The sequence below is a fragment of the Ranitomeya variabilis genome, chromosome 3 (assembly GCF_051348905.1).
Source record: "Ranitomeya variabilis isolate aRanVar5 chromosome 3, aRanVar5.hap1, whole genome shotgun sequence".
NCBI lineage: Eukaryota > Metazoa > Chordata > Amphibia > Anura > Dendrobatidae > Ranitomeya > Ranitomeya variabilis.
In genome coordinates this window covers 777,394,983-777,539,161 of record NC_135234.1, presented here as the reverse complement: position 1 = coordinate 777,539,161, position 144,179 = coordinate 777,394,983, and the positions used below count along the sequence as shown (strand labels likewise).

The following is a 144,179-nucleotide window of genomic DNA, read 5'->3' as shown; positions in this document are numbered from 1 at the left end:
GCTACATAGCATATAGCACAGCCACGTAGTATATAGCACAGAGACGTATATAGCAGCCCACGCAGTATATAACACAGCCCACGTAGTATATAGCACAGCCCACGTAGTATATAACAGCCCACGCAGTATATAACACAGCCCACATATTATATAACAGCCACGAAGTATATTGCATAGCCACATAGTATATGGCACAGCCCACGTAGTATATAGCACAGAGTAGTATATAACACAGCCCACGTAGTATATAACACATCCCACGCAGTATATAACACAGCCCACGTAGTATATAACAGCCATGTAGTATATTGCATAGCCACGTAGTATATAACACAGCCCATTTAGTATATAGCACAGAGTCGTAGTATATAACAGCCCACGTAGTATATAACACAGCCCACGTAGTATATAACATAGCCACGTAGTATATTGCATAGCCACGTAGTATATAACACAGCCCATTTAGTATATAGCACAGAGTCGTAGTATATAACACAGCCCATGTAGTATATAGCACAGCCCACGCAGTATATAACATAGATCAAGTAGTATATAACAGCCCACGTGCAGTATATAACATAGCTCAAGTAGTATATAACAGCCCACGTAGTATATAACACAGCCACGTAGTATATAACACAGCCCACATAGTATATAACACAGCCCACATAGTATATAACACAGCCCACGTAGTATATAGCAGTGTGGGCACCATATCCCTGTTAAAAAAAGAATTACAATAAAAAATAGTTATATACTTACCTTCCGGTGGCCCCCGGATCCAGCCGAGGCATTTAGCAATGCTCCTTGCGACGCTCCGGTCCCAGTAATGCTTTGATGCAATAACACGTGATGATGTAGCAGTCTCACGAGACCGCTTCATCATCATCTCGCGAGCCCGTGTGTCGTTGCCGCATTGCATTCTTGGGACTGGAGCGTCGCGAGGAGCGGGAAAGGTGCTGGAGGTGAGAATATAATGATTTTTTTTTTTTAAATTATTTTTAACATTAGATCTTTTTACTATTGATGCTGCATAGGCAGCATCAATAGTAAAAAGTTGGTCACACGGTTAATAGCAGCGTTTAACGGACTGCTAAACCGCTATGGGGGTGCTGATTGGGGAGTATGGAGGGGACACTGACTGGAGGGGAGTAGGGAAGGCCGAATTCGAGGCTGGACTGTGCCTGTCGCTGATTGGTCGTGGCTGGCCAGCCGCGACCAATCAGTGACACGGGATTTCCGTTACAGACAGACAAACAGAGTGAAGTACCCCTTAAGGTACCGTCACACTAAACGATATCGCTAGCGATCCGTGACGTTGCAGCGTCCTCGCTAGCGATATCGTTTAGTTTGACACGCAGCAGCGATCAGGATCCTGCTGTGATGTCGCTGGTCGCTGAATAAAGTCCAGAACTTTATTTGGTCGTCCGATCGCCGTGTATCGTTGTGTTTGACACCAAAAGCAACGATACCAGCGATGTTTTACACTGGTAACCAGGGTAAACATCGGGTTACTAAGCGCAGGGCCGCGCTTAGTAACCCGATGTTTACCCTGGTTACCAGCGTAAAAGTAAAAAAAACAAACAGTACATACTCACCTGCGCGTCTGCTTCCTGCTCTGACTGAGCCCGGCCCTAAAGTGAAAGTGAAAGCACAGCGGTGACGTCACCGCTCTGCTGTTAGGGCCGGAGCTCAGTCAGTGTCAGGAAGCAGACGCTGGGGGACGCGCAGGTGAGCATGTACTGTTTGTTTTTTTTACTTTTACGCTGGTAACCAGGGTAAACATCGGGTTACTAAGCGCGGCCCTGCGCTTAGTAACCCGATGTTTACCCTGGTTACCCGGGGACCTCGGCATCGTTGGTCGCTGGAGAGCTGTCTGTGTGACAGCTCTCCAGCGACCAAACAGCGACGCTGCAGCGATCGACATCGTTGTCGCTATCGCTGCAGCGTCGTTTAATGTGACGGTACCTTTAGACAATTATATAGTAGATATAAAAGATAAAAAAACAAAACCAAAAAAAGCGCAGCTGGGTCTACAGTGTTGAGTGAGCGTGTTCGGCTACATATCCAGTATAGCTGTGCTCGGCTCGGATACTGGATGTGTAGCCGAGCACCGCTATATTGGATATGTAGCCGAGCACCACAATACTGGATGTGTAGCCGAGCACCGCGATACTGGATGTGTAGCCGAGCACCGCGATATTGGATACGTAGCCGAGCACCGCTATACTGGATGTGTAGCCGAGCACCGCGATATTGGATACGTAGCCGAGCACCACAATACTGGATGTGTAGCCGAGCACCGCTATACTGGATGTGTAGCCGAGCACCGCTATACTGGATGTGTAGCCGAGCACCGCGATACTGGATGTGTAGCCGAGCACCGCTATACTGGATGTGTAGCCGAGCACCACAATACTGGATGTGTAGCCGAGCACCACAATACTGGATGTGTAGCCGAGCACCGCTATACTGGATGTGTAGCCGAGCACCGCTATACTGGATGTGTAGCCGAGCACCGCGATACTGGATGTGTAGCCGAGCACCGCTATACTGGATGTGTAGCCAAGCACCGCGATACTGGATGTGTAGCCGAGCACCGCTATACTGGATGTGTAGCCGAGCACCGCTATACTGGATGTGTAGCCGAGCACCACAATACTGGATGTGTAGCCGAGCACCACAATACTGGATGTGTAGCCGAGCACCGCTATACTGGATGTGTAGCCAAGCACCGCGATACTGGATGTGTAGCCGAGCACCGCTATACTGGATGTGTAGCCGAGCACCGCTATACTGGATGTGTAGCCAAGCACCGCGATACTGGATGTGTAGCCAAGCACCGCTATACTGGATGTGTAGCCGAGCACCGCTATACTGGATGTGTAGCCAAGCACCGCGATACTGGATGTGTAGCCGAGCACCGCTATACTGGATGTGTAGCCAAGCACCGCGATACTGGATGTGTAGCCGAGCACCGCTATACTGGATGTGTAGCCGAGCACCGCGGTACTGGATGTGTAGCCGAGCACCACAATACTGGATGTGTAGCCAAGCACCACAATACTGGATGTGTAGCCGAGCACCGCTATACTGGATGTGTAGCCAAGCACCGCGATACTGGATGTGTAGCCGAGCACCGCTATACTGGATGTGTAGCCGAGCACCACTATACTGGATGTGTAGCCGAGCACCGCGATACTGGATGTGTAGCTGAGCACCGCTATACTGGATGTGTAGCCGAGCACCACAATACTGGATGTGTAGCCGAGCACCACAATACTGGATGTGTAGCCGAGCACCGCTATACTGGATGTGTAGCCGAGCACCGCTATACTGGATGTGTAGCCGAGCACCGCTATACTGGATGTGTAGCCGAGCACCGCTATACTGGATGTGTAGCCGAGCACCGCTATACTGGATGTGTAGCCGAGCACCGCTTTACTGGATGTGTAGCCGAGCACCGCTATACTGGATGTGTAGCCGAGCACCACAATACTGGATGTGTAGCCGAGCACCGCGATACTGGATGTGTAGCCGAGCACCGCGGTACTGGATGTGTAGCCGAGCACCGCGGTACTGGATGTGTAGCCAAGCACCGCGATACTGGATGTGTAGCCGAGCACCGCGGTACTGGATGTGTAGCCGAGCACCGCGGTACTGGATGTGTAGCCGAGCACCGCTATATTGGATACATAGCCAAGCACCACAATACTGGATGTGTAGCCGAGCACCGCTATACTGTATGTGTAGCCAAGCACCGCGATACTGGATGTGTAGCCGAGCACCGCTATACTGGATGTGTAGCCGAGCACCACTATACTGGATGTGTAGCCGAGCACCGCGATACTGGATGTGTAGCTGAGCACCGCTATACTGGATGTGTAGCCGAGCACCACAATACTGGATGTGTAGCCGAGCACCGCTATACTGGATGTGTAGCCGAGCACCGCTATACTGGATGTGTAGCCGAGCACCGCTATACTGGATGTGTAGCCGAGCACCGCGATACTGGATGTGTAGCCGAGCACCACAATACTGGATGTGTAGCCGAGCACCGCTATACTGGATGTGTAGCCGAGCACCGCTATACTGGATGTGTAGCCGAGCACCGCTATACTGGATGTGTAGCCGAGCACCGCTATACTGGATGTGTAGCCGAGCACCGCTTTACTGGATGTGTAGCCGAGCACCGCTATACTGGATGTGTAGCCGAGCACCGCGGTACTGGATGTGTAGCCGAGCACCACAATACTGGATGTGTAGCCAAGCACCACAATACTGGATGTGTAGCCGAGCACCGCTATACTGGATGTGTAGCCGAGCACCGCTATACTGGATGTGTAGCCGAGCACCGCTATACTGGATGTGTAGCCGAGCACCGCTTTACTGGATGTGTAGCCGAGCACCGCTATACTGGATGTGTAGCCGAGCACCGCGGTACTGGATGTGTAGCCGAGCACCACAATACTGGATGTGTAGCCAAGCACCGCGATACTGGATGTGTAGCCAAGCACCGCGGTACTGGATGTGTAGCCGAGCACCGCGGTACTGGATGTGTAGCCAAGCACCGCGATACTGGATGTGTAGCCGAGCACCGCTATACTGGATGTGTAGCCGAGCACCGCTATATTGGATACGTAGCCGAGCACCACAATACTGGATGTGTAGCCGAGCACCGCTATACTGGATGTGTAGCCGAGCACCACAATACTGGATGTGTAGCCGAGCACCGCGGTACTGGATGTGTAGCCGAGCACCGCGGTACTGGATGTGTAGCCGAGCACCGCGGTACTGGATGTGTAGCCGAGCACCGCTATATTGGATACGTAGCCGAGCACCACAATACTGGATGTGTAGCCGAGCACCGCTATACTGGATGTGTAGCCGAGCACCGCGATACTGGATGTGTAGCCGAGCACCACAATACTGGATGTGTAGCCGAGCACCGCTATACTGGATGTGTAGCCGAGCACCGCGGTACTGGATGTGTAGCCGAGCACCGCTATATTGGATACGTAGCCGAGCACCACAATACTGGATGTGTAGCCGAGCACCGCTATACTGGATGTGTAGCCGAGCACCGCTATACTGGATGTGTAGCCGAGCACCGCTATACTGGATGTGTAGCCGAGCACCGCTATACTGGATGTGTAGCCGAGCACCGCGGTACTGGATGTGTAGCCGAGCACCGCGGTACTGGATGTGTAGCCGAGCACCGCTATATTGGATACGTAGCCGAGCACCACAATACTGGATGTGTAGCCGAGCACCGCTATATTGGATGTGTAGCCGAGCACCGCTATACTGGATGTGTAGCCGAGCACCGCGGTACTGGATGTGTAGCCGAGCACCGCGGTACTGGATGTGTAGCCGAGCACCGCTATATTGGATACGTAGCCGAGCACCACAATACTGGATGTGTAGCCGAGCACCGCGATACTGGATGTGTAGCTGAGCACCGCTATACTGGATGTGTAGCCGAGCACCGCTATACTGGATGTGTAGCCGAGCACCACAATACTGGATGTGTAGCCGAGCACCACTATACTGGATGTGTAGCCGAGCACCGCTATACTGGATGTGTAGCCGAGCACCGCTTTACTGGATGTGTAGCCGAGCACCGCTATACTGGATGTGTAGCCGAGCACCGCGGTACTGGATGTGTAGCCGAGCACCGCTATATTGGATACGTAGCCGAGCACCACAATACTGGATGTGTAGCCGAGCACCGCTATACTGGATGTGTAGCCGAGCACCGCTATACTGGATGTGTAGCCGAGCACCGCTATACTGGATGTGTAGCCGAGCACCGCGGTACTGGATGTGTAGCCGAGCACCGCGGTACTGGATGTGTAGCCGAGCACCGCTATATTGGATACGTAGCCGAGCACCACAATACTGGATGTGTAGCCGAGCACCGCTATACTGGATGTGTAGCCGAGCACCGCTATACTGGATGTGTAGCCGAGCACCGCGGTACTGGATGTGTAGCCGAGCACCGCGGTACTGGATGTGTAGCCGAGCACCGCTATACTGGATGTGTAGCCGAGCACCACAATACTGGATGTGTAGCCGAGCACCACAATACTGGATGTGTAGCCGAGCACCGCGATACTGGATGTGTAGCCGCTGTGGCCCCTGGCATAAAGTAATCCCTCCGCTCTATTATCTAGCCCTATGTTACCTGTAGTGCCGCACATAAGGGAAACATTTGTGCTCCGTTATCTCTGACGTTTTCCGTGTGCGGATGTGACCCAGAGCACCTGTGTGTTACATGACCTATCACATGACCTATAGGGGGGGATCATGGGATAGGTCATGTGATACATGGGGGGCCGGCACCTGCTAAACTGCCCGGGGCCCCGGCTACTCTTATTCCACCTCTTTTTTCAAGTAACAAGTATAATGGGAGTCAATGGGAAAGTCAAGCTTTTTTTCCTGCAGACCCTACAAAAAGGTCTGGGGGGTCAGTGAAAATGGTCAAATGGATGGGAAAGTGCTGAATGGAAGGAGAACAGCATGAGGGAGACCCCTGGAAGCATCTCTGACCCCCAGATCACTGCTGAGAACAATGGGGTCACACTTTTACTCCACTGTAAGGACTGACAATAAAACCTTCCAAACCCACGAGAAATTAAAAAAAAAATTAAATTTAAATAAACCAAATTTGAAATTTTTAGTAAAACAATAGGAAATGTCACTGTCATTTATGAAGGAAGCAAAAACTGCCAAAATTAGGGACTCGGAATACCCCTTGTATTAGACATAGAGGAGCCTCATACACATTCTGGTCACGTTGTCATGTATTGGTCTCCTAGACTCATAAAGGCTATGCACTAAGTGCAAAGCCTGCCTAAAATACAAGCTGGATGGCCTCATTACACAAAACATGTTAAACTGTATGGATGAATCATTGAACCCATAAAAATGTTTGGAAGGGTCTTTTGTTAGAGTTTAATATACCAGCGAAATTTAACTAGAACCTCGTTTACAGTGTGTGAACGAATCTTTGAATCCATGAACATTTTTTCAAGGTTTTTTTAATTTTTATGTAACACTGAAATGTAATTGCCAGGCTCCTGGTTGTAACTGTATTTAACCCCTTCAGTTGGATTTACAGCGTGGGACATGACTGTACGGCGGAAAGGTATGTGATATTGTTGCTTTTTTATTTTGGAATTCTTTTCAGGAGAACGAGGGTCTTCGGTTGGATTGAGCGTACAATAAAGAATAATAAAACCCTGTGTCTTTAATTAAAATACTTTATTCCTTTCCTGCTATTGGATTAATAATGGATAGGCGTCTTATTGACACCTCTCCATTATTAACCCGGCTTAATGTCACCTTACAATAGCAAGGTGACATTAACCCTTTATCACCCCATATCCCACTGCTACTCGGGAGTGGTAAGAGAGAGGCTAAGTGCCAGAATAGGCGCATCTTACAGATGTGCCTTTTCTGGGGTGGCTGGGGGCAGATGTTTTTAGCCGGGGGGGGGGGTCCTATAACCATGGACCCTCTCTAGGCTATTAATATCTGACCTCAGTCACTGGCTTTCCCACTCTGGCGGAGAAAATTGCGCGGGACCCCACACCAGTTTTTTCTGTGATTTAACCCTTTATTTTAACACCTAGAGCCCCCAAATTTTGCACACACACTCTACTAACATTATTAGTGAGGAATATGTAAAAATCTAAGGGATATGAAATGGTTTACTGTATGTAATCATGTCTCATATCCTGTCGGGTTTGATAAGGAGATAGCAAAAACTGACAATTGAATTACCGGCTTTTCTGCTATCTAGCGCTTTATGAAATATAAATATATATATATATATATATATATATTTGTGTGTCTCACTGATATATATATATATATATATATATATATATATATATATATATATATATATATATACACTAGCTATTGAACCCGTTCTACGCCCAGGTGGCGAGCATTTATATTGGTATATGGTCTCCATCCTGGTATGTGCTGCTCCCATCTTGCTCCCCATCCTGTCATGTGCTGCTCCATCCTGCGCACCCATCCTGTCAAGTGCTGCGCCACCCTGCGCCCCCATCCTGTCATGTGCTGCTCCATCCTGCGTCCCCATCCTGTCGTGCTGCTCCACCCTGCGCCCCCATCCTGTCATGTGCTGCTCCATCCTGCGCCCCATCCTGTCATGTGCTGCTCCAACCTGCGTCCCCATCCTGACATGTGCCTTTTCCATCCTGCATCCCCATCCTGTCATGTACTCCCAACCTGCACCCCCATTCTGTCATGTGCTGCTCCCATCCTGTGCCCCCATCCTGTCATGTGCTGCTCCCATCCTGCACCCCATTCTGTCATGTGCTGCTCCCATCCTGCGCAACCATTCTGTCATGTGCTGCTCCCATCCTGCCCCCATCCTGTCATGTGCTCCCATCCTGCGCAACCATTCTGCCATGTGCTGCTCCCATCCTGTGTCCCCATTCTGTTGTATTGTGCTGCACCCATTCTGCCTGTTCCTGTTTCCATTCTGCCATATGTTGCTCCCATCTTTCTCTCTCCAGCTCTACTGCCCGAGTGCGGCTGTGCTGATTGCGGCTGTGCTGATTGCGGCTGTGCTGATTGCGGCTGTGCTGAGTGCGGCTGTGCTGAGTGCGACTGTGCTGAGTGCGACTGTGCTGAGTGCGGCTGTGCTGAGTGCGGCTGTGCTGAGTGCGGCTATACTGCCTGAGTGCCGCTATACTGCCTGAGTGCGGCTATACTGCCTGAGTGCGGCTATACTGAGTGCAGTTGAACTGCCTGAGTGTGGCTTTAATGCTTGAGTGTGGCTATACTGAGTGCGGCTGTACTGCCTGAGTGCGGCTATCCTGTCTGAGTGCGGCTATACGGCCTGAGTGCAGCTATACTGCCTGAGCGCAGCTATACTGCCTGAGCGCAGCTATACTGAGTGCAGTTGAACTGCCTGAGTGCGGCTGTACTGTCTGCGTGCGGCTATACTGAGCGCGGCTGAGTGTGGCTGTACTGCGTGAGTGCGGCTGAGTGTGGCTGTACTGCGTGAGTGTGGCTGTACTGCGTGAGTGTGGCTGTACTGTGTGAGTGTGGCTGTACTGTGTGAGTGTGGCTGTACTGTGTGAGTGTGTTGTGAACTCTGTTTTCGGGCTCCCTCTTGTGGTCACAGGTGGTATTGCGTGAGTTTTATTTTTGGGCTCCCCCTGGTGGCTTTGTTTGTTATCTTGCGGGTCTGTGGCTGGATCAGCTGCCTTGTTATTCTCTAGGGAGGTTCCTATTTAGCTCTGCTTCACCTCCACTTGTTGCCGGCTGTCGATGTATTCAGTGCTATTCTGATTACTCCTGACTATCTTGGTTTTCTGTCTCTTCATGAGAAGCTAAGTTCTGTTTGATTATTTTTTGCTCATCTGTCTGCAATACGATTTCTGTTTATGATGAGTTTAGTCCAGCTTGCTAATATGTGATTTCTTGCTGCTGGTAAGCTCTGGGGTACGGAGTTGCTTCCCCCGCACCGTTAGTTGGTGCGGGGGCTCGAGCAATCTCTGCGTGGATATTTTGAATAGGGTTTTTCATTGACCGCACAGTTCTCTTCCTATTTTCTGCTATCTAGTGTTAGTGGGCCTCATTTGCTAAATCTATTTCATCTCTGCGTATGTGCTTTCCCCTTAACTCACCGTTAATATTTGTGGGGGGCTTTTCTATATCTTTGGGGGTCATTTCTCTGAGGCAAGTGAGGACTTACTTTCTCTCTAGGAATAGTCAGTTTCTCAGGCCGTGACGAGACGTCTAGGATTTCCTGGTAACGTTCCACGGCTGCCTATAGTTGTTTGCGGTTAGGATCAGGTTGCGGTCAATTCAGTTACCACTTCCCCAGAGCTAGTCGTTGGTTCAGTTTCTTAGCTAGTCAGATTTGCGATCCTTGCCACTAGGATCATAACAGTACAGCCGGCCCATAAAGTGTTAATTGCATGGCAGAAGCAGGAGAAGAGAAGCCTTGAGGTTTTTGTTTTTTTTTGTTTCTGTGTGTCTAGCTGCTGTGTGTCTAGCCTCTCTCCTCCTCTTAATCTTGGTGTGGCTATGAGTTCAGCTGCTGACATGGATATTCAGAGTTTAGCCTCCAGTGTAGATCATCTTGCTGCAAGGGTACAAAGTATTCAGGATTTTGTTGTTCACAGTCCTATGTCAGAGCCTAGAATACCTATTCCGGAGTTGTTTTCTGGAGATAGATCTAGGTTCCTGAATTTTAAGAACAATTGCAAGTTAGTTTGTAGCGCCCCCACTGCCGCAGGGCCGAGGGGTACCCGGTACCGGGCCTCTGAGTCTCTGCTCTGGGGTTGTCACGGTGGCTAGGCCCGGTCCGTGACCCTGCTGAGGGGCGCTCCAAATAAATAATAGGAGTGGATGGTGTTGGTAGTGCGGTGTAGTGCCGGTCGCAGTTAATAACGAGGACACCAGGTTGCAGTCTCTTTACCTCTTTACTGAAGGTCTCAAAGTCCTCAATCCGGAATACGGTTAACCAGGCTGCGCAAGTCCGGCCGGTCCGATGGCACCTCCAGAGTTCCCTTTGCAGGTGGAAATCTGTGCCTTCCTACTAGTGCTATGTGTTGTGGTCCTCCCCTGCTGAGCTTACGGGATAGTCCCCACAACTGTTGTGTCTGTTTCTCGTGTTCCCTCACAACTCGATTAGATGATCTTCTGCTAATCTTCCGTCCCTCCCAGGTGTTATGGTTGGGACGCACCCGTATGACGGGTAGGCTCGGAGCTCTTCCGGGACCCTAGAGTCGCCCCTCTCCAAAGGTTGCCCCCTATGTCTGCGTAGGTGATTTAGGTGAGACAGCCCGCCTGTGACTGACTGTCCTGCCGTTGGTTTGAAGTATGGCTTAGAGCTCTGTACCTCCTCGGCGTTCCGGCCGCCGGTTGTTTGCACCTCAGTAGGATGTTGCCTCGATCTTACAGCACGACTCCTACTGGTATTCTCCTTCTTGCTTTGATCTCGTTTCTCACTCAGCACAATAAATCTCGCTTCTTGTCCTTTCTTAGGGCACCGCCGCTATCAAGTGCAGGCGCGGTCCCGTAGCTTTCTCTCTGTTTGCCAGGCCTCTGTCAGGATCCCACCCCTGACAGGGACCCTACCGAATCTTCCCCTACAACACCCTCTGCCACAAGGTGTTGCCTGGTTCCAACCCAGTCAGCTTCTCCCTAACTTCCTGCCTAACCCCCAGTTTTACCAGACTGTGAGGAGTGGCCTAATGAATAGTACCCTTAGCTTTCCCTGGAGGCCAGACGTACCATAGCCCCCCCCTTAGCGGCGGAGCCACAGTACTGCAACGACCAGGACTCTGGGGCGCTGCAGTTTCTTTCTTTGAAACCTCGTTCCTCTGGTGATTCCGTTCAGCAAGTTAAGATTATTATTTCTTTCTTGCGTGGCGACCCTCAAGATTGGGCCTTCGCATTGGCGCCAGGGGATCCTGCATTGCTCAGTGTGGATGCGTTTTTTCTGGCCCTTGGATTGCTCTATGAGGAACCTAATCTTGAGAACCAGGCTGAAAAAGCTTTGTTGGCTCTCTCTCAGGGGCAAGATGAAGCAGAGGTGTATTGCCAGAAATTTCGGAAATGGTCGGTGCTTACTCAATGGAATGAGTGTGCCCTGGCTGCAAATTTCAGAGAAGGTCTTTCTGAAACCATTAAGAATGTCATGGTGGGGTTCCCTACGCCTGTAGGTCTGAATGAGTCAATGACTCTGGCCATTCAGATTGATCGGCGTTTGCGGGAGCGCAAACCTGTGCACCATTTGGCGGTGTCTTCTGAACAGACACCTGAATCTATGCAATGTGATAGAATTCTGACCAGAAGTGAACGGCAAAATTATAGACGGCAAAATGGGTTGTGCTTTTACTGTGGTGACTCAGCTCATGTTATCTCAGCATGCTCTAAGCGCACAAAAAAGATTGATAAGTCTGTCACCATCGGTACTCTACAGCCTAAGTTCATTTTGTCTGTTACCCTGATTTGTTCCCTGTCATCTTACCCGGTTATGGCTTTTGTGGATTCAGGTGCTGCCCTGAGTCTGATGGATTTGTCATTTGCCAGGCGCTGTGGTTTTGTTTTGGAGCCTTTAAAATTCCCTATTCCACTAAGGGGAATTGATGCTACACCATTGGCTATGAATAAACCTCAGTACTGGACGCAAGTGACCATGTGCATGACTCCTGTTCATCGGGAGGTGATTCGCTTTCTTGTGCTGCATAATTTGCATGATGTTGTCGTGTTGGGTCTGCCATGGTTGCAGACTCATAATCCAGTCCTGGATTGGAAAGCAATGTCTGTGTCAAGTTGGGGTTGCCAGGGAATTCATGGCGACGCTCCTGTGGTGTCAATTGCTTCATCCACTCCTTCTGAAGTCCCTGCGTTTTTGTCGGACTACCAGGATGTATTTGATGAGCCCAAACTCAGTTCTCTACCTACTCATAGGGATTGTGATTGTGCTATAAATTTGATTCCTGGTAGTAAGTTTCCTAAGGGACGACTTTTCAATTTGTCAGTGCCGGAGCATGCTGCTATGCGGAGTTATATAAAGGAGTCTTTGGAGAAAGGACTTATTCGCCCCTCCTCCTCCCCTCTTGGTGCGGGGTTCTTTTTTGTGGCCAAGAAGGATGGTTCTCTGAGACCTTGTATTGATTATCGCCTTCTAAATAAAATCACGGTCAAATTTCAGTATCCTTTGCCATTGTTATCTGATCTGTTTGCTCACATTAGGGGGTCTAGTTGGTTCACCAAGATAGATCTTCGTGGTGCGTATAACCTTGTGCGTATTAAGCAGGGTGATGAATGGAAAACTGCATTTAATACGCCCGAAGGCCACTTCGAGTACTTGGTGATGCCTTTTGGACTTTTGTAACGCTCCTTCTGTCTTTCAGTCCTTCATGCACGACATCTTCCGCGAATATCTGGATAAATTTATGATTGTGTATCTGGATGATATTCTGTTTTTTTCTGATGATTGGGAGTCCCATGTTAAGCAGGTCAGGATGGTGTTTCAGGTCCTGCGTGCCAATGCTTTATTTGTGAAGGGCTCAAAATGTCTTTTTGGAGTCCAGAAGGTTTCTTTTTTGGGTTTCATTTTTTCTCCTTCTACTATTGAGATGGACCCAGTCAAGGTTCAGGCTATTCATGACTGGACTCAGCCTACATCTGTTAAGAGTCTTCAGAAGTTCTTGGGTTTTGCTAATTTTTACCGTCGCTTCATCGCTAATTTTTCTGGTGTTGTTAAGCCTTTGACGGATTTGACCAAGAAGGGTTCTGATGTTACTAATTGGTCTCCTGCGGCTGTGGAGGCCTTTCGGGAGCTGAAGCACCGGTTTTCTTCTGCTCCGGTCTTATGTCAGCCAGATGTCTCTCTTCCTTTCCAGGTCGAGGTTGATGCTTCTGAGATTGGAGCGGGGGCTGTTTTGTCGCAGAGAAGCTCTGATGGCTCTGTGATGAAGCCATGTGCTTTCTTTTCAAGAAAGTTTTCGCCTGCCGAGCGGAATTATGATGTCGGTAATCGGGAGTTGTTGGCTATGAAGTGGGCATTTGAGGAGTGGCGACATTGGCTCGAGGGAGCTAAGCATCGTGTGGTGGTCTTGACTGATCACAAAAATCTGATTTATCTCGAGTCGGCCAAGCGGCTGAATCCTAGACAGGCTCGTTGGTCGTTGTTTTTCTCTCGTTTTGATTTCGTGGTCTCGTACCTGCCTGGTTCGAAGAATGTGAAGGCTGATGCTCTTTCTAGGAGTTTTGTGCCTGACTCTCCTGGAGATTCAGAGCCGGCTTGTATCCTCAGAGAAGGGGTGATTTTGTCCGCCATCTCCCCAGATTTGCGACGAGTGTTGCAGAAGTTTCAGGCGGATAGACCTGACCGTTGTCCACCGGATAGACTGTTTGTCCCAGATAGATGGACCAGTAGAGTCATTTCCGAGGTTCATTCTTCGGTGTTGGCGGGCCATCCTGGAATATTTGGTACCAGAGATTTGGTGGCCAGGTCCTTTTGGTGGCCTTCTTTGTCTCGGGATGTGCGTTCTTTTGTGCAGTCTTGTGGAATTTGTGCTCGGGCTAAGCCTTGCTGTTCTCGTGCCAGTGGTTTGTTGTTACCTTTGCCTGTCCCGAAGAGGCCTTGGACGCACATTTCCATGGATTTTATTTCAGATCTCCCTGTCTCTCAGAGAATGTCTGTCATCTGGGTGGTGTGTGATTGTTTTTCTAAGATGGTCCATTTGGTGTCCTTGCCTAAGTTGCCTTCCTCCTCCGAGTTGGTTCCACTGTTTTTTCAAAATGTGGTTCGTTTGCACGGGATCCCTGAAAATATTGTTTCCGACAGAGGATCCCAGTTTGTGTCTAGATTTTGGCGGACCTTTTGTGCTAAGATGGGCATTGATTTGTCTTTTTCGTCGGCCTTCCATCCTCAGACGAATGGCCAAACCGAGCGAACTAATCAGACCTTGGAGACTTATTTAAGATGTTTTGTTTCTGCTGATCAGGACGACTGGGTCACTTTTTTGCCGTTGGCCAAGTTTGCCCTTAATAATCGGGCTAGTTCTGCTACTTTGGTTTCTCCTTTTTTTTGTAATTCGGGGTTTCATCCTCGTTTTTCCTCGGGTCAGGTGGAGCCTTCTGACTGTCCTGGAGTGGATATTGTGGTGGATAGGTTGCATCAGATTTGGGATCATGTGGTGGACAATTTGAAGCTGTCACAAGAGAAGGCTCAGCGCTTTGCCAACTGCCGTCGCTGTGTGGGTCCCCGACTTCGCGTTGGGGACTTGGTGTGGTTGTCTTCTCGCTTTGTTCCTATGAAGGTCTCCTCTCCTAAGTTCAAGCCTCAGTTTATCGGTCCTTATAAGATTTTGGAAGTCCTTAACCCTGTGTCATTTCGTCTGGACCTCCCAGCATCGATTGCTATTCATAATGTGTCCATCGGTCGTTGTTGCGGAGGTATGTGGTGCCTGTGGTTCCTTCGGTTGAGCCTCCTGCCCCTGTGCTGGTTGAGGGGGAATTGGAATACGTAGTGGAGAAGATCTTGGATTCTCGTGTTTCTAGACGGAGGCTTCAGTATTTGGTTAAGTGGAAGGGCTATGGTCAGGAGGATAATTCCTGGGTTGTCGCCTCTGATGTTCATGCGGCCAATTTGGTTCGTGCCTTCCATGTGGCTCACCCTGATCGCCCTGGGGTTTTTGATGAGTGTTCGGTGACCCCTCCTCAAGGGGGGGGTACTGTTGTGAACTCTGTTTTCGGGCTCCCTCTTGTGGTCACAGGTGGTATTGCGTGAGTTTTATTTTTGGGCTCCCCCTGGTGGCTTTGTTTGTTATCTTGCGGGTCTGTGGCTGGATCAGCTGCCTCGTTATTCTCTAGGGAGGTTCCTATTTAGCTCTGCTTCACGTCCACTTGTTGCCGGCTGTCGATGTATTCAGTGCTATTCTGATTACTCCTGACTATCTTGGTTTTCTGTCTCTTCATGAGAAGCTAAGTTCTGTTTGATTATTTTTTGCTCATCTGTCTGCAATATGATTTCTGTTTATGATGAGTTTAGTCCAGCTTGCTAATATGTGATTTCTTGTTGCTGGTAAGCTCTGGGGTACGGAGTTGCTTCCCCCGCACCGTTAGTTGGTGCGGGGGCTCGAGCAATCTCTGCGTGGATATTTTGAATAGGGTTTTTCATTGACCGCACAGTTCTCTTCCTATTTTCTGCTATCTAGTGTTAGTGGGCCTCATTTGCTAAATCTATTTAATCTCTGCGCATGTGCTTTCCCCTTAACTCACCGTTAATATTTGTGGGGGGCTTTTCTATATCTTTGGGGGTCATTTCTCTGAGGCAAGTGAGGACTTACTTTCTCTCTAGGAATAGTCAGTTTCTCAGGCCGTGACGAGACGTCAAGGATTTCCAGGGAACGTTCCACGGCTACTTATAGTTGTTTGCGGTTAGGATCAGGTTGCGGTCAATTCAGTTACCACTTCCCCAGAGCTAGTCGTTGGTTCAGTTTCTTATCTAGTCAGATTTGCGATCCTTGCCACTAGGATCATAACAGAGTGTGGCTGTAGTGTGTGAGTGCGGCTGAGTGTGGCTGTACTGTGCGAGTGCGGCTGAGCGTGGCTCTACTGTGCGAGTGTGGCTGAGTGTGGCTGTACTGTGTGAGTGCGGCTGAGTGTGGCTGTACTGCGTGTGGCTGAGTGTGGCTGTACTGCATGTGGCTGAGTGTGGCTGTACTGTGTGAGTGTGGCTGTAGTGCGTGAGTGTGGCTGTACTGTGTGAGTGTGGCTGTACTGTGTGAGTGCGTCTGAGTGTGGCTCTACTGCGTGAGTGCGGCTGAGTGTGGCTCTACTGCGTGAGTGCGGCTGAGTGTGGCTCTACTGTGTGAGTGTGGCTGTACTGTGTGAGTGTGGCTGTACTGCGTGAATGCGGCAGAGTGTGGCTGTACTGCGTGAGTGTGGCTGAGTGAGGCTCTACTGTGCGAGTATGGCTGTACTGTGTGAGTGTGGCTGTACTGTGTGAGTGCGGCTGTACTGCGTGAGTGCGGCCGAGTGTGGCTCTACTGTGCGAGTGTGGCTGTACTGTGTGAGTGTGGCTGTACTGCGTGAATGCGGCTGAGTGTGGCTGTACTGCGTGAGTGCGGCTGAGTGTGGCTCTACTGTGTGAGTGTGGCTGTACTGTGTGAGTGCGGCTGTACTGTGTGAGTGCGGCTGTACTGCATGTTGCTGAGTGTGGCTGTACTGTGTGAGTGCGGCTGAATGTGGCTGTACTGTGTGAGTGTGGCTGTACTGTGTGAGTGCGGCTGAGTGTGGCTGTACTGCGTGAGTGTGGCTGTACTGTGTGAGTGCAGCTGAGTGTGGCTGTACTGCGTGAGTGTGGCTGTACTGTAAGTGTGGCTGTACTGTGTACTTAATATACATCTGACATATAAGTGTGACACTAGATCCATGGAGTTTTTGGATGTGGGCATTTATAAAGATGACAGTGGTTGTTTATACACTGATATCTTTCGTAAATCAACGGCAGTGAATTCTCTGCTTCATGCCTCTTCGTCGCATCCCCCAGCAATGATCAGATCCATACCAATAGGTCAATTTTTGCGGCTGCGTAGGATTTGTACAAATGAAATAGATTTTGAAAAACAAGCCCTGGATATGAAAAATCGATTCGTAGAACGCGGGTATAGTAAACGCTCGATCAAGAGAGGATATAATCGGGCGAAACATATATCACGACATCAAGCCCTGTATGGAAATAAGACGGAAAAATCTGATCGAGTAATTAGATACATCACACAGTATCACGGGCAGACCGAACTAATGAGATCCTACCTATCGAAGTCATGGGCCATCCTAAAAGCCGATCCGGTCTTATCCCAATATATTGGGGATAGGCCCAATATCACCTATCGAAGGTCAAGGAATTTGAAGGATGAACTTGTCCAGAGCCATTATAGTTACAATTCAGTAGTCCCCTCCTTTTTAACGGCAGCAAAGGCGGTGTTGGGTTGTAAGCCATGTGGTCAATGCATCGCATGCCCCAACATTTTAAGAACTGATTCATTCTGCAATTTTAATGGCACAACCCTATACAAAATTAAGCATGCCATAACCTGCACAACAAAAACCGTGATTTACCACGCCACATGTCCCTGTTCCCTTGTGTATGTGGGCATGACAACGAGACAGTTAAAGGTCCGTGCCAGGGAACACATTCGGGGTATTTTGGCTGCCAAAGAAATAGATGATTTATCAATGTTAAAAACAATCCCAAAACATTTTAAACTATTTCATGGATGTGATGCGTCTCTATTAAAAATAACTGGTATAGATATGATAAGAACCAGTGAGAGAGGGGGTAAAATAAGTACAGCTCTGGCTAAAAAAGAAACCAAATGGATATGGACCCTCGATACCGTATCACCAAAGGGTCTAAATGAAAATCTGAGTTTTGCACCATTCTTGTAACAACCATCAGCATCATTTTTGACTATTTATTCCTCTTTTTAGTATTTTATAGTTTTAATATATTTTTTAACATAAATAATTTTAATTTTATTTGGGGCTCTAATTATAATGCTGTTATATCATTTAGAGTCTTTTATTTTATCTTCCTATAATTTTGGCTGATATTTGAATACTAACGGCTTGTATTATATTTCCCTATTTAGTAGTTTTACTCTATTTCATTATGAGGACGGATCCTTGATTCAGATAGTTGATCAACTTACCTGGTGTGATTTCTGCATCGGAGATGTTGGAAGAAATTGGGTATATCTATAGAAGAGAAGAAGAGATCCAGTATTAGTATCTCCTGAAAATCGACCGTACATATGTATTTATAGGATTAAATTGTTCAATGTGATTATACAATGGCTGCTATTATTCTTATTTTCGTTTTTGTTCAACTATATATGAATTTTGTTATAAATTTTTTTATATATATTTTGTTGTTCTGTATATTTATACTTTAATTAACTGCCACCATTGATATATGAAATAATTATTTGTTATTATTATTCGTGGAAAGTGCTGGTTTATATATAACATTTCCTTTGTTAATTATTACTTTAGTTATCTCTATTATTATATAATTATTTTTTTCTCATTTTTTCACATTTATTCGGGCCAATATATTATTGGTACCTGCTTTATTATACCTTGTACCATTTTTTTATTGCCATATGCACTTTTTGCATTTTTTCCCCATTCATTATGCAGCCACAATCATTATACAGGAGAACGGCCTTTCTCCTGCATTATTATTCCCACACTGCGCCCCTGGCAGTACGTTTGTGCGGTCTATGTCCTTGCACCACGTTTTTACTGCCATATGCACTTATTGCACATTTTTTTCCCCATTTAGTATGCAGCCAAGATCATTATACAGGAAAACGGCTCTTCTCCTGCATTATTAATCCCACACTGCGCCCCTGGCAGTGCGCTTGCGCGGTCTGTGTCCTGAAGTTTCGGCTTCCTGCGTCCATGTTTCTGTGGTAACGCTGGGTACTCCGTCCCCATGCGACCGATCATGTGACGTAGGGGCCGGAACTTCCGGTCCTCCTGACTGCGCACGCGCCGCACATACCCGGGCCGCGGTGGTTGGAAGTAAGACACTATTTAAAGCCCCCAGATCTCCTTTGGAGCTACTCCCCCTGACGAAGGACATATCTAATCCGAAACGCGCGTCGGGAGAGGCGCAGGCCCAGGACTCAGCCCCCCACAGGTATATACTACTATATAATCGCTGCAGCCCCTCTCTCTCTTTTTTTTTCCTATAGAAGGCTTTTTTCCGGCATATATTGGCACTTTGTTTATGCACTTTTTTTAGGATAAACTCCTGCGCTGTTTATGTTTAGAATTATCCTTTGCACTTTGTCACTTTATGAATTGATTGAAATCAACTTATATTTATAATGGGTCATTTTTGATTTGGATATGGCACTTGCGCACTTTCATATTGTTTTTCACTGAGCTGGATTTGACATAGTAACACCTTATTACGGGTTGCAAGCGTAATTAAAGATATCCTGTTATTGCAGTGGGGCAGTCTTATGAGTGGTACTATTACTTTTCATCCTAATCTTCCTGGTGCCGCGCTATTCTTTGTAGCTTTTTAATTAAAGTTCTTATTAGTATATATTATATATTATTTTTTATATATGGATTTATGTAATTTTAATATTTTGTAACCATTGTTATGCTCATTAATAAAAATATATTTTGATATGTTTATGCCTTGGTATTCTGTCTGGTCCCTTTGATCCTTACTGAATTGTTTTGGCTTTAGTTTGGTTTTTGCTGTGGTGTCCACAGCGATTGTTACACAGTGCACCGGGGTGAATTATTTTAAAAAATCTCTATATTTCTTCACAGATATATATATATATATATGGGAATGTGATTTGTTTGCAATTTATTTAAGGTGTATTGTGTGACATATATTCATCTGTACTGTGTGAGTGCGGCTGAGTGTGGCTGTACTGCGTGAGTGTGGCTGTACTGTGTGAGTGCAGCTGAGTGTGGCTGTACTGCATGAGTGTGGCTGTATTGTGAGTTTGGCTGTACTGTGTGAGTGTGGCTGTACTGTGTGAGTGTGGCTGTACTGTGTGAGTGCAGCTGAGTGTGGCTGTACTGCGAGAGTGTGGTTGTACTGCTTGAGTGTGGCTGTACTGCGTGAATGCGGCTGAGTGTGGCTGTACTGCGTGAGTGTGGGTGAGTGTGGCTGTACTGTGTGAGTGTGGCTGTACTGTGTGAGTGCAGCTGTACTGCGTGAGTGCGGCCGAGTGTGGCTCTACTGTGCGAGTGTGGCTGTACTGCGTGAATGCGGCTGAGTGTGGCTGTACTGCGTGAGTGCGGCTGAGTGTGGCTGTACTGCGTGAGTGCGGCTGAGTGTGGCTCTACTGTGTGAGTGTGGCTGTACTGTGTGAGTGCGGCTGTACTGTGTGAGTGCGGCTGTACTGCATGTGGCTGAGTGTGGCTGTACTGTGTGAGTGCGGCTGAATGTGGCTGTACTGTGTGAGTGTGGCTGTACTGTGTGAGTGTGGCTGAGTGTGGCTGTACTGTGTGAGTGCGGCTGAGTGTGGCTGTACTGCGTGAGTGTGGCTGTACTGTGTGAGTGCAGCTGAGTGTGGCTGTACTGCATGAGTGTGGCTGTATTGTGAGTGTGGCTGTACTGTGTGAGTGCGGCTGTACTGTGTGAGTGCGGCTGTACTGCGTGTGGCTGAGTGTGGCTGTACTGTGTGAGTGCGGCTGAGTGTGGCTGTACTGTGTGAGTGTGGCTGTACTGTGTGAGTGCAGCTGAGTGTGGCTGTACTGCGAGAGTGTGGTTGTACTGCTTGAGTGTGGCTGTACTGCGTGAATGCGGCTGAGTGTGGCTGTACTGCGTGAGTGTGGGTGAGTGTGGCTCTACTGTGCGAGTATGGCTGTACTGTGTGAGTGTGGCTGTACTGTGTGAGTGCAGCTGTACTGCGTGAGTGCGGCCGAGTGTGGCTCTACTGTGCGAGTGTGGCTGTACTGCGTGAATGCGGCTGAGTGTGGCTGTACTGCGTGAGTGCGGCTGAGTGTGGCTCTACTGTGTGAGTGTGGCTGTACTGTGTGAGTGCGGCTGTACTGTGTGAGTGCGGCTGTACTGCATGTGGCTGAGTGTGGCTGTACTGTGTGAGTGCGGCTGAATGTGGCTGTACTGTGTGAGTGTGGCTGTACTGTGTGAGTGTGGCTGAGTGTGGCTGTACTGTGTGAGTGCGGCTGAGTGTGGCTGTACTGCGTGAGTGTGGCTGTACTGTGTGAGTGCAGCTGAGTGTGGCTGTACTGCGTGAGTGTGGCTGTACTGTGAGTGTGGCTGTACTGTGTGAGTGTGGCTGAGTGTGGCTGTACTGCGTGAGTGTGGCTGTACTGTGTGGTGTGAGTGCAGCTGAGTGTGGCTGTACTGCGTGAGTGTGGCTGTACTGTGAGTGTGGCTGTACTGTGTGAGTGCGGCTGTACTGTGTGAGTGCGGCTGTACTGTGTGTGGCTGAGTGTGGTTGTACTGTGTGAGTGCGGCTGAGTGTGGCTGTGCTGTGTGAGTGTGGCTGTACTCTGTGAGTGCAGCTGAGTGTGGCTGTACTGCGAGAGTGTGGTTGTACTGCGTGAGTGTGGCTGTACTGCGTGAATGCGGCTGAGTGTGGCTGTACTGCGTGAGTGTGGGTGAGTGTGGCTCTACTGTGCGAGTATGGCTGTACTGTGTGAGTGTGGCTGTACTGTGTGAGTGCGGCTGTACTGCGTGAGTGCGGCCGAGTGTGGCTCTACTGTGCGAGTGTGGCTGTACTGTGTGAGTGTGGCTGTACTGCGTGAATGCGGCTGAGTGTTGCTGTACTGCGTGAGTGCGGCTGAGTGTGGCTCTACTGTGTGAGTGTGGCTGTACTGTGTGAGTGCGGCTGTACTGTGTGAGTGCGGCTGTACTGCATGTGGCTGAGTGTGGCTGTACTGTGTGAGTGCGGCTGAATGTGGCTGTACTGTGTGAGTGTGTGTTATGACCCCAATGGCGAGGGTCTCAGAGGAACGTGGAAGTCTGCAGAATACAAAAATCCAGCTCATAGGGCAGTGGTAACTGGGTTGACCATATATCTACTCCTAACGCCAACACTAGAAGTAGCCGGGGATCATTCCTACGTTGATTCTAGATGACACGCGCCAGCCGGAGAATCTAGCTACCCCTAGTAGAGGAAAACAAAGACCTTTCTTGCCTCCAGAGAAGGGGACCCCAAAGCTGGATAGAAGCCCCCCACAAATAATGACGGTGAGGTAAGAGGAAATGACAAACACAGAAATGAACCAGGTTTAGCACAGAGAGGCCCGCTTACTGATAGCAGAATAAAGAAAGGTAACTTATATGGTCAACAAAAACCCTATCAAAATCCACACTGGAAATTCAAGAACCCCCGAACCGTCTAACGGTCCGGGGGGAGAACACCAGCCCCCTAGAGCTTCCAGCAAAGGTCAGGATATAGATTTGGAACAAGCTGGACAAAAATACAAAACCAAAACAAATAGCAAAAAGCAAAAGGCAGACTTAGCTGATATAACTGGAACCAGGATCAGTAGACAAGAGCACAGAAGACTAGCTCTGAAAACTACGTTGCCAGGCATTGAACTGAAGGTCCAGGGAGCTTATATAGCAACACCCCTAACTAACGACCCAGGTGCGGATAAAAGGAATGACAGAAAAACCAGAGTCAAAAAACTAGTAACCACTAGAGGGAGCAAAAAGCAAATTCACAACAGTACCCCCCCCTTAGTGAGGGGTCACCGAACCCTCACCACGACCACCAGGGCGATCAGGATGAGCGGCATGAAAGGCACGAACTAAATCGGACGCATGAACATCAGAGGCGACCACCCAGGAATTATCCTCCTGACCATAGCCCTTCCACTTGACCAGGTACTGAAGCCTCCGCCTGGAGAGGCGAGAATCCAAGATCTTCTCCACCACGTACTTCAACTCGCCCTCAACCAACACCGGAGCAGGAGGCTCAGCAGAAGGAACTACAGGCACAATGTACCGCCGCAACAAGGACCTATGAAATACATTGTGAATAGCAAACGACACAGGAAGATCCAGACGAAAAGATACAGGATTAAGGATTTCCAATATCTTGTAAGGCCCAATAAAACGAGGTTTAAATTTGGGAGAGGAGACCTTCATAGGAACAAAGCGGGAAGAAAGCCATACCAAATCCCCAACGCGTAGTCGGGGACCCACACCGCGGCGGCGATTGGCAAAGCGCTGAGCCTTCTCCTGTGACAACTTCAAGTTGTCCACCACAAGATTCCAGATCTGCTGCAACCTATCCACCACAGAATCCACCCCAGGACAGTCAGAAGGCTCCACATGACCCGAAGAAAAGCGAGGATGGAAACCAGAGTTGCAGAAAAAAGGCGAAACCAAGGTGGCGGAACTAGCCCGATTATTAAGGGCAAACTCAGCCAACGGCAAGAATGTCACCCAATCGTCCTGATCAGCAGAGACAAAACACCTCAAATAAGCCTCCAAAGTCTGATTGGTTCGCTCCGTCTGTCCATTAGTCTGAGGATGGAAAGCAGACGAAAACGACAAATCAATGCCCATCCTACTACAAAAGGATCGCCAGAACCTGGAAACGAACTGGGATCCTCTGTCTGACACAATATTCTCAGGGATGCCGTGCAAACGAACCACGTTCTGGAAAAACACAGGAACCAGATCGGAAGAGGAAGGCAGCTTAGGCAAGGGAACCAAATGGACCATCTTGGAGAAGCGATCACATATCACCCAGATAACGGACATGCCCTGAGATAGCGGAAGATCAGAAATGAAATCCATGGAGATATGTGTCCAAGGTCTCTTCGGGACAGGCAAGGGCAAGAGCAAACCGCTGGCACGAGAACAGCAAGGCTTAGCTCGAGCACAAGTCCCACAGGACTGCACAAATGACCGCACATCCCTTGACAAGGAAGGCCACCAAAAGGACCTGGCCACCAGATCTCTGGTGCCAAAAATTCCCGGGTGACCTGCCAACACCGAGGAATGAACCTCGGAAATGACTCTGCTGGTCCACTTATCCGGAACAAACAGTCTGTCAGGTGGACAAGACTCAGGCCTATCAGCCTGAAATCTCTGCAACACACGTCGCAGATCCGGAGAAATAGCTGACAAGATAACTCCATCTTTAAGAATACCAACAGGATCAGCGACTCCAGGAGCATCAGGCACAAAGCTCCTAGAAAGAGCATCGGCCTTCACATTCTTTGAACCTGGTAAATACGAGACAACAAAATCAAAGCGGGAGAAAAACAATGACCAGCGGGCCTGTCTCGGATTAAGGCGTTTAGCAGACTCGAGATACATCAGATTTTTGTGATCAGTCAAGACCACCACACGATGCTTAGCACCCTCGAGCCAATGACGCCACTCCTCAAATGCCCATTTCATGGCCAACAACTCCCGATTGCCCACATCATAATTTCGCTCGGCAGGCGAAAACTTCCTAGAGAAAAAGGCACAAGGTTTCATAACAGAGCAACCAGGGCCTCTCTGCGACAAAACGGCCCCTGCCCCAATCTCCGAAGCATCCACCTCAACCTGAAAGGGAAGTGAGACGTCAGGCTGGCACAAAACAGGCGCCGAAGTAAACCGGCGTTTCAACTCCTGGAAAGCCTCCACGGCAGCAGGAGCCCAGTTAGCTACATCGGAGCCCTTCTTGGTCATATCCGTCAAAGGTTTCACAATGCTAGAAAAATTAGCGATAAAACGACGGTAGAAGTTAGCGAAGCCCAAGAACTTCTGAAGACTCTTAACTGACGAGGGCTGAGTCCAATCAAGAATAGCTCGGACCTTGACTGGGTCCATCTCCACAGCAGAAGGGGAAAAAATGAACCCCAAAAAGGGAACCTTCTGCACACCAAAGAGACACTTTGAGCCCTTGACAAACAAAGAATTTTCACGCAAAATTTTAAAGACCAACCTGACCTGCTCCACATGCGAATCCCAATTATCAGAAAAAACCAAAATATCATCCAGATAAACAATCAAAAATTTATCCAGATACTTCCGGAAAATGTCATGCATAAAGGACTGAAAAACTGAAGGCGCATTGGAGAGCCCAAAAGGCATCACCAAGTACTCAAAATGACCTTCGGGCGTATTGAATGCGGTTTTCCATTCATCACCTTGCTTAATGCGCACAAGGTTGTACGCACCACGAAGGTCTATCTTGGTGAACCACTTGGCACCCTTAATCCGGGCAAACAAGTCAGACAACAGCGGTAAAGGATACTGAAATTTGACAGTGATCTTATTTAAAAGCCGATAATCAATACAAGGTCTCAAAGATCCGTCCTTTTTTGCCACAAAAAAGAATCCCGCACCAAGAGGGGAAGAAGACGGACGAATATGTCCCTTCTCCAGAGACTCCTTGATATATGAACGCATAGCGGTATGTTCAGGTACCGACAGATTAAACAGTCTTCCCTTAGGAAATTTACTGCCTGGGATCAAATCTATAGCACAGTCACAGTCCCTATGAGGAGGCAGTGCACTGGACTCAGACTCACTGAAGACATCCTGATAATCAGACAAATACTCCGGAACTTCCGAAGGCGTAGAAGAAGCAATAGACACAGGCAGGGAATCCCCATGAATACCACGACAGCCCCAACTTGAGACTGACATAGCCTTCCAGTCCAGGACTGGATTATGGGTCTGTAACCATGGCAGCCCTAAAACGACCAAATCATGCATTTTATGTAAAACCAGGAAACGTATCACCTCGCGGTGTTCAGGAGTCATGCACATGGTAACCTGTGTCCAATACTGCGGTTTATTTGCTGCCAATGGTGTAGCATCAATACCCCTAAGAGGAATAGGATTTTCCAATGGTTCAAGAGTAAAACTACAGCGCTTAGCAAATGAGAGATCCATGAGACTCAGGGCAGCACCTGAATCTACAAACGCCATGACAGGATAAGATGACAGTGAGCAAATCAAAGTTACAGACAGAATAAATTTAGGTTGCAAATTACCAACGGTGACAGGACTAACAACCTTAGCTATACGTTTAGAGCATGCTGAGATAACATGTGTAGAATCACCACAGTAGTAGCACAAGCCATTCCGGCGTCTATGAATTTTCCTCTCATTTCTAGTCAGGATTCTATCACATTGCATTAAATCAGGTGTCTGTTCAGACAACACCATGAGGGAATTTGCGGTTTTTCTATCACATTGCACCGAATTAGGTGTCTGTTCAGACAACACCATGAGGGAATTTGCGGTTTTGCGCTCCCGCAACCGCCGGTCAATTTGAATAGCCAGTGCCATAGTATCATTCAGACCTGTGGGAATGGGAAAACCCACCATAACATTCTTAATGGCTTCAGAAAGGCCATTTCTAAAATTAGCGGCCAGTGCACACTCGTTCCAATGTGTCAGCACGGACCATTTCCGAAATTTTTGGCAATACACTTCAGCCTCGTCCTGCCCCTGAGACATAGCCAGCAAGGCCTTTTCTGCCTGAATCTCAAGATTGGGTTCCTCATAAAGTAAACCGAGCGCCAGAAAAAACGCATCAAGATCAGCCAATGCCGGATCTCCTGGCGCCAGCGAAAAAGCCCAATCCTGAGGGTCGCCCCGTAAGAACGAAATAACAATTTTTACTTGCTGAGCAGAATCTCCAGATGAACAGGGTCTCAGGGACAAAAACAATTTACAATTATTCACGAAATTCCTAAACTTAAACCTGTCTCCGGAAAACAGTTCAGGAATCGGTATTTTAGGTTCTGACCTAGGATTTCTGATAACATAGTCTTGTATGCCCTGCACACGAGTAGCCAGCTGGTCCACACTTGTAATCAAGGTCTGGACATTCATGTCTGCAGCAAGCATAGCCACTCTGAGGTAAAGGGGAAGAAGAAAAAAAAAAAAACTCAGAATCTTCTCTCTTATAATCCCTCTTCTGCAATGCATTAAACATTTAATACTGGCCTGGCAAACTGTTATGACCCCAATGGCGAGGGTCTCAGAGGAACGTGGAAATCTGCAGAATACAAAAATCCAGCTCATAGGGCAGTGGTAACTGGGTTGACCATATATCTACTCCTAACGCCAACACTAGAAGTAGCCGGGGATCATTCCTACGTTGATTCTAGATGACACGCGCCAGCCGGAGAATCTAGCTACCCCTAGTAGAGGAAAACAAAGACCTTTCTTGCCTCCAGAGAAGGGGACCCCAAAGCTGGATAGAAGCCCCCCACAAATAATGACGGTGAGGTAAGAGGAAATGACAAACACAGAAATGAACCAGGTTTAGCACAGAGAGGCCCGCTTACTGATAGCAGAATAAAGAAAGGTAACTTATATGGTCAACAAAAACCCTATCAAAATCCACACTGGAAATTCAAGAACCCCCGAACCGTCTAACGGTCCGGGGGGAGAACACCAGCCCCCTAGAGCTTCCAGCAAAGGTCAGGATATAGATTTGGAACAAGCTGGACAAAAATACAAAACCAAAACAAATAGCAAAAAGCAAAAGGCAGACTTAGCTGATATAACTGGAACCAGGATCAGTAGACAAGAGCACAGAAGACTAGCTCTGAAAACTACGTTGCCAGGCATTGAACTGAAGGTCCAGGGAGCTTATATAGCAACACCCCTAACTAACGACCCAGGTGCGGATAAAAGGAATGACAGAAAAACCAGAGTCAAAAAACTAGTAACCACTAGAGGGAGCAAAAAGCAAATTCACAACAGTGTGGCTGTACTGTGTGAGTGTGGCTGTACTGTGTGAGTGCGGCTGAGTGTGGCTGTACTGTGTGAGTGCGGCTGAGTGTGGCTGTACTGTGTGAGTGCGGCTGAGTGTGGCTGTACTGCGTGAGTGTGGCTGTACTGTGTGAGTGCAGCTGAGTGTGGCTGTACTGCGTGAGTGTGGCTGTACTGTGAGTGTGGCTGTACTGTGTGAGTGCGGCTGAGTGTGGCTGTACTGCGTGAGTGTGGCTGTACTGTGTGGTGTGAGTGCAGCTGAGTGTGGCTGTACTGCGTGAGTGTGGCTGTACCGTGTGAGTGCAGCTGAGTGCGGCTGTGCTGAGTGCGGCTGAGTGTGGCTGTACTGTGTAAGTGTGGCTGTACTGCTTGAGTGTGGCTGTACCGTGTGAGTGCAGCTGAGTGCGGCTGAGTGTGGCTGTACTGTGTGAGTGTGGCTGTACTGCGTGAGTGTGGCGCTGGCTATAATGGATTCCGGACCCCTGCAGCCAGCACAGCGAGGGCTGACTCCGCCCACTCACGTCACTGGTCACATGCTGGTGATATCATCGAAGGTCCTGGAGCTCCGCTGGGCTCTACATCTACCCTGACCAGAGCTGCAGAGCACGGCGCCCCTATGGCCGGTATATTGGGGGGGATAAGTAAGTTCGGCTGCGTCACTCTGGTCCAGACTGCGCAGGTGCGGTGCGTCGCGCTTGTGCAGTCTATAAAGGCTTCGGACAGAGTGACGCTCCCACCGTTATATTATAGATATACCTATACTATGTGTAGACATTAATTCTATCTATTCTATTCTAACCTGTCAGTGTGATTTTACTGTACACCGCACTGAATTACCGGCTTTTGTATAGAACACCGGAGGGTATTTCTCGCAAGTCAGACGTTTGGTCCGTGTGTAATCCGTATTTTTCTCGCTCCCATAGACTTTCATTGGTGGATTTTTCTCGGAATACGCTGACAATCGCAGCATGCTGCGATTTTCTCAGCCTGTAAAATACGGCTGATGGAAGCTGCCCCATAGAAAAACATTGATCTGCGTGCAATGCGTTGTTTTTGCGCCTCTCCCTCGTCCGTATTTCTCTCTAGTGTGACCCCCGGCCTTAGACTAAAATCTATATCTCTGTGGAGGGGTAGTGGTCCTGCTGTGACACAGACGAAGACTTTATTCTAAGAGAGGAATGGCATTGCTAGGTCCTGGTAAATGAGAAACGCCTTATCGTAGCTACCAGATACGCATGAATTGGCCAATTTATGCGTTAAACTTTCTCAATTTTTCACATTTCTGGTGCAGTAATGAAATTCAATTTTCATCTTTGCAGGTTTTGGCGCCACAGTGTGCTGCCTTATTTATTTGACTGTATATGAGTTGGTGACTAGGTTCAGCACCTGTTCACACTTAGTCTATGTGTGGATGTGATAGTTTTTTGGAAATTGAATTTGTCATAAACCTGCACAGAGGCGTTTAGAAGAACAGAGGACTGCCTATTAGGATGAGCTCACTGTCAGATCCTCAGTTTACTCATTCTGCATTGAGCAATGTGCTGGGAAACAAAGGACCTGTATGAGCCAGAACGTGCACAATTTTTATAGACACCAAACTGCAAAAAGATATTTGTAGCCCTAAATACATATAATTAATTAAAAAAATTAAAGATTGTTCTCGAAGGTATCCACATCCAAATAAGATTGAGAACTGCAAAATAGAAGGAGCATGAGTCAAGGAAGCAATAAGGATTTACCGGGATGAAAAGTCTTACCTTGTGAACTGCTTAGTGGAAAGAGCAGGCGGTTCCAGCAGCACAGTGTATTTAAGGAGAATCAGTTACCTCTTCTGAGACATTTAACTTCCTCGAATATTTATTTCTCCCTCGCCCCCTCATTGTGCCATCCATATGTTATTTGTCAGTAACAGTCAGTGATGTGTCTCGGTACAAACTAACAATCATCCAATCATTTGAAGATATCAAAAGACTGAACGTCACTTCCAAACAGAGAGTCAAATGTGAACAGGTGCTAAGAGAGCCATGGTATATAACTAACAAATTAAAGCTGCGCTCTGAAACGCTAAAGTCTGCAGACATTGAAGATGTGATGTGACAGTCACTGGTAAGCTGCTGGAGGGGAGATACGTTTCACTGAGGCTGTTGGTTTCAGTGATTTAAAACCCAGAAGCTTTCCTCCAGCACATTAAGAGTTGAGAGGAGTTAATTAGCCATTTTGTTCAAGGACTGGGTTTTTGTGGACAACTTTAGAGAGGGTGGGAGGTTGTCCACCTTATCTCCACCCCAGGGTGTGGTCTGGGGCTTAAATAATCAGCCTCCAGAGTCAGTCAGTGTTCAGTAGGGCAGGAGAGAGGAACTCCAGCGCTTTGTGACCTCAGGAGGAAAAACTGAACCTGTGGATGCTAAGTGCTCCAGAGCGGGCAGAACCCCACAGATTATGTCTGTATAATAAACCAACAGATGATTTAAAGTGACAGTGTGTTAGGGCTAGCGGAGCGCACCAAATAATTAGGAAGATGGTATATGGTGCGTTCGCAGCCCGGGGTCCACCGTGCAGAGATGGAACCTGCTGTTGAGTAATGACGGACTATATGGCGGTATAATGTAGATACACACACGGGTCAGCTTCACCCGGTATGAAGGAAGCGAACCCTGTTGCTTCACAGGGCCGCGGTACCGCACAAAGAGCGCAAGCAAGGAGTCACAGAACTCTGTCCCAAGACTCAGAGAAAGAGTTCCTCTAGACCTCTTGCGCTCGACACCACTACTGGGGTGTCAGAGATTAACAGAAATAATAATTTAATGCACAAGAGTGCGTGCAGTGCCGCTCTGGCGGATGCCACTAACCACCCAGACTTGGGTCAGGAAAGCGCTCTATTAGCGCACGGCGCCGCACTAGCGGTCACTGCTATCAGACGCTGGATCGTGTGCTAGCTGTGCGGAATAGCACTGTCAGGCGCTAGGTAGCCTCCACCATTCACGAGCAGTCAACATCACTGGGAAGGGGGATGATTAAAGAGCGATAGTCACTCATCTACACACACACACGTTTTCAAGTATACACTAGCGCATGGCCGAGCGTCCATGGGAGCCTTTTATAGCAGCAGTGCTACAGGACCTTCCAGAAGGTCCAATAGGAGCCGCAACAGGACCCGAGCATGTGACCCCCCCAACCTCCAATGGGAGGTCGCCCTGTGGGCATGCTCAGTATGGGAAAAGCAGGACTTAGTCCCAGAAAGGCCTGATCAGTGCTGGCTACAAAGACAGAGCCTGGAAGAACAGTAGTAACCAGTCGCCCAGTATCAGCCTGAGCCAGGTGCTGGGACCGACGTCTCCGCTGAGCAGGCTCCACTGCGGCTGGAGAAGAATGGGAAACCGCAGCGGAGATGGTTCAAGATTCCCCCTGTGCAGCGGCGGGAACTCGACACCTAACACCATGTACCTGTATCTACCGCCGAGTGAGCTGGACTACCACAATGAAATTAGAATTACATTACTGCTGTAGAAAATAAGACAGAAAATGCATATATTGGCCAATTCATGTGACCCCACCAGCCAGTGACAAGATGCACCCCCTCTGCTGGGACCCCAAACCTAACATGATGCTTCTCCGTGGCTAAAAGTTGACAATTAAATGGGCAGTTTGGACCAAGGTCTATTTAAAGGGAACCTGTCACCCCCAAAATCAAAGATGAGCTGCGGCCACCGGCATCAGGGGCTTATCTCCAGCATTCTGTAATGCATTCTTTAATGCTGTAGATAAGCCCCCGATGTATCCTGAAAGATGAGAAAAAGAGGTTAGATTATACTCACCCAGGGGCGGTCCGATCTCATGGGCGTCGCGGTCCGGTCCGGGGCCTCCCATCTTCATGCAATGATGTCCTCTTCTTAAAAAAGGAAGTAGAAAGCACTGGCGCTCCTGATAGATCCTAGTGGGGGAACAAAATTGCTGAATGTAGAGTGCTGGTGATTGTGACAGGTTCTGTGTAGACCTGTAAAGTATATCAAGTGAAAAAAAGTGGTATTCACCTGCGCTGTCTACAAAAACGAACAATAAAATGAAAACTAGATGAATAAATGAATAAGAGAGCACTTACTTAATTGTTGTGAATTCCGTTCTTGAACTCCCTCCTGTGGTCATGAATGATACTTCGGCGAGTTCTGTCCGTGGACTCCCTCTGGTGGCTGTGAGTGGAACTGCTGGTTCTGAGGTTGCTTCCTCAGCTGCCCTCGTTTGCGGCTGGGTTGGCTTCTCTATTTAACTCCACTCAGATCGTTACTCCATGCCAGCTGTCAATGTATTAGCACTGGTTCAGATCTCTCTCTCGGATCTTTCTGATGACCTGTCTACTCCAGCAGAAGCTAAGTCCCTGCTAGTTCATTTGTTGTTCATTGTGTACTGAATATATTTCTTAGTACTTGCTAAGTTCTAGTCCAGCTTGCTAACATGATATTGCCTTGCTAGCTGGAAGCTCTGGGGTGCAGAGTGGCACCTCCGCACCGTGAGTCGGTGCGGGGGTCTTTTTGCACACTCTGCGTGGCTTTTTGTAGTTTTTTGTGCTGACCGCATAGATCCCTTTCCTATCCTCAGTCTATCTAGTAAGTCTGGCCTCCTTTGCTGAAACCTGTTTCATCCATGTGTTTGTGACTTTCCTCTTAACTCACAGTTAATATATGTGGGGGGCTGCCTTTACCTTTGGGGAATTTTCTCTGAGGCAAGGTAAGGCTTATTTTCCTATCTTTAGGGGTAGTTAGCTCTTAGGCTGTGAAGAGGCGTCTAGGGAGAGTTAGGTACGCTCCACAGCTATTTCTAGTGTGTGTGTTATAGGATTAGGATTTGCGGTCAGCAGAGTTCCCACTTCCCAGAGCTCGTCCTGTCTTCTAGTTTAACCATCAGGTCATTCCAGGTGCACCTAACCACCAGGTCCATAACACTTAATGAGCAATCATTGGTTATGTAGTGGATGTTGTAATAGGTCCTTAAAGTACTACCAGAACCTTAAGGGGAACGAGAAGAAAAAAAAAAAAGTGTAAATGTTTGTATTGGTGAATATAGTGAGGCTAAATACATTTATAATATATACTCACTCAGATATTACATGGAAATGTGCAATGAAGAGACGTGATCCCTGTGTATCTGTGATTTATGCGGGTATTGTGATGACCACGGTTGCTTCATCTTCACAGGTTAGTAGATGCCCCTGCTTAAATCAATGTACAACCTTTATAGGTATGGTTTTAAATGAATGTGGTCTAGTTTTCCCAGTACACAATAAACTTACTGCTGGTGGGAGTAGCGCAGGATTCCGTTGGGTTAAGGTGCTAAGATGACCGTCAGGTGCTGGCTGACAAGGAGTACTGTGATTAGAATTGATTGCCCATATGTTGAGATGAGGAGAAATGCTCCCCTAGTATGGTGGAGCACTAATATGCCACAACTGCTATGTGCACATAAAATATGCTGTACTCACTGTGGTGCTGAGTGCGGAGAGAAGCGGTTCTGGAAAGTCTGAGCCACCGCTAGGTGTACCGCTAGGGCAGAGCGGTGGGTTAAGGAGAGAGTGGCGACAGAAGCCGCGCGACCGCGAGACCTCGCGTGCCCCGGCCGGATGCCGCGCTGAGGTAGCGGTCAGAGAGGGTGGGTGGAGCTACTGGTGACGTCACCACGCTACGGGGCTAAAGAGGACAGGTGTGCTAGTATAGCTAGTCAGCCAACCAACGCGTTACAAGGGCTCTGGCCCTCTTCATCAGGGTTAAGCCTCTGCTTCTGCCGCCACTCTCTCCTTAACCCACTGCTCTGCCATAGCGGTACACCTAGCGGTGGCTCAGACTTTCCAGAACCATAATCACAGTACTCCTTGTCAGCCAGCACCTGACGGTCATCTTAGTACCTTAACCTAACGGAATCCTGCGCTACTCCCACCAGCAGGAAGTTCATTGTCTACTGGGAAAACTAGACCGCATTTATCTAAAACCATACCTATAAAGGTTGTACATTGATTTAAGCAGCGGCATCTACTATAAACCTCTGAAGATGAAGCAACCGTGGTCATCACAATACCCGCATCAATGACAGATACACAGGGATCACGTCTCTCCATTGCACATTTCCATCTAATATCTGAGTGAGTAGATATTATAAATCTAGTCTCGCTATATTCACCAATACAAACATTTAGGCTGGGTTCACATTGCGTTAACAGCAGCCTGTTCAACACATACGGTAATGGGCTGCTGTTAACGCAAGTGCCGGTATGGCTGCCCGCTAGCGCAGATAGAGCATCTGCTAGCTTTATCTGCGCTAGTGGTGACGGACCCGGAAACGCTGCAGCCCGCGTCTCAGGGTCCGTCACTCAATGACGGCACATCCCTAGCGCACGGCCATTGTGGGTGTGCGCTAGCGATGTGTCCGACATTGCATTCAATGGCGGCGTTAACGGACTACGTTACACCGCGTTATGCCACGGTGTAACGTAGTCCATTTAACGGACACGCAGAACGCAATGTGAACCCAGCCTTACACTGCAGTGCGCAGGCGCCGGGAAAGGTCAGAGAGGCCCGGCGCCAGCGCACTGCAGTACTTTGCTCTGCCCTCAGCAGGGAGATAAAGTACGCCTGCACCGGAGCCGCGGCGCGGAGACCAGAAGAGGACGTCATCTGATGAAGATAGGAGGCGCCGGACCGGACCGCGACACCCATCGGACCCGGACTGCAGCAGGACCGCCCCTGGGTCAGTATAATCTAACCTCTTTTTCCCATCTTTCAGGATAAATCGGGGGCTTATCTACAGCAATACAGAAAGCATTACACAATGCTGGAGATAAGCCCCTGATGACGGTGGTCTTAGCTCATCTTCGATTTTGGGGGTGACAGGTTCCCTTTAAAGTCAGTTGGGAACACATTGTATAGGAAGATCAGTAACAGCCATTTGTTATTTGATTAAAACATTTAAAACGTTTTTCAGACATAATTTAATACAGGATCAAAAACAAGATTACTGCATTTAAGAAACCATTGACTTCACATAGATTCAGTTTTTATGTTTGGTCACCTGGGGATAGTAATTTGCCTACGTTTATTTTCACCCGTCCCCACGGGAGGAGACACGGCCTGAAGCAATCATCTACTTGCGGTTACAATGCTGCAATACAGAAAGCTACAAATATAAATATATACGTATTAGTCATCAAATTTACCAGCTTTATAATACGGTAAAGACAAGAGATTCGGAATACAAGAGTGAGAATATATCAGCTACATCATTCAGCGGAAATTAGTATACCTGATGTAATACTGCCCACTATGTGCAAGAGTATAACTACTATAATACTGCTCCTATGTACAAGAATATAACTACTATAATACTGCCCCTATGTACAAGAATATAACTACTATAATACTGCCCCTATGTACAAGAATATAACTACTATAATACTGCTCCTATATACAAGAATATAACTACTATAATACTGCCCCTATGTACAAGAATATAACTACTATAATACTGCTCCTATGTATAAGAATATAACCACTATAATACTGCCCCTATGTACAAGAATATAACTACTATAATACTGCTCCTATGTACAAGAATATAACTACTATAATACTGCCCCTATGTACAAGAATATAACTACTATAATACTGCCCCTATGTACAAGAATATAACTACTATAATACTGCTCCTATGTACAAGAACATAACTACTATAATACTGCTCCTACGTACAAGAATATAACTACTATAATACTGCCCCCTATGTACAGAATATAACTACTATAATACTGCCCCTATGTACAAGAATATAACTACTATAATACTGCCCCTATGTACAAGAATATAACTACTATAATACTGCTCCTATGTACAAGAATATAACTACTATAATACTGCCCCCTATGTACAAGAATATAACTACTATAATACTGCTCCTATGTACAAGAATATAACTACTATAATACTGCTCCTATGTACAAGAATATAACTACTATAATACTGCTCCTATGTACAAGAATATAACTACTATAATACTGCCCCTATGTACAAGAATATAACTACTATAATACTGCCCCTATGTACAAGAATATAACTTCTATAATACTGCCTCCTATGTACAAGAATATAACTACTATAATACTGCCCCTATGTACAAGAATATAACTACTATAATACTGCTCCCTATGTACAAGAATATAAGTACTATAATACTGCTCCTATGTACAAGAATTTAACCATTATAATACTGCTCCTATGTACAAGAATATAACTACTATAATACTGCCCCTATGTACAAGAATATAACTACTATAATACTGCTCCTATATACAAGAATATAACTACTATAATACTGCCCCTACGTACAAGAATATAACTACTATAATACTGCTCCTATGTACAAGAATATAACTACTATAATACTGCTCCTATGTACAAGAATATAACTACTATAATACTGCCCCTATGTACAAGAATATAACTACTATAATACTGCCCCCTATGTACAAGAATATATCTACTATAATACTGCTCCTATGTACAAGAATATAACTACTATAATACTGCTCCTATGTACAAGAATATAACTACTATAATACTGCCCCCTATGTACAAGAATATAACTACTATAATACTGCTCCTATGTACAAGAATATAACTACTATAATACTGCCCCTATGTACAAGAATATATCTACTATAATACTGCCCCTATGTACAAGAGCATAACTACTATAATACTGCTCCTATATACAAGAATATAACTACTATAATACTGCTCCTATGTACAAGAATATAAGTACTATAATACTGCTCCTATGTACAAGAATATAACTACTATAATACTGCTCCTATGTACAAGAATATAACTACTATAATACTGCCCCTATGTACAAGAATATAACTACTATAATACTGCCCCCTATGTACAAGAATATATCTACTATAATACTGCTCCTATGTACAAGAATATAACTACTATAATACTGCTCCTATGTACAAGAATATAACTACTATAATACTGCCCCCTATGTACAAGAATATAACTACTATAATACTGCTCCTATGTACAAGAATATAACTACTATAATACTGCCCCTATGTACAAGAATATATCTACAATAATACTGCCCCTATGTACAAGACCATAACTACTATAATACTGCCCCTATGTACAAGAATATCACTACTATAATACTGCCCCCTATGTACAAGAATATACCTACTATAATACTGCCCCTATGTACAAGAATATAAGTACTATAATACTGCTCCTATGTACAAGAATATAAGTACTATAATACTGCTCCTATGTACAAGAATATAACTGCTATAATACTGCTCCTATGTGCAAGAATATAAGTACTATAATACTGCCCCCTATATACAAGAATATAACTACTATAATACTGCCCCTATGTACAAGAATATAAATACTATAATACTGCCCCTATGTACAAGAACATAACTGCTATAATACTGCCCCTATGTACAAGAATATCACTACTATAATACTGCCCCCTATGTACAAGAATATACCTACTATAATACTGCCCCTATGTACAAGAATATAACTACTATAATACTGCCCCTATGTACAAGAACATAACTGCTATAATACTGCCCCTATGTACAAGAATATAACTACTATAATACTGCACCTATGTACAAGAATATAACTACTATAATACTGCACCTATGTACAAGAATATAACTACTATAATACTGCCCCTATGTTCAAGAATATAACTACTATAATACTGCTCCTATGTACAAGAATATAACTACTATAATACTGCCCCTATGTACAAGAATATAACCACTATAATACTGCCCCTATGTACAAGATTATAACTACTATAATACTGCTCCTATGTACAAGAATATAACTACTATAATACTGCCCCTATTTACAAGAATATAACTACTATAATACTGCTCCCTATGTACAAGAATATAACTACTACAATACTGCCCCTATGTACAAGAATATAACTACTATAATACTGCTCCTATGTACAAGAATATATCTACTATAATACTGCCCCTATGTACAAGAATATAACTACTATAATACTGCCCCTATGTACAAGAATATAACTACTATAATACTGCCCCTATGTACAAGAATATAACTACCATAATACTGCTACCTATGTACAAGAATATAACTACTATAATACTGCCTCTATTTACAAGAATATAACTACTATAATACTGCTCCCTATGTACAAGAATATAACTACTATAATACTGCTCCTATGTACAAGAATATAACTACTATAATACTGCCCCTATGTACAAGAATATATCTACAATAATACTGCCCCTATGTACAAGACCATAACTACTATAATACTGCCCCTATGTACAAGAATATCACTACTATAATACTGCCCCCTATGTACAAGAATATACCTACTATAATACTGCCCCTATGTACAAGAATATAAGTACTATAATACTGCTCCTATGTACAAGAATATAAGTACTATAATACTGCTCCTATGTACAAGAATATAACTGCTATAATACTGCTCCTATGTGCAAGAATATAAGTACTATAATACTGCCCCCTATATACAAGAATATAACTACTATAATACTGCCCCTATGTACAAGAATATAAATACTATAATACTGCCCCTATGTACAAGAACATAACTGCTATAATACTGCCCCTATGTACAAGAATATCACTACTATAATACTGCCCCCTATGTACAAGAATATACCTACTATAATACTGCCCCTATGTACAAGAATATAACTACTATAATACTGCCCCTATGTACAAGAACATAACTGCTATAATACTGCCCCTATGTACAAGAATATAACTACTATAATACTGCACCTATGTACAAGAATATAACTACTATAATACTGCACCTATGTACAAGAATATAACTACTATAATACTGCCCCTATGTTCAAGAATATAACTACTATAATACTGCTCCTATGTACAAGAATATAACTACTATAATACTGCCCCTATGTACAAGAATATAACCACTATAATACTGCCCCTATGTACAAGATTATAACTACTATAATACTGCTCCTATGTACAAGAATATAACTACTATAATACTGCCCCTATTTACAAGAATATAACTACTATAATACTGCTCCCTATGTACAAGAATATAACTACTACAATACTGCCCCTATGTACAAGAATATAACTACTATAATACTGCTCCTATGTACAAGAATATATCTACTATAATACTGCCCCTATGTACAAGAATATAACTACTATAATACTGCCCCTATGTACAAGAATATAACTACTATAATACTGCCCCCATGTACAAGAATATAACTACCATAATACTGCTACCTATGTACAAGAATATAACTACTATAATACTGCCTCTATTTACAAGAATATAACTACTATAATACTGCTCCCTATGTACAAGAATATAACTACTATAATACTGCTCCTATGTACAAGAATATATCTACTATAATACTGCCCCTATGTACAAGAATATAACTACTATAATACTGCTCCCTATGTACAAGAATATAACTACTATAAAACTGCCCCTATGTACAAGAATATAACTACTATAATACTGCTCCTATGTACAAGAATATAACTACTATAATACTGCCCCTATGTACAAGAATATAACTACTATAATACTGCTCCTATGTACAAGAATATAACTACTATAATACTGCCCCTATGTACAAGAATATAACTACTATAATACTGCTCCTATGTACAAGAATATAACTACTATAATACTGCCCCTATGTACAAGAATATAACTACCATAATACTACTCCTACAGGCAGGAATATAACTACTATAATACTGCTCCTATGTACAAGAATATAACTACTATAATACTGCTCCCTATGTACAAGAATATAACCACTATAATACTGCCCCTATGTACAAGAATATAACTACTATAATACTGCTCCTATGTACAAGAATATAACTACTATAATACTGCCCCTATGTACAAGAATATAACTACCATAATACTACTCCTACGGTCAGGAATATAACTACTATAATACTGCTCCTATGTACAAGAATATAACTACTATAATACTGCTCCCTATGTACAAGAATATAACCACTATAATACTGCCCCTATGTACAAGATTATAACTACTATAATACTGCTCCTATGTACAAGAATATAACTACCATAATACTGCTACCTATGTACAAGAATATAACTACTATAATACTGCTCCTATGTACAAGAATATATCTACTATAATACTGCCCCTATGTACAAGAATATAACTACTATAATACTGCTCCTATGTACAAGAATATAACTACTATAATACTGCTTCTATGTACAAGAATATATCGACTATAATACTGCCCCTATGTACAAGAATGTAACTACTATAATACTGCTCCCTATGTACAAGAATATAACTACTATAATACTGCCCCTATGTACAAGATTATAACTACTATAATACTGCTCCTATGTACAAGAATATAACTACCATAATACTGCTACCTATGTACAAGAATATAACTACTATAATACTGCTCCTATGTACAAGAATATAACTACTATAATACTGCTTCTATGTACAAGAATATATCTACTATAATACTGCCCCTATGTACAAGAATGTAACTACTATAATACTGCTTCTATGTACAAGAATATATCTACTATAATACTGCCCCTATGTACAAGAATATAACTACTATAATACTGCACATATGTACAAGAATATAACTACTATAATACTGCTCCTATATACAAGAATATAACTACTATAATACTGCCCCTACGTACAAGAATATAACTACTATAATACTGCTCCTATGTACAAGAATATAACTACTATAATACTGCTCCTATGTACAAGAATATAACTACTATAATACTGCCCCTATGTACAAGAATATAACTACTATAATACTGCCCCCTATGTACAAGGATATATCTACTATAATACTGCTCCTATGTACAAGAATATAACTACTATAATACTGCTCCTATGTACAAGAATATAACTACTATAATACTGCCCCCTATGTACAAGAATATAACTACTATAATACTGCCCCTATGTACAAGAATATAACTACTATAATACTGCTCCTATGTACAAGAATATAACTACTATAATACTGCCCCTATGTACAAGAATATAACTACCATAATACTACTCCTACGGTCAGGAATATAACTACTATAATACTGCCCCTATGTACAAGAATATAACTACCATAATACTACTCCTACGGTCAGGAATATAACTACTATAATACTGCTCCTATGTACAAGAATATAACTACTATAATACTGCTCCCTATGTACAAGAATATAACCACTATAATACTGCCCCTATGTACAAGATTATAACTACTATAATACTGCTCCTATGTACAAGAATATAACTACCATAATACTGCTACCTATGTACAAGAATATAACTACTATAATACTGCTCCTATGTACAAGAATATATCTACTATAATACTGCCCCTATGTACAAGAATATAACTACTATAATACTGCTCCTATGTACAAGAATATAACTACTATAATACTGCTTCTATGTACAAGAATATATCGACTATAATACTGCCCCTATGTACAAGAATGTAACTACTATAATACTGCTCCCTATGTACAAGAATATAACTACTATAATACTGCCCCTATGTACAAGATTATAACTACTATAATACTGCTCCTATGTACAAGAATATAACTACCATAATACTGCTACCTATGTACAAGAATATAACTACTATAATACTGCTCCTATGTACAAGAATATAACTACTATAATACTGCTTCTATGTACAAGAATATATCTACTATAATACTGCCCCTATGTACAAGAATGTAACTACTATAATACTGCTTCTATGTACAAGAATATATCTACTATAATACTGCCCCTATGTACAAGAATATAACTACTATAATACTGCACATATGTACAAGAATATAACTACTATAATACTGCTCCTATATACAAGAATATAACTACTATAATACTGCCCCTACGTACAAGAATATAACTACTATAATACTGCTCCTATGTACAAGAATATAACTACTATAATACTGCTCCTATGTACAAGAATATAACTACTATAATACTGCCCCTATGTACAAGAATATAACTACTATAATACTGCCCCCTATGTACAAGGATATATCTACTATAATACTGCTCCTATGTACAAGAATATAACTACTATAATACTGCTCCTATGTACAAGAATATAACTACTATAATACTGCCCCCTATGTACAAGAATATAACTACTATAATACTGCTCCTATGTACAAGAATATAACTACTATAATACTGCCCCTATGTACAAGAATATATCTACTATAATACTGCCCCTATGTACAAGAGCATAACTACTATAATACTGCTCCTATATACAAGAATATAACTACTATAATACTGCTCCTATGTACAAGAATATAAGTACTATAATACTGCTCCTATGTACAAGAATATAACTGCTATAATACTGCTCCTATGTGCAAGAATATAAATACTATAATACTGCCCCCTATATACAAGAATATAACTACTATAATACTGCCCCTATGTACAAGAATATAAATACTATAATACTGCCCCTATGTACAAGAACATAACTGCTATAATACTGTCCCTATGTACAAGAATATCACTACTATAATACTGCCCCCTATGTACAAGAATATACCTACTATAATACTGCCCCTATGTACAAGAATATAACTACTATAATACTGCCCCTATGTACAAGAACATAACTGCTATAATACTGCCCCTATGTACAAGAATATAACTACTATAATACTGCCCCTATGTACAAGAATATAACTACTATAATACTGCACCTATGTACAAGAATATAACTACTATAATACTGCCCCTATGTTCAAGAATATAACTACTATAATACTGCTCCTATGTACAAGAATATAACTACTATAATACTGCCCCTATGTACAAGAATATAACCACTATAATACTGCCCCTATGTACAAGATTATAACTACTATAATACTGCTCCTATGTACAAGAATATAACTACCATAATACTGCTACCTATGTACAAGAATATAACTACTATAATACTGCCTCTATTTACAAGAATATAACTACTATAATACTGCTCCCTATGTACAAGAATATAACTACTATAATACTGCTCCTATGTACAAGAATATATCTACTATAATACTGCCCCTATGTACAAGAATATAACTACTATAATACTGCTCCCTATGTACAAGAATATAACTACTATAAAACTGCCCCTATGTACAAGAATATAACTACTATAATACTGCTCCTATGTACAAGAATATAACTACTATAATACTGCCCCTATGTACAAGAATATAACTACTATAATACTGCTCCTATGTACAAGAATATAACTACTATAATACTGCCCCTATGTACAAGAATATAACTACTATAATACTGCTCCTATGTACAAGAATATAACTACTATAATACTGCCCCTATGTACAAGAATATAACTACCATAATACTACTCCTACGGTCAGGAATATAACTACTATAATACTGCTCCTATGTACAAGAATATAACTACTATAATACTGCTCCCTATGTACAAGAATATAACCACTATAATACTGCCCCTATGTACAAGAATATAACTACTATAATACTGCTCCTATGTACAAGAATATAACTACTATAATACTGCCCCTATGTACAAGAATATAACTACCATAATACTACTCCTACGGTCAGGAATATAACTACTATAATACTGCTCCTATGTACAAGAATATAACTACTATAATACTGCTCCCTATGTACAAGAATATAACCACTATAATACTGCCCCTATGTACAAGATTATAACTACTATAATACTGCTCCTATGTACAAGAATATAACTACCATAATACTGCTACCTATGTCCAAGAATATAACTACTATAATACTGCCTCTATTTACAAGAATATAACTACTATAATACTGCTCCCTATGTACAAGAATATAACTACTATAATACTGCTCCTATGTACAAGAATATATCTACTATAATACTGCCCCTATGTACAAGAATATAACTACTATAATACTGCTCCCTATGTACAAGAATATAACTACTATAATACTGCCCCTATGTACAAGATTATAACTACTATAATACTGCTCCTATGTACAAGAATATAACTACCATAATACTGCTACCTATGTACAAGAATATAACTACTATAATACTGCTCCTATGTACAAGAATATAACTACTATAATACTGCTTCTATGTACAAGAATATATCTACTATAATACTGCCCCTATGTACAAGAATATAACTACTATAATATTGCTTCTATGTACAAGAATATATCTACTATAATACTGCCCCTATGTACAAGAATATAACTACTATAATACTGCACCTATGTACAAGAATATAACTACTATAATACTGCTCCTATATACAAGAATATAACTACTATAATACTGCCCCTACGTACAAGAATATAACTACTATAATACTGCTCCTATGTACAAGAATATAACTACTATAATACTGCTCCTATGTACAAGAATATAACTACTATAATACTGCCCCTATGTACAAGAATATAACTACTATAATACTGCCCCCTATGTACAAGAATATATCTACTATAATACTGCTCCTATGTACAAGAATATAACTACTATAATACTGCTCCTATGTACAAGAATATAACTACTATAATACTGCCCCCTATGTACAAGAATATAACTACTATAATACTGCTCCTATGTACAAGAATATAACTACTATAATACTGCCCCTATGTACAAGAATATATCTACTATAATACTGCCCCTATGTACAAGAGCATAACTACTATAATACTGCTCCTATATACAAGAATATAACTACTATAATACTGCTCCTATGTACAAGAATATAAGTACTATAATACTGCTCCTATGTACAAGAATATAACTGCTATAATACTGCTCCTATGTGCAAGAATATAACTACTATAATACTGCCCCCTATATACAAGAATATAACTACTATAATACTGCCCCTATGTACAAGAATATAAATACTATAATACTGCCCCTATGTACAAGAACATAACTGCTATAATACTGCCCCTATGTACAAGAATATCACTACTATAATACTGCCCCCTATGTACAAGAATATACCTACTATAATACTGCCCCTATGTACAAGAATATAACTACTATAATACTGCCCCTATGTACAAGAACATAACTGCTATAATACTGCCCCTATGTACAAGAATATAACTACTATAATACTGCCCCTATGTACAAGAATATAACTACTATAATACTGCACCTATGTACAAGAATATAACTACTATAATACTGCCCCTATGTTCAAGAATATAACTACTATAATACTGCTCCTATGTACAAGAATATAACTACTATAATACTGCCCCTATGTACAAGAATATAACCACTATAATACTGCCCCTATGTACAAGATTATAACTACTATAATACTGCTCCTATGTACAAGAATATAACTACCATAATACTGCTACCTATGTACAAGAATATAACTACTATAATACTGCCTCTATTTACAAGAATATAACTACTATAATACTGCTCCCTATGTACAAGAATATAACTACTATAATACTGCTCCTATGTACAAGAATATATCTACTATAATACTGCCCCTATGTACAAGAATATAACTACTATAATACTGCTCCCTATGTACAAGAATATAACTACTATAAAACTGCCCCTATGTACAAGAATATAACTACTATAATACTGCTCCTATGTACAAGAATATAACTACTATAATACTGCCCCTATGTACAAGAATATAACTACTATAATACTGCTCCTATGTACAAGAATATAACTACTATAATACTGCCCCTATGTACAAGAATATAACTACTATAATACTGCTCCTATGTACAAGAATATAACTACTATAATACTGCCCCTATGTACAAGAATATAACTACCATAATACTACTCCTACGGTCAGGAATATAACTACTATAATACTGCTCCTATGTACAAGAATATAACTACTATAATACTGCTCCCTATGTACAAGAATATAACCACTATAATACTGCCCCTATGTACAAGAATATAACTACTATAATACTGCTCCTATGTACAAGAATATAACTACTATAATACTGCCCCTATGTACAAGAATATAACTACCATAATACTACTCCTACGGTCAGGAATATAACTACTATAATACTGCTCCTATGTACAAGAATATAACTACTATAATACTGCTCCCTATGTACAAGAATATAACCACTATAATACTGCCCCTATGTACAAGAATATAACTACTATAATACTGCTCCTATGTACAAGAATATAACTACTATAAAACTGCCCCTATGTACAAGAATATAACTACTATAATACTGCTCCTATGTACAAGAATATAACTACTATAATACTGCCCCTATGTACAAGAATATAACTACTATAATACTGCTCCTATGTACAAGAATATAACTACTATAATACTGCCCCTATGTACAAGAATATAACTACTATAATACTGCTCCTATGTACAAGAATATAACTACTATAATACTGCCCCTATGTACAAGAATATAACTACCATAATACTACTCCTACGGTCAGGAATATAACTACTATAATACTGCTCCTATGTACAAGAATATAACTACTATAATACTGCTCCCTATGTACAAGAATATAACCACTATAATACTGCCCCTATGTACAAGAATATAACTACTATAATACTGCTCCTATGTACAAGAATATAACTACTATAATACTGCCCCTATGTACAAGAATATAACTACCATAATACTACTCCTACGGTCAGGAATATAACTACTATAATACTGCTCCTATGTACAAGAATATAACTACTATAATACTGCTCCCTATGTACAAGAATATAACCACTATAATACTGCCCCTATGTACAAGATTATAACTACTATAATACTGCTCCTATGTACAAGAATATAACTACCATAATACTGCTACCTATGTCCAAGAATATAACTACTATAATACTGCCTCTATTTACAAGAATATAACTACTATAATACTGCTCCCTATGTACAAGAATATAACTAGTATAATACTGCTCCTATGTACAAGAATATATCTACTATAATACTGCCCCTATGTACAAGAATATAACTACTATAATACTGCTCCCTATGTACAAGAATATAACTACTATAATACTGCCCCTATGTACAAGATTATAACTACTATAATACTGCTCCTATGTACAAGAATATAACTACCATAATACTGCTACCTATGTACAAGAATATAACTACTATAATACTGCTCCTATGTACAAGAATATAACTACTATAATACTGCTTCTATGTACAAGAATATATCTACTATAATACTGCCCCTATGTACAAGAATATAACTACTATAATATTGCTTCTATGTACAAGAATATATCTACTATAATACTGCCCCTATGTACAAGAATATAACTACTATAATACTGCACCTATGTACAAGAATATAACTACTATAATACTGCTCCTATATACAAGAATATAACTACTATAATACTGCCCCTACGTACAAGAATATAACTACTATAATACTGCTCCTATGTACAAGAATATAACTACTATAATACTGCTCCTATGTACAAGAATATAACTACTATAATACTGCCCCTATGTACAAGAATATAACTACTATAATACTGCCCCCTATGTACAAGAATATATCTACTATAATACTGCTCCTATGTACAAGAATATAACTACTATAATACTGCTCCTATGTACAAGAATATAACTACTATAATACTGCCCCCTATGTACAAGAATATAACTACTATAATACTGCTCCTATGTACAAGAATATAACTACTATAATACTGCCCCTATGTACAAGAATATAACTACTATAATACTGCCCCCTATATACAAGAATATAACTACTATAATACTGCCCCTATGTACAAGAATATAAATACTATAATACTGCCCCTATGTACAAGAACATAACTGCTATAATACTGCCCCTATGTACAAGAATATCACTACTATAATACTGCCCCCTATGTACAAGAATATACCTACTATAATACTGCCCCTATGTACAAGAATATAACTACTATAATACTGCCCCTATGTACAAGAACATAACTGCTATAATACTGCCCCTATGTACAAGAATATAACTACTATAATACTGCCCCTATGTACAAGAATATAACTACTATAATACTGCACCTATGTACAAGAATATAACTACTATAATACTGCCCCTATGTTCAAGAATATAACTACTATAATACTGCTCCTATGTACAAGAATATAACTACTATAATACTGCCCCTATGTACAAGAATATAACTACTATAATACTGCCCCCTATATACAAGAATATAACTACTATAATACTGCCCCTATGTACAAGAATATAAATACTATAATACTGCCCCTATGTACAAGAACATAACTGCTATAATACTGCCCCTATGTACAAGAATATCACTACTATAATACTGCCCCCTGTGTACAAGAATATACCTACTATAATACTGCCCCTATGTACAAGAATATAACTACTATAATACTGCCCCTATGTACAAGAACATAACTGCTATAATACTGCCCCTATGTACAAGAATATAACTACTATAATACTGCCCCTATGTACAAGAATATAACTACTATAATACTGCACCCATGTACAAGAATATAACTACTATAATACTGCCCCTATGTTCAAGAATATAACTACTATAATACTGCTCCTATGTACAAGAATATAACTACTATAATACTGCCCCTATGTACAAGAATATAACCACTATAATACTGCCCCTATGTACAAGATTATAACTACTATAATACTGCTCCTATGTACAAGAATATAACTACCATAATACTGCTACCTATGTACAAGAATATAACTACTATAATACTGCCTCTATTTAAAAGAATATAACTACTATAATACTGCTCCCTATGTACAAGAATATAACTACTATAATACTGCTCCTATGTACAAGAATATATCTACTATAATACTGCCCCTATGTACAAGAATATAACTACTATAATACTGCTCCCTATGTACAAGAATATAACTACTATAAAACTGCCCCTATGTACAAGAATATAACTACTATAATACTGCTCCTATGTACAAGAATATAACTACTATAATACTGCCCCTATGTACAAGAATATAACTACTATAATACTGCTCCTATGTACAAGAATATAACTACTATAATACTGCCCCTATGTACAAGAATATAACTACTATAATACTGCTCCTATGTACAAGAATATAACTACTATAATACTGCCCCTATGTACAAGAATATAACTACCATAATACTACTCCTACGGTCAGGAATATAACTACTATAATACTGCTCCTATGTACAAGAATATAACTACTATAATACTGCTCCCTATGTACAAGAATATAACCACTATAATACTGCCCCTATGTACAAGAATATAACTACTATAATACTGCTCCTATGTACAAGAATATAACTACTATAATACTGCCCCTATGTACAAGAATATAACTACCATAATACTACTCCTACGGTCAGGAATATAACTACTATAATACTGCTCCTATGTACAAGAATATAACTACTATAATACTGCTCCCTATGTACAAGAATATAACCACTATAATACTGCCCCTATGTACAAGATTATAACTACTATAATACTGCTCCTATGTACAAGAATATAACTACCATAATACTGCTACCTATGTACAAGAATATAACTACTATAATACTGCCTCTATTTACAAGAATATAACTACTATAATACTGCTCCCTATGTACAAGAATATGACTACTATAATACTGCTCCTATGTACAAGAATATATCTACTATAATACTGCCCCTATGTACAAGAATATAACTACTATAATACTGCTCCCTATGTACAAGAATATAACTACTATAATACTGCCCCTATGTACAAGATTATAACTACTATAATACTGCTCCTATGTACAAGAATATAACTACCATAATACTGCTACCTATGTACAAGAATATAACTACTATAATACTGCTCCTATGTACAAGAATATAACTACTATAATACTGCTTCTATGTACAAGAATATATCTACTATAATACTGCCCCTATGTACAAGAATATAACTACTATAATACTGCTCCCTATGTACAAGAATATAACTACTATAAAACTGCCCCTATGTACAAGAATATAACTACTATAATACTGCTCCTATGTACAAGAATATAACTACTATAATACTGCCCCTATGTACAAGAATATAACTACTATAATACTGCTCCTATGTACAAGAATATAACTACTATAATACTGCCCCTTTGTACAAGAATATAACTACTATAATACTGCTCCTATGTACAAGAATATAACTACTATAATACTGCCCCTATGTACAAGAATATAACTACCATAATACTACTCCTACGGTCAGGAATATAACTACTATAATACTGCTCCTATGTACAAGAATATAACTACTATAATACTGCTCCCTATGTACAAGAATATAACCACTATAATACTGCCCCTATGTACAAGAATATAACTACTATAATACTGCTCCTATGTACAAGAATATAACTACTATAATACTGCCCCTATGTACAAGAATATAACTACCATAATACTACTCCTACGGTCAGGAATATAACTACTATAATACTGCTCCTATGTACAAGAATATAACTACTATAATACTGCTCCCTATGTACAAGAATATAACCACTATAATACTGCCCCTATGTACAAGAATATAACTACTATAATACTGCTCCTATGTACAAGAATATAACTACTATAAAACTGCCCCTATGTACAAGAATATAACTACTATAATACTGCTCCTATGTACAAGAATATAACTACTATAATACTGCCCCTATGTACAAGAATATAACTACTATAATACTGCTCCTATGTACAAGAATATAACTACTATAATACTGCCCCTATGTACAAGAATATAACTACTATAATACTGCTCCTATGTACAAGAATATAACTACTATAATACTGCCCCTATGTACAAGAATATAACTACCATAATACTACTCCTACGGTCAGGAATATAACTACTATAATACTGCTCCTATGTACAAGAATATAACTACTATAATACTGCTCCCTATGTACAAGAATATAACCACTATAATACTGCCCCTATGTACAAGAATATAACTACTATAATACTGCTCCTATGTACAAGAATATAACTACTATAATACTGCCCCTATGTACAAGAATATAACTACCATAATACTACTCCTACGGTCAGGAATATAACTACTATAATACTGCTCCTATGTACAAGAATATAACTACTATAATACTGCTCCCTATGTACAAGAATATAACCACTATAATACTGCCCCTATGTACAAGATTATAACTACTATAATACTGCTCCTATGTACAAGAATATAACTACCATAATACTGCTACCTATGTCCAAGAATATAACTACTATAATACTGCCTCTATTTACAAGAATATAACTACTATAATACTGCTCCCTATGTACAAGAATATAACTACTATAATACTGCTCCTATGTACAAGAATATATCTACTATAATACTGCCCCTATGTACAAGAATATAACTACTATAATACTGCTCCCTATGTACAAGAATATAACTACTATAATACTGCCCCTATGTACAAGATTATAACTACTATAATACTGCTCCTATGTACAAGAATATAACTACCATAATACTGCTACCTATGTACAAGAATATAACTACTATAATACTGCTCCTATGTACAAGAATATAACTACTATAATACTGCTTCTATGTACAAGAATATATCTACTATAATACTGCCCCTATGTACAAGAATATAACTACTATAATATTGCTTCTATGTACAAGAATATATCTACTATAATACTGCCCCTATGTACAAGAATATAACTACTATAATACTGCACCTATGTACAAGAATATAACTACTATAATACTGCTCCTATATACAAGAATATAACTACTATAATACTGCCCCTACGTACAAGAATATAACTACTATAATACTGCTCCTATGTACAAGAATATAACTACTATAATACTGCTCCTATGTACAAGAATATAACTACTATAATACTGCCCCTATGTACAAGAATATAACTACTATAATACTGCCCCCTATGTACAAGAATATATCTACTATAATACTGCTCCTATGTACAAGAATATAACTACTATAATACTGCTCCTATGTACAAGAATATAACTACTATAATACTGCCCCCTATGTACAAGAATATAACTACTATAATACTGCTCCTATGTACAAGAATATAACTACTATAATACTGCCCCTATGTACAAGAATATAACTACTATAATACTGCCCCCTATATACAAGAATATAACTACTATAATACTGCCCCTATGTACAAGAATATAAATACTATAATACTGCCCCTATGTACAAGAACATAACTGCTATAATACTGCCCCTATGTACAAGAATATCACTACTATAATACTGCCCCCTATGTACAAGAATATACCTACTATAATACTGCCCCTATGTACAAGAATATAACTACTATAATACTGCCCCTATGTACAAGAACATAACTGCTATAATACTGCCCCTATGTACAAGAATATAACTACTATAATACTGCCCCTATGTACAAGAATATAACTACTATAATACTGCACCTATGTACAAGAATATAACTACTATAATACTGCCCCTATGTTCAAGAATATAACTACTATAATACTGCTCCTATGTACAAGAATATAACTACTATAATACTGCCCCTATGTACAAGAATATAACTACTATAATACTGCCCCCTATATACAAGAATATAACTACTATAATACTGCCCCTATGTACAAGAATATAAATACTATAATACTGCCCCTATGTACAAGAACATAACTGCTATAATACTGCCCCTATGTACAAGAATATCACTACTATAATACTGCCCCCTATGTACAAGAATATACCTACTATAATACTGCCCCTATGTACAAGAATATAACTACTATAATACTGCCCCTATGTACAAGAACATAACTGCTATAATACTGCCCCTATGTACAAGAATATAACTACTATAATACTGCCCCTATGTACAAGAATATAACTACTATAATACTGCACCTATGTACAAGAATAAAACTACTATAATACTGCCCCTATGTTCAAGAATATAACTACTATAATACTGCTCCTATGTACAAGAATATAACTACTATAATACTGCCCCTATGTACAAGAATATAACCACTATAATACTGCCCCTATGTACAAGATTATAACTACTATAATACTGCTCCTATGTACAAGAATATAACTACCATAATACTGCTACCTATGTACAAGAATATAACTACTATAATACTGCCTCTATTTACAAGAATATAACTACTATAATACTGCTCCCTATGTACAAGAATATAACTACTATAATACTGCTCCTATGTACAAGAATATATCTACTATAATACTGCCCCTATGTACAAGAATATAACTACTATAATACTGCTCCCTATGTACAAGAATATAACTACTATAAAACTGCCCCTATGTACAAGAATATAACTACTATAATACTGCTCCTATGTACAAGAATATAACTACTATAATACTGCCCCTATGTACAAGAATATAACTACTATAATACTGCTCCTATGTACAAGAATATAACTACTATAATACTGCCCCTATGTACAAGAATATAACTACTATAATACTGCTCCTATGTACAAGAATATAACTACTATAATACTGCCCCTATGTACAAGAATATAACTACCATAATACTACTCCTACGGTCAGGAATATAACTACTATAATACTGCTCCTATGTACAAGAATATAACTACTATAATACTGCTCCCTATGTACAAGAATATAACCACTATAATACTGCCCCTATGTACAAGAATATAACTACTATAATACTGCTCCTATGTACAAGAATATAACTACTATAATACTGCCCCTATGTACAAGAATATAACTACCATAATACTACTCCTACGGTCAGGAATATAACTACTATAATACTGCTCCTATGTACAAGAATATAACTACTATAATACTGCTCCCTATGTACAAGAATATAACCACTATAATACTGCCCCTATGTACAAGATTATAACTACTATAATACTGCTCCTATGTACAAGAATATAACTACCATAATACTGCTACCTATGTACAAGAATATAACTACTATAATACTGCCTCTATTTACAAGAATATAACTACTATAATACTGCTCCCTATGTACAAGAATATGACTACTATAATACTGCTCCTATGTACAAGAATATATCTACTATAATACTGCCCCTATGTACAAGAATATAACTACTATAATACTGCTCCCTATGTACAAGAATATAACTACTATAATACTGCCCCTATGTACAAGATTATAACTACTATAATACTGCTCCTATGTACAAGAATATAACTACCATAATACTGCTACCTATGTACAAGAATATAACTACTATAATACTGCTCCTATGTACAAGAATATAACTACTATAATACTGCTTCTATGTACAAGAATATATCTACTATAATACTGCCCCTATGTACAAGAATATAACTACTATAATACTGCACCTATGTACAAGAATATAACTACTATAATACTGCTCTTATGTACAAGAATATAACTACTATAATACTGCCCCTACGTACAAGAATATAACTACTATAATACTGCTCCTATGTACAAGAATATAACTACTATAATACTGCCCCTATGTACAAGAATATAACTACTATAATACTGCTCCTATGTACAAGAATATAACTACTATAATACTGCCCCTATGTACAAGAATATAACTACCATAATACTGCTCCTATGTACAAGAATATAACTACTATAATACTGCTCCTATGTACAAGAATATAACTACCATAATACTGCTCCTATGTACAAGAATATAACTACTATAATACTGCTCCTATGTACAAGAATATAACTACTATAATACTGCCCCTATGCACAAGAATATAACTACTATAATACTGCCCCTATTTACAAGAATATAACTACTATAATACTGCTCCCTATGTACAAGAATATAACTACTATAATACTGCCCCTATGTACAAGAATATAGCTACTATAATACTGCTCCTATGTACAAGAATATAACTACTATAATACTGCCCCTATGTACAAGAATATAACTACTATAATACTGCCCCTATGTTCAAGAATATAACTACTATAATACTGCTCCTATGTACAAGAATAGAACTACTATAATACTGCCCCTATGTACAAGAATATAACTACCATAATACTGCTCCTATGTACAAGAATATAACTACCATAATACTGCTCCTATGTACAAGAATATAACTACTATAATACTGCTCCTATGTACAAGAATATAACTACCATAATACTGCTCCTATGTACAAGAATATAACTACTATAATACTGCTCCTATGTACAAGAATATAACTACTATAATACTGCTCCTATGTACAAGAATATAACTACTATAATACTGCCCCTATGTACAAGAATATAACTACTATAATACTGCTCCTATGTACAAGAATATAACTACTATAATACTGCCCCTATGTACAAGAATATAACTACCATAATACTGCTCCTATGTACAAGAATATAACTACTATAATACTGCTCCTATGTACAAGAATATAACTACCATAATACTGCTCCTATGTACAAGAATATAACTACTATAATACTGCTCCTATGTACAAGAATATAACTACTATAATACTGCCCCTATGCACAAGAATATAACTACTATAATACTGCCCCTATTTACAAGAATATAACTACTATAATACTGCTCCCTATGTACAAGAATATAACTACTATAATACTGCCCCTATGTACAAGAATATAACTACTATAATACTGCACCTATGTACAAGAATATAACTACTATAATACTGCCCCTATGTACAAGAATATAACTACTATAATACTGCTCCTATGTACAAGAATATAACTACTATAATACTGCCCCTATGTACAAGAATATAACTACTATAATACTGCTCCTATGTACAAGAATATAACTACTATAATACTGCTCCTATGTACAAGAATATAACTACTATAATACTGCTCCTATGTACAAGAATATAACTACTATAATACTGCTATGTACAAGAATATAACTACTATAATACTGCTATGTACAAGAATATAACTACTATAATACTGCTCCTATGTACAAGAATATAACTACTATAATACTGCTCCTATGTACAAGAATATATCTACGATAATACTGCCCCTATGTACAGGAATATAACTACTATAATACTGCACCTATGTACAAGAATATAACTACTATAATACTGCTCCTATTTACAAGAATATAACTACTATAATACCGCTCCTATGTACAAGAATATAACTACTATAATACTGCCCCTATGTACAAGAATATAACTACTATAATACTGCTCCTATGTACAAGAATATAACTACTATAATACCGCTCCTATGTACAAGAATATAACTACTATAATACTGCCCCTATGTACAAGAATATAACTACTATAATACTGCTCCTATGTACAAGAATATAACTACTATAATACTGCTCCTATGTACAGGAATATAACTACTATAATACTGCCCCATGTACAAGAATATAACTACTATAATACTGCTCCTATGTACAAGAATATAACTACTATAATACCGCTCCTATGTACAAGAATATAACTACTATAATACTGCCCCTATGTACAAGAATATAACTACTATAATACTGCCCCTATGTACAAGAATATAACTACTATAATACTGCTCCTATGTACAAGAATATAACTACTATAATACTGCTACTATGTACAGGAATATAACTACTATAATACTGCTCCTATATACAAGAATATAACTACTATAATACTGCTCCTATGTACAAGAATATAACTACTATAATACTGCCCATGTACAAGAATATAACTACTATAATACTGCCCCATGTACAAGAATATAACTACTATAATACTGCCCCTATGTACAAGAATATAACTACTATAATACTGCTCCTATGTACAAGAATATAACTACTATAATACTGCTCCTATGTACAAGAATATAACTACTATAATACTGCTCCTATGTACAAGAATATATCTACTATAATACTGCCCCTATATACAAGAATATAACTACTATAATACTGCTCCTATGTACAAGAATATAACTACTATAATACTGCCCCATGTACAAGAATATAACTACTATAATACTGCCCCATGTACAAGAATATAACTACTATAATACTGCCCCTATGTACAAGAATATAACTACTATAATACTGCTCCTATGTACAAGAATATAACTACTATAATACCGCTCCTATGTACAAGAATATAACTACTATAATACTGCCCCTATGTACAAGAATATAACTACTATAATACTGCTCCTATGTACAAGAATATAACTACTATAATACCGCTCCTATGTACAAGAATATAACTACTATAATACTGCCCCTATGTACAAGAATATAACTACTATAATACTGCTCCTATGTACAAGAATATAACTACTATAATACTGCTCCTATGTACAGGAATATAACTACTATAATACTGCCCCATGTACAAGAATATAACTACTATAATACTGCTCCTATGTACAAGAATATAACTACTATAATACCGCTCCTATGTACAAGAATATAACTACTATAATACTGCCCCTATGTACAAGAATATAACTACTATAATACTGCCCCTATGTACAAGAATATAACTACTATAATACTGCTCCTATGTACAAGAATATAACTACTATAATACTGCTACTATGTACAGGAATATAACTACTATAATACTGCTCCTATATACAAGAATATAACTACTATAATACTGCTCCTATGTACAAGAATATAACTACTATAATACTGCCCCATGTACAAGAATATAACTACTATAATACTGCTCCCTATATACAAGAATATAACTACTATAATACTGCCCCATGTACAAGAATATAACTACTATAATACTGCCCCTATGTACAAGAATATAACTACTATAATACTGCACTTATGTACAAGAATATAACTACTATAATACTGCTCCTATGTACAAGAATATAACTACTATAATACTGCTCCTATGTACAAGAATATAACTACTATAATACTGCTCCTATGTACAAGAATATAACTACTATAATACTGCCCCTATGTACAAGAATATAACTACTATAATACTGCCCCTATATACAAGAATATAACTACTATAATACTGCTCCTATGTACAAGAATATAACTACTATAATACTGCCCCATGTACAAGAATATAACTACTATAATACTGCCCCATGTACAAGAATATAACTACTATAATACTGCCCCTATATACAAGAATATAACTACTATAATACTGCTCCTATGTACAAGAATATAACTACTATAATACTGCCCCATGTACAAGAATATAACTACTATAATTCTGCCCCATGTACAAGAATATAACTACTATAATACTGCCCCTATGTACAAGAATATAACTACTATAATACTGCACTTATGTACAAGAATATAACTACTATAATACTGCTCCTATGTACAAGAATATAACTACTATAATACTGCTCCTATGTACAAGAATATAACTACTATAATACTGCTCCTATGTACAAGAATATAACTACTATAATACTGCCCCTATATACAAGAATATAACTACTATAATACTGCCCCTATGTACAAGAATATAACTACTATAATACTGCACTTATGTACAAGAATATAACTACTATAATACTGCTCCTATGTACAAGAATATAACTACTATAATACTGCTCCTATGTACAAGAATATAACTACTATAATACTGCCCCTATGTACAAGAATATAACTACTATAATACTGCCCCTATGTACAAGAATATAACTACTATAATACTGCACTTATGTACAAGAATATAACTACTATAATACTGCTCCTATGTACAAGAATATAACTACTATAATACTGCTCCTATGTACAAGAATATAACTACTATAATACTGCTCCTATGTACAAGAATATAACTACTATAATACTGCCCCTATATACAAGAATATAACTACTATAATACTGCCCCATGTACAAGAATATAACTACTATAATACTGCACTTATGTACAAGAATATAACTACTATAATACTGCTCCTATGTACAAGAATATAACTACTATAATACTGCTCCTATGTACAAGAATATAACTACTATAATACTGCCCCTATGTACAAGAATATAACTACTATAATACTGCCCCTATGTACAGAATATAACTACTATAATACTGCTCCTATGTACAAGAATATAACTACTATAATACTGCTCCTATGTACAAGAATATAACTACTATAATACTGCCCCTATGTACAAGAATATAACTACTATAATACTGCCCCTATGTACAAGAATATAACTACTATAATACTGCACTTATGTACAAGAATATAACTACTATAATACTGCTCCTATGTACAAGAATATAACTACTATAATACTGCTCCTATGTACAAGAATATAACTACTATAATACTGCTCCTATGTACAAGAATATAACTACTATAATACTGCTCCTATATACAAGAATATAACTACTATAATACTGCCCCTATGTACAAGAATATAACTACTATAATACTGCCCCCTATGTACAAGAATGTAACTACTATAATACTGCCCCTATGTACAAGAATATAACTACTATAATACTGCCCCCTATGTACAAGAATGTAACTACTATAATACTGCCCCTATGTACAAGAATATAACTACTATAATACTGCCCCCTATGTACAAGAATATAACTACTATAATACTGCTCCCTATGTACAAGAATATAACTACTATAATACTGCTCCTATGTACAAGAATATAACTACTATAATACTGCTCCTATATACAAGAATATAACTACTATAATACTGCCCCTATGTTCAAGAATATAACTACTATAATACTGCTCCTATGTACAAGAATATAACTACTATAATACTGCCCCTATATACAAGAATATAACTACTATAATACTGCCCCTATGTACAAGAATATAACTACTATAATACTGCCCTATGTACAAGAATATAACTACTATAATACTGCCCCTATATACAAGAATATAACTACTATAATACTGCCTCCTATGTACAAGAATATAACTACTATAATACTGCCCTATGTACAAGAATATAACTACTATAATACTGCCCCCTATGTACAAGAATATAACTACTATAATACTGCCCCCTATGTACAAGAATATAACTACTATAATACTGCTCCTATATACAAGAATATAACTACTATAATACTGCTCCTATGTACAAGAATATAACTACTATAATACTGCCCCTATGTACAAGAATATAACTACTATAATACTGCTCCTATGTACAAGAATATAACTACTATAATACTGCTCCTATGTACAAGAATATAACTACTATAATACTGCTCCTATGTACAAGAATATAACTACTATAATACTGCTCCTATGTACAAGAATATAACTACTATAATACTGCTCCTATGTACAAGAATATAACTACTATAATACTGCCCCTATGTACAAGAATATAACTACTATAATACTGCCCCTATATACAAGAATATAACTACTATAATACTGCTCCTATGTACAAGAATATAACTACTATAATACTGCCCCATGTACAAGAATATAACTACTATAATACTGCCCCATGTACAAGAATATAACTACTATAATACTGCCCCTATATACAAGAATATAACTACTATAATACTGCTCCTATGTACAAGAATATAACTACTATAATACTGCCCCATGTACAAGAATATAACTACTATAATTCTGCCCCATGTACAAGAATATAACTACTATAATACTGCCCCTATGTACAAGAATATAACTACTATAATACTGCACTTATGTACAAGAATATAACTACTATAATACTGCTCCTATGTACAAGAATATAACTACTATAATACTGCTCCTATGTACAAGAATATAACTACTATAATACTGCTCCTATGTACAAGAATATAACTACTATAATACTGCCCCTATATACAAGAATATAACTACTATAATACTGCCCCTATGTACAAGAATATAACTACTATAATACTGCACTTATGTACAAGAATATAACTACTATAATACTGCTCCTATGTACAAGAATATAACTACTATAATACTGCTCCTATGTACAAGAATATAACTACTATAATACTGCCCCTATGTACAAGAATATAACTACTATAATACTGCCCCTATGTACAAGAATATAACTACTATAATACTGCACTTATGTACAAGAATATAACTACTATAATACTGCTCCTATGTACAAGAATATACCTACTATAATACTGCTCCTATGTACAAGAATATAACTACTATAATACTGCTCCTATGTACAAGAATATAACTACTATAATACTGCCCCTATATACAAGAATATAACTACTATAATACTGCCCCATGTACAAGAATATAACTACTATAATACTGCACTTATGTACAAGAATATAACTACTATAATACTGCTCCTATGTACAAGAATATAACTACTATAATACTGCTCCTATGTACAAGAATATAACTACTATAATACTGCCCCTATGTACAAGAATATAACTACTATAATACTGCCCCTATGTACAGAATATAACTACTATAATACTGCTCCTATGTACAAGAATATAACTACTATAATACTGCTCCTATGTACAAGAATATAACTACTATAATACTGCCCCTATGTACAAGAATATAACTACTATAATACTGCCCCTATGTACAAGAATATAACTACTATAATACTGCACTTATGTACAAGAATATAACTACTATAATACTGCTCCTATGTACAAGAATATAACTACTATAATACTGCTCCTATGTACAAGAATATAACTACTATAATACTGCTCCTATGTACAAGAATATAACTACTATAATACTGCTCCTATATACAAGAATATAACTACTATAATACTGCCCCTATGTACAAGAATATAACTACTATAATACTGCCCCCTATGTACAAGAATGTAACTACTATAATACTGCCCCTATGTACAAGAATATAACTACTATAATACTGCCCCCTATGTACAAGAATGTAACTACTATAATACTGCCCCTATGTACAAGAATATAACTACTATAATACTGCCCCCTATGTACAAGAATATAACTACTATAATACTGCTCCCTATGTACAAGAATATAACTACTATAATACTGCTCCTATGTACAAGAATATAACTACTATAATACTGCTCCTATGTACAAGAATATAACTACTATAATACTGCCCCTATGTTCAAGAATATAACTACTATAATACTGCTCCTATGTACAAGAATATAACTACTATAATACTGCCCCTATATACAAGAATATAACTACTATAATACTGCCCCTATGTACAAGAATATAACTACTATAATACTGCCCTATGTACAAGAATATAACTACTATAATACTGCCCCTATATACAAGAATATAACTACTATAATACTGCCTCCTATGTACAAGAATATAACTACTATAATACTGCCCTATGTACAAGAATATAACTACTATAATACTGCCCCCTATGTACAAGAATATAACTACTATAATACTGCCCCCTATGTACAAGAATATAACTACTATAATACTGCTCCTATATACAAGAATATAACTACTATAATACTGCTCCTATGTACAAGAATATAACTACTATAATACTGCCCCTATGTACAAGAATATAACTACTATAATACTGCTCCTATGTACAAGAATATAACTACTATAATACTGCTCCTATGTACAAGAATATAACTACTATAATACTGCCCCCTATGTACAAGAATATAACTACTATAATACTGCTCCTATGTACAAGAATATAACTACTATAATACTGCTCCTATGTACAAGAATATAACTACTATAATACTGCCCCTATATACAAGAATATAACTACTATAATACTGCTCCTATGTACAAGGATATTAGTGTTTGAGGTTGATGAGCGGGGTTCATCCTGCTCCGTCCTGCTCCTGTCCCAGCTACATTAACAATGTCGGGTGGGGGTGAAAATGCCAAAAGTCACGTTGCAAACATTTCTGCATCTTTTCAATTTTCCATCATTTTCAGGTTTGTGAATGGATAAGGTCCAATGTGTCTTAGGATACTTGTGGCAGAGGGGTCTTTGGCATCTGAAGGCTCCAGGTTTGGGGGATGTGACACTGTGATAGTGACCCCCTATAGTTAGACCCCGTTACGGTCACCGCTGGTGCAGACACATTGGGGCTCCAGTTTCCTGCACAGGTGGAGTTTAGTGCTGTCGCCCGTGCGCCTCAGTGAGCAGCGGGTGTTGTGGGATCGGCTGTGACCCAGCGAGTTTCCTCCTAATCACTGAGTCAGATCAGATGTGGGCAGCAGACGAGCTCCATCACACGAGAGCCCGGAGGGGAAGTCACCAGCGTCCTGTGCACCGACGTCTGCGGAATCTGTAAGTGTCACCCAGCGCTGCCCGCTCCGGACTGTAATACACGGAGATGTTATAGGACGGGGGGGTTTACAATGCACGGTGTATATTGTGCATGTATCACACCCAGCACATGGATACACCGAGCGTTAGAGAGGACCACTGTCCGGTGGTGTGCGGCATCCACTGTCAGGGGGTCCGGTGTGAAATCTTCACCATCCATCCAGTTTGTGCCAAGTGTGCGATCATTGATACCTTGTGGACCCCCATATGTCTTATCGTGTCAGTATTAGGGGTCTTTATTTATGGAACTGCAGCCTTAATGCAATATACACCACAGACATGTCAGCAGGAAAGCCGAGACCATGGACCTCCTCAGAGAGCCACCAGTCTCCAGAATAGGGGTCCCCTGATCTCCACCGTCACCGGCCACTGCATCCAGGCAGAGAGTGAACGGCAAGGACCCTCCAAGCTGAAGAATCCCAAACATTAATCCTCAAATCAGATCTAAACACCTGGAGACGTTCTCCCAGCAGAGATATGTGTACAAATCATGGGGCCCATAGCAGAGGTGCTATTGGCCCCCTCCCAAAAAATATCTCACAACTTACAATGTGCCCCATAAACACAGTAAAAACCCTCACAGTGTTCCCTCCGAAAAGTTAAATAACCCTAAAGTGACCCCCAACACAGTATGATGGCCCTGACACATCCCTCCACAGAGTAAAATATAAAAGGCCCCCAACTTATAATGGCCCCCAATAACACTCTACACAGTGTGATGGACCCCATAAAACCCTCCTCACTGTTTAGTAGTTCACATACAAAATGATCATGTGCACTAACCTCTCCAAACAGTATGATTGCCCCCACACAGCCCTCCAAAAGGTGACTGCAGACAGGATCTTATCATGTATCTCTGTATACAGGGAGCTCCCCCTAGTGGTGGCTGCAGACAGGATCTTATCATGTATCTCTGTATACAGGGAGCTCCCCCTAGTGGTGACTACAGACAGGATCTTATCATGTATCTCTGTATACAGGGAGCTCCCCCTAGTGGTGACTGCAGACAGGATCTTATCATGTATCTCTGTATACAGGGAGCTCCCCCTAGTGGTGGCTGCAGACAGGATCTTATCATGTATCTCTGTATACAGGGAGCTCCCCCTAGTGGTGACTACAGACAGGATCTTATCATGTATCTCTGTATACAGGGAGCTCCCCCTAGTGGTGGCTGCAGACAGGATCTCATCATGTATCTCTGTATACAGGGAGCTCCCCCTAGTGGTGGCTGCAGACAGGATCTTATCATGTATCTCTGTATACAGGGAGCTCCCCCTAGTGGTGGCTGCAGACAGGATCTTATCATGTATCTCAGTATACAGGGAGCTCCCCCTAGTGGTGTCTGCAGACAGGATCTTATCATGTATCTCAGTATACAGGGAGCTCCCCCTAGTGGTGACTGCAGACAGGATCTTATCATGTATCTCAGTATACAGGGAGCTCCCCCTAGTGGTGACTGCAGACAGGATCTTATCATGTATCTCTGTATACAGGGAGCTCCCCCTAGTGGTGGCTGCAGACAGGATCTTATCATGTATCTCAGTATACAGGGAGCTCCCCCTAGTGGTGTCTGCAGACAGGATCTTATCATGTATCTCAGTATACAGGGAGCTCCCCCTAGTGGTGACTGCAGACAGGATCTTATCATGTATCTCAGTATACAGGGAGCTCCCCCTAGTGGTGACTGCAGACAGGATCTTATCATGTATCTCAGTATACAGGGAGCTCCCCCTAGTGGTGACTGCAGACAGGATCTTATCATGTATCTCAGTATACAGGGAGCTCCCCCTAGTGGTGACTGCAGACAGGATCTTATCATGTATCTCTGTATACAGGGAGCTCCCCCTAGTGGTGACTGCAGACAGGATCTTATCATGTATCTCTGTATACAGGGAGCTTCCCCTAGTGGTAACTGCAGACAGGATCTTATCATGTACCTCTGTATACAGGGAGCTCCCCCTAGTGGTGACTGCAGACAGAATCTTACCATGTATCTCTGTATACAGGGAGCTCCCCCTAGTGGTGACTGCAGACAGGATCTTATCATGTATCTCTGTATACAGGGAGCTCCCCCTAGTGATGGCTGCAGACAGGATCTTATCATGTATCTCTGTATACAGGGAGCTCCCCCTAGTGGTGACTACAGACAGGATCTTATCATGTATCTCTGTATACAGGGAGCTCCCCCTAGTGGTGACTGCAGACAGGATCTTATCATGTATCTCTGTATACAGGGAGCTCCCCCTAGTGGTGGCTGCAGACAGGATCTTATCATGTATCTCTGTATACAGGGAGCTCCCCCTAGTGGTGACTACAGACAGGATCTTATCATGTATCTCTGTATACAGGGAGTTCCCCCTAGTGATGGCTGCAGACAGGATCTTATCATGTATCTCTGTATACAGGGAGCTCCCCCTAGTGGTGGCTGCAGACAGGATCTTATCATGTATCTCTGTATACAGGGAGCTCCCCCTAGTGGTGACTGCAGACAGAATCTTACCATGTATCTCTGTATACAGGGAGCTCCCCCTAGTGTTGACTGCAGACAGGATCTTATCATGTATCTCTGTATACAGGGAGCTCCCCCTAGTGGTGACTGCAGACAGGATCTTATCATGTATCTCTGTATACAGGGAGCTCCCCCTAGTGGTGGCTGCAGACAGGATCTTATCATGTACCTCTGTATACAGGGAGCTCCCCCTAGTGGTGGCTGCAGTCAGGATCTTATCATGTATCTCTGTATACAGGGAGCTCCCCCTAGTGGTGGCTGCAGACAGAATATTATCATGTATCTCTGTACACAGGGAGCTCCCCCTAGTGATGGCTGCAGACAGGATCTTATTATGTATCTCTTTATACAGGGAGCTCCCCCTAGTGGTGGCTGCAGACAGGATCTTATCGTGTATCTCTGTATACAGGGAGCTCCCCCTAGTGGTGGCTGCAGACAGGATCTTATAATGTATCTCTGTATACAGGGAGCTCCCCCTAGTGATGCCTGCACACAGGATCTTATCATGTATCTCTGCATACAGGGAGCTCCCCCTAGTGGTGACTGCAGACAGGATCTTATCATGTACCTCTGTATACAGGGAGCTCCCCCAAGTGGTGGCTGCAGACAGGCTCTTATCATGTATCTCTGCATATAGGGAGCTCCCCCAAGTGGTGGCTGCAGACAGGCTCTTATCATGTATCTCTGCATATAGGGAGCTCCCCCTAGTGGTGGCTGCAGACAGGATCTTATCATGTATCTCTATATATAGAGAGCTCCCCCTAGTGGTGATTGCAGACAGGATCTTATCATGTATCTCTGTATACAGGGAGCTCCCCCTAGTGGTGGCTGCAGACAGGATCTTATCATGTATCTCTGTATACAGGGAGCTCCCCCTAGTGGTGACTGCAGACGGGATCTTATTATGTATCTCTTTATAAAGGTAGCTCCCCCTAGTGGTGACTGCAGACAGGGTCTTATCATATATCTCTGTATACAGGGAGCTCCCCCAAGTGGTGGCTGCAGACAGGATCTTATCATGTATCTCTGTATACAGGGAGCTCCCCCTAGTGGTGGCTGCACACAGGATCTTATCTTGTATCTCTGTATACAGGGAGCTCCCCCTAGTGGTGACTGCAGACAGGCTCTTATCATGTATCTCTGTATACAGGGAGCTCCCCCTAGTGGTGGCTGCAGACAGGCTCTTATCATGTATCTCTGTATACAGGGAGCTCCCCCTAGTGGTGATTGCAGACAGGATCTTATCATGTATCTCTGTATACAGGGAGCTCCCCCTTAGTGGGGCTGCAGACAGGATCTTATCATGTATCTCTGTATACAGGGAGCTCCCCCAAGTGGTGACTGCAGACAGGATCTTATCATGTATCTCTGTATACAGGGAGCTCCCCCTAGTGGTGGCTGCAGACAGGATCTTATCATGTATCTCTGTATACAGGGAGCTCCCCCTAGTGGTGGCTGCAGACAGGATCTTATCATGTATCTCTGTATACAGGGAGCTCCCCCAAGTGGTGACTGCAGACAGGATCTTATCATGTATCTCTGTATACAGGGAGCTCCGCCTAGTGGTGATTGCAGACAGGATCTTATCATGTATCTCTGTATACAGGGAGCTCCCCCTTAGTGGGGCTGCAGACAGGATCTTATCATGTATCTCTGTATACAGGGAGCTCCCCAAGTGGTGACTGCAGACAGGATCTTATCATGTATCTCTGTATACAGGGAGCTCCCCCTAGTGGTGGCTGCAGACAGGATCTTATCATGTATCTCTGTATACAGGGAGCTCCCCCTAGTGGTGGCTGCAGACAGGATCTTATCATGTATCTCTGTATACAGGGAGCTCCCCCTAGTGGTGGCTTTAAACAGGATCTTATCATGTATCGCTATATACAGTGTTGTGAACTATATTTGTTGGCTCCCTCTTGTGGTCACTAGCGGTATGGCACTTGGATTATCTTTCTCCAGGTTGGTACCCACCTGGTTCGTTAGGCCTTGGGTGTTCCTATTTAGACTTCCTGGAAACTCAGTCTAGTGCCTGGAATCGATGTAATCAGTCTATGTCTGTTTTCCTCCTGACTCCTGGTCCCTGAGTTTTGCAAGATAAGCTAAGTTCTGCTTTCTTATTTTTGTCCTTTTGCATTTGCTCCTATTTTGTTTCAGCTTGTTCAAAATGTGATTTCTGTTTTTGCTGGAAGCTCTAGGGGGCTGATATTCTCCCCCCACACCGTTAGTCGGTGCGGGGGTTCTTGGATATTCAGCGTGGATATTTTTATAGGGTTTTTGCTGACCGCATAAGTCCTCTTCCTATTTTCTGCTATTAATTAGTGGGCCTCTCTTTGCTAAATCTAGTTCATGCTTACGTTTGTCTTTTCTTCTTACCTCACCATTATTATTTGTTGGGGGCTTGTATTATAACTTTGGGGTCTTTTCTCTGGAGGCAAGTGAGGTCTTATTTTCTCTGAAAGGGTTAGTTAGTTCTCCGGCTGGTGCGAGACGTCTAGAATCAACGTAGGTACGCTCCCCGGCTGCTTCTAGTTGTTGTGCCAGGATCAGGTATGCGGTCAGCCAAGTTACCACTTCCCTATGAGCTGGTTTTTGTGTTTGCGGACTTAGCTGGAACTCCTGAGATCCTCTACCACTAGGATCATAACAGTATTCCAGGCCAAAAAGAGAATATTTAATGCATTGCAGAAGCGGGATTAAAAGAAAAGAAGTTCTGAGGTTTTGTTGTTTTTTTTTCTTCTTCCCCTTTTTCTCTGAGTGGCTTGAAGCTCTGCTGCAGACATGAATGTTCAGACTCTGATTACTAGTGTGGATCAGCTTGCTGCACGAGTGCAGGGCATTCAGGATTTTGTTACTTGTAGTCCTATGTCAGAGCCTAAGATACCTATTCCTGAGCTGTTCTCTGGAGATCGGTTTAAATTTAGGAATTTTAGGAATAATTGTACATTGTTTCTATCTTTGAGACCTTGTTCGTCTGGAGACTCAGCTCAGCAAGTTAAAATTGTTATCTCTTTCTTGCGTGGCGACCCTCAGGATTGGGCTTTCTCATTGGCGCCAGGAGATCCTGCATTGGCAAATATTGATGCGTTTTTTCTGGCGCTCGGATTGCTTTATGAGGAGCCTAATTTTGAAATTCAGGCAGAAAAAGCGTTGCTGGCTATCTCTCAGGGCCAGGATGAAGCTGAAGTGTATTGCCAAAAATTTCGGAAATGGTCCGTGCTTACTCAATGGAATGAGTGTGCTCTGGCCGCAAATTTCAGAAATGGCCTTTCTGAGGCCATTAAGAATGTGATGGTAGGTTTTCCCATCCCTACAAGTCTGAATGATTCTATGACTCTTGCCATTCATATTGATCGGCGTTTGCGGGAGCGCAAATCTGCTAATCCTCTGGCAGTATTGTCTGAACGGACACCTGACTCAATGCAATGTGATAGAATTCAGACTAAAACTGAACGACAAAATCATAGACGTCAGAATGGGTTGTGTTTTTACTGCGGTGACTCTACACATGTTATCTCAGCATGCTCTAAACGCCTAACAAAGGTTGTTAGTCCTGTCGCCATTGGTAATTTGCAGCCTAAATTTATTTTGTCTGTGACTTTAATTTGCTCATTGTCTTCCTACCCTGTTATGGCATTTGTGGATTCTGGTGCTGCCCTGAGTCTTATGGACTTGTCGTTTGCCAAGCGCTGTGGTTTTGTCCTGGAGCCTTTGAGAAATCCTATTCCTCTTAGAGGAATTGATGCTACGCCATTGGTGGAGAATAAACCGCAGTATTGGACACAAGTGACCATGTGCATGACTCCTGAACATCGGGAGGTGATTCGTTTTCTTGTTCTGCATAAAATGCATGATTTGGTCGTTTTAGGTCTGCCATGGTTACAGACCCATAATCCAGTTTTGGATTGGAAGGCAATGTCTGTGTCAAGTTGGGGTTGTCAGGGAATTCATTGCGATTCCCCGCCGGTATCTATTGCTTCTTCTACTCCTTCTGAAGTTCTGGAGTGTTTATTGGACTATCAGGATGTATTCAGTGAGTCCAGGTCCAGTGCCCTTCCTCCTCATAGGGACTGTGACTGCGCTATAGATTTGATTCCTGGTAGTAAATTTCCTAAGGGACGATTATTTAATCTGTCTGTACCTGAGCATGCCGCAATGCGTTCTTATATAAAGGAGTCTTTGGAGAAGGGACATATTCGTCCATCTTCTTCCCCTCTTGGTGCGGGATTCTTTTTTGTGGCCAAGAAAGACGGGTCTTTGAGGCCTTGTATTGACTATCGGCTTCTGAATAATATCACTGTCAAATTTCAGTATCCTTTGCCACTATTGTCGGACTTGTTTGCTCGGATTAAAGGTGCCAGTTGGTTCACCAAGATATATCTTCGTGGTGTGTACAACCTTGTGCGCATTAAGCAGGGAGATGAATGGAAAACTGCGTTCAATACGCCCGAAGGTCATTTTGAGTACTTGGTGATGCCTTTTGGGCTCTCTAATGCTCCTTCAGTGTTTCAGTCCTTTATGCATGACATCTTCCGGAAGTATCTAGATAAATTCATGATTGTTTATCTGGATGATATTCTGTTTTTTTCTGATGATTGGGATTCTCATGTAAAGCAGGTCAGGATGGTGTTTCAGGTTTTGCGTGATAATGCTTTGTTTGTGAAGGGCTCAAAGTGTCTCTTTGGGGTGCAGAAGGTTTCCTTTTTGGGTTTTATTTTCTCCCCTTCTACTGTGGAGATGGACCCAGTCAAGGTCCGAGCTATTCATGATTGGACTCAACCCACATCTGTTAAGAGTCTGCAGAAGTTCTTGGGTTTTGCTAATTTCTACCGTCGTTTTATTGCTAATTTTTCTAGCGTTGTTAAACCTTTGACGGATATGACCAAGAAAGGTTCTGATGTTGCTAATTGGGCTCCTGCAGCCGTGGAGGCTTTTCGGGAGCTGAAGCGCCGGTTTACTTCGGCGCCTGTTTTGTGCCAGCCTGATGTCTCACTTCCCTTTCAGGTTGAAGTGGATGCTTCTGAGATCGGTGCCGGAGCTGTTTTGTCGCAGAAAGGCTCTGGTTGCTCTGTGATGAGACCATGTGCTTTTTTCTCTAGGAAATTTTCGCCTGCTGAGCGGAACTATGATGTTGGTAATCGGGACTTGTTGGCCATGAAGTGGGCATTTGAGGAGTGGCGTCATTGGCTCGAGGGAGCTAAGCATCGTGTGGTGGTCTTGACTGATCACAAAAATCTGATGTATCTCGAGTCTGCTAAGCGCCTGAATCCTAGACAGGCTCGTTGGTCGTTGTTTTTCTCCCGTTTTGACTTTGTGGTCTCGTACCTGCCTGGTTCAAAGAATGTGAAGGCTGATGCTCTTTCTAGGAGCTTTGTGCCTGATTCTCCTGGCGTCTCAGAGCCAGCTGGTATTCTTAAAGAGGGAGTAATCTTGTCGGCCATTTCTCCTGATTTGCGACGTGTGTTGCAGAGATTTCAGGCTGGTAGACCTGACCCTTGCCCACCTGATAGATTGTTTGTTCCTGATAAATGGACCAGCAGAGTTATCTCTGAGGTTCATTCCTCGGTGTTGGCAGGGCATCCTGGGATTTTTGGTACCAGAGATTTGGTGGCCAGGTCCTTTTGGTGGCCTTCCCTGTCGCGGGATGTGCGTTCTTTTGTGCAGTCCTGTGGGATTTGTGCTCGGGCTAAGCCTTGCTGTTCTCGTGCCAGCGGGTTGCTTTTGCCCTTGCCCATCCCGAAGAGGCCTTGGACGCACATTTCCATGGATTTCATTTCAGATCTTCCGGTGTCTCAAGGAATGTCTGTCATCTGGGTGGTGTGTGATCGTTTTTCCAAGATGGTCCATTTGGTGCCCTTGCCTAAGTTGCCTTCCTCTTCCGATCTGGTTCCTTTGTTCTTTCAGAATGTGGTTCGTTTGCACGTCATTCCTGAGAATATCGTGTCTGACAGAGGATCCCAGTTTGTGTCCAGATTCTGGCGATCTTTTTGTGCTAAGATGGGCATTGATTTGTATTTTTCATCTGCCTTTCATCCTCAGACTAATGGCCAAACGGAGCGAACTAATCAGACGCTGGAGGCTTATTTGAGATGTTTTGTTTCTGCGGATCAGGATGATTGGGTGACCTTCTTGCCATTGGCTGAGTTTGCCCTCAATAATCGGGCTAGTTCCGCTACTTTGGTTTCGCCATTTTTCTGCAACTCTGGTTTTCATCCGCGTTTTTCCTCGGGTCATGTTGAACCTTCCGACTGTCCTGGGGTGGATTCCGTGGTGGATAGGTTGCAGCGGATTTGGAATCATGTGGTGGACAACTTAAAGTTGTCACAGGAGAAGGCTCAGCGTTTTGCCAACCGCCGCCGCGGTGTGGGTCCCCGACTTCGTGTTGGGGATTTGGTTTGGTTGTCTTCTCGGTTTGTCCCTCTGAAGGTTTCCTCTCCTAAGTTTAAGCCTCGCTTTATTGGTCCTTATAAAATTTTGGAAGTCCTTAATCCGGTGTCTTTTCGTTTGGATCTTCCGGTGTCGTTTGCCATTCACAACGTGTTCCATAGGTCTTTGTTGCGGCGGTACGTTGTGCCTATGGTTCCTGCTGTTGAGCCTCCTGCTCCGGTGTTGGTTGAGGGCGAGTTGGAGTACGTGGTGGAGAAGATCTTGGATTCTCGTCTCTCTAGACGGAGGCTTCAGTATCTGGTCAAATGGAAGGGCTATGGTCAGGAGGATAATTCCTGGGTGGCCGCCTCTGATGTTCATGCGGCCGATTTGGTTCGTGCCTTTCACGCTGCTCATCCTGATCGCCCTGGTGGTCTTGGTGAGGGTTCGGTGACCCCTCCTTAAAGGGGGGGTACTGTTGTGAACTATATTTGTTGGCTCCCTCTTGTGGTCACTAGCGGTATGTGTTGTGAATTTGGATTCTGGGCTCCCCCGGTGGCTACTGGTGGAATTGAACTTGTGACATCATCTTCCCTGTTCACCTGTTCTGATTAGATCTGGGTGTCGCTATATAACCTGGCTTCTCTGTTAGATGCTTGCCGGTCAACAATGTTATCAGAAGCCTCTCTGTGCTTGTTCCTGCTCCCAGACATCTACTAGATAAGTTGGACATTCGTCCATGTTTTGTTTTTGTATTTTGGTTCCAGTTCACAGCTGCAGTTTCGTTACTGTGTCTGGAAAGCTCTTGTTGATCAGGAATTGCCACTCTGGTATTATGAGTTAATGCCAGAGTCCTAAAGTAATTTCTGGATGTGTTTTGTTAGGGTTTTCTACTGACCATGAAAGTATGCTTTCTGTCTTCTGCTATCTAGAAAGCGGACCTCAAATTTGCTAAAACTATTTTCCTGCTGCGTTTGTTGTTTCATCTCATATCACCGCCAATATATGTGGGGGGCCTCTGTCTCCTTTTTGGGCATTTCTCTAGAGGTGAGTCAGGTCTTATATTTCCCTCTGCTAGCATTATTTAGTTCTCCGGCCGGCGCTGGGCATATAGGGATAAAAAGTAGGACATGCTACCTGGCTACTTCTAGATGATGCGGTAGGTTTAGTTCATGGTCAGTATAGTTACATCTTCCAAGAGCTTGTTCCTATTGAGGCTTATGCTAGTTCTCTGGCCATGGAGATCATGACAGTTTGACCGGCCCACTAAAGGGTTAAAATCCTTGGCTGAGAAAGGAGAGAAATAAGAAGTCTGCTGAAAATTTTTTTTTTTTTTTTTTTTTTTTTCCTCTAGTAGTTAGTGTGCTCTTAATTGGATCACTTGCCAGTCTGTCTATGCTGCAGTCTTTCTTTTTTTTCTCTCTCCTTCTAATCTTTGAATGGCTCTATGTTCACCTGTCTATAATGGATCTACAGAGTGTAACTGCAGGTTTGAATAATCTCGCCACGAAAGTGCAAAGTTTGCAGGATTTTGTTGTTCATGCTCCGGTATCAGAGCCGAGAATTCCTTTGCCGGAATTCTTCTCAGGGAATAGATCTAGCTTTCAGAATTTTAGAAATAATTGTAAGTTATTTTTGTCCCTGAAATCTCGTTCTGCTGGAGACCCTGCACAGCAGGTTGGGATTGTGATTTCCTTGCTCCGCGGCGACCCTCAAGATTGGGCTTTTGCATTGGCACCAGGGGATCCTGCGTTGCGCAATGTGGATGCGTTTTTTCTGGCCTTGGGCTTGCTGTATGAGGAACCTCATTTGGAACTTCAGGCAGAAAAAACTTTGATGTCCCTATCGCAGGGGCAAGATGAAGCTGAAATTTACTGCCAAAAATTCCGTAAATGGTCTGTGCTTACTCAGTGGAATGAGTGTGCCTTGGCGGCTACTTTCAGAGAGGGTCTTTCTGATGCCATTAAGGATGTTATGGTGGGGTTCTAAGTGCGTTTTTGGGGTTCAGAGAATTTCCTTTTTGGGATATATTTTTTCTCCCTCTTCCATTGAGATGGATCCTGTCAAGGTTCAAGCTATTTGTGATTGGACGCAGCCCTCTTCTCTTAAAAGTCTTCAGAAATTTTTGGGCTTTGCCAACTTTTATCGTCGATTTATTTCTGGTTTTTCGGATGTCGTTAAGCCATTGACCGATTTGACTAGACAGGGTGCTGATGTTGCTAATTGGTCCCCTGATGCTGTGGAGGCCTTTCAGGAGCTTAAGCGCCGTTTTTCTTCTGCCCCTGTGTTGCGTCAGCCTGATGTGACTCTTCCTTTTCAGGTTGAGGTCGACGCTTCTGAGATCGGGGCTGGGGCAGTGTTGTCGCAGAAAAGTTCTGACTGCGCCGTGATGAGGCCTTGTGCCTTCTTTTCCCGTAAATTTTCGCCCGCTGAGCGGAATTATGATGTTGGGAATCGGGAGCTTTTGGCCATGAAGTGGGCGTTTGAGGAGTGGCGCCATTGGCTCGAGGGGGCCAGACATCAGGTGGTGGTATTGACTGACCACAAAAATTTGATCTATCTTGAGACCGCCAGGCGCCTGAATCCTAGACAGGCGCGCTGGTCATTATTTTTCTCTCGGTTTAATTTTGTGGTATCGTACCTACCGGGTTCTAAGAATGTTAAGGCGGATGCCCTTTCTAGGAGTTTTGAGCCTGATTCACCCGGCAACTCTGACCCCACAGGTATTCTTAAGGAGGGAGTTATCTTGTCAGCCGTTTCTCCAGACCTGCGGCGGGCCTTGCAGGAGTTTCAGGCGGATAGACCGGATCGTTGTCCGCCTGATAGGTTGTTTGTTCCTGATGATTGGACTAGTAGAGTCATCTCTGAGGTACATTCTTCTGCATTGGCAGGTCATCCTGGAATTTTTGGTACCAGGGATTTGGTGGCAAGATCCTTCTGGTGGCCTTCCCTGTCACGAGATGTGCGAGGCTTTGTGCAGTCTTGTGACGTTTGTGCTCGGGCCAAGCCTTGTTGTTCTCGGGCTAGTGGATTATTGTTGCCCTTGCCTATTCCTAAGAGGCCTTGGACACACATCTCGATGGATTTTATTTCAGATCTGCCTGTTTCTCAGAAGATGTCTGTCATCTGGGTGGTGTGTGACCGTTTTTCTAAGATGGTCCATTTGGTTCCCCTGCCCAAATTGCCTTCTTCTTCCGAGTTGGTGCCCCTGTTTTTTCAAAATGTTGTTCGTTTGCATGGTATTCCTGAGAATATCGTTTCTGACAGAGGAACCCAATTTGTGTCTAGATTTTGGCGGGCATTCTGTGCTAGGATGGGCATAGATTTGTCTTTTTCGTCTGCTTTTCACCCTCAGACTAATGGCCAGACCGAGCGGACTAATCAGACCCTGGAGACATATCTGAGGTGTTTTGTGTCTGCTGACCAGGATGATTGGGTTGCTTTTTTGCCATTGGCGGAGTTCGCCCTCAATAATCGGGCCAGCTCTGCCACTTTGGTGTCCCCGTTTTTCTGTAATTCGGGGTTCCACCCTCGATTTTCCTCTGGTCAGATGGAATCCTCGGATTGTCCTGGAGTGGATGCGGTGGTGGAGAGATTGCATCATATCTGGGGGCAGGTGATGGACAATTTAAAGTTGTCCCAGGAGAAGACTCAGCTTTTTGCCAACCGTCACCGTCGTGTTGGTCCTCGGCTTTGTGTTGGAGATTTGGTGTGGTTGTCTTCTCGTTTTGTCCCTATGAGGGTCTCATCTCCTAAGTTTAAGCCTCGGTTCATCGGTCCGTATAAAATATTGGAGATTCTTAACCCTGTTTCCTTCCGTTTGGACCTCCCTGCATCCTTTTCTATTCATAACGTTTTTCATCGGTCGTTATTGCGCAGGTATGAGGCACCGGTTGTGCCTTCCGTTGAGCCTCCTGCTCCGGTGTTGGTTGAGGGTGAGTTGGAGTACGTTGTGGAAAAAATCCTAGACTCCCGTGTTTCCAGACGGAGACTCCAGTATCTGGTCAAGTGGAAGGGATACGGCCAGGAGGATAATTCTTGGGTCACTGCATCTGATGTTCATGCCTCTGATCTGGTTCGTGCCTTTCATAGGGCCCATCCTGATCGCCCTGGTGGTTCTGGTGAGGGTTCGGTGCCCCCTCCTTGAGGGGGGGGTACTGTTGTGAATTTGGATTCTGGGCTCCCCCGGTGGCTACTGGTGGAATTGAACTTGTGACATCATCTTCCCTGTTCACCTGTTCTGATTAGATCTGGGTGTCGCTATATAACCTGGCTTCTCTGTTAGATGCTTGCCGGTCAACAATGTTATCAGAAGCCTCTCTGTGCTTGTTCCTGCTCCCAGACATCTACTAGATAAGTTGGACATTCGTCCATGTTTTGTTTTTGTATTTTGGTTCCAGTTCACAGCTGCAGTTTCGTTACTGTGTCTGGAAAGCTCTTGTTGATCAGGAATTGCCACTCTGGTATTATGAGTTAATGCCAGAGTCCTAAAGTAATTTCTGGATGTGTTTTGTTAGGGTTTTCTACTGACCATGAAAGTATGCTTTCTGTCTTCTGCTATCTAGAAAGCGGACCTCAAATTTGCTAAAACTATTTTCCTGCTGCGTTTGTTGTTTCATCTCATATCACCGCCAATATATGTGGGGGGCCTCTGTCTCCTTTTTGGGCATTTCTCTAGAGGTGAGTCAGGTCTTATATTTCCCTCTGCTAGCATTATTTAGTTCTCCGGCCGGCGCTGGGCATATAGGGATAAAAAGTAGGACATGCTACCTGGCTACTTCTAGATGATGCGGTAGGTTTAGTTCATGGTCAGTATAGTTACATCTTCCAAGAGCTTGTTCCTATTGAGGCTTATGCTAGTTCTCTGGCCATGGAGATCATGACAGGTATGGCACTTGGATTATCTTTCTCCAGGTTGGTACCCACCTGGTTCGTTAGGCCTTGGGTGTTCCTATTCCTGGAATCGATGTAATCAGTCTATGTCTGTTTTCCACCTGACTCCTGGTCCCTGAGTTTTGCAAGATAAGCTAAGTTCTGCTTTCTTATTTTTGTCCTTTTGCATTTGCTCCTATTTTGTTCCAGCTTGTTCAAAATGTGATTTCTGTTTTTGCTGGAAGCTCTAGGGGGCTGATATTCTCCCACCACACCGTTAGTCGGTGCGGGGGTTCTTGGATATTCAGCGTGGATATTTTTATAGGGTTTTTGCTGACCGCATAAGTCCTCTTCCTATTTTCTGCTATTAATTAGTGGGCCTCTCTTTGCTAAATCTAGTTCATGCTTACGTTTGTCTTTTCTTCTTACCTCACCGTTATTATTTGTTGGGGGCTTGTATTATAACTTTGGGGTCTTTTCTCTGGAGGCAAGTGAGGTCTTATTTTCTCTGAAAGGGTTAGTTAGTTCTCCGGCTGGTGCGAGACGTCTAGAATCAACGTAGGTACGTTCCCCGGCTGCTTCTAGTTGTTGTGCCAGGATCAGGTATGCGGTCAGCCAAGTTACCACTTCCCTATGAGCTGGTTTTTGTGTTTGCGGACTTAGCTGGAACTCCTGAGATCCTCTACCACTAGGATCATAACAATACAGAGAGCTCCCCCTAGTGGTGACTGCAGACGGGATCTTATTATGTATCTCTTTATAAAGGTCTCTGTATACAGGGAGCTCCCCCTAGTGGTGACTGCAGACAGGATCTTATCATGTATCTCTGTATACAGGGAGCTCCCCCTAGTGGTGACTGGAGTCAGGATCTTATCCCCCTAGTGGTGGCTGCACACAGGATCTTATCATGTATCTCTGTATACAGAGAGCTCCCCCTAGTGGTGGCTGCAGACAGGATCTTATCATGTATCTCTGTTTACAGGGAGCTCCCCCTTAGTGGGGCTGCAGACAGGATCTTATCATGTATCTCTGTATACAAGGAGCTCCCCCAAGTGGTGACTGCAGACAGGATCTTATCATGTATCTCTGTATACAGAGAGCTCCCCCTAGTGGTGGCTGCAGACAGGATCTTATCATGTATCTCTGTATACAGGGAGCTCCCCCTAGTGGTGGCTGCAGACAGGATCTTATCATGTATCTCTGTATACAGGGAGCTCCCCCTAGTGGTGGCTTTAAACAGGATCTTATCATGTATCTCTGTATACAGAGAGCTCCCCCTAGTGGTGACTGCAGACGGGATCTTATTATGTATCTCTTTATAAAGGTAGCTCCCCCTAGTGGTGACTGCAGACAGGATATTATCATGTATCTCTGTATATAGGGTGCTCCCCCTAGTGGTGGCTGCAGACAGGATCTTATCATGCATCTCTGTATACAGGGAGCTCCCCCTAGTGGTGGCTGCAGACAGGATCTTATCATGTATCTCTGTATACAGGGAGCTCCCCCTAGTGGTGGCTGCACACAGGATCTTATCATGTATCTCTGTATACAGGGAGCTCCCCCTAGTGGTGGCTGCACACAGGATCTTATCATGTATCTCTGTATACAGAGAGCTCCCCCTAGTGGTGGCTGCAGACAGGATCTTATCATGTATCTCTATATACAGAGAGCTCCCCCTAGTGGTGACTGCAGACGGGATCTTATTATGTATTTCTGTATACAGAGAGCTCCCCCTAGTGGTGGCTGCAGACAGGATCTTATCATGTATCTCTATATACAGAGAGCTCCCCCTAGTGGTGACTGCAGACGGGATCTTATTATGTATCTCTGTATACAGGGAGCTCCCCCTAGTGGTGGCTGCAGACAGGATCTTATCATGTATCTCTGTATACAGGGAGCTCCCCCTAGTGGTGGCTGCAGACAGGATCTTATCATGTATCTCTATATACAGAGAGCTCCCCCTAGTGGTGACTGCAGACGGGATCTTATTATGTATCTCTGTATACAGGGAGCTCCCCCTAGTGGTGGCTGCAGACAGGATCTTATCATGTATCTCTGTATACAGGGAGCTCCCCCTAGTGGTGGCTGCAGACAGGATCTTATCATGTATCTCTATATACAGAGAGCTCCCCCTAGTGGTGACTGCAGACAGGATCTTATCATGTATCTCTGTATACAGGAGCTCCCCCTAGTGGCGGCTGCAGACAGATATCATCATGTATCTTTGTATACAGGGAGCTCCCCCTAGTGGTGGCTGCAGACAGGATCTTATCATGTATCTCTGTATACAGGGATCTCCCCCTAGTGGTGACTGCAGACAGGATCTTATCATGTATCTCTGTATACAGGGAGCTCCCCCTAGTGGTGTGTTATGGTTTCCAATGGCAAGGAAACATCAGAAGCATAGAATAAACGGACAAGCTCTCGGGTGATGGAAACTAGAGCTGACCGCGATGCTAAACCTACACACCACACTAGAAGTAGCCAGGGGGCATTCCTGCGTTGTCTCTAGATGCCGCGCGCCAGCCGGAGAACTAACTACCCCTGGTAGAAGAAAACACAGTCCTGGCTTGCCTCCAGTGAATGTCCCCACAGGAGCAGCCCCCCACATATAATAACGGTGAGAGCAGATGAAAAGACACACGTAGTATGAAAGCAGATTTAGCACAGAGAGGCCCGCTAACTAAATAGCAGAAAGATACAACAGAGGACTTCGCGGTCAGCTGCAAAACCCTTCAAAACACCATCCTGAAATTACCTTAACTCATGTGACAACTCATGACACCGGAGTGGTAATTTCAGCCCAACAAGAGCTTCCAGCTGCAGAGATTCACATAAGTGCAAACTGGACAAAACATACAAAAATAGACTTAAGGACTAAAGTGTCCAACTTAGCTGAGCAGAAAACTGGGAGCAGGAACATGCAACAGAATCACTCTGGATACATTGATGGCCAGCATTAGAATGACTGAGGAGCAAGGTTAAATAGGATACTCCCACATCCTGATAGGAACAGGTGAACTGAGAAGGCAAAGCTTGCAGGACACCAGTACCACAAGAGACCACCGGGGGAGCCCACGAACCGAATCACAACAGTACCCCCCCCTTAAGGAGGGGGCACCGAACCCTCACAAGAACCACCAGGGCGATCTGGATGAGCCCTATGAAAGGCACGGACCAAATCAGAAGCATGAACATCAGAAGCTGTAACCCAAGAATTATCCTCTTGACCGTAGCCCTTCCATTTCACCAGATATTGAAGTCTCCGTCTGGAAACACGGGAGTCCAAGATTTTCTCCACCACGTACTCCAATTCACCCTCAACCAGCACAGGAGCAGGAGGCTCAACAGAAGGCACAAGTGGTACCTCATACCTCCGCAATAATGACCGATGGAAGACTTTATGGATAGCAAAGGATGCTGGGAGGTCCAAACGAAAAGACACAGGGTTAAGAATTTCCAAAATCTTATAAGGACCGATGAACCGAGGCTTAAACTTAGGAGAAGAGACCCTCATAGGGACAAAACGGGAGGACAACCACACCAAGTCCCCAACACGAAGACGAGGACCAACACGACGATGGCGATTAGCAAAACGTTGAGTCCTCTCCTGGGACAACTCCAAATTGTCCACCACCTGCCCCCAAATACGATGCAACCTATCCACCATGGTATCCACTCCAGGACAATCCGAAGACTCCACCTGACCAGATGAAAAACGAGGATGGAACCCTGAATTGCAAAAGAAAGGGGAGACCAAAGTGGCAGAACTGGCCCGATTATTAAGGGCAAACTCAGCCAACGGCAAAAAGGAGACCCAGTCATCCTGATCAGCAGACACGAAACACCTCAAATAAGTCTCCAAGGTCTGATTAGTACGTTCCGTCTGGCCATTTGTCTGGGGATGAAATGCAGACGAAAAAGACAAATCAATGCCCATCCTGGCACAAAACGCCCGCCAAAATCTGGACACAAACTGGGATCCCCTGTCGGAAACGATATTCTCCGGAATACCATGCAGCCGAACCACATTCTGAAAAAACAGGGGCACCAACTCAGATGAGGAAGGCAGCTTGGGCAAGGGCACCAAATGAACCATCTTAGAAAAGCAGTCACACACCACCCAAATGACGGACATCTTCTGAGAAACAGGGAGATAAGAAATAAAATCCATAGAGATGTGTGTCCAAGGCCTCTTAGGAACAGGCAAGGGCAACAACAACCCACTAGCCCGAGAACAACAAGGCTTGGCCCGAGCACAAACATCGCAAGACTGCACAAAAGTACGCACGTCCCGAGACAGGGAAGGCCACCAGAAGGACCTAGCCACCAAATCTCTGGTACCAAAAATTCCCGGATGACCTGCCAACGCAGAAGAATGAACCTCCGAGATGACTCTATTGGTCCACTCATCCGGCACAAACAATCTACCAGGCGGACAACGATCAGGCCGATCCGCCTGAAACTCTTGTAAAGCACGTCGCAGGTCTGGGAAGACAGCAGACAATATCACCCCATCCTTAAGTATACCCGTAGGTTTAGAATCACCAGGGGAATCAGGTTCAAAACTCCTAGAAAGGGCATCCGCCTTCACATTCTTAGTACCTGGCAGATACGAAACCACAAAATTAAACCGGGAGAAAAACAACGACCAGCGCGCCTGTCTAGGATTCAGACGTCTGGCCGACTCAAGATAAATCAAATTTTTGTGATCAGTCAAGACCACCACCTGATGCTTAGCACCCTCAAGCCAATGACGCCACTCCTCGAATGCCCACTTCATCGCCAAAAGCTCCCAATTACCGACGTCATAATTTCGCTCGGCGGGCGAAAATTTTCGAGAAAAGAACGCACAAGGTCTCATCACTGAACAATCTGAACTTTTCTGCGACAAAACCGCCCCCGCTCCGATCTCGGAAGCATCAACTTCCACCTGAAAAGGAAGAGAAACATCAGGCTGGCACAACACCGGAGCAGAAGAAAAACGGCGCTTAAGCTCCCGAAAGGCCTCCACAGCAGCAGGAGACCAATCTGCAACATCAGCACCCTTTTTAGTCAAATCAGTCAAAGGCCTGACAACGCTAGAAAAACCAGTTATGAATCGACGATAAAAGTTAGCAAAGCCCAAAAATTTCTGAAGGCCCTTAAGAGAAGTCGGTTGTGTCCAGTCACAAATAGCCCGAACCTTCACAGGATCCATCTCAATAGAAGAGGGGGAAAAAATGTACCCCAAAAAAGAAATCTTCTGAACCCCAAAAACACACTTTGAACCTTTAACAAACAGAGAATTGGTCCGCAAAACCTGAAAAACCCTCCTAACTTGTTGAACATGAGATTCCCAGTCATCCGAAAAAATCAAGATATCGTCCAAATACACAATCATAAATTTATCCAGATATTCACGGAAAATATTGTGCATAAAAGACTGAAAGACCGAAGGGGCATTTGACAGACCAAAAGGCATCACCAAATACTCAAAATGGCCCTCGGGCGTATTAAATGCGGTTTTCCACTCATCCCCCTGCTTAATTCGCACCAAATTATACGCACCGCGAAGATCAATCTTAGAGAACCACTTCGCCCCCTCAATGCGAGCAAATAAATCTGTCAGCAATGGCAAAGGATACTGATACTTGACTGTGATCTTATTCAAGAGTCTATAATCAATACAAGGTCTCAAAGAACCATCGCTTTTAGCTACGAAAAAAAACCCCGCTCCAAGAGGAGACGAAGAAGGACGAATATGTCCCTTTTCCAAGGACTCCCTAATATACTCTCGCATGGCAGCATGTTCAGGTACAGACAGATTGAATAGACGACCCTTAGGAAATTTACTGCCAGGGATCAAATCTATGGCGCAATCGCAATCTCTGTGAGGAGGAAGAGAATTAAGAGTAGATTCCTCAAAAACCTCACGATAATCAGACAAAAACTCAGGAATTTCAGAGGGAATAGATGAAGCAATGGAGACCAAAGATGTGTCCCCATGATTTCCCTGACATCCCCAGCTTAGTACAGACATTGTTTTCCAGTCAAGGACTGGGTTATGAGTTTGCAACCATGGCAATCCCAGCACCAACACATCATGTAGATTATACAGTACAAGGAAGCAAATCACCTCTTGATGGTCTGGAGTCATACGCATGGTCACTTGTGTCCAGTATTGTGGTTTATTACTAGCCAATGGTGTAGAATCAATACCCTTTAAAGGTATAGGAACTTCCAGAGGCTCTAGATCAAACCCACAGCGCCTGGCAAAGGACCAATCCATAAGACTCAAAGCGGCGCCAGAATCCACATACGCATCCGCAACAATAGAAGATAACGAACAAATTAGAGTTACAGACAAAATAAACTTGGACTGCAAAGTGCCAATAGCAGAGGATTTATCAACTTTCTTTGTTCGTTTAGAGCATGCTGATATAACATGAGTAGAATTTCCACAATAGAAGCACAAATGATTTTTGCGCCTATAAATCTGTCGTTCGCTTCTGGACAGAAAGCTATCACATTGCATACTCTGTGATGCCTCTTCAGAAGACACCGCCAACTGGTGCACAGGTTTGCGTTCCCGTAAACGCCGATCAATCTGAATTGCCATTGTCATGGACTCATTCAGACCAGTAGGCGCAGGAAACCCCACCATGACGTCTTTTACAGCATCAGAGAGACCTTCTCTGAAAATTGCCGCCAGAGCGCACTCATTCCACTGAGTAAGCACAGACCATTTTCGAAATTTTTGGCAATATATTTCGGCTTCATCTTGCCCCTGAGAGAGGGCTATTAGGGCTTTCTCAGCCTGAATCTCCAAATTTGGTTCCTCATAAAGCAACCCCAAAGCCAGAAAAAACGCATCCACATTGAGCAACGCAGGATCCCCTGGTGCCAATGAAAATGCCCAATTTTGGGGGTCACCCCGCAGTAAAGAAATAACAATTTTTACTTGCTGGGCAGGATCTCCAGCAGAATGAGATCTCAGCGAAAGAAACAATTTACAATTGTATTTAAAATTTAGAAAACAAGATCGATCTCCAGAAAAAAACTCCGGTATAGGAATTTTAGGTTCAGACCGAGGAGCATGTAACAAAAAATCTTGTATATTCTGAACTTTAAAGGCAAGATTATTCAAATTGGTAGCCAGACTCTGGGGATCCATATTTCAACAGATAAAGTCTGAGCCATTCAGGGGTTAAGAGGAGAGGAAAACAGGAGACTGCAATTAGAGCTGGAGTGCAACTTCAGAGGAAGGAAACAAAAAAAAAAAAGGTTTCACACAGTTCCTTTTCTCTCCTGCTTCAGCCTATAGATTAAACATTTGGGCTGGCCATACTGTTATGGTTTCCAATGGCAAGGAAACATCAGAAGCATAGAATAAACGGACAAGCTCTCGGGTGATGGAAACTAGAGCTGACCGCGATGCTAAACCTACACACCACACTAGAAGTAGCCAGGGGGCATTCCTGCGTTGTCTCTAGATGCCGCGCGCCAGCCGGAGAACTAACTACCCCTGGTAGAAGAAAACACAGTCCTGGCTTGCCTCCAGTGAATGTCCCCACAGGAGATAGCAGCCCCCCACATATAATAACGGTGAGAGCAGATGAAAAGACACACGTAGTATGAAAGCAGATTTAGCACAGAGAGGCCCGCTAACTAAATAGCAGAAAGATACAACAGAGGACTTCGCGGTCAGCTGCAAAACCCTCCAAAACACCATCCTGAAATTACCTTAACTCATGTGACAACTCATGCCACTGGAGTGGTAATTTCAGCCCAACAAGAGCTTCCAGCTGCAGAGATTCACATAAGTGCAAACTGGACAAAACATACAAAAATAGACTTAAGGACTAAAGTGTCCAACTTAGCTGAGCAGAAAACTGGGAGCAGGAACATGCAACAGAATCACTCTGGATACATTGATGGCCAGCATTAGAATGACTGAGGAGCAAGGTTAAATAGGATACTCCCACATCCTGATAGGAACAGGTGAACTGAGAAGGCAAAGCTTGCAGGACACCAGTACCACAAGAGACCACCGGGGGAGCCCACAAACCGAATCACAACAGTGGTGACTGCAGACAGGATCTTGTCATGTACCTCTGTATACAGGGAGCTCCCCCTAGTGGTGGCTGCAGACAGGATCTTATAATGTTTCTCTGTATACAGGGAGCTCCCCCTAGTGGTGACTGCAGACAGGGTCTTATCATGTATCTCTGTATACAGGGAGCTCCCCCTAGTGGTGACTGCAGACAGGATCTTATCATGTATCTCTGTATACAGGGAGCTCCCCCTAGTGGTGTGTTGTGAATTTGGATTCTGGGCTCCCCCGGTGGCTACTGGTGGAATTGAACTTGTGACATCATCTTCCCTGTTCACCTGTTCTGATTAGATCTGGGTGTCGCTATATAACCTGGCTTCTCTGTTAGATGCTTGCCGGTCAACAATGTTATCAGAAGCCTCTCTGTGCTTGTTCCTGCTCCCAGACATCTACTAGATAAGTTGGACATTCGTCCATGTTTTGTTTTTGTATTTTGGTTCCAGTTCACAGCTGCAGTTTCGTTACTGTGTCTGGAAAGCTCTTGTTGATCAGGAATTGCCACTCTGGTATTATGAGTTAATGCCAGAGTCCTAAAGTAATTTCTGGATGTGTTTTGTTAGGGTTTTCTACTGACCATGAAAGTATGCTTTCTGTCTTCTGCTATCTAGAAAGCGGACCTCAAATTTGCTAAAACTATTTTCCTGCTGCGTTTGTTGTTTCATCTCATATCACCGCCAATATATGTGGGGGGCCTCTGTCTCCTTTTTGGGCATTTCTCTAGAGGTGAGTCAGGTCTTATATTTCCCTCTGCTAGCATTATTTAGTTCTCCGGCCGGCGCTGGGCATATAGGGATAAAAAGTAGGACATGCTACCTGGCTACTTCTAGATGATGCGGTAGGTTTAGTTCATGGTCAGTATAGTTACATCTTCCAAGAGCTTGTTCCTATAGAGGCTTATGCTAGTTCTCTGGCCATGGAGATCATGACAGTTTGACCGGCCCACTAAAGGGTTAAAATCCTTGGCTGAGAAAGGAGAGAAATAAGAAGTCTGCTGAGAGTTTTTTTTTTTTTTTTTTCCTCTGTGCTCTTAATTGGATCACTTGCCAGTCTGTCTATGCTGCAGTCTTTTTTTTTTTTTTTCTCTCTCCTTATAATCTTTGAATGGCTTTGTGTTCACCTGTTAATAATGGATCTTCAGAGTGTAACTGCAGGTTTGAATAATCTCACCACGAAAGTACAAAATTTGCAAGATTTTATTATTCATGCTCCGGTATCTGAGCCGAGAATTCCTTTGCCGGAATTCTTCTCAGGGAATAGATCTAGCTTTCAGAATTTTAGAAATAATTGTAAGCTATTTTTGTCCCTGAAATCTCGTTCTGCTGGAGACCCTGCACAGCAGGTTGGGATTGTGATTTCCTTGCTCCGCGGCGACCCTCAAGACTGGGCTTTTGCATTGGCACCAGGGGATCCTGCGTTGCGCAATGTGGATGCGTTTTTTTTGGCCTTGGGCTTGCTGTATGAGGAACCTCATTTGGAACTTCAGGCAGAAAAAACTTTGATGTCCCTATCGCAGGGGCAAGATGAAGCTGAAATTTACTGCCAAAGATTCCGTAAATGGTCTGTGCTTACTCAGTGGAATGAGTGTGCCTTGGCGGCTACTTTCAGAGAGGGTCTCTCTGATGCCATTAAGGATGTTATGGTGGGGTTCCCTGTGCCTGCGGGTCTGAATGAGTCCATGACAATGGCCATTCAGATCGATAGGCGTCTGCGGGAGCGCAAACCAGTGCACCATCTGGCGGTGTCCACTGAGAAGACGCCAGAAAGCATGCAGTGTGATAGAATTCTGTCCAGAAGCGAGCGGCAGAATTTTAGACGGAAAAATGGGTTGTGTTTCTATTGTGGGGATTCTACTCATGTTATATCAGCATGCTCTAAGCGTACTAAAAAGCTTGATAAATCCGTTTCCATTGGCACTTTGCAGTCTAAATTTATTTTTTCTGTGACCCTGATTTGCTCTTTGTCATCTATTACTACTGACGCCTATATCGACTCTGGCGCCGCTTTGAGTCTTATGGATTGGTCCTTTGCCAATCGTTGTGGGTATGATTTAGAGCCTTTGGAAACTCTTATTCCTCTGAAGGGGATTGACTCCACCCCATTGGCTAATAATAAACCACAATACTGGACACAAGTGACTATGTGTATTAATCCGGATCACCAGGAGACTATTCGTTTTCTAGTGCTGTATAATCTACATGAGGATTTGGTGCTGGGATTGCCATGGCTGCAGTCTCACAACCCAGTCCTTGACTGGAGAGCTATGTCTGTGTTGAGCTGGGGATGTAAGGGGACTCATGGGGACGTACCTTTGGTGTCCATTTCATCATCTATCCCCTCTGAAATCCCTGAGTTCCTGTCTGACTATCGTGACGTCTTTGAAGAACCCAAGCTTGGTTCACTACCTCCGCACCGTGAGTGCGATTGTGCTATAGATTTAATTCCAGGTAGTAAATACCCAAAGGGTCGTTTATTTAATCTGTCTGTGCCTGAACATACTGCTATGCGAGAATATATAAAGGAGTCCTTGGAAAAGGGACATATTCGTCCATCGTCATCTCCCTTAGGAGCCGGTTTTTTCTTTGTGTCAAAAAAAGACGGCTCTTTGAGACCATGTATTGATTATCGGCTTTTGAATAAAATCACGGTTAAATATCAATACCCATTGCCGTTGCTGACTGATTTGTTTGCTCGCATAAAGGGGGCCAAGTGGTTCTCTAAGATTGATCTCCGTGGGGCGTATAATTTGGTGCGGATCAGGCAGGGGGATGAGTGGAAAACCGCATTTAATACGCCCGAGGGCCACTTTGAGTATTTGGTGATGCCTTTTGGTCTTTCTAATGCCCCTTCAGTCTTCCAGTCCTTTATGCATGATATTTTCCGCGATTTTTTGGATAAATTTATGATAGTGTATCTGGATGATATTCTGATTTTTTCGGATGACTGGGACTCTCATGTCCGGCAAGTTAAGAGGGTTTTTCAGGTTTTGCGGTCTAATTCTCTGTGTGTCAAGGGTTCTAAGTGCGTTTTTGGGGTTCAGAGAATTTCCTTTTTGGGATATATTTTTTCTCCCTCTTCCATTGAGATGGATCCTGTCAAGGTTCAAGCTATTTGTGATTGGACGCAGCCCTCTTCTCTTAAAAGTCTTCAGAAATTTTTGGGCTTTGCCAACTTTTATCGTCGATTTATTTCTGGTTTTTCGGATGTCGTTAAGCCATTGACCGATTTGACTAGACAGGGTGCTGATGTTGCTAATTGGTCCCCTGATGCTGTGGAGGCCTTTCAGGAGCTTAAGCGCTGTTTTTCTTCTGCCCCTGTGTTGCGTCAGCCTGATGTGACTCTTCCTTTTCAGGTTGAGGTCGACGCTTCTGAGATCGGAGCTGGGGCAGTGTTGTCGCAGAAAAGTTCTGACTGCGCCGTGATGAGGCCTTGTGCCTTCTTTTCCCGTAAATTTTCGCCCGCTGAGCGGAATTATGATGTTGGGAATCGGGAGCTTTTGGCCATGAAGTGGGCGTTTGAGGAGTGGCGCCATTGGCTCGAGGGGGCCAGACATCAGGTGGTGGTATTGACTGACCACAAAAATTTGATTTATCTTGAGACCGCCAGGCGCCTGAATCCTAGACAGGCGCGCTGGTCATTATTTTTTTCTCGGTTTAATTTTGTGGTATCGTACCTACCAGGTTCTAAGAATGTTAAGGCGGATGCCCTTTCTAGGAGTTTTGAGCCTGATTCACCTGGCAACTCTGACCCCACAGGTATTCTTAAGGAGGGAGTTATCTTGTCAGTCGTTTCTCCAGACCTGCGGCGGGCCTTGCAGGAGTTTCAGGCGGATAGACCGGATCGTTGTCCGCCTGATAGGCTGTTTGTTCCTGATGATTGGACCAGTAAAGTCATCTCTGAGGTGCATTCTTCTGCGTTGGCAGGTCATCCTGGAATTTTTGGTACCAGGGATTTGGTGGCAAGATCCTTCTGGTGGCCTTCCCTGTCACGAGATGTGCGAGGCTTTGTGCAGTCTTGTGACGTTTGTGCTCGGGCCAAGCCTTGTTGTTCTCGGGCTAGTGGATTATTGTTGCCCTTGCCTATTCCTAAGAGGCCTTGGACACACATCTCGATGGATTTTATTTCAGATCTGCCTGTTTCTCAGAAGATGTCTGTCATCTGGGTGGTGTGTGACCGTTTTTCTAAGATGGTTCATTTGGTTCCCCTGCCCAAATTGCCTTCTTCTTCCGAGTTGGTGCCCCTGTTTTTTCAAAATGTTGTTCGTTTGCATGGTATTCCTGAGAATATCGTTTCTGACAGAGGAACCCAATTTGTGTCTAGATTTTGGCGGGCATTTTGTGCTAGGATGGGCATAGATTTGTCTTTTTCGTCTGCTTTTCACCCTCAGACTAATGGCCAGACCGAGCGGACTAATCAGACCCTGGAGACATATCTGAGGTGTTTTGTGTCTGCTGACCAGGATGATTGGGTTGCTTTTTTGCCATTGGCGGAGTTCGCCCTCAATAATCGGGCCAGCTCTGCCACCTTGGTTTCCCCGTTTTTCTGTAATTCGGGGTTCCATCCTCGATTTTCCTCCGGTCAGATGGAATCCTCGGATTGTCCTGGAGTGGATGCGGTGGTGGAGAGATTGCATCATATCTGGGGGCAGGTGATGGACAATTTAAAGTTGTCCCAGGAGAAGACTCAGCTTTTTGCCAACCGTCACCGTCGTGTTGGTCCTCGGCTTTGTGTTGGAGATTTGGTGTGGTTGTCTTCTCGTTTTGTCCCTATGAGGGTCTCATCTCCTAAGTTTAAGCCTCGGTTCATCGGTCCGTATAAAATATTGGAGATTCTTAACCCTGTTTCCTTCCGTTTGGACCTCCCTGCATCCTTTTCTATTCATAACGTTTTTCATCGGTCGTTATTGCGCAGGTATGAGGCACCGGTTGTGCCTTCCGTTGAGCCTCCTGCTCCGGTGTTGGTTGAGGGTGAGTTGGAGTACGTTGTGGAAAAAATCCTAGACTCCCGTGTTTCCAGACGGAGACTCCAGTATCTGGTCAAGTGGAAGGGATATGGCCAGGAGGATAATTCTTGGGTCACTGCATCTGATGTTCATGCCTCTGATCTGGTTCGTGCCTTTCATAGGGCCCATCCTGATCGCCCTGGTGGTTCTGGTGAGGGTTCGGTGCCCCCTCCTTGAGGGGGGGGTACTGTTGTGAATTTGGATTCTGGGCTCCCCCGGTGGCTACTGGTGGAATTGAACTTGTGACATCATCTTCCCTGTTCACCTGTTCTGATTAGATCTGGGTGTCGCTATATAACCTGGCTTCTCTGTTAGATGCTTGCCGGTCAACAATGTTATCAGAAGCCTCTCTGTGCTTGTTCCTGCTCCCAGACATCTACTAGATAAGTTGGACATTCGTCCATGTTTTGTTTTTGTATTTTGGTTCCAGTTCACAGCTGCAGTTTCGTTACTGTGTCTGGAAAGCTCTTGTTGATCAGGAATTGCCACTCTGGTATTATGAGTTAATGCCAGAGTCCTAAAGTAATTTCTGGATGTGTTTTGTTAGGGTTTTCTACTGACCATGAAAGTATGCTTTCTGTCTTCTGCTATCTAGAAAGCGGACCTCAAATTTGCTAAAACTATTTTCCTGCTGCGTTTGTTGTTTCATCTCATATCACCGCCAATATATGTGGGGGGCCTCTGTCTCCTTTTTGGGCATTTCTCTAGAGGTGAGTCAGGTCTTATATTTCCCTCTGCTAGCATTATTTAGTTCTCCGGCCGGCGCTGGGCATATAGGGATAAAAAGTAGGACATGCTACCTGGCTACTTCTAGATGATGCGGTAGGTTTAGTTCATGGTCAGTATAGTTACATCTTCCAAGAGCTTGTTCCTATAGAGGCTTATGCTAGTTCTCTGGCCATGGAGATCATGACAGTGGTGACTGCAGACAGGATCTTGTCATGTACCTCTGTATACAGGGAGCTCCCCCTAGTGGTGGCTGCAGAAAGGATCTTATCATGTGTCTCTGTATACAGGGAGCTCCCCCTAGTGGTGACTGCAGACAGATATCATCATGTATCTTTGTATACAGGGAGCTCCCCCTAGTGATGGCTGCAGACAGGATCTTATCCTGTATCTCTGTATACAGGGAGCTCCTCCTAGTGTTGGCTGCAGACAGGATCTTATCATGTATCTCTGTATACAGGGAGCTCCCCCTAGTGGTGGCTGCAGACAGGATCTTATCCTGTATCTCTGTATACAGGGAGCTCCCCCTAGTGGTGGCTGCAGACAGGATCTTATCATGTATCTCTGTATACAGGGAGCTCCCCCTAGTGGTGATTGCAGACAGGATCTTATCATGTATCTCTGTATACAGGGAGCTCCCCCTAGTGGTGACTGCAGACAGGATCTTATCATGTATCTCTCTATACAGGGAGCTCCCCCTAGTGGTGACTGCAGACAGGGTCTTATCATGTATCTCTGTATACAGGGAGCTCCCCCTAGTGGTGACTGGAGTCAGGATCTTATCATGTATCTTTTTATACAGGGAGCTCCCCCTAGTGGTGGCTGCAGACAGGATCTTATCATGTATCTCTGTATACAGGGAGCTCCCCCTAGTGGTGACTGCAGACAGGATCTTATCATGTATCCCTGTATACAGGGAGCTCCCCCTAGTGGTGGCTGCAGACAGGATCTTATCATGTATCTCTGTATACAGGGAGCTCCCCCTACTGGTGACTGCAGACAGGATCTTATCATGTATCCCTGTATACAGGGAGCTCCCCCTAGTGGTGACTGCAGACAGGATCTTATCATGTATCTCTGTATACAGGGAGCTCCCCCTAGTGGTGGCTGCAGACAGGATCTTATCATGTATCTCTGTATACAGGGAGCTCCCCCAAGTGATGGCTGCAGACAGGATCTTATCATGTATCTCTGTATACAGGGAGCTCCCCCTAGTGGTGGCTGCAGACAGGATCTTATCATGTATCTCTGTATACAGGGAGCTCCCCCTAGTGGTGGCTGCAGACAGGATCTTATCATGTATCTCTGTATACAGGGAGCTCCCCCTAGTGGTGGCTGCAGACAGGATCTTATCATGTATCTCTTTATACAGGGAGCTCCCCCTAGTGGTGACTGCACATAGAATTTTATCGTATCTTGTTATACTTAGGTGAAATTGTTAAAGCTCGGAGTTGCACCAAGGTTTTGTGACTTTTCAAATCAATTTTCACAGAAATTTTGGCAAATGTTCTTAGATGGAGAGTTGAAATTGCCACAGACCCATTGTGACCCGGGCGTCCTTATTTATGTTTTATCCAAACCAAGCTGGTAAAAAGTTGTTTTCCACAATCTGCAATAAACCGTCTCCTAATAGTGTAGTTTGTTCTTCCATGATTCCTTGTCTTTTGTATCTCCTCCAATGATTGGGAAAGTGTTAGATGTAAAGAAGACATTTGGCAAAAAGCAAATCTTCAGACCAATCAGCCACCGAGCTGCAGACGTGGAACAAGCAGGGGATGTCAGCTGTGTTCGGACCTGTATTGATCAGTAACATGGACCCTCCGCCAGCTGGGATCATGGCTGATTTGAGCCTCATTGGGGTAGTGGAGGCTCCATGGGGGGATGAGCCTGTGCTGGGTATTCTAGTTCCCCGATAACCCCAGACCCCTGTGAGCCCCTGGTATGATGTCAGTGATATCCGCTGTAGGAGGAAGTTCTGCCGTCCGCGCTCAGTTCCAGTTCTGATATCATGGAGTAAGTATGAAATATAAAAAGGGAAGTTCTCGTAAATCTATAATCACATAATAATGCAGTCATCTGCCTATAAAATGGGGTCTGATCACTGACCGCGGTGCCCCCCGCATCTACACCGACTAACAACTCGCTTCTTGGCTGGACACTTTTTCATTTTTGTCCTTTTATTCCGAGACCCCACAATTTCCATTTTTTTGTCCTCATCTCCATATGAGGGCTTCTATTTTTATGAAGCGATTTGTACTTTTTATTAAGATCTTTCCCTTTAGCGCATGATATACTGAACCCTCGGCCATAAAGGGTCCAATGGGGGGGGGAATGCCTGACTGCTTTGTGCGGTAACTTTCCCAGTTTCCCGTTGATGGAGCTCGGGGAGGTTTGGTTTTTTGGTTTCCTGCCAGTGAGATGATGGTTTTATTAATGTTATTTTGGACATTGGAGGCATTTTTATTGCTTTTTGCTTATATTTCTTTAATGTATTTATTTTTAAAGGGATAAAAGGGAAGTGACTGACATTTTTATAGATGTGTATATTTTATAGTTGTGATCTGGGGATCTTATTATATTTAATTCCAACTTTGAAATACTCTTTTTGCCAATTTACGTCCAAAATAATAAAACTAGACGACCGTGCTCCGAGCCGTCTGTCCGGGATCCGCTGCTTCGTTTTATGTTCATTGTTACTAATTCCTGGCGTTTCTGAATCCTAGTTCCTTTAAATAAATATTTCTGACTCTGAGTCACATAGTTATAAAAACTGCAACAAAACATCACAAGAAAATGGCAACGAATTATGTCATAAAACAAATGATAATTTTAACCATTTGCTCATCAGTAAAAAAAAACAACAATCTGGTATTATTTATATGGAGCGCCCCCACACCGCCGCAGGGCCGAGGGGTACCCGGAGCCGGGCCTCTGGGATCTCAGTCCTGGGGTTGTCACGGTGGCTAGACCCGGTCCGTGGCCCTGTCTGTCAGTGGGGGACGTCCGGTGCAATAAGTCGTGTTGTAACGGTGCAGTTGTGGGGTGCAGGTCGCGGTAAATAACGAGGACACCAGGTTGCAGTCTCTTTACCTCTTTACTGAAGATGTGGGAGACCTCAGTCCCGAGCGCTGTTAACTGGGTTTTCAGAGACCGGCCGGTCCAATGACACATCAGGAGCTCTCTTTACAGGTGGGAATCAGTATCTACCTTCTAGCGCTGTGTGTTGTAGTTCTTCCCTGCTGAGCTCCCGGGATAGTCCTCACAACTGTTTCTTTCTGTCTCTACTGTTCTTTCTCCGTCCTCCAGGTGATATGGTAGGACGCACCCGTATGACGGGGTAGGCCTGGAGTTCTTCCGGGACTCTAGAGTCGCCCCTCTCCCACAGCTGCCTCCGTTGTCTGCTTAGGTGTTAAGTGAGACAGCCAACCTGTAGTTAGCTGCCCTGCCGTGGTTTGCAATGTACGTAAAGTCTCTTACTTGCTCGGCGTTCCGGCCACCGACTGTTTGCGCCTCAGAAGGATGTTGCCTCGGTCTAACAGCAAGACCCCTTCTGGTATTTCTCCTTTTCTGTATTCCCGTTGTTTACTGGTTAGTTCTGCTCTGAGGAGTCTGCCAGGATCCCATCCCTGACAGGTCCTCTCACTAGCTCTTCCCAGCTACTTCTCCCTGTCTTCCTGTCCAACCCCCAGTTTTACCAGAGTTGTGAGGAGTGGCCTACTAGATAGGACCACCCCCCCTGGTGGCCGGAGTGTGAAGTGTGGTGTGAGTGTACCTGATCAGAGAAACTCCTTAGTGCAATCAGACGTACCATAGCTCCCCGTAGTGGCGGAGCCACAGTACTGCAACAACCAGGACTCTGGGGTGCTGCACTCCCCCCCGGTTAAATCCAGTACTCCGGGACTGGGAAAACAAGAACAATAATACATGTTAACAGAAAACACACAAATTTTTGAAATAGCATAACAATTGAACATAACAATGCTTCCCTTTACAGGAGGTGAGGATTCTTGAACGTTGCAAAAGTTAGGTCATGCACAGTTTATGACTCTCAGTTCAGTGGTTGAAACAGCGGGGACCCCGGGTAAACAAAGGGGCCCCCTTTTTGAAAGTTTTTGAGCAATTCACCGTCCATTACTCTATTGTCCATTTAAAAACCTGTAACAAAAAGATATATATACAAACATTTTCAATTAAATAGCGGCCCTTATTAATACCTCCAAGGTTTGTAGCGGAGGGGAGTTTGGTTTTGAGTGCTGCGCGTGGACCTTCGCAGCGCAGGGGTTGCTATTGGCCTAACAGGGCCCGCTATTCTTGCTACCGCTGGTGTAGTGCACTGTCTTCTAGCTACACTTCTAGTGAGTCTGGGCAGCACTGGCAGGTTGGGGCTCTCAGAGCTGCTGCTATCAACAGTGGGTACAGCAGATTCACTGATAGCAGAGGGAGGATTTGCCGGTTCAACGGTTGGCATGGCTTCATCAGGTAAGGCTTGTTGAGGTAGTGGGGCCGGATGATCTGGTACCTCCATCGTTTCTGGCGGGTCCGGCTGTGGAAACGTTAGGACAGGTACCACGAGGGCTTGGTTTATCTGAGTCCAGGACTGGGGAAAGTCACCAAGGACAGTATGGAACACCTTCTCCTTTTCCACCGGCGGGGAGATTTCTGGGGCCGTGCCCCTCTCTTTCAACTTATCGGGGCAGACTTTAAGGTGATCCCTGGATACCGCTGCCGAGGTCTCCCCTCTGTCCTTGCTGATGAGACAGACCTTAGTGTTGTCGAAGTCGGATGGCAAGATGGTATACGGTTCCGCTTCCCATTGGTCATCGAGCTTGTGTAACCTCCTCTTTCGTTTAAGCACTTGCTCACCAGGTGACAGGGGAGTCGCAGGAGCGTGTTGATTGTAGTCCCTTTCTTGCTTCTGCCTAGCCTGGGCGAGACTTCTCTCTACACACTCCTGTACTTCGCGGTACCTTCGCTGCCTTTCTGCATCCCAATCTGCATCCGGCGAGGTATCTTCGGGTACTAGGACCCCCATGTCCAGATCAACGGGTAACCGACTAGATCTTCCTCGCATCAGGTACGCTGGAGTACAGTTGGTGGAACTTACGGGGATGTGATTGTACATATCCACCAAGTCAGGCAACTTTGTCGGCCACAGGTTCCGTTCCTCCACCGGTAAGGTCTTCAATAAATCAATTACCACCTGGTTCATCTTCTCACACATCCCGTTGGTTTGAGGGTGGTACGGTGTAGTTCTGATCTTCTTACACCCGTACAACTGGCAGAATTCTTGGAACACTTCCGCTTCGAATGCAGGCCCCTGATCGGTCAGTACTTTCTCTGGGTAGCCATGGGGCCTACAAAAGTGCTGCTGGAAGGCCCTGGCGGCAGTCCTAGCTGTTAGATCCTTGACAGGCACAACCACCAAAAACCTGGAGTAGTGGTCCACGATGGTAAGGGCGTAGATATAGCCCGACCGGCTAGGTGTCAGCTTCACATGGTCCAGCGCGACCAGTTCGAGCGGCCGTTTGGTGATGATAGGCCGCAGGGGAGCCCGTTGACTGTCACGGTCCTTCCTGCGCAGACTACATGGACCACACTCCCGACACCACTTCTCAATGGTTCTCTTCATGCCAATCCAATAGAACCTCCCTCGGAGCAGCTTCTCCAGCTTCTTCCATCCGAAGTGTCCGGCTCCATCATGGTAGGCTCCCAGAATCATGGGCGCATCTCGCCTTGGCACCACTATCTGCCACACCAATTCATGAGTACGTGGGTCGATGCTCCTCCTGCACAACTTGCCATCATGGATAAACAGTTTGCTTCTCCCCTTCCACAGCTGTTGGGTCTCTTGTGGATCATCTGGGCCAGGGTGCAACCCAGCCTGCGTCAAGAGTTCCTTCACCTGACGGACCGCGGGGTCACTATCCTGGGTTTCTGCCCATCCGTGGTGGGGCAGGGGATTCAGCGTGGCATCCGGTTGGTTCTTGTGCCTGTTCTTCACATGGTGAGAGTTCTGAGTGGCTTTGGGGCGATGGAAGGCAGGCAGCTCCACCTCTTCAAGTGCCTCCGGGTCTTCTCCCACTTCTGGTAAATTGGGCATTCGGGACAGAGCATCGGCATTGGCATTCTGGTGCCCTGCCCGATATTTGATGGTGAAATCATAGTTGGACAGCCGGGCCATCCACCGCTGTTCCAAAGCCCCGAGTTTGGCAGTATCCAGATGCGTTAGCGGATTGTTGTCCGTGAAGACGGTGAATTTCGCGGAGGCCAGGTAGTGCTTAAACCTCTCTGTCACTGCCCAGACAAGGGCAAGGAATTCCAGTTTGAAGGAACTGTAGTTGTCAGGGTTCCTTTCCGTGGGACGGAGTTTCCTGCTGGCGTAAGCGATCACTCTTTCCTTGCCTTTCTGGACTTGAGACAGCACGGCTCCTAGTCCCACATTACTGGCATCTGTGTACAGCACAAACGGTTGGTCGTATTCGGGGTAAGCCAGTACCTCTTCCCCCGTCAGCGCCGACTTCAAGCAGGTGAAGGATTCCTCCAGCTCCCCGTTCCAGTCAAAGGGGGTGTTCTTCCCCCTGGTCTTCTTTGATTGGCCCACCAACAGGTTTTGCAAGGGTGCGGCCTTTTTGGTGAAGTCTTTAATGAACCTCCGGTAATAGCCTACCAGCCCGAGGAACTGCCGGACTTCGTGGAGGTCACTGGGCTTTGGCCAGTCCTTGATCACTGTGACCTTGTCGGGGTCTGGGGCCACTCCTTCAGCACTCACCACATGGCCCAGGTACTGGACTTTAGGTTTCAGCAGATGACACTTGGACGGTTTCACTTTTAGGCCGAAGTTGGACAAGGCTTCAAACACCTCGGCCAGGTGCTTCAGATGGTCTTCGTAGGTTTTAGAGAAGACTATGACGTCATCCAGATATAGCAGCACGGTTTCAAAGTTCAGGTGCCCCAGGCAGCTCTCCATCATCCTCTGGAACGTTCCGGGAGCATTGCACAATCCGAAGGGCATGTAGTTGAACTCACAGAGGCCCATTGGCGTCGTGAAGGCCGTCTTCTCTTTGTCCGCCTCCGCCACAGGAACTTGCCAGTACCCACTGGTGAGATCTAAGGTAGAGAAATAGTTAGCAGATTTTAAGGCAGCCAGAGACTCCTCTATCCTGGGCAGTGGGTATGCGTCCTTATGTGTAATGCGATTCAACTGTCTGTAGTCAACACACATTCTCATTGTACCATCTTTCTTTTTAACAAGGACTAACGGAGCCGCCCAGGGGCTACAGCTGTCTCTCACCACCCCAGCCTCCTTCATTTCTCGCAACATGTCCTTGGCACACTGGTAATGAGCTGGGGGTACAGGGCGATATCTCTCTTTTATGGGTCGGTGATCTCCCGTGGGGATGTGATGTTGGATCCCTTTCACCTGCCCAAAATCTGAGGGGTGTTTGCTGAATACCTGCTCATACTCGTGTACCACTCTGTAAGCCCCCTGTATTTGATGAGATGGGGTAGAGTCAGTGCCCACATGCAATTCCCGACACCAGTCTTTCAAGTGCTCGGCAGAACCTTTGTTCTCCGCCACGTTTGACGGGACCAAGGGTTCAGGTGTCTGTATTACACTATTATTGACAGTGAACAGTTTGGCGAGCGTGGTATACTTGGTTAGGTGGACCTCTTCCTCCCCACAATTGAGGACACGTACGGGCACTCTCCCCTGTCGGACGTCGACCACCCCCCGGGCTGTCAGAACGGTAGGCCTATTGTCTGAATATACAGGTTCTACCAAGGCCTGGTAGTCCTTACCCCTGAGGCCTATGGCTGCTCGACACCATATTAACATTTCACTTTTGGGGGGTATCGCGATGGGGTTTGAATCACTCACAGTGACACGACCAATCTCACCACCAGTCAGCTCTACCTGCTGTCTCTGCATCAGAGCTCTGATTTCCTTCTGCAGGGCACGTTGCTCACTGTGGCCAGCGGTTTCTGCCACCTGTTGCAACAAAACAATCACTTCTGCAAGACAATTTTCTATAACATTAGTACCAAGAGTCATCATGGGATTACATTCTCGACGATCAATATCTACAATCACAATCCCTTGGGCTTTCAATTCCACCCGCCCCACTTTGATGGTGACCTCCTTATACCCCACCTGTGGCAACGGCTGACCATTACTGGCGATTATGGTGAAATCATCGTCAGGGCCACGAGTAATATCAGCGTCCTCCCAATACCGTTTGTAGAGCACGTAAGGTATAGTCGTCACCTGAGAACCGGTGTCCAGCAAAGCATTCAAGGGGATTCCATCAATCACTACAGGGAGAACTGGTCGTCCTCCAATATACTTGGTTCTCCAATACTGCGGGCCTGACCGTCCTACTCCTGGGGGTTGGCCCTTTGCCCCAGGGGTTGCTCGTTTAAAGGACAGTACCTTGCAAGATGGCCCACCTGGTGACAGCGGCGGCAGATGGGTCGTCCATCCGGGTGGAAGCGATCGTCGGGCCGGCTCCTAGTCGGCGGAGTCCTCCTCTGTCGCATCCAAGGGACATCCTCCGGACTGGAAGCCAACTGGATCTTCTCTTTGGGGGCCTCCTGTAGGGACTGCACCGTCCGGGCCAGGGCAGCAACGCTCTTGGTTAGCTCTTGCATTTGGAGACGGAGTCCTGCAGGGGAGTCGTCCTCGAAGCTCTGGGCGTCGGCCTCCGCGGCAACTGGGGTATCTGATGCCACCTCCTGGTGGTATGTGAGAGCGGGGCGCCTGGGTGGTATTGCGCGGCTGGGCTGTCGCTCCTGCAATGCCTGAATAGCTTTATCTTTAAACTGCGCAAAAGTCAAGTCTGGATTTTGCATGGCCAGGAAGTGCAATTGGCTCCGCTGGTGACTGCACAGGAGCCCCTCAATGAACCGCTCCTTCAGGATTTTATCCTCATCCTGCATGCTGCCGGGGTCACTCTGCTTAATGGCCCGCATAGCTTCCTGGAGATTAAGGGCATAGTCCCGTAAGCTATCCTGTGACCTTTGTTTGCATCCATAAAAAGTCAGTTTAATTTCTGTAGCAGTGCGAGTATCAAAGGTGGCTTTAAGCTTGGCAAAAATCTGTTGTGCAGTTCCTTTATCCTCAGCGGGCCAGGATTTCAATTCTCTCAGAGCCGCCCCAAAGAGTTGGCCGGTTATCATATGGATCTTCTGAGGCTCGGTTAGGGGATAGAACTCGAGCAGGCTGCAGAGCCCTTCCTTAAAGTCAGTGAACGTATGCGCCTCCCCAGAGTATCGTGGGAGCCAGGCCGCTCCGGGCAGGTAGGGCATGGAGAAGGGCATTATGGCTTTTGCATTAGCGGCAGTGTCCGACTGGCTGATGGGGGCAGCGGGTTCTGCGGCAGCCAGTGGTGGTATTAGGGCCACGGCTTCGCCCGCTGCGGGGACCGGAGCTGCCCCTGCGTCCGCGGCTGCGACCGCCACCTCCTCTCCTCCCGACTCGGACATGGCCGTCCCTTCCATCCACTAACCTGCTGGAGGTCGGAGTTCCTCTTCCGGGATTGGCGTCTCACCGCGCTTTCCGTTCCGCGCTTCTTTTGGCTGATCCCGCCCACGTAGCTAAGGCTCCTCCCTCCGCGCGCGGCAATGGCGAATTTTGGCGGTAACTTTCCGCGGCAAGCAGTAGCACACAGTTCTCTCAATAAAGTACAGTCCAAGCACAGTAAATTACAGTCTCTAGGCACACATGACCTGATTCTTCAGGCTTAAGTAGATCCTGTTCGTGACTCCAAGATTTGGAGCGCCCCCACACCGCCGCAGGGCCGAGGGGTACCCGGAGCCGGGCCTCTGGGATCTCAGTCCTGGGGTTGTCACGGTGGCTAGACCCGGTCCGTGGCCCTGTCTGTCAGTGGGGGACGTCCGGTGCAATAAGTCGTGTTGCAACGGTGCAGTTGTGGGGTGCAGGTCGCGGTAAATAACGAGGACACCAGGTTGCAGTCTCTTTACCTCTTTACTGAAGATGTGGGAGACCTCAGTCCAGAGCGCTGTTAACTGGGTTTTCAGAGACCGGCCGGTCCAATGACACATCAGGAGCTCTCTTTACAGGTGGGAATCAGTATCTACCTTCTAGCGCTGTGTGTTGTAGTTCTTCCCTGCTGAGCTCCCGGGATAGTCCTCACAACTGTTTCTTTCTGTCTCTACTGTTCTTTCTCCGTCCTCCAGGTGATATGGTAGGACGCACCCGTATGACGGGGTAGGCCTGGAGTTCTTCCGGGACTCTAGAGTCGCCCCTCTCCCACAGCTGCCTCCGTTGTCTGCTTAGGTGTTAAGTGAGACAGCCAACCTGTAGTTAGCTGCCCTGCCGTGGTTTGCAATGTACGTAAAGTCTCTTACTTGCTCGGCGTTCCGGCCACCGACTGTTTGCGCCTCAGAAGGATGTTGCCTCGGTCTAACAGCAAGACCCCTTCTGGTATTTCTCCTTTTCTGTATTCCCGTTGTTTACTGGTTAGTTCTGCTCTGAGGAGTCTGCCAGGATCCCATCCCTGACAGGTCCTCTCACTAGCTCTTCCCAGCTACTTCTCCCTGTCTTCCTGTCCAACCCCCAGTTTTACCAGAGTTGTGAGGAGTGGCCTACTAGATAGGACCACCCCCCCTGGTGGCCGGAGTGTGAAGTGTGGTGTGAGTGTACCTGATCAGAGAAACTCCTTAGTGCAATCAGACGTACCATAGCTCCCCGTAGTGGCGGAGCCACAGTACTGCAACAACCAGGACTCTGGGGTGCTGCATATACATATGATTAACAGCTGTGAGAATGTCTGACATGACAAGCAGTATTATCGTAGTTACTGTAGTGTTTGGGCTATAAGACGCACCCGACCATAAGACGCACCTAGGTTTTAGATGAGGAAAATAGAAAAAGAATTGAAGCAAAAAATGTGGTCATGTTATGGGGGAGAGCAGCTGCTGACACTGCAATAGGGGTTAATATCCCCCATCCTGGTATATATATGCCCCCATGCTGATATATATGTACCCATTGAGGTATACATGGCTCCCCATCCCCATCCTGGTACACATGGCCACCATCCCCATCCTGGTATACATGGCCCCCATACCCATCCTGGTACACATGGCCACCATCCCCATCCTGGTACACATGGCCACCCTACCCATCCTGGTACACATGGCCACCATCCCCATCCTGGTATACATGGCCCCCATCCCCATCCTGGTATACATGGCCCCCATACCCATCCTGGTACACATGGCCACCAACCCCATCCTGGTACACATGGCCACCATCCCCATCCTGGTACACATGGCCACCATACCCATCCTGGTACACATGGCCACCATCCCCATCCTGGTATACATGGCCCCCATACCCATCCTGGTACACATGGCCACCATCCTCATCCTGCTATACTTGGCCACCATCCCCATCATGGTGCACATGGCCACCATCCTCATCCTGCTATACGTGGCCACCATCCCCATCCTGGTACACATGGCCACCATCCTCATCCTGGTGCACATGGCCACCATCCCTATCCTGGTACACATGGCCACCATCCCCATCGTGGTACACATGGTCATCATACCCATCCTGGTACACATGGCCACCATCCCCATCCTGGTACACATGGCCACCATCCTCATCCTGCTATATGTGGCCACCATCCCCATCATGGTACACATGGCCACCATGCTCATCCTGCTATACTTGGCCACCATCCCCATCATGGTACACATGACCACCATCCTCATCCTGCTATACGTGGCCACCATCCCCATCCTGGTAAACATGGCCACCATCCCCATCCTGGTACACATGGCCGCCATCCCCATCCTGGTACACATGGCCACCATCCCCATCCTGGTACACATGGCCACCATCACCATCCTGGTACACATGGCCACCATCCCCATCCTGATACACATGGCCCCCATACCCATCCTGGTACACATAGCCACCATCCCCATCCTGGTACACATGGCCACCATCCTCATCCTGCTATATGTGGCCACCATCCCCATCATGGTACACATGGCCACCATGCCCATCCTGCTATACGTGGCCACCATCCCCATCATGGTACACATGGCCACCATCCCCATCATGGTACACATGGCCACCATCCTCATCCTGCTATACGTGGCCACCATCCCCATCCTGGTAAACATGGCCACCATCCCCATCCTGGTACACATGGCCGCCATCCCCATCCTGGTACACATGGCCACCATCCCCATCCTGGTACACATGGCCACCATCCCCATCCTGGTACACATGGCCCCCATACCCATCCTGGTACACATGGCCACCATCCCATCCTGGTACACATGGCCACCATCCCCATCCTGGTACACATGGCCACCATTTCCATCCTGGTGCACATGGCCACCATCCCCATCCTGGTACACATGGCCACCATCCCCATCCTGGTACACATGGCCCCCATCCTCATCCTGGTACACATGGCCACCATCCCCATCCTGGTACACATGGCCACCATTTCCATCCTGGTGCACATGGCCACCATCCCCATCCTGGTACACATGGCCACCATCCCCATCCTGGTACACATGGCCCCCATCCTCATCCTGGTACACATGGCCCCCACCCTGGTACACATGGCCACCATCCCCATCCTGGTACACATGGCCACCATCCTCATCCTGGTACACATGGCTACCATCCTCATCCTGGTACACATGGCCACCATTCCCATCCTGGTACACATGACCCCATCCCCATCCTGGTACACATGGCCCCCATCCCCATCCTGGTACACATGGCCCCCACCCTAGTACACATGGCTCCCATACCCATCCTGGTACACATGGCCACCATCCTCATCCTGCTATACGTGGCCACCATCCCCATCCTGGTACACATGGCTTCCATCCCCATCTTGCTATACGTGGCCACCATCCCCATCCTGGTACACATGGCCACCATCCCCATCCTGCTATACGTGGCCACCATCCCCATCCTGGTACACATGGCCGCCATCCCCATCCTGGTACACATGGCCACCATCCCCATCCTGGTACACATGGCCATCATCCCCATCCTGGTACACATGGCCACCATCCCCATCCTGGTACACATGGCCACCATCCCCATCCTGGTACACATGGCCACCATCCCCATCCTGCTATACGTGGCCACCATCCCCATCCTGGTACACATGGCCGTCATCCCCATCCTGGTACACATGGCCACCATCCCCATCCTGGTACACATGGCCACCATCTCCATCCTGGTACACATGCCATCATCCCCATCCTGGTACACATGGCAATCATACCCATCCTGGTACACATGGCCACCATCCTCATCCTGGTACACATGGCCACCATCCCCATCCTGGTACACATGGCCACCATCCCCATCCTGGTACACATGGCCGTCATCCCCATCCTGGTACACATGGCCACCATCCCCATCCTGGTACACATGGCCACCATCCTCATCCTGGTACACATGGCCACCATACCCATCCTGGTACACATGGCCGCCATCCTCATCCTGGTACACATGGCCACCATCCCCATCCTGGTACACATGGCCACCATCCTCATCCTGGTACACATGGCCACCATCCCCATCGTGGTATACATGGCCACCATCCCCATCCTGGTATACATGGCCACCATCCCCATCGTGGTACACATGGCCACCATCCTCATCCTGGTACACATGACCATCATACCCATCCTGGTACACATGGCCCCCATCCTGGTACACATGGCCACCATCCCCATCCTGCTATATATGGCTGTGGCGCCCCTGAGGGTCCAGTCGCCACAGAGGTACACTGCTCCAGGCTAGTTGGGAGGGTCACCAGCTCTGGCAGGGAGTGGAGGACAGTTGGAAGTGAGGAGTTGTCATGGAAATGAGAGAGAGGAGTTAGTCAGTCATTTAGTCAGTTGGTGGGGAGGAGTTGATGGGAGCAGACGTGAAGAAAGGAGCTCCTGAGAGAGAGAAGGGGTCCTAGGGGCCTGGGAAGTAAGGAATACACCCTTGGCACCCAAATTCACGCCGACATAGTTGGGTGGAAGGAGCAGGTCGCAGGGGGACCGGCCCCAGACTAGTGGAGGAACTGCAAGTCTCAGTTAGCAAAACGGAGGGGGTGGTATCTGTATGCGCCACAGCCAAATCCACACATATTCACTGAAAAGGCAGCCATATAGGGTCTCGGGGACCTGACAGGACCCGAGGCTGATGGCTTGGGATACTGTGTGTAAGGTGCAGGGCAGGAGGGCGAAGCCAGTGCAGAGAGTCGGCCAGGGAAGGTACACAAGAAGGGAGTGTTGGAACAGTGCACCCAAATTACCTGAGAGCTGGCTGTGCCACTGACCCAGAGGACACAGCACCCGGCTGGAGACTGTAAGCAACCGACTGTGAGTAAAATGTGAAAACTGCACCCTGTTGTGTGCTCAGAATTATTACTGCGGCACCTGCCCTGCACTACAACAGTTCATCATTGACTTTAACTCTTTAACTGCCCTGGGCCTAGCTCTACCCGTGGAGAGCTGCATCACTTTTGCTGCGTCACCATCGGTCCCAGTGGATCTGAATCGCAGTGTCAGCCATTTTCCTATTGCCGAACACCACGGGTGGCGTCACGAACTAATACCCTATAAACTTTTTTCCTTCATTTCACTTTTCTTGGATGCCCTGGGCCACGGATCGGGTCACTGCTGCCATGACAACCCTTGAAGAACTGTCGAACCTGGCCCGAGTACCCCACAGCCCTAGCGGGCGCTCCAATTTGGCATCACAAACAGGATTGACCGACCCGGTAAACCCGGGTCTCGTGCGCCTATCGTGGGCCGGGTTACCGAATGGCATGAAAACCGTACCTGCACACTATAAAGACTTGAATGAGAAAGGACTTATCCATCAGCGAGAGAGATCCGCCTTCTGGTATGGCCGGTGGGAAAAGAGGAAGGATCCGCCCATGAAAGAGAGAGCGGAAGGAGCATGCGGGAAAGTGCGCTGCAGGAGAGGCTAGAAGGAACTCGGGGTGCGCCATGGCAAGTGGTGGATGGAGAGCTCTGGAGCGTGGGATGGAAGTGGTGGACTCCCCCAGCCGACAGGAGGACTCACACCAGCTGCCCGCAGTGGACCCGGAGTTTCTGGGAGTCGAGGTGGAAGAACTAAGTTGCCAGCTCCTAAAGACGTAGCTCACTGCGGTAACAAAGTGGAAAGAAGCCCTGCTAAAAAGGTGTCTGTATGGAGGGTGGCCTCGTGATCCGCAATAGAGGAGGAGGAGACCAGCACTGGAGAGGCAAGGAAACCAGGTACTGGCGTTGTCCTGGTGGCTGAAGAAACCTTAGTTGGGCCTTTAAAATCCCCGCCAGCTCTAAAACCTGGACAGGTGTTTAAAACCAGCCTGGGACCGGATGGCAGACATCGGGGATAGATTGGCGGTTCTGCTGCGGCCTAAGCCTATGCCCCGGGAGGTGCATGAGGAAAGAGTAGTTTTTCCGCTGGCAATACCCGGGGATGGATTTGATGGGGTTCTCAGGAGCTGCCCAGGAGGGAGAAAACCGGATAGATACCCTCAGTTGGGAGGACAATTGCTGCAGCAGCAGGTGCCCAGAAGGGATGCAGAGGAGCCGGAGAGCAGGGCACAGTGGAAAGCAATGGAGGAGCAGAACATGAAGGCCAAGGCCCAGACCCGCAGGGCTATACCCGCCGACCGGGGTCCACTGAGGCAGGGCACAGTAGTCTCCTTCGATTTAAAAAGGGCTGGGGGTTCATCAAGGAGCCAGGGATGACCTAAGAACGATTTGTAACCCGCTGGGACATGGAGTCACACCTGCTGGAGGGCCACTCTTATCGTGACTTGCAACCGGGGGACCTAGTGACCTACACCCGTCATGTGGGTGAAAGGGGGTGGTACACCCTCAATGTAAAGAAATGCACATGGGGACGTGTTGTTCGTGTACCAACGGGTGCTGTGCCAAAAAGGCAACCGGCAGCTTCAATCCCGAACACTGCACCAGTTCCTGCCACTCTAGCAAATGTGGCAGTGCGAACACGGGCCACTCAGACCCCAGCTGCTGGCCTGATTCCATTTGAGTCACCCGTGATGCCTGACAAAGAACTTTGCCAGTCAGAAGGTTGCAGGCACCAAGTACTCCCTTGGAAAAGGAAGTAGAAAGTGAACTACTACTGAGTGATTAAAGTTAAACTGAGTGTTTGTGCCGTTTAAAGACAATGTGGTCATGGATGGTGAATGGCCAGAACTTTTATTGTAAAAAGTTAGCACTTAATGGGCTCCTTGTTGGTTTTACAGAAAACCTTTACAGTGCTGTTATGACCTGGTGGTTAAGGAGCAACTATGATATGACCTGGTGGTTAAAGAGCAACATGGGAAAAGCTCTGAGGAGGTGGTATCTTTACTGACCGCAGTTCCTAATCCTAACACCAACACTAGAAATAGCCGTGGAGTGTTCCTGTCTCTCCCTAGACACCTCGTCACAGCCTGAGAACTAACTACCCCTAAAGATGGAAACAGAAAGCTATCTTGCCTCAGAGAAATTCCCAAAAGGAAAGATAGCCCCCCACAAATATTGACTGTGAGTGGAGAGGGAAATAACATACACAGAAATGAAAACAGATTTTAGCAAAGGAGGCCAATACTAGTCTAAATAGACAGAATAGGAAAGGATACTGTGCGGTCAGTATTAAAAACTAAAAATCCACGCAGAGTTTACAAAAATGATCTCCACACCGACTCACGGTGTGGAGGGCAAATCTGCTTCCCCAGAGCTTCCAGCTAGCCTGAATATATCATAATGACAAGCTGGACAAAAGAAAACATAACATGAGCTGAGCAATAAAGTCCAAAGCAAATGGACAACAAAGAACTAGCAAAAACTTATCTTTTGCTGAAATGGACAGGCCATCAGAGAAATCCAAGGAGAGATCTGAATCCCAAACCAGAAACATTGACAGCTGGCATGAACTGAAGACCAGAGCCAGGCTAAATAGCAAAGCCAGGAGAGACGATCAGTGAAAGCAGCTGCTACAGCTAAACTCAAGGAGCAGCAGTTCCACTCAAAACCACCAGAGGGAGCCCAAGGGCAGAACTCACAAAAGTACCATTCACAACCACAGGAGGGAGCCCAAGGACGGAATTCACAACAGTACCCCCCCTTGAGGAGGGGTCACCGAACCCTCACCAGAGCCCCCAGGCCGATCAGGACGAGCCAAGTGAAAAGCACGAACCAAATCGGCAGCATGGACATCGGAGGCAACAACCCAAGAATTATCCTCCTGGCCATATCCCTTCCACTTGACCAGATACTGAAGCTTCCGCCTCGGAAAACGAGAATCCAAAATCTTTTCCACCACATATTCCAACTCCCCCTCAACCAACACCGGAGCAGGAGGATCAACGGAGGGAACCATGGGCACCACATATCTCCGCAACAAAGATCTATGAAAAACGTTATGAATGGAAAAAGAAGCTGGAAGGGCCAAACGAAAAGACATCGGATTGATAATTTCAGAAATCTTATAAGGACCAATAAAGCGAGGCTTGAACTTAGGGGAAGAAACCTTCATAGGAACATGACGAGAAGACAACCAGACCAAATCCCCAACACGAAGCCGGGGACCAACACACCGACGACGGTTAGCAAAATGTTGAGCCTTTTCCTGAGACAACGTTAAATTGTCCACCACATGAGTCCAAATCTGCTGTAACCTGTCCACCACAGAATCCACACCAGGACAGTCAGAAGGCTCAACCTGCCCTGAAGAAAAACAGGGATGAAAACGAAAGTTACAAAAGAAAGGCGAAACCAAGGTAGCCGAACTAGCCCGATTATTAAGGGCAAACTCGGCCAACGGCAAGAAGGTCACCCAATCATCCTGATCAGCAGACACAAAGCATCTCAAATAGGTTTCCAAGGTCTGATTGGTTCGCTCCGTTTGGCCATTTGTCTGAGGATGAAACGCTGAAGAAAAAGACAAATCAATGCCCATTCTAGCACAAAAGGACCGCCAAAACCTAGAAACAAACTGGGAACCTCTGTCAGACACAATATTCTCCGGAATGCCATGCAAACGAACCACATGCTGAAAAAATGATGGAACCAAATCAGAGGAGGAAGGCAACTTAGGCAAAGGTACCAAATGGACCATCTTAGAAAACCGGTCACAAACCACCCAGATGACAGACATCTTCTGGGAAACAGGAAGATCAGAAATAAAATCCATGGAAATATGCGTCCAGGGCCTCTCAGGGACCGGCAAAGGCAAAAGCAACCCACTAGCACGGGAACAGTAAGGCTTGGCCTGGGCACAAGTCCCACAGGACTGCACAAAAGAACGCACATCCCGCGACAAGGAAGGCCACCAAAAGGACCTAGCAACCAACTCTCTGGTACCAAAAATCCCAGGATGACCAGCCAATACTGAACAATGAACCTCAGAAATTACCTTACTAGTCCATCTATCAGGAACAAACAGTTTCCCCACTGGACAGCAGTCAGGTTTATCAGCCTGAAACTCCCGAAGCACCCGCCGTAAATCAGGAGAGATGGCAGAAAGAATCACCCCCTCCTTGAGAATACCAGTAGGCTCAAGGACTCCCGGAGAATCAGGCAAAAAACTGCTAGAAAGGGCATCAGCCTTCACATTCTTAGATCCCGGAAGATACGAGACCACAAAATCAAAACGGGAGAAAAACAGAGACCATCGAGCCTGTCTAGGACTCAACCGCTTGGCAGACTCAAGGTAAATCAGATTCTTATGATCGGTCAAGACCACAACGCGATGCTTGGCTCCCTCAAGCCAATGTCGCCACTCCTCAAATGCCCACTTCATAGCCAACAACTCCCGATTGCCGACATCATAATTACGCTCAGCAGGCGAAAACTTTCTGGAGAAGAAAGCACACGGTTTCATCAAAGAGCCATCAGAACTTCTCTGAGACAAAACGGCCCCTGCCCCAATCTCAGAAGCGTCAACCTCAACCTGAAAAGGGAGAGAAACATCTGGCTGACGCAACACAGGGGCAGAAGTAAAACGACGTTTAAGCTCCTGAAAGGCCTCAACAGCCGCAGAGGACCAATTCATCACATCAGCGCCTTTCTTCGTCAAATCGGTCAGAGGCTTAACCACACTGGAAAATTAGCAATGAAGCGGCGATAAAAATGAGCAAAGTCCAAAAATTTCTGAAGGCTCTTCACAGATGTGGGTTGAGTCCAATCATGAATGGCCTGGACCTTAACAGGGTCCATCTCAATAGCCGAAGGAGAAAAAATGAAACCCAAAAACAAAACCTTCTGAACTCCAAAGAGGCACTTAGACCCCTTCACAAACAATGAATTAGCACGAAGGATCTGAAATACCATCCTGACCTGCTTCACATGAGACTCCCAATCATCGGAAAAAAACAAAATATCATCCAAATATACAATCATAAATTTATCCAGATAATTCCGGAAGATATCATGCATAAAGGACTGAAACACAGATGGAGCATTAGAGAGCCCGAATGGCATCACAAGGTATTCAAAATGGCCTTCGGGCGTATTAAATGCTGTTTTCCATTCATCACCCTGTTTAATACGAACAAGATTATACGCCCCTCGAAGGTCAATCTTGGTAAACCAACTAACCCCCTTAATCCGAGCAAACAAATCAGAAAGCAAAGGTAAAGGGTACTGGAATTTGACCGTGATCTTATTGAGAAGGCGATAATCTATACAGGGTCTCAAGGAGCCATCCTTCTTGGCAACAAAGAAGAATCCCGCTCCCAAAGGTGACGAAGACGGGCGAATATGCCCCTGCTCCAAAGACTCCTTTACATAACTACGCATAGCGGCATGCTCTGGCACAGACAGATTGAAAAGTCGACCCTTAGGGAACTTATAGCCAGGAATCAAGTTAATAGCACAATCGCAGTCCCTATGAGGAGGAAGGGAACTGGACTTGGGCTCATCAAATATATCCTAGAAATCTGACAAAAACTCAGGAACTTCAGAAGAGGGGGAAGAGGAAATTGACATCAAAGGAACATCACTATGTATCCCTTGACAACCCCAACTAGTCACAGACATAGATTTCCAATCCAGCACTGGATTATGTACCTGTAACCATGGAAAACCCAGCACAACAACATCGTGCAAATTATGCAACACCAAAAAACGAATATTTTCCTGATGTGCTGGAGCCATGTACATGGTCAACTGTGTCCAGTACTGAGGTTTATTCTTGGCCAATGGCGTAGCATCAATCCCCCTCAAGGGAATAGGGCTCCGCAAAGGCTCCAAGGAAAAACCACAGCGTTTGGCAAATTCCAAGTCCATTAAGTTCAGGGCAGCGCCTGAATCCACAAATGCCATAACAGAAAAGGACGACAATGAGCAAATCAGGGTAACAGACAAGAGAAATTTAGGCTGTGTCGGGGTCGTAAAACGACAATTACCCTTCCTTCACCAGTCATTCCAAATTAATATGTGTGCAGGGCATCTGGTACCGGATAAGAATAAATCAGACAGGTAGCTGGTTCAAACTTAGTTAATGCCCCGTGCATCCACACATGTCTGCAGCGGTCACACCAACTGGCTTTATTCTAAAATACACAATACTATATTGAGTGTTAGGGGAAGGCGTGCATTAGGCGGGGTTTAAGCTAGCATTCAGTCTTTCTGATTTGTTCTGACATCTTCTGGTGGATCCTCCCTTTCTTCACATTCCTGAGTTTCGATTCTGAAGAAATGAATCATCCCTTCGGTCACTAACCTGAAACGAAACTGAACACTGGCAACCATTTTTAAATACAATTACATTTGCATTAGCTAGCAGATAGGAAAAACTTATTGTTTCTCAGTATAAGAGTATAGCAGTACAAAAAGAGTATAAAGATATATAAAAGTATAAAAGGTATATAAGAAAATACATTTTCACCTTGACAATCCCCCCTAAACACTAAGTTTTTCCCTTAAAGAAAGATCCTTCGAGACTGTCCATGTGATGGGAAAAGGGGAGGTGGATTTCTTCATCCAGACACCTCAGAAACTCTCCCCTAGCGAGAGGCCTCCAGGCAGCTGAACCCTTCACTAACCTCACATGGAGTTCTCCCACTGTCCCTAAACTAAATCTCTTAGCATCATCTGAGAATGGGGGATTCTGTCTACTCTCTTGAGGGGGAATGTACTTCGGGATCTCCCCTGGATCAGTACCATTGTACTCTGGTGGGTCTTCTTCTTGATTGAGGACGGTGCCAGTCGGAGTTGCTTTGGCAATAACCTTTTTGTACAAAGAATAACACAACAGAAAATTATCGATCCACTTACAAGGAGGGCAATTAGTACTAAACAAACTTATTGAAGGAATCTCTTGATCCCACCTAACCAACTGGAGAAGAAAGATGTGTCTGCTCCAGCATACATGACACGTCGTCTTATTGTCCTAATTTGTTCAACTTCTTTAGAAACCTTCAGGTCTTTCGGATCTACATTTTGCCATTCAGGTCTGGCTGTCTATATTTCGTCTCGTAAGTCTTTGGTCATACCGTCAATGAATGTATTTACCAATACTCTAACATCAAGTGGGTTTATGGGACTGTTTTCCATGTCTTCCCATTTCAGCTGTAACCGTCCAAAGTATAGCTCTACACTCTCTCCTTTGTCACATCTGTAGAAAATCTTAATTTGCGTCCTAGCACGTCACCTGTTTTTGTGCTCACTAACTACCTAGGCCTGCCCAGGTGCACTTATACATCTATCATATTATCATTATTTGTTTGTAAAATGAGAAAGGTTGGTTCTCAGGGTCAGCCAATTGCTTTTGCGTAGCTAGCTAGTCAGAGGGCCTCCAGGGATAATACTCCTTTATCTGTCTTACCCTACCTGATGTGGTTGGTTCTCTGGTGGTGGGGGCGACATGACATGCTGGTCTACAGCTCCTTCCCAAAAGGATTACTGTCAGCCTACTTCCAAAAGTTAATGTCCCCACTATCCACCAACCACAATCCTGTGTCAGCTTCTTATATCACTGCATGTGATCTTGTCTGGACAGGATTCAGTGTAATTCTCTTAGGTCGGGTTGCAGCACGGGTCATACAAGTGTTAGGGCCCAAATCCTCAACTATATCCTGAAAGGCATCACAGGTATAATTGACAAATCTTTGTTCACTGTAATATATATATTTGATCCATTCAACATTTTTATTAATCTGCACCTGTGGGATTATAGAAGCAATGCCGGCATAAATCTGGTTCTGGGCTTTAAACTGGTCAGGCACCCCCCTTGGCACTCCAATGGCATTGATATATACTAGTGGATCTTTTTCATAACTCATGTGGAGCTGATCAAAACTTCTCCTCTTTCTGGTAGGTTCATCAGGTATCTTTGGTGTACATATATTGTGTATGTTTAATTAGCAAATCAGTATCTAGAGAACTGTTCTCTTTGCAGAAACTTGTCTTGAAGATCCCTACTGGTGTACCTGTGGTGTCGTGGGAATTATAGCAGGTGTAATTGTCAGCTAATACGGTTACTTCTCCTGGGACCTTTAGTTTAGGTTCCTTATGAATCAGTGGGACGTAATCTGGGCAATCAGTGGGCTTCAAACCTTTCAACAAATTCATGACACAGGCAGTGGTGTTGTCATCAGGGAAAAGCAATGCATGTGTGTAGAGATGTGTATTCGCAGCAGCACAAGCAATACATCCTACAGAGATATTCTGGACTCTTACATTGTATCTCACCCATTCTAACCATAGGTTTTTCCTTGGGGCTGTTTGTGTTTCTATGGAGAAAACCTCTCGCCAACTGAGAGCTGGAATGGGGATCACTTCATTGACTACATTTTGCAAACGCTCACCTGGGCCTGTTTTAGGTATACTGGTAACAGGGGCCTTGGTTGGTCTAGAGCTAATATCCTGGAGCTGTATATGGCCTAAATACGCATGGGGTCCAGCACTAAATACATAATTATAATTCCTTCCCAATACGAATGTCTGCAGATCAGCAGATTGGGCGTTCTCCAGATTCAGGAGGAGGGGGTGACAACTTTTACCCCATTTACAGCCCCTAAGTGGTTGCAGAAGGGCTGTTAGATGCATTCTCTCACGAAGACTCCTACCCGTCCCATCCTTAGGGAACATGGCTTCGCTAGGTTTATATCCCCAATCTTTCCCTGTACTCCAGGCAGCATCTGTCCAATAATGACAATTATTATTGTATTGTCTGGTAACACACATATAAAACTGGATAGTTCCCTCTACTATCCGTTCAGTCTCAAGGCACTTGACTACATCACAGAAATCAAATCGCCAGATATTCACCGGGGCTGTCCGGTTTCCCCAGAGAATAGTGGGACTAGAATTCTTATATTTACAATAGGGGCCGAAGAGGTAGGGGCGAGGATAGCCCCCATTTCCAGGATCAAAAACAACAGCAACATTTCCCTTCAGTCACTACTGTGACTAAACACTGGTTCGGTCTCTTTTACAATATGAGTCGTGGATCCAGGTGCTCTTTCCTTCAAGTTTTACTGCAGTGGGGGTGACCAGGATCACCGTGTGAAGTCCTTCAAATCTCGTCTGGAGACAATCTCTGCGCACAAACTTTTTCACATACACCAGGTCTCCTGGTACAAAGGGATGGTGTCCAGGAACCTTGTCTGGGTCTGGAAGAGAACTGAAGACAGTTAAATGCACTTTGGCAAGGTGTCCATGTAAGGCCTGCACATAGCTAGTCAAGTCCTGGTACTTGGGCTACAACTGTTGTGGAAAGAAACATTCAAGATTGGGGCTCCTGCCAAATAGAATCTCATACGGTGACAGTCCTGTCTTCCTGTTTGGGGTATATCTTACTGAAAACAAAGCTAGAGGAAGGCATTCTGTCCATGGTTTACCAGTCTCTGTCATTGCCTTCTGGATTTTAAACTTAAGACTTCCGTTTAGTCTCTCCACTTTTCCACTGCTCTGCGGATGGTATGGACTATGCAATGCTTGACTTACCCCCAGTGCTGCCATTACCTCTGACATGATCTCTCCAGTAAAATGGGAACTCCGATCGCTTTCAATGACTTCAGGAACTCCATACCTGCATATGATCTCAGCCATCAGTTTCTTCACCGTTGTCTTAGCCGTAGCTTTGGCAACTGGGTAGGCTTCTGGCCAACCTGAAAATAAATCAATGCAGACCAACACATACTCATACGTCCCTACCCTGGGTAACTGAATATAATCATTCTGCAGTCTCTGGAATTGGTTAAAGGGGCCGGGGAGTGTGTTTGGATGGGGTTTTCACTGTCCTACCCTGATTATGTGTGGCACATATCATGCAGCTCTGTACCTGCCTTTCTGCGCAGGTGGAAAACTCGGGGGCAATCCATTGTTTCTGTAGGGTGTCACACATGGCCGTCTTCGAGTGGTGCACATTCCCGTGCAGAACCTGTGCCATCATTGGGTACAGTACCTGTGGTAGGCAGACCTTTTCACCCCTCCCCCATAGTCCGGTAACGGTATCAGAGCAAGCCCCTATCTTTTGCCACCTATCTTTCTCCTCCTTACTTGCCTGTTTTAGTAACCGGGCTAAGATGTCTTTCAACACAAATGGAGATGGTGGGGTGTCTAGGTGATGTACTTGAGAGGCTACAGGAGTGCTTGCTGCTTTCTTCGCAGCCTGGTCTGCCAGTGCGTTACCCTTTGTCCGTCCATCAGTGCCTTTGTATGTGCCTTTACCTTTATGATGCCTGCTTGGGTGGGAAGCTGTAGTGCATTCATAAGTTGCTGGACTGCCTCAGCATGTTTAAAGGGGTGGCCATTTGCTGTCAGGAAAGCCCTGGCTCTCCAGATAGGCCCATAACCGTGTGTAATGCCAAAAGCATACCTGGAATCAGTGTAGATGTTTACAGTCTTACCTTCTGCTAGTTTGCACGCTTCTATGAGCGCCTTGAGCTCTGCTTCTTGTGCAGACATATGAGCTGGCATTGACTCTGCCTTGATTATCTCATGTTCTGAGACCACAGCATATCTGGTACAGTAGCATCCTCGGTCATCTTGGTGACGGGATCCATCTACAAAAAGCTCAAAATCAGCATTAGAATAGGCACACTAGAGACCAGCCGTTTCCTGAGACATCAATTCTAGACAGTCATGGGGTTTGGAAACCTAATCTTGTTCCTCTGGATCCATTTTAGAAAGAAAAAGAAAGAAAAAGAGTGTCCTTTTTTATGTCACCTATATGTCACCTACTCCTCCCCCCTTTGGATCCAGGGGAACTAGGAGAAAAGTAGCGGGGTTCAGGACAGTGCACCTTTTCAAAGTCACATTAGTAGGCATGAGAATAGCACACCGAAGTCGCAGCTGTCCAGCCATGGACATGTGGCTAGATTGTACTTGGTTAGGGATACTATGTACATCGTGTGGGGTGTGGACCATCAGTGGGTAATCCAAAACAATCTCTGAAGACTTGTGTAGCAATAGCTGGACAGACAACACGGGCCGAACACAGAAGGGGCTTCCTCTTGCCACCGTATCCAGGCGGCCACTGTAATAAGCAACAGGTCTCTATTTGTCTCCATGAAGCTGAGTCAGCACACCTGTAGCATGTCCTGCATAGGTGAGCTCTGTCTGCAAGGCAGTCTGCAATACTGTACGGCAATGCTCGGGTGTCTTGTAATCAGTATCTAGGGCCTGCAGTGTGTAGCACTATATCACAGGGCAAATTCCCTCCCTGGGTAGTCATAGCATCTCCTGGATGCAAGGGGCCATGAGCGGCAAGGTAGACCTGACACTCTTGGGCTATGGATGGGCTTCCCTTTTTAGCTATCTGTTGGGCCAAACCACCTCTATGTGACAGGGTAGAGTTAGCTGGGTTCACTATGGCTCCTATCTGGTGGGTAATTATGTCCCCATACCCTACTGAGAAAAGAACCTGGGAGCCCTGAGGTGTGATGTAGCAACGTGAATGACAGGGAAACAAACTTCAGACTCCTGGAAAATCTAGCTGAAAATTGACATAAGGCAGCTGGGAGGGAGTTAGATTCCTATACAGGGTTAAAGGCGTATTGCAGTGTGAAGCTGGACTCACATGTACAAGGGAGGGGGGCAGAAACTGGAGTCTGTTACATGGAGATAAGAAACACTGATCTCGCAGCTGCAGCGATGGGGGCCAGTGAGCGAGCAAGAATCACTACGGCTAGTGATTTAACCCCTGCCTTTCTTGCTGGGCTAAATTCTTTTGAAAAAACTCTTTACTATTTTCAATATATCATCCGGAGTGGAAATCTCAATATCGGGTCTACTACAAAAAAAAAGGTATAAATGGGCTTTTTGTTACAGTGAGAATCCCAGATCTTCAAACACTACCATAAGACGCCCATAGAACTTCTCGGCAATCCAGTATATATTGGTGCCTTTTACCAATCTTTCAATTACTTACAAGTTTTCATCTAAGACTAGGCAGGTCTATTTCACTTTCAATTTCATACAGTACTTATTGCTGTAAACATAAATCTCTCAGTGTGTATTGTACCAAGGACAGAGAAAACTTAGAATGCAATACATGGCCCCCCCCTCCCCCGTAGCCCACAGCGCCGAGGGGAAAAATTGCAAGCAAATAGCGCAGGGGCTCACTCAGCCCCTCCCATCTAGTAACGCGGAGATAAGAAAAAAATCACTGCATTCCACAGCGCACAAGGGAGAATACAAAAGCCCAGATCTCTGCCCCCCTTTCTTCTCCGGCACATAGCGTAGATAAGGAGAAAGAAGAAAAACTGACAAAGAAATCTCGCAGCGGTCTGCCTCGCCCCTCCCCTACAGTACACAGCACTGATACAAAGCTCCGTATCCTCTACAAAGTCACAAATTACAGCAGTTTTCAGACCTAATTTCTACAAAACTTTCCTATAATCCTCCGTGGTCTGGGCGGAGCCCCAAGGACGGTCCGTACGCACACATGCGGCAGGTCTCCGCCCAGGTTGGATTCTGCACAACACAAACAGGAGACACCTACGCTTTTGGAGAGCTCGTCCCGCCATTACAGGGCGGTGGCTGGGACTGCATTTTCATCATCAGTGGCACGGCGGCCATTTTACAATCTGTAAGATCACAGTTCAAAGGCATTTTATAACCAAATACGGGTGCTATATTGTCTGATCCTTCCTCTCCATCAACCTATTCTCATCCTTTGTTCTTTAAGCTTCGCGCAACTCGCAGATAAGCTTCTTGACTGTCTCTTGCCCTCCCGTGACCATTGTCTTGACTTCCACGGCATCCTCATCTAACTTGTGGGGCACGGACTTCTACTTTAAGATACGCAGCTTGGCTCCCAGGATACTATGGCCTCCTGCAGTAAAACCACTGGCAGCGATCTTCAACACTGTGTTCCACAGTACGGAGCCTCACGTTCGACGTACTAGGAAAAGAGCCTCGCGCTCAATGTTTCCTGTCTAGTGTTGAGCATTCCGATACTGCAAGTATCGGGTATCGGCCGATACTTGCTGTATCGGAATTCCGATACCGAGATCCGATATTTTTGTGATATCGGGTATCGGTATCAAAACAACATTAATGTAAAAATGTGTAAAAGAGAGAATTAAAATAAAAAATATTGCTATACTCACCTCTCCGACGCAGCCTGCACCTTACCGAGGGAAGCGCCAGCGTTCTTTGTTTAAAATTCGCGCTTTTCTTTCCTTTACGTGAGTCCCGGCTTGTGATTGGTTGCGTGCCGCCCATGTGACCGGGACGCAACCAATCACAGCAAGCCGTGACGTAATTTCAGGTCCTTCAGGATTTTAAAATTACGTTCCGGCGTTGTGATTGGTTGCGTCGCAGTCACATGGGCGACGCAACCAATCACAGCAAGCCGTGACGTAATTTCAGGTCCTTAAGGATTTTAAAATTACGTCCCGGCTTTGTGATTGGTTGCGTCGCAGTCACATGGGAGACGCAACCAATCACAAGCCGTGACGTCACGGGAGGCTGGACACGCGCGCATTTTAAAATGGGCGCGTGTCCAGCCTCCCGTGACGTCCCGGCTTGTGATTGGTTGCGCCGCGATCAACCAATCACAAGCCGGGAGGCTGGACACGCGCGCATTTTAAAATTTTAAAATGCGCGCGTGTCCAGCCTCCCGGCTTGTGATTGGTTGACCGCGGCGCAACCAATCACAAGCCGGGACGTCACGGGAGGCTGGACACGCGCCCATTTTAAAAAGCGCGCGTGTCCAGCCTCCCGTGACGTCACGGCTTGTGATTGGTTAATGGCGGCCATGTTGCCGGGACGCGGACCAATCACAGCAAGCCGTGACGTAATTTCGTCACGGCTTGCTGTGATTGGTCCGCGTCCCGGCAACATGGCCGCCCTGACCAATCACAAGCCGGGACTTCACGTAACCAAGTAAAAGCGCGAATTTTAAACAAACAACGCTGCCGGTTCCCTCGCTGAGGTCCAGGCTGCGTCGGAGAGGTGAGTATAGCGATATTTTTTATTTTAATTCTTTCTTTTACACATTTATATGGATCCCTGTTGTGAATTTGGATTCTGGGCTCCCCCGGTGGCTACTGGTGGAATTGAACTGGTGTCTTCATCTTCTCTGTTCACCTGTTCCCATCAAGATGTGGGAGTCGCTATATAACCTTGCTGCTCTGTTAGTTGCTTGCCGGTCAACAATGTTATCAGAAGCCTCTCTGTGCTTGTTCCTGCTCCTAGACAACTACTAGATAAGTTGGACTCTTGTCCATGTTTGTTTTTGCATTTTGTTCCAGTTCACAGCTGTAGTTTCGTTACTGTGTCTGGAAAGCTCTTGTGAACGGGAATTGCCACTCTGGTGTTATGAGTTAATGCCAGAGTTTTAAAGTAATTTCTGGATGGTGTTTTTTGATAGGGTTTTCAGCTGACCATGAAAGTGTCCTTTCTGTCTTCTGCTATGTAGTAAGTGGACCTCAAATTTGCTAAACCTATTTTCATACTACGTTTGTTATTTCATCTCAACTCACCGCCAATACATGTGGGGGGCCTCTGTCTCCTTTCGGGGTATTTCTCTAGAGGTGAGCTAGGACTAATATTTTCCTCTGCTAGCTTTATTTAGTCCTCCGGCTGGGCTGGGCATCTAGAATCAACGTAGGCATGCTACCCGGCCACTGCTAGTTGTGTGTTAGGATTAGTTCATGGTCAGCTCAGTTCCCATCTTCCAAGAGCTAGTTCCTATATATGCTTATGCTATGTTCTCTTGCCATTGAGATCATGACAGCTTGACCGGCCAACAAAGTGTTAATTGTTTGGGCTGAAGCAGGAGAAAAAGAAGTGTTGAAGGGAAATTTTTTTTTTTTTTTCCCCTCAGAGTTTTGCTGCCTAGCCCTTAATTGCTGTCTAGCTGCTTCTTACCTCCTCTTAACCCTTGAATGGCTCTGTGTCCACCTGTTTGTAATGGATCTTCAGAGTGTAACTGCAGGTTTGAATAATCTCGCCACGAAGGTACAAAATTTGCAAGATTTTGTTTGTCATGCACCTGTATCTGAGCCGAGAATTCCTTTGCCGGAATTTTTCTCGGGGAATAGATCCGGGTTTCAGAATTTTCGAAATAATTGCAAATTATTTTTGTCTCTGAAATCTCGCTCTGCCGGAGACCCTGCACAGCAGGTCAGGATTGTGATTTCCTTGCTCCGGGGCGACCCTCAAGACTGGGCTTTTTCATTGACACCAGGAGATCCTGCGTTGCTCAATGTGGATGCGTTTTTTCTGGCCTTGGGGTTGCTTTATGACGAACCTCATTTGGAGCTTCAGGCAGAAAAAACTTTGATGTCCCTATCTCAGGGGCAAGATGAAGCGGAAATTTACTGCCAAAGATTCCGTAAATGGTCTGTGCTTACTCAGTGGAATGAGTGCGCCCTGGCGGCGACTTTCAGAGAGGGTCTCTCTGATGCCATTAAGGATGTTATGGTGGGGTTCCCTGTGCCTGCGGGTCTGAATGAGTCCATGACAATGGCTATTCAGATCGATAGGCGTTTGCGGGAGCGCAAACCAGTGCACCATCTGGCGGTGTCCACTGAGAAGTCGACAGAGAGTATGCAGTGTGATAGAATTCTGTCCCGAAGCGAGCGGCAGAATTTTAGACGGAAAAATGGGTTGTGTTTCTATTGTGGTGATTCTACTCATGTTATATCAGCATGCTCTAAGCGCACTAAAAAGCTTGGTAAATCTGTTTCCATTTGCACCTTACCGTCTAAATTTATTCTATCTGTGACCCTGATTTGCTCTTTGTCATCTATTACCACGGACGCCTATGTCGACTCTGGCGCCGCTTTGAGTCTTATGGATTGGTCCTTTGCCAAACGCTGTGGGTATGATTTAGAGCCTTTGGAGACTCCTATTCCTCTGAAGGGGATTGACTCCACCCCATTGGCTAATAATAAACCACAATACTGGACACAAGTAACTATGCGTATTAATCCGGATCACCAGGAGATTATTCGCTTTCTGGTGCTGTATAATCTACATGATGATTTGGTGCTAGGATTGCCTTGGCTGCAATCTCACAACCCAGTCCTCGACTGGAGAGCTATGTCTGTGTTGAGCTGGGGATGTAAGGGGGCTCATGGGGATGTACCTGTGGTTTCCATTTCATCATCTATTCCCTCTGAAATTCCTGAGTTCCTGTCTGACTATCGTGACGTCTTTGAAGAATCCAAGCTTGGTTCGTTACCTCCGCACCGAGAGTGCGATTGTGCCATAGATTTAATCCCGGGTAGTAAATACCCAAAGGGTCGTTTATTTAATCTGTCTGTGCCTGAACATGCTGCTATGCGAGAATATATAAAGGAGTCCTTGGAAAAGGGACATATTCGTCCATCGTCATCTCCCTTAGGAGCCGGTTTTTTCTTTGTGTCAAAAAAAGACGGCTCTTTGAGACCATGTATTGATTATCGGCTTTTGAATAAAATCACTGTTAAATATCAATACCCATTGCCGTTGCTGACTGATTTGTTTGCTCGCATAAAGGGGGCCAAGTGGTTCTCTAAGATTGACCTTCGTGGGGCGTATAATTTGGTGCGAATCAGGCAGGGGGATGAGTGGAAAACCGCATTTAATACGCCCGAGGGCCACTTTGAGTATTTAGTGATGCCTTTTGGTCTTTCTAATGCTCCGTCAGTTTTCCAGTCCTTTATGCATGATATTTTTCGCGATTATTTGGATAAATTTATGATTGTGTATCTGGATGATATTCTGATTTTTTCGGATGACTGGGACTCTCATGTCCAGCAAGTCAGGAGGGTTTTTCAGGTTTTGCGGTCTAATTCTTTGTGTGTGAAGGGTTCTAAGTGTGTTTTTGGGGTACAGAGGATTTCCTTTTTGGGATATATTTTTTCCCCCTCTTCCATTGAAATGGATCCTGTCAAGGTTCAAGCTATTTGTGATTGGACGCAGCCCTCTTCTCTTAAGAGTCTTCAGAAATTTTTGGGCTTTGCTAACTTTTATCGTCGATTTATTGCTGGTTTTTCGGATATTGCTAAGCCATTGACCGATTTGACTAAGAAGGGTGCTGATGTTGCTGATTGGTCCCCTGATGCTGTGGAGGCCTTTCGGGAGCTTAAGCGCCGTTTTTCCTCTGCCCCTGTGTTGCGTCAGCCTGATGTTGCTCTACCTTTTCAGGTTGAGGTCGACGCTTCTGAGATCGGAGCTGGGGCAGTGTTGTCGCAGAAAAGTTCTGACTGCTCCGTGATGAGGCCTTGTGCCTTCTTTTCCCGTAAATTTTCGCCCGCTGAGCGGAATTATGATGTTGGGAATCGGGAGCTTTTGGCCATGAAGTGGGCTTTTGAGGAGTGGCGCCATTGGCTTGAGGGGGCCAGACATCAGGTGGTGGTATTGACTGACCACAAAAATTTGATTTATCTTGAGACCGCCAGGCGCCTGAATCCTAGACAGGCGCGCTGGTCATTATTTTTCTCTCGGTTTAATTTTGTGGTGTCATACCTACCGGGTTCTAAGAATGTTAAGGCGGATGCCCTTTCTAGGAGTTTTGAGCCTGACTCGCCTGGTAACTCTGAGCCCACAGGTATCCTTAAGGATGGAGTGGTATTGTCAGCCGTTTCTCCAGACCTGCGGCGGGCCTTGCAGGAGTTTCAGGCGGAGAGACCTGATCGTTGCCCACCTGATAAACTGTTTGTTCCTGATGATTGGACCAGTAGAGTCATCTCTGAGGTTCATTCTTCTGCGTTGGCAGGTCATCCTGGCATTTTTGGTACCAGGGATTTGGTGGCAAGGTCCTTCTGGTGGCCTTCCCTGTCACGAGATGTGCGAGGCTTTGTGCAGTCTTGTGACGTTTGTGCTCGGGCCAAGCCTTGTTGTTCTCGGGCTAGTGGATTATTGTTGCCCTTGCCTATTCCTAAGAGGCCTTGGACGCACATCTCGATGGATTTTATTTCAGATCTGCCTGTTTCTCAGAAGATGTCTGTCATCTGGGTGGTGTGTGACCGTTTTTCTAAGATGGTCCATTTGGTTCCTCTGCCCAAGTTACCTTCTTCTTCCGAGTTGGTTCCTCTGTTTTTTCAAAATGTTGTTCGTTTGCATGGTATTCCTGAGAATATCGTTTCTGACAGAGGGACCCAATTCGTGTCTAGATTTTGGCGGGCATTCTGTGCTAGGATGGGCATAGATTTATCTTTTTCGTCCGCTTTCCATCCTCAGACGAATGGCCAGACCGAGCGGATTAATCAGACCCTGGAGACATATCTGAGGTGTTTTGTGTCTGCTGACCAGGATGATTGGGTTGCTTTTTTGCCATTGGCGGAGTTCGCTCTCAATAATCGGGCCAGCTCTGCCACTTTGGTGTCCCCGTTTTTCTGTAATTTGGGGTTTCATCCTCGATTTTCCTCTGGTCAGGTGGAATCTTCGGATTGTCCTGGAGTGGATGCTGTGGTGGAGAGATTGCATCAGATCTGGGGGCAGGTGGTGGACAATTTGAGGTTGTCCCAGGAGAGGACTCAGCTTTTTGCCAACCGCCACCGTCGTGTTGGTCCTCGGCTTTCTGTTGGGGATTTGGTGTGGTTGTCTTCTCGTTTTGTCCCTATGAGGGTCTCTTCTCCTAAGTTTAAGCCTCGGTTTATCGGCCCGTATAAGATATTAGAGATTCTTAACCCTGTTTCCTTCCGTTTGGACCTCCCTGCATCCTTTTCTATTCATAACGTTTTTCATCGGTCATTATTGCGCAGGTATGAGGTACCGGTTGTGCCTTCCGTTGAGCCTCCTGCTCCGGTGTTGGTTGAGGGTGAGTTGGAGTACGTTGTGGAGAAAATCTTGGACTCTCGTGTTTCCAGACGGAGACTCCAGTATCTGGTCAAGTGGAAGGGATACGGCCAGGAGGATAATTCTTGGGTGAATGCATCTGATGTTCATGCCTCCGATCTGGTTCGTGCCTTTCATAGGGCCCATCCTGATCGCCCTGGTGGTTCTGGTGAGGGTTCGGTGCCCCCTCCTTGAGGGGGGGGTACTGTTGTGAATTTGGATTCTGGGCTCCCCCGGTGGCTACTGGTGGAATTGAACTGGTGTCTTCATCTTCTCTGTTCACCTGTTCCCATCAAGATGTGGGAGTCGCTATATAACCTTGCTGCTCTGTTAGTTGCTTGCCGGTCAACAATGTTATCAGAAGCCTCTCTGTGCTTGTTCCTGCTCCTAGACAACTACTAGATAAGTTGGACTCTTGTCCATGTTTGTTTTTGCATTTTGTTCCAGTTCACAGCTGTAGTTTCGTTACTGTGTCTGGAAAGCTCTTGTGAACGGGAATTGCCACTCTGGTGTTATGAGTTAATGCCAGAGTTTTAAAGTAATTTCTGGATGGTGTTTTTTGATAGGGTTTTCAGCTGACCATGAAAGTGTCCTTTCTGTCTTCTGCTATGTAGTAAGTGGACCTCAAATTTGCTAAACCTATTTTCATACTACGTTTGTTATTTCATCTCAACTCACCGCCAATACATGTGGGGGGCCTCTGTCTCCTTTCGGGGTATTTCTCTAGAGGTGAGCTAGGACTAATATTTTCCTCTGCTAGCTTTATTTAGTCCTCCGGCTGGGCTGGGCATCTAGAATCAACGTAGGCATGCTACCCGGCCACTGCTAGTTGTGCGTTAGGTTTAGTTCATGGTCAGCTCAGTTCCCATCTTCCAAGAGCTAGTTCCTATATATGCTTATGCTATGTTCTCTTGCCATTGAGATCATGACAGATCCCAGGGCCTGAAGGAGAGTTTCCTCTCCTTCAGACCCTGGGAACCATCAGGAATACCGTCCGATACTTGAGTCCCATTGACTTGTATTGGTATCGGGTATCGGTATCGGATTGGATCCGATACTTTGCCGGTATCGGCCGATACTTTCCGATACCGATACTTTCAAGTATCGGACGGTATCGCTCAACACTATTCCTGTCCCTAAACCAGAACACAGTGATTACAGACTATCCTGCCACGATATCCCAAACAGTCGGGAGGCAGCCTCCTAATGAGACCCCTCCACAAAAATTCTGGTGGTCCCGTATGGAGCGTCTTAATTACCTGTTTCTGGTGGTCCCGTTCCGGGACGTCTTAATTACCTATTTCTGGTGGCTCCATATGGGGCGTCTTAATTACCTATTTGTACTCAAAATTCTGGTGGTCCCTGACTTGGGACGTCTTAATTACCGGTTAGTACAATATCACAGAGGCTGCGTCTCCTATCCCTTTCTCTAAGCCGCCCCACAATCTACAACTAGCTCAATTTTTCACTCCACTTCACTACTAGACAATAGTCACGGGTAGGATGGTTGAATGGAGTACAATGACCGGTAAAGGAGGTGTGGTGTACAGAGGTCGCACAGGATGCGACGTCTCTCAGTTGCTGGTTCAGAGCGTGGCACAGGATCACGTTTGATCTCACCACTCGATCATTCACCTCCCGGACCCAAAGAGACCACAGACAAACCAATAACGGCTGAGACACTAGCAAGTGTGACATATACAGTGTACATGATCGCCACTTACCGCGTATGGAGGGTGATCAGTCCTCGAGGTCAGCCACTACAGGTATCATCCACAGACATCCAGGCATGGGTCCAGGGGGCCTCGGATCGCTGGCCACGCCCCCCGTTGGTCGCGCCAAATTGTCGGGGTCGTAAAACGACAATTACCCTTCCTTCACCAGTCATTCCAAATTAATATGTGTGCAGGGCATCTGGTACCGGATAAGAATAAATCAGACAGGTAGCTGGTTCAAACTTAGTTAATGCCCCGTGCATCCACACATGTCTGCAGCGGTCACACCAACTGGCTTTATTCTAAAATACACAATACTATATTGAGTGTTAGGGGAAGGCGTGCATTAGGCGGGGTTTAAGCTAGCATTCAGTCTTTCTGATTTGTTCTGACATCTTCTGGTGGATCCTCCCTTTCTTCACATTCCTGAGTTTCGATTCTGAAGAAATGAATCATCCCTTCGGTCACTAACCTGAAACGAAACTGAACACTGGCAACCATTTTTAAATACAATTACATTTGCATTAGCTAGCAGATAGGAAAAACTTATTGTTTCTCTGTATAAGAGTATAGCAGTACAAAAAGAGTATAAAGATATATAAAAGTATAAAAGGTATATAAGAAAATACATTTTCACCTTGACAGCTGTACAGTACTAATGGTAACAGACCTAGCGACCCTCTTAGTATGCTTAGGACAATCAGAAATAGCATGAATAGGGTCACCACAGTAAAAACACAGCCCATTCTGATGTCTGAATTCCTGCCGTTCCGCTCTAGTCAAAATCCTATCACATTGCATAGGCTCAGGACTCTGCCCAGAGGACACCGCCATATGGTGCACCACCTTGTGCTTGCGCAGACGCTGATCAATCTGAATGGCCAAAGACATTGATTCGTTCAAACCAGCAGGCGTGGGGAACCCCACCATAACATCTTTAAGGGCTTCAGAAAGACCCTTTCTGAAAATTGCTGCCAGGGCATACTCATTCCATTTTGTGAGCACAGACAACTTTCTAAATTTCTGGCAGTATACTTCTGCCGCTTCCTGACCCTGACACAGAGCCAGCAAGGTTTTTTCTGCCTGATCCACAGAATTAGGTTCGTCATACAGCAATCCGAGCGCTTAAAAAAATACATCTATATTGAGCAATGCAGGATTTCCTGGCTCAAGGGAGAATGCCCAGTCCTGCGGGTCTCCATGCAGCAGAGAAATGACAATCTTCACCTGCTGAATGGGGTCACCAGAGGAACGGGGTCTCACAGCAAAAAACAATCTGCAGTTATTTTTAAAGTTCAAAAATTTAGATCTATCCCCAGAAAACAAATCAGGAATAGGAATTCTAGGCTCTAAAACCGGAGTGTGAACAACATAATCTTGGATACTCTGTACCCTTGCAGCGAGATAATCCACACGTGAGGACAGACCCTGAACCTCCATGTCAGCACCGGAATCCTGAACCACCCAGAGATTAAGGGGAAAAAAAAGACAAAACAGGCTGCAAAGGAAAAAAAAAAATGGCTCAGAACTTTTTTTTTCCATCTTTTGAGATGCATTCAACACATTGCGGGCCAGCTGTACTGTTATGACCTGGTGGTTAAGGAGCAACACTGTAATGACCTGGTGGTTAAAGAGCAACATGGGACAAGCTCTGAGGAGGTGGTATCTTTACTGACCGCAGTTCCTAATCCTAACACCAACACTAGAAATAGCCATGGAGTGTTCCTGTCTCTCCCTAGACACCTCGTCACAGCCTGAGAACTAACTACCCCTAAAGATGGAAACAGAAAGCTATCTTGCCTCAGAGAAATTCTCAAAAGGAAAGATAGCCCCCCACAAATATTGACTGTGAGTGGAGAGGGAAATAACATACACAGAAATGAAAACAGATTTTAGCAAAGGAGGCCAATACTAATCTTAATAGACAGAATAGGAAAGGATACTGTGCGGCCAGTATTAAAAACTAAAAATCCACGCAGAGTTTACAAAAATGATCTCCACACCGACTCACGGTGTGGAGGGCAAATCTGCTTCCCCAGAGCTTCCAGCTAGCCTGAATATATCATAATGACAAGCTGGACAAAAGGAAACATAACATGAGCTGAGCAATAAAGTCCAAAGCAAATGGACAACAAAGAACTAGCAAAAACTTATCTTTTGCTGAAATGGACAGGCCATCAGAGAAATCCAAGGAGAGATCTGAATCCCAAACCAGAAACATTGACAGCTGGCATGAACTGAAGACCAGAGCCAGGTTAAATAGCAAAGCCAGGAGAGATGATCAGTGAAAGCAGCTGCTACAGCTAAACTCAAGGAGCAGCAGTTCCACTCGAAACCACCAGAGGGAGCCCAAGGGCAGAACTCACAAAAGTACCATTCACAACCACAGGAGGGAGCCCAAGGACGGAATTCACAACAGAGTGCGAATGGGACACTCTATATTTAACAGAAGACCAGAGAACAAAAACAGTCTGGCGTGGCCGAAAAGTGGTCCAACAAGTTGACCAGTTATGCCCTGTAGCCACGTCGAGGACCTATGTTGGGGGTTTGAGACGGGTTCCCCCATATTGCACTAAGGACAGTGAGGAGAATACCCGGCTCGGGATCTCATTGTAATTTACTGAACGTGATTGAGAAAGTTTTATAGAAAGTAATGCTCTGTTTTAGTTTATTGCTATTTATATGCAACATTCAAGTAGTTCACGACGAAGAACAAGAACCCGAACAAAATATCCAGTACTTTTAAATAAAGAAAATATTTCTTTAAGGATACATAAACCATAAGGAGGGGTGAGATGTTAACATTCAAGTGCAGAATACCTCCCTTAAAGGGAAGAAATAGTTACCTGTTTAACTGTTTTACCTGTTTGAATGCATACCAGAAAAATTATTTGCATGTTTTTTTTACATTTGTGTAACTCTGCTCCAGCCCACGGACGTGGGCTGGAGGGGAAATGTTTGTGACGCCACCTGTGGTATTCGGTCAGGGTGACTGGCGCTGCTTAGGGGTCCGCTGGGGTGATGTTATGGCAGCTAGATGGTATACCTTCCCACAGGTGAAGTGTATCCCCAGGGCTTCCCAGAGTGTAGATGATGGATGGTGAGAGGCACAGGGAATAACGAGGACACAAGGTTGCAGTCTCTTTACCTTTACTGAAGGCTTCAGCATCCACAGTCCAGAGCACCAGATCATAGGGCAGGCAGAGTCCGGCCAGTTTGGAGGCAAATCCAGAGTCCGCTTGTCCAGGTAGAAATCGGTAGCCTTCCTCTAGCGCCTGGGTATTGTAGTACCTTATTGCTGAGACTCTCATAAGGTCCTCACAACTGTTGCAGATGTTCTAGATGTTATGTCTCTCTCTGTCCCCCAGATGGATAGGACAACCTGTATGACCGGTGGCCTGAGGCTTTTTACAGGGACTCTAGCAAGCCCCAGCCTCTCATGGGTGCCATCTTGCCTCCTGGGTATGGGGCGAATCAGTAACGTGAAATTAGCTGTCCTGCTGGTCTCTGGAGCAAGGCATAAAGGACTGTTGCTCCCTCGGTGTTCCGGCTACCGGATCCTGCGCCTCAGAAGGAGGCAACCTGTGCAGGGCAGAACTCCTTCTGGTTTCCACTCCTTTTGCTATGACTTAGTTTCTCACACTCTACAATACAGTTCTCTGTTCGTGTCCTTTCTTAGGAACTGTCGCACGTGGGGCAGGCGCAGCTCTGTGACCTTCTGTCTAGGCATCTGACAGGATCCCACCCCTGTCAGGGACCAACTACCTGAGTCGAAGCTCAGCCAGCAACTGCCTCACTTCCTCTCCAGGCCACCAGTTTTACCTAAGTGTGAAGAGTGCCCTAATAAATAGGAGCATAGCTCCCCCTGGTGGACTGGAGTATGAAATGTGTTGTATGTTTGTGGCACCTGGTAAAGAGATCTCCTTTATTGCCTCCAAGCGTAACATCACTCCCCCCTAGAGGAGAATGATATTACTGCAATGACCAGGACCCTGGGGCGCTGCACAATCACCATCATTACATCCCTGTGTATTGGCATCGGTCATTATAACATTGCACCAAAACATGAAAGTAAGAAAGTAGGAGTCTGCAGACGGGAAGTTTTCTCCTTATTACCTTTAGGGCTCTTTGATTTTTGCAATGATAAAGCATCAGGAATGGGACACAGAATTACTTTCTATGCCGCAGCTGTAGTTATGGCTCCTTCTTCTCTGTGATATTATTATTGATCTTGATGATAATTACCTTTTATTAATCAGATCTCTGAAGTTGACATCCATCATGATGAGCCATTGGGTGGGCCGTGTCACCATCCTCTTTGTCTTCGCCATGACGGTCACATTTCAGGTACGTCTTGTGTTTCTATGAACAGAACTTGAAGGACTTTGTGTAAATGTTTCCTGCTCATTGAGCTGCCTCATCGGTACAGTGACAGTGATGAGCTGACAGATGAGGAACATAAGACCCCTCCATGTCTTCGAGTCATACTACCAATGTATCACCTTCACTAGAAGCAGAAACAGGGCTATCGGCATCTTTGTCACCGTTGCATTAGCAGAAGGACTTGGACATTGGGAAGAGACCAACCTCCCAAATAATGACGTATCGAGTAGAGACTGGAATATAGTCTTTAGCTTCTCACCCTGACTCTTTCACTAGCCCACAACTACTTTACTCCATGGCACAAGTGAACTCACATTATGGTCTTCAGAAAGTTGAAACCAGACTGGATGGAGATGATAGTAGACATGGAGGACTATAAACACCCTCAGTCTACTTTGTCCCCAGTCCTTCCAGTAAGTTCCAGATAAAAGGCAGAAAACAAATACCGTATTGCAACATTCAGCCTTATGAACAACTTATTGTTTATCTCAACTTTATAAACTTCCTTTAGAAACAACAGAAACTATAATTTCCCGTTGTTGTAGTCACACTGGTCTTTGTGTCTGCAGTTCTCGAGGTCCCACAGCTTCCTCTTTCCTTCTTATTCCTGGAACCTATAACTTGGGTGATTTAATCTCTGTCCTAATCTGATGGCCATATAATATATTCTGTATCTCAGGATGAATACGTCACAGAGGATGCCAGTGTGTCTGCTTAGTGTAAGTCCTAATTTTGGTCACATCTCGCTTTCTCTCAGATGGTATGGACCTTGAGCTTCTTCTCTCCATTGGCTATCACATTTACAAACATGGAAGAAGCAGATAGTCTTGGGGGACACTTTCCGGCAGATCTTCCTCTATCTTCATTTTTAATGATGGTGGTCCATTGAGGTGGACCTGGAGCTCTTTGTCCTGGTTAATAACAAGGCACACCATCACTCTGGTCAGTAAAACCCAACACTTGTCTCTTATTAATGAAGAGCTCCTCCTCCTCCTTCCCTGAAAGTTTTTATCCTGTCAATATATAGCTACATCATCATATTATACAGCACTGTGCACTTACAATTACACATTTTGCCTTTCTACCCAGAGAATTCTTCTCTTTTCTCTGCTCTATGCAGAAACAGGAAGTCTCTTGTCCGTATATTTATCATTGCTCTCTTGAACTCCTGACCCAGCTGCTCCCTCCACCCCCTGCTATAGACTTTTGCATTGTCTTATGGCTCATGCAATGAAAATTGACCTCCTGTTCCTACATAGAGCTTAGAAGGATTCAGCTCGTCAATTATTAATCACGAGGTGTCATAGACCTAATGGAAAAAAAGAAGAATTAACTGGTTAGAAAGGAAATGAGCTGTCATGTGCCCATAACAGCCATGGGTGGAATTGTGATCCACCCGCGGCTGTTACCATGTTAAATGTCGCTGTCATTCCCTGAGAGCAGCATTTAACTGGAACTTGCTGAAAGTGCGTCATAAGACCCGCCTATGGGCGTCCCTGTTACATGATCGCGAGGAGCAAATGGGTTGGTATGACAATCGGGGGTTTGCAGAAGACCCCAGTGCCTGTTAGCGCAGATCTCCTATGGATGCTGGAGATGGTGATTTCTGCTACACAGAGGAGGGCCGAAGCCCAGATCAGATGATCGCAGCTTCTAGTCTCCCATTGAAGCAAGTAAAAAGTAGAAATACATAGTAACATAGTAATTAAGGTTGAAGGAAGACTTTAAGTCCATCTAGTCCAGCCCATAGCCTAACCTAACATGCCCTAACATGTTGATCCAGGGGAAGGCAAAAAAACCCATGTGGTAAGAGTAAGCTCCATCATGGGGAAAAAAATTCCTTCCCGACTGCACATACGGCAATCAGACTAGTTCCCTGGATCAACGCCTTATCAAGGAATCTAGTGCATATACCCTGTAACATTATACTTTTCCAGAAAGGTATCCAGTCCCCTCTTAAATTTAATTAATGAATCACTCATTACAACATCATACGGCAGAGAGTTCCATAGTCTCACTGCTCTTACAGTAAAGAATCCGCGTCTGTTATTATGCTTAAACCTTCTTTCCTCCAGACGTAGAGGATGCCCCCTTGTCCCTGTCTCAGGTCTATGATTAAAAAGATCATCAGAAAGGTCTTTGTACTGTCCCCTCATATATTTATACATTAACATAAGATCACCCCTTAGTCTTAGTGACTTGTATAGAGGTAAAATGATGTTCTCCTCGTGAGCATCTATGCCTCTTTTAATGCATCCTATTATTTTATTTGCCTTTGTAGCAGCTGCCTGACACTGGCCACTGAATATGAGTTTGTCATCCACCCATACTCCCAGGTCTTTTTCATTGACGGTTTTGCCCAGAGTTTTAGAATTAAGCACATAGTTATACATCTTATTACTTCTACCCAAGTGCATGACCTTACATTTATCCCCATTAAAGCTCATAAAGGTTTTAAAAATATTAAAGGAATTTAAAAAATATAAAAGTTCAAATCACCCCCCATTCAAAATAAAACAATAATAATAAAATAAAAAATACATATATTTGGTATCACCGCGTTCAGAGTCGCCTGATCTGTCAAAACATAAACTAAATTCATCCGATCGGTAAACGGTGTAACAAGAAAAAAAAATAATTAAAACCCCCAAATTAGATTTTTTTTGTTGCTTCAGCATTGCAATAACAAGCAATCAGAACATCGTGTCCACCTCAAAATAGTATGAATAAAAACATCAGTTCGGGGCACAAAAAATAAGCCCTCACCGAGCCCCAGAACATGAAAAATGGAGACGCTACGGGTCTCGGAAAATAGCCCAATTTTTTTTTTTTTTTTTACAAACTTTGACTTTTTTTCACCACTTAAATAAAAAATAACCTAGAAATGTTTGGTGTCTTCGAACAGGTAATGACCTGGAGAATCATGATGGCAGCTCAGTTTTAGCATTTGATGAACATGGTAACAAAATTGTGGAATTGAACTTTTTTTGCAATTTCACTGCACATGACATTTTTATCCTACTTTACAGTGGACTGTGCAGTAAAACCAATGGTGTCGTTCAAAAGTACAACTAGTCCCGCAAAAAACAAACCCCCACATGGCCATATTGACAGAAAAATAAAAAGGTTATGGCTCCGGGAAGGAGGGGAGCGAAAAACGAAAATGAAAAAAACAGAAAATCCCAAGGTGGTGAAGGGGTTAAGAGGGTAAAAACTTTGATGGGGGGAGGAAGAGGAGGAGGAGGAGGAGAAGGAAGATTAGGAAGAGGAAGAATAGGAGGAGGAAGAGGAGGAGGAGAAAAGATCAGGAGGAGGAAGAGAAGGAGGAGGAGAAGAAGGAGGAGGAGGAGAAAGAAGAGTAGGAGGAGGAAGAGACTGAGGAGGATGAAGAGAAGGAGTAATTGTTTTAGAGAAGGATTTCAAGCTACTTTCTTCCTTTCTAGTTCTGTTCTGGTGCCGATGTTAATGATTTACCCCATGAGGAGATGAGATTGGGAATTCCTGCTTTTAAGGTTAAAATGGGAATCATGGAAGTTCCATCTAATGGCACTAATCTCCAATTAAACTACAATTCCCAACATGGCCTGACTGCCATAGTTTGCAGATCATTGCTCATTGGTCTGTGTTTAGGGATCCGCTCCCTCAGGTAGGCATTAGGCAGTGTTCACACAGACAGTGCGGAATTCCAAGGAATTCAAAACCAAAAAGAGCCTCTTCTGGGCACAAAAGTATCACAGCAGAAAAACAGCTCATTCAGCAGCACATATGTCAGTGCACGATTCCCTCCAGTCTCAGTATCTCCTTAAGCCTGAGCTCCAGCAGCTTCCAGCACCAAACAGACCTTCCGGCACAGACTGCTCAGCATTAATAGCTGACCCATGCAGTCTCTATTGACAGAGAGACCTGGCATGTCTCTCTCCCAGCTACAACTCACATTTTGGCTGGACACTCACCAGCAGCACACTGACTCTGCAGCAGACTGACACACCTAGTGAACTCAGGCAATGGTTCTTAGTAAAAATTAGGCAGTTGCATCTAATCAAGACCTGCAGTTCTAAGATTTAACCCTGTCCTGGCTGGATTTGCTACAGTGTATTCTTAGGATTCCAATTGAACTACAGAACTTTATTAGTTTGCTCCTCGGTCTTTAGCTACTTGATGTGGTTGTGGTCGTGGGTTGCTTCTGATCTGCACAAATTGATAGAGCCTCAGTCATTTTCTTTACTGATATTCATCTTTTTTTTCCAGAAAGATGTTGTGGTTGAAACCTGGGACCTGGCTGAACAAGCATTCGATGACCAATATTTGGGATGCAAAAGGGAAATGGAAAGAAAACTGGAAAAAAACAATGTCCTTGATGCTGAAATCAGCCAAAATAAAAAATTGAAAAGAGCCTGGGAAGAAGCCAATAAAATATGGATGCTCAAGAAGAACAAATTAAGGGCCAGACTTCCTCTTAGTTTTGAAGATAATCACGGGATCGCTCTGGTGACCTACACAAGTTTCATCAGAGAAGACTTCAACAATGCGGTGAAATTGGCAGGAAGGTCCTATAACAGTTACATGGAAGACTTTGGCTTCAAGTGGCTTCACTTTTATGTCACCTCTGCTCTTCAGCTCCTGTCTAAGAGTGAGCTGTACAAACAGAACACAATCTACAGTGGAATCGATGAGTATATCGAGCCGCCACCAAATGGAAGCGTCAATATCAAGTTTGGCCACTTCTTATATACATCGTTGGATAAGTATGAAGCAACAGTCATGGGCAATGAGTCATTATTTATCATCAGTGAATATCCTGGGGTCAGTATAGAAGACTTTTCTCTATTCCCCTCTGAACGAGAGGTCCTGGTCCCAGGGTATGAGGTGTTCACGCTCTCTCCAGCGACTCTTGGATCGGAGTTCGATTTTGAGCTTGAATCGACAAGGAGATTCTGCAGCAATTTTAACTGTGCCTTGATTAATGGTAGGTACTGCCTTCAGCACCGCAGCGTTGTCGCTGCATCGTGGGGTACTGCAGCACAGCTCCCATTAACTTCAATAGGTGCTGAGCTGCAGAGCCCAAGAACGGCCACTACACAGGAGCTGTGATACTTTTAGTGGCTGCCAGACCAGGACACAACTTCTGCGCTTTAGTGCTGCGTGTGGGACCCCAAAATCTGATATTGATCTCCTCTTCTCTGGCTTGGACTGGCCTGCAGTATAGCAGGAGGATCCTCTGGTAGGCCGCTGTGATAGAATGCCAATGAGTAGGGCTATTATACTTCATTCACAATTTGAATAAAAAGGTATAATATAATCATTCATGAAACAAGCTATCCAGATTAATATTACATAGAAGCAAAAGTAAATTTGTGTACTAGGGTCAGATTATTTTTGCATGTAGCTGAACAGTGGGCCCCAAGAATCAATGTTACTAGTGGACCTTTGCGGACCCAGTCCGACACTGCCTATATTTACTATTAGTCATCAATATGTAAGTCTTGGACAAAACCTTTAAGATTTCATAATCTGATGGCCAAGAAAAAGTGGTGAACGTCTAGGGTTCTGTACAGGTATGCTACTAATTAATTCGGCGCATCTTTTAATTGCCATGTGCTACCCCCAGAATGGCATGTCAGCCAAAGGCTTTTTGGCATAAATTTTGAATAATTTGTTGGGCATGCTTGGCCATGACCGTTCCCTCCCAAGCTTCGTCCACTCTCCTAAAAGTTGGAGCTGGCATGAAACCCCAAAGGTTGCAAAATTTGAGTTGCACAAAACTTTGGTGGTATTTCAAGCAGCTGTATGCCAAAATAATGTCAAATACCCCCAGTCATCAAACTAAAATATAAGTATGTAGTAATGCTAAACAACCAAACTCTGTCACTAGAAGCCAGGAGCTAGGAAGTTTAAGGAGTAAGCAGAACATTGATACATACCTTCTTTACCTGATTTTCTCTACTATTTTGACATCTTTGGGGTTCGTCCGGGATTACAGAACATCCGGTGATGACAATATCAAGTGTGACATCATCATCACAGGGTGATCTCCAGGAGATGGATCAGCCTGCTGCTGGAGGTAATACGGGAATTTCCAGCCTAGTGCTGGTGGTAATGCAGGAATTTCTTAGCCTAGTGCTGGCGGTAATGCAGGAATTTCCAGCCTAGTGCTGGCAGTAATGCAGGAATTTCCAGCCTAGTGCTGGCGGTAATGCAGGAATTTCCCAGCCTAATGCTGGCAGTAATGCAGAAATTTCCAGCCTAGTGCTGGCAGTAATGCAGGAATTTCCCAGCCTAGTGCTGGCAGTAATGCAGGAATTTCCAGCCTAATGCTGGCAGTAATGCAGGAATTTCCAGCCTGGTGCTGGCAGCAATGCAGGAATTTCCAGCCTAGAGCTGTCAGTAATGCAGGAATTTCCAGCCTAGTGCTGGCGGTAATGCAGAAATTTCCCAGCCTAGTGCTGGCGGTAATGCAGGTATTTCCAGCCTAGTGCTGGCAATAATGCAGGAATTTCCAGCCTTGTGCTGGCAGTAATGCAGGAATTTCCAGCCTAGTACTGACAGTAATGCAGGTATTTACAGCCTAGTGCTGGCGGTAATGCAGGAATTTCCAGCCTAGTGCTGGCGTTAATGCAGGAATTTCCCAGCCTGGTGCTGACAGTAATGCAGGAATTTCCAGCCTAGTGCTAACAGTAATTCAAGAATTTCCAGCCTAGTGCTGGCGGTAATGCAGGAATTTCCCAGCTTAGTGCTGACAGTAATGCAAGAATTTCCCAGCCTAGTGCTGACAGTAATGCAGGAATTTCCCAGCCTAGTGCTGGCAGTAATGCAAGAATTTCTGAGTCGCCCGCCTGGGCCGTGGGGTACTAAGGGATCCTCTGGGGTGATGTTATGGCAGCTTGATGGTATAACTTCCCACAGGTGAGGTGTATCCCCAGGGCTCCCGTGGTGTAGATGGAAGATGGTGAGGAGTGCAGTAAAGAACGAGGACACAAGGTTGCAGTCTCTTTACCTTGGTTTACTGAAGACTTTAGCATCCACAGTCCAGAGCACCAGATCACAGGGCAGGCAGGGTCTGGCCGGCTTGAAGGCAAGTTAGGAGTCCCCTTTACCAGGTGGAGATTAAAGCCTTCCTCTAGCGCCGTGGTGGTGTACTCCCGTACTGCTTAAAGCTTCACATAAGGTCCTCACAGATGTTATCTCTCTCTCTGTCCCCCGGATAGGATAGAACATGACCCGTATGACTGGTGGCTTGAAGCGGTTTATAGGGACTCTAGCACGCCCCAGCCTCGGAGGGGTGCCATCCTTCCTCCTGGGTATTAAGTCGGACGGTAGCGTGGAGTTCAGCTCTCCTGCCGGTCTCTGATGTAAGTTGTAGAGGTCCTTACAACCTCGGTGTTCTGGTTACCGGTCTCTGCGCCTCAGAAGGAGGCAGCCTGCTCGGGGCTGATCTCCCCCTGATATCTTCTTCTGTGCTTTGCTCTCCTGCACGTTCGTTGCAATCAATTCGGCCTTCTAAATGTCTCTTTCCAGGAACTGCTGCACTGCGGCTACACAGTTCCGTAAAATCCTCTGCTGCCCAGACTGATCCAGTCTGTTTCCTTGCAAGAACTGTCTCACTTTCCCTACAGACTACCAGTTATATATATAAGGGGAGTCACGTAGCAAGTAGGATCAAAAGCTCCCCCTGGTGGCCTGGAGTGTGAATGTGTTGCATGTTTGTAGTACCTGGTTGCAGTTATCCCTTCTTGCCTTCAAGCATAACATCACTCTCCCCGTAAGGAAAGCAATGCTACTGTGAAGACCCTGGGGCGCCACATTTCCAGCCTAGTGCTGGCAGTAATGCAGGAATTTCCCAGCCTAGTGCTGGCAGTAATGCAGGAATTTCCCAGCCTAGTGCTGGCAGTAATGCAGGAATTTCCCAGCCTAGTGCTGGCAGTAATGGAGGAATTTCCCAGCCTAGTGCTGGCGATAATGCAGGAATTTCCAGCCTAGTGCTGGCGATAATGCAGGAATTTCCAGCCTAGTGCTGGCAGTAAGTGAATCCTGGGCTGTGAGGAGCTCACACACAATCCGGCAATGGCAAACTAATTGTGCAATGCAGTAATGCTGGACAATAAAAGTTAATAATAACAAAGAGTCACTAAGAAATATTTAAAAACTGAAGTGCAGATATCTGTTCCACTGATCATCTGAGCAGTGTTTAACTTTTAGTGGAAAGTGCTGATTCATTTTGACATTTTACTTGTTTGAGTATCAAATACAGTGCCATGCAAAAGTTTGTACTCCTCTTATTCAAAATGACTGTTATGGATAGTTAAGCAAGTTGAAGATGAAATGATCTCTAAAAGACATAAAGTTACAGATGACACATTTCCATTGCATTTTAAAAATTACAAAAAGGAAAAAAAAAGATAAATATGTCACGATTCACACCGTGACTGTCAACAGTACGTCACGATCAGGGTGACTTTTGGCCAGCCCACGGCTATCACATGTGCAGGGGGCTTATCTTAGTTATCCCTCCACTGCTCCAATGTGATGAAAACACAAACAAGGCTATTGACCTCTCAATTTACCGCAGGGGCGTATTTTAACTATCCCACTGCTCTTCAATATACCATGAACTGCAGGGATTTATGTATATCCCGCTTTACAGTTCCCCTTGAAAACTTGCAGCTCTCTGGCGCCCCCTTACCCTCAGGTCAGATTAGGTACTGCACCTAGGGTAATTAGTCGCCAGAAAGGCTGCCTGCTATGTACTGGCTATTGGCACGCTGCAATGAGGGCAATATAAATACTCCCACTCAGGCAGGAACAATAATTATCAACGCCACCGTTGCTACAACGACACCCAAAAGCGCAGGACAAGGTATGCCACCACCAGCTTCGATTAACGGGTCCGAAGCTAACCCAAAACAGTAGTGTAATTCCCTTCAGAAGACTTAGGATACATTTTAGAGCAGGAGAGCGAAGCTAGTATTTTAAGTATTTTACTCCATAAAGATCAGTCAGTGTTTATAAAAGGCATATAAAGATGTTACAATATGAGACAAAGTATGTACAAAGCAACTATAAAATAACATGGATTAAAGAAGAAAGATAAAACTCACATAGCACAGATCATTGCAGGCAAAACCGTGCTGGTAGGCGGAGCCAAATATCGCAATTCATGGATAGTCTTTCTATCGTGAGATCCCAGGCAAGGATGAATGCTGGGTGAAGTGCAGAAACTTATAACTGCAGCCTTGTGACATCACTAAAGGGGTTGAGTTAACATCGCCAGGTTGTTTTTACCGAAACGCATGTTGGGGCGGAGGCGTGTCCCAGGAGGGTCCATCTACATTGCGGTGGGTATATGCTGACAATCACCATATCATTGTACTATTATTGTCATGCGATTGTCACTGTTACTATCACTGTTGCACTACATGATCGGTGACTGATATTTTACAGCTTTTCACTGTTCTGTTATGATGCAGTGTCTTTGTAGGTATCTCTGTTTGAGTATTGGGTACATGTGATTTCATGATGGTACCCCTTATTTTTGATCATTCAAACCAGAGTATTGAGAGTATTGAAGATCATTTCTGTGTCTAGGACTATATCTTTATTGATCGACCCCCTGTTTGCATGTCCCTTGCCATTGTTTCTCTTACAGCACTGTTTTAGACTCCGCATTGTGCATCATCTCTGTGCACCTGATGTCACTTTTTTTAACAATAAAGTTTTGATGTTTTATATCGTATCCCCTGAACTTGTGTCATCTGTTGCTTGGATATATGTGTAATATATGATGATAGGTCTTATTATAGTCTTACTCATGGGTACTAATTATTGACCACTATCTATGTACCATGTGGAAAAATGCTGTAAGTGGCTATTTATGTTCTCTCCATGTTTGCGTGGGTTTCCTCCGGGTTCTCCAGTTTCCTCCCACATTCCAAAGACATACTGATAGGCAATTTAGATTGTGAGCCCCAACGGGGACAGCGATAATAATGTGTGCAACCTGTAAAGCGCTGCGTAATATGTTAGCGCTATATAAAAATAAAGATTAAGAATAATTAATATTATTAATAATAATTATTATTATTATTATTTGCTATCCATGCTTTACTCTGCTTGTTTGTTCTGCTGGTTTTCTGACCTTTGGCTCGCTACAGACTAGGATTCCCTGTCAGCTATACTTTCGATTATTCTGTGTGTCTGACCCCTTGAGTGTGTGCTTGGTTTGCATTTGCGTGCTTTGCTATCCATGCTTTACTCTGCTTGTTTGTTCTGGTTTTCTGACCTTTGGCTCCCTTTTTGACTATCCCTCTGCCTCACCCCTTGGTTACCTCGTTATCTCCTGGTTTTGATCTTGGCACGTTTAACTACTCTCCAGTTTATATCATCTCCTCTTCACCCCGGTGTCTGGCGCCACCCTCGACCACCTCTTTCCTTGTCACGTGGTTCAGGTCCTGTTTGCTACCCGGTGAGTTCCCCACCGCTTTGCTCTCAGCTACCTTGCTGCGGCGCGCAGCTCCCCCCGCAGCAGTAATATCCAGGAGTTGTGACAAAAAGAACATCTCGCCAAACATCTTGCCAACCATTAAGCATGGGGCGGATCAATCATGCTTTGGGGTTGTATTGCAGCCAATGGCACATGGAACATTTCACAGATAAAAGGAAGAATGGATTCAATGAGATTTCAACAAATTCTTGATGCAAACATAACACCATCTGTAAAAAAAACTGAAGATGAAAAAAGAGGAAGAGGATAGCTTCAACAAATGGATAATGATTAGTGATGAGCGAATAGCATTGTGCTCGGGTCTTCCCGAACATGCTTGGGTGATCTCCGAGTATTTAGTAGTGCTCGGACATTTTGTTTTCCTCACCTCAGCTGCATGATTTATGGCTGCTAGCCAGGCTGAATACATGTGAGGAATGCCTGTTTGTTAGTGAATTCTCACATGTATTCAGGCTGTCCAGCAGCCGTAAATCATGCACCTGGGGCGACAAAAACTAAATGTCCAAGCACTAACAAATACTTGGAGATCATCCGAGCGTGCTCTGGAAACCCCGAGCACAATGCTATTCGCTCATCATCAATAATGATCCTAAACACGTCACAATCCACAATAGACGACCTGAAAAGGCACAAGCTGAAGGTTTTACAATGGCCCTCACAGTCCCCTGATCTGAACATCATTGAAAATCTATGGGTAGACATCAAAATAGCAGAGGAAGCAAGACGCCCCAGGAATCTCACAGAACTGGAGGAATTCTCCAAGGAAGAATGGAGGAAAATCCCTCAAACAAGAACTGAAAGACTCTTGTATGTCTACAAAAAGCGTTTACAAGCTGTGATACTTGCAAAAGGGGCGCTACTAGATGCTGATCATGAAGGGTGCACAAACGTTTGCAAAGGGACATTTTCTTTTTTGTTATTTTTAAAATGTAAAAGATGAAAAATAAATATATATATATCTTTACCTAAAATACAAAGGAAGTGTGTCATCTGTAACTTTAGGCCTTTTAGATCATTTCATCTGCAACTTGCTTAACTGTTCACAATAACAGTCATTTTGACCAGGGGTGTACAGACTTTTACATGTTGTTGTATGTATTCTGTATATCTCTTCATGTTATCTGTTGTTTTTTTCTCCAGGTGAGCGCTCCAAAATATCAGTCCAATCTGTCCACAAATGTATGAGCGCTGCAGGTAAGAGTCAACACAATTTAATGCAAGATAGATGAAAATAATTACATAAGGATTTTATATAGTACATTTGGCCCTTTTCCATCTTGTTTTGACCTTTTTTATATGTGAGGACACCTGTAACTAATAATTTGCATATATATTTATTTCTGCAGCTTCCGCCAGCAGGATGCACGGCCTCATCTACTTTGGTCTACTTATCTTTATCCTTCTAGTTCTGTTTATTCCACTGTAATACATTACTTGTTACATGATACTACCGTCATACACATGAACAAAGACCAACAATGTATCGTGCTTATACTCAACAATTAGAAAGTTTATCGACAGCAATGAAATCTGAACTGGAGAACATCAGACTACAAAGACGAGAATATACAAGAATATAACTAGTATAATACTGCCCCTATGTACAAGAATATAACTACTATAATACTGCCCCTATGTACAAGAATATAACTACTATAATACTGCCTCCATGTACAAGAATATAACTACTATAATACTGCCCCATGTACAAGAATATAACTACTATAATACTGCCCCATGTACAAGAATATAACTACTATAATACTGCCCCATGTACAAGAATATAACTACTATAATACTGCCCCTATGTACAAGAATATAACTACTATAATATTGCCCCTATGTACAAGAATATAACTACTATAATACTGCTCCTATGTACAAAATATAACTACTATAATACTGCCCCTATGTACAGGAATATAACTACTATAATACTGCTCCTATGTACAAGAATATAACTACTATAATACTGCCCCTATGTTCAAGAATATAACTACTATAATACTGCCCCTATGTACAAGAATATAACTACTATAATACTGCTCCTATGTACAAGAATATAACTACTATAATACTGCCCCCTATGTACAAGAATATAACTACTATAATACTGCTCCTATGTACAAGAATATAACTACTATAATACTGCCCCCTATATACAAGAATATAACTACTATAATACTGCCTCCTATGTACAAGAATATAACTACTATAATACTGCTCCTATGTACAAGAATATAACTACTATAATACTGCCCTATGTACAAGAATATAACTACTATAATACTGCCCCTATGTACAAGAATATAACTACTATAATACTGCTCCTATGTACAAGAATATAACTACTATAATACTGCCCCTATGTACAAGAATATAACTACTATAATACTGCTCCTATATACAGGAATATAACTCCTATAATTCTGCCCCTATGTACAAGAATATAACTACTATAATACTGCCCCAATGTACAAGAATATAACTACTATAATACTGCCCCTATGTACAAGAATATAACTACTATAATACTGCTCCTATGTACAAGAATATAACTACTATAATACTGCCCCTATGTACAAGAATATAACTACTATAATACTGCTCCTATGTACAAGAATATAACTACTATAATACTGCTCCTATGTACAAGAATATAACTACTATAATACTGCCCCTATGTACAAGAATATAACTACTATAATACTGCTCCTATATACAGGAATATAACTCCTATAATTCTGCCCCTATGTACAAGAATATAACTACTATAATACTGCCCCAATGTACAAGAATATAACTACTATAATACTGCCCCTATGTACAAGAATATAACTACTATAATACTGCTCCTATGTACAAGAATATAACTACTATAATACTGCCCCTATGTACAAGAATTTAAATTACTATAATACTGCTCCTATGTACAAGAATATCACTACTATAATACTGCTCCTATGTACAAGAATATAACTATTATAATACTGCCCCTATGTACAAGAATATAACTACTATAATACTGCTCCTATGTACAAGAATATAACTACTATAATACTGCTCCTATGTACAAGAATATAACTACTATAATACTGCCCCTATGTACAAGAATAGAACTACTATAATACTGCCCCTATATACAAGAATATAACTACTATAATACTGCCCCTATGTACAAGAATATAACTACTATAATACTGCTCCTATGTACAAGAATATAACTACTATAATACTGCCCCCTATGTACAAGAATATAAATTACTATAATACTGCTCCTATGTACAAGAATATCACTACTATAATACTGCTCCTATGTACAAGAATATAACTATTATAATACTGCCCCTATGTACAAGAATATAACTACTATAATACTGCTCCTATGTACAAGAATA

The 144,179-nt window shown here is 44.1% G+C and overlaps 1 protein-coding gene across 1 annotated transcript; it reads left to right on the top strand.

The window, feature by feature from the left end:
- The first annotated feature begins 63,257 nt into the window (after positions 1-63,257).
- On the top strand, positions 63,258-142,578 carry LOC143817476 (ecto-ADP-ribosyltransferase 5-like). Its single transcript, XM_077298916.1, has 5 exons — positions 63,258-63,327; positions 130,160-130,247; positions 134,532-135,249; positions 141,922-141,975; positions 142,128-142,578. Exons 2-5 carry the CDS (start codon positions 130,182-130,184, stop codon positions 142,205-142,207), a joined length of 918 nt encoding a protein of 305 aa, XP_077155031.1. The 5' UTR covers positions 63,258-63,327; positions 130,160-130,181; the 3' UTR covers positions 142,208-142,578.
- Positions 142,579-144,179: the final 1,601 nt, after the last annotated feature.

Bases quoted from the DNA above. Each gene is read 5' to 3' on its own strand.
- LOC143817476 (XM_077298916.1), top strand. From the start codon at position 130,182: ATGATGAGCCATTGGGTGGGCCGTGTCACCATCCTCTTTGTCTTCGCC. The intron at 135,250-141,921 runs GTAGGTACTGCC...TTTTTTCTCCAG, and splicing joins TAACTGTGCCTTGATTAATG to GTGAGCGCTCCAAAATATCA. The intron at 141,976-142,127 runs GTAAGAGTCAAC...TTATTTCTGCAG, and splicing joins CAAATGTATGAGCGCTGCAG to CTTCCGCCAGCAGGATGCAC.